This window comes from Budorcas taxicolor, chromosome 11 (assembly GCF_023091745.1).
Source record: "Budorcas taxicolor isolate Tak-1 chromosome 11, Takin1.1, whole genome shotgun sequence".
NCBI classification, from domain to species: Eukaryota; Metazoa; Chordata; class Mammalia; order Artiodactyla; family Bovidae; genus Budorcas; species Budorcas taxicolor.
In genome coordinates, this window is record NC_068920.1 from 25974013 (window position 1) to 26084444 (window position 110432).

The 110432-nt window shown below is 39.2% G+C and overlaps 2 protein-coding genes, 1 non-coding gene and 1 pseudogene across 3 annotated transcripts; 2 read left to right on the top strand and 2 right to left on the bottom strand.

Annotated features, from left to right (window-relative positions):
* Positions 1–36253: 36253 nt before the first annotated feature.
* On the top strand, positions 36254–58153 carry LOC128056261 (placental prolactin-related protein 1-like). The gene is made up of 5 exons (XM_052648974.1): positions 36254–36413; positions 45320–45501; positions 47700–47807; positions 57150–57329; positions 57959–58153. Exons 1-5 carry the CDS (start codon positions 36272–36274, stop codon positions 58151–58153), a joined length of 807 nt encoding a protein of 268 aa, XP_052504934.1. The 5' UTR covers positions 36254–36271.
* Positions 42525–42620, bottom strand: LOC128057055 (uncharacterized; annotated as a pseudogene).
* Positions 58154–86510: 28357 nt separating the features above from the next.
* Positions 86511–98177, top strand: LOC128056321 (placental prolactin-related protein 3-like). The gene is made up of 6 exons (XM_052649044.1): positions 86511–86565; positions 88639–88641; positions 92949–93130; positions 95325–95432; positions 97175–97354; positions 97989–98177. The coding sequence occupies exons 1-6, from the start codon at positions 86511–86513 to the stop codon at positions 98175–98177; spliced, it is 717 nt and encodes a 238-aa protein (XP_052505004.1).
* On the bottom strand, positions 90593–90699 carry LOC128057030 (U6 spliceosomal RNA). Its single transcript, XR_008200226.1, has one exon. It is a non-coding gene; the product is annotated as a U6 spliceosomal RNA (small nuclear RNA).
* Positions 98178–110432: the final 12255 nt, after the last annotated feature.

The window sequence follows — 110432 nt, forward strand, 5'->3', positions numbered from 1 at the left end:
TCAGCCTACTCAATGTTTCCCTCTCCCCTGCTGAGGCCCAGGGGACCTATGAGGAAGTGCAGATATGTCTATTTCTGCAAATTTCCTTCTCTCTCCCTCTCTGGATCTTCATTCCTTGGGCCATGTTGGAACAGGGTAGATAGAAATGAGATGGGAAAGTTCTGACATCACTGACTTACATGGTGCTGTTGTAGCCTTCTCTTGGTCCAGTCGGACTGATCTGAAATTCCTCCTGACTGACAAGTGTTTCTCTTGAGGGGTTATCCTGGTGATTTTCCAGGACATTCACAAGTTGGGGATCCCCAAATTCATAGTTTCCTTTTTAATCAGGGGAAATGTTCTGGAGCCCATAGCTCCCCACCTGCAGTAGTCACCAGAGCCTCTCTGTTCCCCTCACTCTGCAAGCACCATCTGGAGAATATTAAGCAGCCCACAGTGAGCTGCCTACTAGCTGACCCACAGGAAACCCATGTATCATAAAAACTCTGAATGACTGAATGGCAGAAATGCTGGTGTGCATCTGTCCATCACTGTAGATTCGGGACAATTGTCCATGTGGTCACATAAGAACTGAGTAGATCAGAAAGCTGGGTTGAAAACCACATTATCTGAGAAGTGAGATACCATTCTCTCTTCCTTTTAGATTAACTATCCTCGTCATTAATTATTTGGCCTTACAAACATGCCTTAGTAGGTCCCAGAATTATAAAATCCTCCAAATAGACTAAGTCTCTACTGAGACTCGAGCAATGTGACTCTATTAGGTATGCTCAGCTTGTTTAACAGCCTCCAAACAACCTGGGATGAGGGCCAATCTCTTGACTGGCTCTCCTAAGAAGTCAGTAATGTGGCTGGGATGGTTTTACAGCATCTTTAGGGCTTTAGTAGTAATTCCTGACAAAGAAAATGGGAAATCAAAAGGTAGAAGCGAAAGGGGGATGGATAAGAGAGAAGGAAGAGAAAGACAGAAGGAAGGAAAACCAGCAAAGGGAAAGTGAGTCTCGGACGTGGGTAGTGAAGGACAAAATGCTGTTAGAACACTTTATTTTTAAGGACCCAAATATATATGCTTTTTCTTAATATCCTAAGAGCAAACATCTCATATTCCCTTTCCATGAAAAAAACCTATAAGCACTTCTAAGTAATTTTCTGCCCAAAACATCTAATTCTATTTTGTTACTTGCCTAACTTTCTTTCGTTCAGATATTTCCAGCAGAGAGGATGGCATTTATTAGAGGGAATGTCTGGCTATAAGGGGGACAATGCAATTGGAGGAAACATACACACACCAATAGACCACACACATCTTCATGTATTGTCTCTTCAAGCACAAATTTAGGACTTTAGATCAACAACAGAGGTGGTGACATTGAGAGCTCTCTCCTTTTTGACTATGACATAAAAAGTGAATACTGTAGATGTCAGACAATATTGAACAGAGCCATGGATATACTATAGAGTCAGTCAGAAATAGCCAAAGCGGGGATACTTGGACAGCATTTAACAATCACTCCCTTGCCATCCAGAAAGTGTTGATTTTGACCTCTTTTACAGATTTCCATGTATGATTACATTTAAAGAAATGGCCCTATTATATCAAGACTAGTAACAACGGTTCCCGAAAGGAAACAAACAAATGAAGAACCTTTGAAGATCACTGACATTATAGATTAGTAAATCAAATGTCGTGGCTACAATGAAGATTTAAACTGAGATTTTAAAAATCTCTATTTTCCAGAGGCAGGCCCACAAGTTGTAGAGAAGGAGAGGGTGATATAAACACACCAACTGCTATACTGCATGGTAGCGTGAAGAAGAATAAGGTGTGATGCCACCACGGGGCTACAGTGGATTGAAGTACAGCTAGGAGCCATCTGAGTGTGTCATAGGAGTGATGCAAATGGGATGGCTTTATGATGGAGTTTTGAAACGTTGATGGGACCTTGATGTGCAAAAATAGGAAAACAGTATATCTGTCAATTCATTTAGGATCATCCTCTGAAGTAAGGATCTCTGACATCCCAGATTAAGGAAACTGAGATATTAATACAGATAGCATTATACGGTATCAGTGGAAAATCAAGTCTGACAAAAACACGAGATATGTTCATTTTTTACCATTCATGTTGTATCTCTCATGATTATGCTCCCATGATATACTGTATATATTATTGTAGGGTTAGAATGGAGAAATACTTGTATGGATTTTTATGCATTAGGGAGAATCATTTATGGCAAAATAGAGTTTGTCTTTATTCTTCAATGCAACAGAAAGCCAAGAATATTCAGTCCAAGAGAGCAGAATGTCCAGAATTAGAAAAGAGAAACTCTAATGTAGATTGAGGAGTCGTGGCTGTTGGGGCTGGTAGAGGAAAAGAAAGAGACCAGAAAAGCTGGGAACATTATGACACTAAAAATCAAAGAAGGCTCTGCCAAGTGAAGAGAAGCAAAGCATGTGAGAGATACAGGAAATGAAATAGACCTTGACCACATGCAAGGAATGAGGCAGACATAACCAATACAGTATTGTAAAGTAAAATAAATAATAATTTAAAAAAAAAGAAAATCAAAGGAAAAAAAAAAAAACTCGAACAATATGGGACTAGCTGAGTCAATAAATGACTGAAAAGTCAGAGAGAAGGGGGGAGATAAATTAAGGTTTTATCCAAAAACACCTGAGCTCTAGGTTCTTGTATTTCATCATCTTAGTAGCAGAAATCACCAAAAAATGTAAGGTTCTGCAGCAAATGATAGAAATGGGTACTCTAAGGTATCTCTGCTAGACGCTATGGAGTACCAGAACCAAAGCGGGACTACCCAGTGATAACAAGCAGTAAGTCACTAGTCACTTTCAACACTTAAGTAAGACATACATTGTAAAGCAGAGAGGATGAATGGAAATCAAATGGAAACAACCAATACCTTTACAGAGCCAGCCTAGACAAAACCTAAAACCTAAACCAAGAGGTCATGGTCTCCTTAATCATGTGTCCACTTTCTCCAAGAGGTTCTCATCCTTTTTCCTGATTTCTCCCTTGTTTACTCACCCTTCTTTGCCGTACTGTCAGCAGACGGTCATCTAATCACTAATCAAATAAATAATTAAACAGTTTTCACTTGTGAGACATATTTGCATTGATTGACTCTTCAAACTGCAAAGCTTTGTAATCCCCTGAAAGTAAAACACTAATACTGGAAGGACTCTATCCCATCCTCTTTCCAAAATGCCCAGTGGGCAGCAACTGCGAGTCTAGCTACTTAGACGTCTTCTGCCATAATTATAACCTGTTTGGATAGTGAAGACAGGAGACGGATGAAGCACTGAATGATGTCGAGAAAGACATGCATGGACACGTGGAAAAGATACCATAGCCTTAGACACCGATCTATGCCTGCACACCATACCATGTGTGATGGCAGCAAGCTGGACCTAATGAGGGATGGATGTTTCAAGAAAGCTCTCTCTGAATTGGCACTGAGAAGTTTGATTCAACTCAACTGTTTCAACATGATTCTTTGATTCTAAGACTCAGAGCCACTTGACTCATTTAAGTGCACTAAGTCCAAAAGGGAATATACTTATGGCCTATTTGAACACTGCCAAGAGATTGTAAAAGTTTTCATCACAAGGAGAAAATTGTAACTCTTTCTAATGAGGGATGTTCACCAGACTTATTGTGGTGATCATTTTGCAATATATATCAAATAATTATGTTGCACACCTGAAACATTATGTATAATGATACCTGAAACTGAAATAGCATATTTGTCAATGTGACTTATGTATAATAATCATATAATCATTAAGTTATGTACATAACACATCATACCTTCAATTAACTTCAGTCACTCAGTCATATTCAATTTTTTGAGACCCCACTGACTGTAGCACATCAGGCTCCTCTGTCCTCCACCATCCCCTGGAGCTTGCTCAAACTCATGTCCATTGAGTCGGCGATGCCATCCAACCATCTCATCCTCTGCCTTCTCCTTCTCCTCCTGCCATCAATCTTTCCCAGCATCAGGGTCTTTTCCAATGAGTCAATTCTTTGCATCAGGTGGCCAAAGTATTGGAGCTTCAGCTTCACTATCAGTCTTTTCAATGAATATTCAAGGCTGATTTCCTTTAGTATGGACCAGTTTGATCTCGTTGCAGTCCATGGGACCCTCAAGAGTCTTCTCCAATACTGCAGTTCAAAAGTATCAGTTCCTGGGGTTTCAGTTTCCTTATGGTCCAGCTCTCATATCCATACTGACTATTGGGAAAACCATAGCTTTGACTAGATGGAATTTTATTTATATATTTAAACATATGTGAACACACACCTTTGTAAGGGAAAGTTTTTGAAAAGGAATATAATTATATTTTGGATTAAAAAACACGTAAACTAGCATAATTGTTTTCAAATGTGCACTTTGGCTATCCTGTTGAGTTTAAAACAATTTCTTCAAATGTAGTTTATGTTTATGCTGATAATAGATACAAAAATGTGTCTTAACCTTGTAACATTAACTGCAGAACAGCTTATTTACAATAGCTAATGAAAATCACAAAATTTTGAAACCTATAGGTCAGCCCAGTACTTTGCTATTGGTCATTTAACCAAATGATCATTAACTTAATTGCTCCCTGAGTCACAAAGTCTTATAGGTGCTTTGTTTACATCAAGAAACAAAGCAGGCAGACACTTATCCTCATGGAACTGATATTCTAGTTGGAGGAAGACAGATAATCTGCAATAAACATGAATCCAAGAACATTATGTGGTATGTTAACAGGTGATCTGTACTAGGGAAAAAGAACTAGTAAAGCAGAGGATGGGGTTTAGGGAATAAAGGTGAAGAAAGGGAGGTGATTCAAAGAAAAACAACTTAGACCACACTGAGGGGAGCAAATATGCTCTCTTGCACTCAAGATTCACATTTTCCCCTGTCCAGGCAGGACTCTTGGTCTTCTATCCAACTTCAAAAATGTTTCCATCTCTGAGGCTCTATGCAAACTCATGCAAACATGGATGTTCTGAACATTCTGCCTCTTCAGTTGAGCTGGTTTCATGAAAAATTTTTGGCAAACTCCACCAACTTAAGTAACATTTTCTGCAGCAAATTTTGATAGTTTTCTGATTCCTGAAGAACTAATCTCCAAAGTATTTTCCATTTTTCAACACACTATCAGTAACCTAATTACATTATGTAAAAGTATCATATATGCATTGCTATTCTACTGTATTATGACATTTAAAAAATATACACAAAATATAAACTAAATGACATTGAGACAAAAATAAATAGAAATGGAAATAGTAACATTTTCTTCCCCAGGGGATGAGGACACTCATTTTTATCGCCACTGGACTAATGGATTCTGAATGTGCAAATATAATTATACCAGTTATTTAACTATCATAATAAAGTAATTTATTTTACAAATAGTTTCAGTCAAAGCTCCAGAATACCACAAGGGGACAAGAATACAATTATATATGAATAACTCTCTTCACCACTTCAGTTCAGTTCATTGGCTCAGTCACGTCCGACTCTTTGTGACCCCATGAATCGTGCACACCAGGCCTCCATGTCCATCACCAACTCCCGGAGTTCACTCAAACTCACGTCCATTGAGTCGGTGATGCCATCAGCCACCTCTTCCTCTGGCATCCCCTTCTCCTTCTGCCCCCAATCCCTCCCAGCATCAGAGTCTTTTCCAATGAGTCAACTCTTCGCATGAGGTGGCCAAAGTACCGGAGTTTCAGCTTTAGAATCATTTCTTTCAAAGAACAACCAGGGCTGATCTTCAGAATGGACGGGTTGGATATCCTTGCAGTCCAAGGGACTCTCAGGAGTCTTCTCCAGCACCACATTTCAAAAGCATCAATTCTTCGGCGCTTAGCCTTCTTCATAGTCCAACTCTCACATCCATACATGACCACAGGAAAAACCATAACCTTGACTAGATGGACTTTGGTGGCAAAGTAATGTCTCTGGTTTTCAATATGCTATCTAGGTTAGTCATAACTTTTCTTCCAAGGAGGAAACGTCTTTTAATTTCATGGCTGCAGTCATCATCTGCAGTGATTTTGGAGCCCCCAAAAATAAAACCTGACACTGTTTCCACAGTTTCCCCAACTATTTCCCATGAAGTGATGGGACCAGATGCCATGATCTTAACAAAGCTAGTGGAGGTGATGGAATTCCAATTGAGCTATTTCAAATCCTGAATGATGACACTGTGAAAGTGTTGCACTCAATATGCCAGCAAATTTGGAAAACTCAGCAGTGGCCACAGAACTGGAAAAGTCAGTTTTCATTCAAATCCCAAAGAAAGGCAATGCCAAAGAATGCTCAAACTACCATACAATTGCACTCATCTCACATGCTAGTAAAGTAACTCTCTTCATATGCATATGTATAATTTTGCAAGCTCAAATAAGTAATCATCTTTAGTTCTTTTGTCATTCCATCAATTCATTGACTGGAAAATAATCCAAACTCTACAACAGATATCTTTTTTCAGGGTTTAAATCTCAAGTCATAATAAAAGTGGAGCAATGGCCAAGAAGAATGAATAAAATGTCATATGGATATCATCATATATATGCATTTGTAAAGAAAATTAATGAAGAAATACAGAGTTACAGTTTGCAGAAACAGAAAGTGTACTCACTCAGAGCTGAATATACATATCACCTAGGAAAAATACTTTCTCAGCTTCTGATGACTTCTAAAGAAAGGGACTCCACAACTTTCATCTCCAGCCTGCTGTGGACTCCTTTCCACTTTCCTCCTCAACTTCCCTCCATGAAATCTCTTCCCTAGGTTATAAAATACACCTTGGGCTTCTGGTTCAGACAAGATGGGCTTGTTCTCTTTGTGCCCACTCCTCTGTTCTGGAAATAAGAAGAGACCACTAAAGAGGACTTTGTATATTTGGCAAGAGGAAGGTGAACTAGTTTAAGGCCTGAAGAATGGAAGAGCAACACAGCAGCACCTAAGAGAAGACAAGCCAGGCCGGCCCAGCATTCCTGACCTCCAACCTAGATCAGAAGGCAGCCTGAGTAGGGCTGTTCCTCCCAAGGAACAAATGTGAAGGAACACCAGGTTGTGGTTAAGTTGTTAAGTTGTGCCTGACTCTTTGTGACCCTATGGACTGTAGCCCACCAGGTTCCTCTGCCCATGGAAATCTCCAGGCAAGAATATGGATTCTCATGTCCTCCTCCAGGGGATCTTCCCAACCCAGGGGTTGAATGCAGGTTTTCACAAGGCAAGTGGATTCCTTACTGTCTGAGCCACCAGGAAAGCCCAAGAAACTCAATAATCACATGGATATTTGGAATATAAAAGGATAAAACATTTGTTAATATTAGATAAAGTAGACTTTAGAGCAAAGAAAATATCTAAGGACAAAGGAATACAAGAACATTACATAAAGAGTAAAGAGTTGAATCCCTAGGTCAGGAAGATCCCCTGGAGGAGGGCATGGGAACCCACATTAACTTTCTTCCCTGGAGAATCCCCATGGACTGAGGAGCCTGGCAGACTATATAGTCCATGGGGTCACAAAGAGCTGGACATGACTGAAATCACTTAGCACACATGTAAAGCAGTAAAACTTAAAGTCCTCACCAAAAAGATCTTGAAAGGTAAATATGTGAGATGATATTAATAGATATGTTAATTAAATCAATGAGGAATCCATTAATAATGTATACCTGTTAAATTGTAAGGTATTCTTTAAATAACTTGCCATTTTATTTGGAAAATAAATTTTTAGAAAACTGAAAAAAAGAAAAATAGCAAGAATTTAAATGTTTTTTATATAATTATGTAGGTATTTCAGACATTACACTTGGTATGTACAGGGTTTTATTTTTTTGTTTTTTTGATTCCAAATAATAGGGATTCATTGGATTTTCAGAAAAGTCAGAATTTGGAAATTATCTAGGCAATCCTCTCATATTAAGGATATATAAGTAAATCCAAGAATGATTATGTCACTTATCTAAACTTATAAAACCTGATGCAAATGTAGCAATAGAAACCAGATTTCCTAGGTTTAGGTGAATCTTTACCGAATTACCCGGCAAATTGAAATATCTCCTATGCTCTGAACAACTTGATTCTTATCTCTTTCACAGCTGATCATATTCCACATTGTATTCACTGTCCAGTTAGCATAAGTTTTACCAAGTAAATTGAATTCCCTGAAGGTTCAATCCTGGCATGTCTGATCTTCTCACTCTATATTCTCACATATGGCTAAAGCTCTATACAAATGCCTTCTTCCCCCTGGAACACCCTCTCTCTCTTACAAGATTACCTCCTTGACATCTTTCAGATCTCAGTAAAAACCACTTCCTGCAAACAGCGTTTCCTGACTCTGGCACAGCTCAGGTCTCCTTGTTATGTGGAAATATGGCATTCTGTGCTTCTCCCTCTCGACAGGTATCCCAATTGTGGCGCAACATTTAACTCTGAAATTCACGTCATTTCTGTTTTTCTATTAAAATTTAAGTCCTAATTCACAAAGTCCACATGTGTGCTCTTACTACTGTCCATTCTTGGCATCCAAGAGGACTTCATTAATTGTTTGTTCAATGAAACACTTTTATTCGTGCAGAATAAATTTCAATGAATTTTTGATGCTGTTCCTACAGCATACAGTGAACTAAAACCTGTTCGGTCTTTTATTCCACCTACACTAGCCCTCACAGTTTCATGTCCTAAGATAATGTGATAATCAAGTCACTGACAAAAAGGCTGAATAGGACAGAATCTTAACTGCTATTCCAGGTAAAGGTTCCTTCTGTGTTATTTTTTTTTCTTTCAGAAAGAACTTGCATTCTAGAGTGCTTTCAGGTGAATAGAAACAGGACTGATATGTTAATGGGAATAAAACCACTGTGGCAGTAAACAAAAGTAGACAATCACGCATCTTCTGTATACGTCAAGAATCATTTTATCAGGAGCTGTTGGCTCAGACAGTAAAGAGTCCTCCTGCAGTACAGGAGACCTGCATTCCATCCCTAGTCAGGAAGATCCCTGGAAGAGGGCATGTCAAAGAATTCCCATGGACTGAGGAGCCTGGTGGGTCATCAGACCATGGAGTCGTAAATTGTCGGACCTGACTCAGCAACTACGTATAAAAAAATTCCTCAAGGTGACATACTGACATTTAGAAACAATTTCTCTCACTAGTGTGCTTAACTACAACTTTTGCTTTTCACTGAAAGACCAAAGATAAAAGTAGTATTCCATAACAATCAAGTAATTATTTCTATCAAGGAATTTTTCTTAAAGCTAAGCCAGAGAAATACACTGTGAGCAGATAATGCGAAGTAGAAGAGATCCAAACAGGGAAGCTTCATGAACAATCGATAATTTTCTTTTCAGGAGAAAGAATAAAACCTCAGTTTGGGATCATGTTTTCCAGAGAGATTTGCATACTCTTTGGAAATGTAAAAATAATTTCCTTGTTTAGTTGAGAAAACCAAGGCCTAGAGAAGTGAAGATAAGTTTTCTAAGTCAAAGAGCAGTTATGTGAGGATTCTGTTGAGAGCTGAGTGACAGGCCTTAGGGGCCAGTTGCTTCATGTTTAGGCTGACGGGCTGGAGATTGGGGTACCAGTAATGGTGCCGTCTTCAAGCCGAATTGCTTTTACTTTGGGAAACCTCTATCTTTGCTCCTAACACCCTCAACTGATCCTATAAAATCCAAAATTTATTGGTTTAAAATTTAATTACGTCTAAGAAAATATCTTCCTATGTGAGCATGTCAAAGAACTATAATTTGAAAGAAATTTACAATTCTATGGAGTATGTTATCACATGCCACTGGAATTGATTATCTATGTTACTTGTTCCACATTCATGATCTAGGAAGGGAAAACAAGATTGACATTTTTTTCCCACTTAGTTATGTCCAGTGTTTTAGTGCATGCAGGCTGCTATTACAAAATGCCAGAGGCTGGGTGGTTTATAAACCATGTTATTTATCATAGTTCTGAAGGCTCGAAGTTCAAGATCAGGATCCCAGCATGGTTGAGTGAGTGAGGACCTCTTCCTGGATATATCCCTAAATAGAAGGGATGAGCAAGTATTTCAGGCCTCTTTCACAAGGGCCCTAATCCCATTCATGTGGGTTCTGCCCTCATGTGGGTTCTGAACTCATGACCTAATTATTTTCAAATGGTCCCACCATCTAAAATCGTCACTTTGGGGATTAGGTTTTCAACATATGAATTTGGGAGAACACAAGCATTAGACCATGGCACCCAATGAGGAGACTCTCTTGGCTAAGGTAACCCAAAGCCTCATCCATACTGAACGCTCTGTGGTGCTGATACGAAGCCAAGGACTAAGGAATTATGGATTTCTCCTGGTATATACCTTGGGGATTGCACAGCTTTGAAAGATAAAGTTAAAATGCTCCAAGATAAAATATTGTGTTTTTTGGGGGAAAAATTATCTATTCTGTAAAAAAAATAGCGTGCATTTTGTATACAGTATTTGAATATATAAAACTCAGTTACCTATCCATACACCAAAACACGTTACAGAAATACAAATAATCCCATTTACCACTACATCAAAAAAATAATATACTTAGAAACAAATTTAAGCAAGGTGTTGAAAGATCTATATATGAAAACATTTAGGACACTCATGGAGGTAATGTTTCAAACACACAAATGGAACATATTTCATATTTATTGACTGGAAGAATTAATATTGTTAATACATCCATACTAGCCACAGCTATCTACATATTCAGTGCTGCTGCTGCTACTGCTGCTAAGTCGCTTCAGTCGTGTCCGACTCTGTACGACCCCATAGACGGCAGCCCAACAGGCTCTGCCGTCCCTGGGACTCTCCAGGCAAGAACACTGGAGTGGGTTGCCATTTCCTTCTCCAATGCAGGAAAGTGAAAAGTGAAAGTGAAGTCGTTGAGTCGTATCCGACTGTTCGCGACCTCATGGACTGCAGCCTACCAAGCTCCTCCGTCCATGGGGTTTTTCGGGCAAGAGTACTGGATTGGGGTGCCACTTCCTTCTCCAAACATGCAGTCTCTTTCAAAATTCCAAGGCATGTTTCACAAAACAGAAAAAAAAATTCTACAACTTGTAAAAAACTCTTGTTGTTGTTCAGTTGTCAGGTCATGTCTGACTCTTACTGACTGCATAGACTGCACCATGCCCGCCTTCCCTGTTCCTTACCATCTCCTAGAATTTGCCCAAGTTCATGCCCTTTGAATCGGTGATGCCATCCAACCATCTCATCCTCTGTCACCCTGTTTTTCTTCTGCCTTCAAACTTTCCCAGCATCAGGATCTTTTCCAATGAGTCAGCTATTCACATTAGGTGGGCAATGTATTGGAGCTTCAGCTTCAGCATCAGTCCTTCCAAAGTGTATATGGGGTTGATTTCCTTTAAGGTTGACTGGTTTGATCTCCTTGGTGCCTAAGGGACTCTCAAGAGTCTTCTGCAGCACCACAGTTTGAAAACATCAGTTCTACAGCACTCTGCCTTCTTTACTGTCTGTCCAGCTCTTACATGTGTACATGACTACTGGAAAGAGCATAGCCTTGACTATACAGACCTCTGTCGGCAAAGTGATGTTTTTGCTTTTAACACACTGTCTAGGTTTGTCATGACTTTCCTGCCAAGAAGCAACTGTCTTGTAATTTCATGTCTGCAGTCACCATCCACAGTGATTTTAGAGCCCAAGAAGAGGAAATCTGTCACTGCTTCCACCTTTTCCCCTTCTATTTGCCATGTCAATGACGGGATCAAAAGCCATGATCTTAGCTTTTTTGATATTGAGTTTTAAGCCAGCTGTTTCACTCTCCTCTTTCACCCTCATTGGAGGCTGTTTAGTTCCCCTTCGCTTTCTGCCATTAGAGCAGTATCATTCACATATCTGAGGTTGTTGATATTTCTCCCAGCAATCTTGCTTCCAGCCTTTAGGACTCATCCAGTCCAGCATTTTGCATGACATGCTCTGTGTATAAGTTAAGTCAGCAGGGTGACAATATTCAGCCTTGACAGACTCCTTCACCAATTTTGAACCAGTTTATTGTTCTTTGTCTGGTTCTAACTGTTGCTTTTTGAACTGCATACAGGTTTCTCAGAAGACAGATAACGTTGGTCTGGTATGCCCATCTCCTTAAGAATTTTCCACTTTGTTGTTAGTATGCTGTATTGGTGTTTTTCTTTCTGGCTTATTTCACTCTGTATAATAGGCTCCAGTTTCATCCACACAGTTTGGTGAGATCAATGAAGCAGATGTTTTTCTGGAATTCCCTTGCTATCTCTTATGTTCCACCAAATGCTGCCAATTTGATCTCTGGTTCCTCTGCCTTTTCTAAAGCCAGGATGAACATCTGGAAGTTCTAAGTTCACATAATGCTGGAGCCTAGTCAGGAAGATTTTGATTATAACCTTACTAGCACTGGAGATGGCTGCATCTGTTCAGTGGCTTGAACATTGTTTAATACTGTCCTTCTTGGGAACTGGGATCAGCATTGACCTTTTCCAGTCCTCTGGTTACTGCTGGCTTTTCAAAATTTTCTGACATATTGAGTGGAGCACTTTAATAGCATCGTCTTTCAGAATTTTAATAGCTTTGCTGGAATTCTATCACGTCCACTTGCTTTGTTGGCAGCATGCTTTTTAAGACCCACTGGAGTTCACATTTCAGAATTTCTGGCTCTGAGTGAGAAACTACACCATTGTGATTATCTGGGTAATTAAGATATGTTTTTGTATAGTTCTTCTGCGTATTTTTTCCATCACTTCTTGGTCAATTCTGCTGTATTAAATCACAAAACACCAAAGATAAAAGTGATCTTGAGAAAAAAGAACAAAGTTCAAGACTAGGGTTGCTGATTTCAAATTGTATTAGAAAGCTATAGTAAGCAAAAATGATTTGCTTCTGGCAGAAAAATAAACATATAGATCAACAGAGCAGAACAGCGAAGCCAGAAAGAAATGAACACCCATATAATGTTGGTTAGCTTATGAAAAAAGAACTAAGACTATCCAGCGGGGAAAGGACATGCTTGTCAAAAATGGCACTGGGAAAACTGGAGAGTCCTATGAAAAAATGGAACTGTACCAATGTCTTTTCCAAGCCAAAAAATCAAATAAAAATGGATTAAAAATTTGAACATAAGACTTTAAGCGATTGAACTCTTAGAAGAAGACACTGAGGTAGTCTTTTTGCCATCAGTCTTTGCAATTTTTTTTTGGATTTTTGCAATTTGTTTTCACACCAAAAACAAATGCAACAACTGCAAAAACAAACCAGTGGGACCACATCAAACTCCAAACAAAGAAACATCAGCAAAATCAAACGGCAACTTACATTTGGCAGAAGATATTTCCAAATCATATATTTAATATGGGCTTAACATCCAAAAATACATGAGACATACAACTCAAGGGCAAAAAACCCAATCAAAAAATTTAATGGAGCATAATTAAAGTAAGAGTTTCAATAAATCTGAAGATTAGACTGTAGATGAGAGACACAGCAAGGTTTTCCTTCTAGAACAACAAAAGCCTGTGCCTTCCTGGCATTACTTTCTTCATCTCCACTCACTTGTTTGACATTTACAGTTCAATGTGTACATTCTTCAATCAATAGCAATCACCCCACAGTGAGCTATAATGTGTACTAAGGATAGCCCCACTGGGGAAAAAAACCTAATATTTGTACCCTTACTAATGACGCATATCAAAAGGAAAGCAATTTCCAGAGTTTACCATTCCATTGTTTTCTATATTTCACTTCAAAATTGAGCCACCTAGGAAGGAAAATGAGTTAGGAGACCTCAATAATATACAGATAGAAAATTAGTTTTAAATGGGAGCATTGATGGATTATATATTGGAGGTAATTTATTATTATCGCTATAACTCTATTCCTTTTGATTCTCTACTGCATCAGGTTAATAATTTATCATAAGTATTAATACAAATAGGGACATCTACTGGTAAATTTACAGTGAGTAGAGAAAGAAAGAATATATTAGGCAAGAAGTCTAAGTATGGGAAGTCAACATTGGCAGTAAAGTAAAGGTCAGTAAGGCCTTGAGAGAAGGAAGGTTCTGAAAGTTTCTTGAAACACCAAGAAAGAGTCAGCTGTGAGGAATTAGCTTAATTTGTAAACCAGAAACTCTACCAGAAGAAATTTAAGTTCATAAAAATATTACAATGCTAAAATTCAAAATTTAGACAGAGAATAGGGTAGCGTCGGGTATATAGACATTCAGAATTCTCCATTGCTTAGTGCTTCAGGCACTCAAGGACCGCCCTCACTGAAGGCTTTCTCTATTTCTCACCCTACAGGTACCAGCATGGAGAAAGATATAGCTCTACTCCACAGGCAGTTGAACCCTCTTTTATGGCCTCATTGCTTTCCTTAAGAAGCATTTCATGGAGCAGATTTCCTCCATCCCATCCAATCACGCTGACTCCCCACGGTCAATAGGAGTCCTCACCCTGGGATCATTCCGCAATCCCCATGGCTCCAGCTCCCAGCTTCCGTGGACACCAGTGGACTTACAAACCTGTCCGAGATATGAAAGGCTGCAGCATGGCTTGTCTATGTGGTTTTCACTCCGTTCAGACTGTCACAGATTAGTGAGTTCACTCCCCAATGGCTTCATATGCCTCCCCTGTCCCCAGTGGATGGCCATGGATGTGGGGATCTCCCCTGCGCTTCAGCTCCTTCACCCCCAGGTGCAGGCTGGTCCCCTTGCTCTCCTCCTCCTTTCCCCTTCTCCTTGTCTGTTCTTTCCTTTGTCCTACCGAGCTCTGTATGGATCCGGATATTCCTTCTCAGTGCTCAGGGAGTCCCTCCAGTGCTCACCTGGTCTTCTGTGGGAACTGCTGCATCTCTAGACATTCCTGAATATCCATGGAGAGAGGTGAACCCCACTTCCACCCACCGCTCTGTCATCTTGTCCACCCCCATTTATGCACGTATTAGGAACGAGTTTCCCTTTCTATTAAGTAACATTGCCATCACCACACATGTTTAACTTTTGCTTTTTGAAGAGAACACAGGTAAGGTCCACTCTCTTCAGTTGAGTCAGTCATCATTCATGGCCAACTATATGAGACCCCATGGACTGTAGCATGCCAAGCTTCCCTGTACATCCCAGACTCCCAGAGCTTAGTCAAACTCAAGTCCATCGAGTCGGTGATGCCGCTTGATGATGTCCACTCTCTCAGAATATTTCAGCAATACAACACAATCTTACTAGTTAAGGTAACCATTCTCTACATCAGATCCTCAGTCCAGTTCAGTTGCTCATTCATTTCTGACTCTTTGTGACCCCTTGGACTGCAGCAACACAGGCTTCCCTATCCATAACCAACTCCAGAGCTTGCTCAAACTCATGATTAGATCTCATGATTAGATCATGAAGCTCAAATTTAGATCTTCAGATCTTATTAATTTTTTATATATGAAAGTGTGTAACCTTTAGAATTCTCTCCCTATTTCCCTTACCCTCCAGTCTTTGGCAATCATTTTCTACTATGAGTTCCATCTTTTTTTCTTTTTTGAGATTCTTTATAATTGAGATCATATGGTATTTGTCTTTGACTTAGTCCACTTAGCATAATGTCTTCCAGTTTCATCCATGTTGCCACAAATGTGAAGATAGCTTTCTTTTTCTAACAGCTAAATATTTATCTATATGTGTCACATGACATTGTTTTAATCCATTCACCTGTTGAAAAATACTCAGGTTGTGCCTATACCAAGTCTACTGTGAATAATGCTGCAATGAACATGGGAATACAGATCTCTCTTTGACACAATGATTTCATTTCCTTTGACTATATATCTAGAAGTGGGATAAGGGATCACGTAACAGTTCTCTTCTAATGGCTGGATGGCATCATCGACTTGATGGACGTGAGTTTGAGTGAATCCAGGAGTTGGTGATGGACAGGGAGGCCTGCCATGCTGCAATTCATGCGGTCGCAAAGAGTCGGACACAACTGAGTGACTGAACTGAACTGAACGACTGAACTGAACTGAACTGAACTCTGCACATGACCATCCGAAACTCCCTAACTATCCCTTCCCCCCAGCAACCATAAGTTCGTTTTTTCAGTCTGTGAGCCTCCTTCTGCTTTGTAAGTAATTTCATTTGTATCATTTCTTTTTAGATACCACCTGTAAGGAATATTGTATGATATTTCTCCTTCCCTGTCGGACTTAATCTACTCAGCATGACTCTCTAGGTCCATCTATGGACCTATATATGGAACAATCTATGTTGCTGCAAATGGCATTATTTAATTCTTTTCAATGTCTGAGTAATATTCTGCTGTGTATATGTACCACATCTTCTTTTTCTGTTGTTAGTATGTATCTATTTATTAATATTTACCACATAATAGAGTCACAATTTCCTTCCTGTATCTTTTTTTTTTTGGCTGTTTCAATTTATTTATTATTTATTTTTGTAATATATATTTATTTATTTTAATTAGAGGCTAATTCCTTTACAATATTGTATTGATTTTGCCATACATCAACATGAATCCATCACGGGTATACACGTGCTCCCCATCCTCAACCCCCCTCCCACGTCCCTCCCCATCCCACCCTTCTGGGTCATCCCAGTGCACCAGCTCCGAGCATCCTGTATCATGCATCGATCCTGGACTGGCGATCTGTTTCACATATGATATTATATATGTTTCAATGCTATTCTTCCAAATCATCACACCCTCACCCTCTCCCACAGAGTCCAAAAGGCTGTTCTATACATCTGTGTCTCTTTTGCAGTCTCACATACAGGGTTATAGTTACCATCTTTCTAAATTCCATATATATGCATTAGTATACTGTATTGGTGTTTTTCTTTTTGGCATACTTCACTCTGTATAATAGGCTCCAGTTTCATCCACCTCATTAGAACTGATTCAAATGTATTGTTTTTAATGGCTGAGTAATACTCCATTGTGTATATGTACCACAGCTTTCTTAACCATTCATCTACTGATGGAAATCTAGGTTGCTTCCATGTCCTGGCTATTATAAACAGTGCTGCTACACTTTTACATTGGGGTAAAAGTGTCTCTTTCAAATCTGGTTTCCTCGGTGTGTATGCCCAGCAGTGGGATTGCTGGATTGTATGGCAGTCCTATTTCCAGTTTTTTAAGAAATCTCCACACTGTGCTCCATAGTGGCTGTATTAATTTGTATTCCCACCAGTAGTGTAAGAGTGTTTCCTTTTCTCCACATGCTCTCCAGCATTTACAGCTTGTAGACTTTTGGATAGCAGCCATTCTGACTGGTGTGACGTGGTACCTCATTGTGGTTTTGATTTGCATTTCTCTGACAATGAGTAATGTTGATCATCTTTTCATGTGTTTGTTTGGAGAAATGTCAGTTTAGTTCTTTGGCCCATTTTTTGATTGGGTCATTTTTTTTTTTTTTTGGAATTGAGCTCCAGGAGATGCTTGTATATTTTTGAGATTAATTCTTTGTCAGTTGCTTCATTTGCTATTATTTTCTCCCATTCCGAAGGCTGTCTTTTCACCTTGCTTATAGTTGCCTTTGTTGTGCAGAAGCTTTTAACTTTGATTAGGTCCCATTTCTTTATTTTTGCTTTTATTACCAATATTCTGGGAGGTGGGTCATAGAGGATCCTGCTGTGATTTATGTCGGAGAGTGTTTTGCCTATGTTCTCTTCTAGGAGTTTTATCGTTTCTGGTCTTACGTTTAGATCTTTAATCCATTTTGAGTTTACTTTTGTGTATGGTGTTAGAAAGTGTATTTCCATAATCTAATTTTAAATAACCAATTTATTCTTAGATACCATGCCCCTTTAAACTAGGAGCAGAGAAAATGTAAATGCTGTAGTAAATCAGTAGTAAATGCTGATATCTTATCCTTAATTAAATTACCGCTCTTCTGGTAAGTTGGAAGAAGACTCATGTTCAGATTGCATTCAGGAGGATGAAATCTCTATTTTGTAAGTTCTCTTGTCCAAACTCAATTCTTGCTCACTTCAGACTTAAATTCTGCTAACTTACAAAGAATGGACACGAAAAGTAATATTAAAATCATGCTTGCAAAAGTCTGTGATTTTATGCTGCTGTTGGCCAAAGGTAGGGCCAGGAATAATTTATGAAATATTACAATATATCATGGAAGCATGAAGGTCTAGTTCTAATATCAAACAGGAGATGTTTGGAGATGGTTCAAAAACAGCTCCATGGATTGTCAGGATGTACTCTGGACAACACAGGTAAACTTGGTTCCTAAAAATTCAAAGTCAGGAAAAGACAGGCCTTGTTCACAGATCCAATGATGTTGTGTTGGTTTTGACCAGGTAATATTCTTTTATTACCTTGTGGAGATTTATTTGCTATTTTCTTGAAGAAACAAATGTAATGAGAAGACTAAAGATGCATAAAAGTAGAAGAACTGTCAAGGTGCCTAGAAGAAAGGCTAGCCAGCAGAACCAGGCCCCCACACTGATAATTGTCAGAGACTGTAACAGTGAGTGTTTTATAGAAAGAGCAGAACAAGTGGATAAAACCAATGTTCTAGGGTCACTTTGTTTTGCAGTCAAAGAAAAAATATTTTTCTCTTTAAGCAGAGTCATCACAGCTTCTGCTGTGGTCCTGGTTACACACATGCAGACCGAGGGCCCACTGGCATGTGTGATGTGACATCAGGAAGTGAACAGATGAGTGTATTGGTGCCCAGTCACCTGCATCTGCTAATAATGGGACCTGGGGAAAATTACTTGCCCTCTCCAAGTCATTGCATCTTCATTAACATAACTTGATGATCATAGTGAAGATTAAGGCTATCTCACAAGGTTCCTGTGAAACACAAATTTTAAGATGTTTTAAAGCATTTGGGAAAGTATCAAAGACATGCATGGGGATATTAATGTGAGTGAGCAGATCCAAGGTACAGTATCTTTTTTCTCTTAGTATTCTCTTTATACTCAGTAGTAGTGATCAGTCAGTCAGTGTTTACTCTACCCCAGCGTGATGGTAAACCACAAAGATCAACTGGACTTTTCATGTTATTTCAGTGTCTAAAATTCAAGCATTAGTCAATGTAGAGTGAAAAAATTACAAACTCCTTGAGGGCCTCGCTGCCAGAGTCTGCAGAGTCCCAACACTAAACTGTCTTAAAAAAAATGACCTGAACACTCTGGCTCAGAATTAAGTTCCAAATGTTTGCAGAGCACAGAAGTACTTCTGAGAGAAATAAAAAAATGCAGGGAGTAACCTACTTCTCCACTATCTGTGCAAATATCATCATCCATCTAAGTTTACACAGAAGGTGCTCCATCTTCCCCACCCGAGATACTACAGCACCAACTCCTCCTCAGAGCAACAGGGAAAGAAATGCTTCCCTCCACAGGATGGATTTGATAAACTCAGGTGACTAGATCATCTCAGAATGGCTCATGTTTTTATTTAAATAGGGGCCTGCCTGCTGCTGCTGCTGGTCATGTCAAATCTGCTCCTGTGCCAAGGCAACTCATGTCCGTCCTGCTTTCCTGACATGTTTGACATCCCCCTGGAATCCCTTACAGACCTGTTTCTCAATGCCAACAGGCTGTCCTGTGACATTTCTGGCCTTTCCTGGATAATGTTCACTGAGTTTGTAAGTACTTTGGTGGTGGTGGTTTAGTTGCTAAGTCATGTCTGACTACTGTAACCCCATGGACTGTGTATCCCACTAGGCTCCCAGATGGAACCTTTGCCTTTGTTACTGAGCTATACTGTGCTTTCAACAAGAAGGCTGCATCAGCCAAACTTCAAATAACACAGTCTCTAGGTCAAAGAAGCCGTCAGCTCATAAGATGTGGAAATCAAAGAAAGGATCCGTTTTGCGAAATCACAAAGATTCCTAAGAAGTGCAATAACTGTTTCAATTTCCTCCTCATTTTTTTGGTAAATTTCCAAAATAAATGATTTTGTATTTGTCAGCCAAGAATGCCAGCAAAAATACAATAGACTCAGTGGAATAATCAATAGAAATTTATTTCCTCACAATTCTGGGGGCTAAAAGTCTCAGATCAGGGTGCCAGCAGGGTGAGGTTCTGGTAAGAATTCTTTCTTCCCGGGCTGGCTTCTCCGTGTTTCCTCACACAGGGTGGGGGATGGGGAAGAGAGATAGAGGAAAAGACACAGAGACAGAAGAGAGAAGTCTCTGGTGCTTCGCTTCATGAAGACACTAAACCTATTGGATGAGTGTTCCACCCTAAGAGCTCATTTAACCTTAATGGACTTCACTGGTGGCTCGGATGGTAAAGAATCTGCCTGCAATGTGAGAGACCGGGGTTCAATCCCTAGATCTGGAAGGTTCCCTGGAGAAGCGAATGGCAAGCCACTCCAGTATTCTTGCCTGAGAAATCCCATGGAGAGAGGAGTCTGGTGGGCTAAAGAACACGGGGTCCCAAAAAGTTAAACCCTTTTCAAAACACAGTAATTTGGCAGTTAAGGCTTAACATTTGAATTTGAAGAAAACACAGTCAGTCCATAATACTACCTGACATAAATCACTGAAGTAAAAGAGGAGAGGTAAAAAGTTGCTTAAAGCTCAACATTCCAAAAACTAAGATCATTGCATCTGGGCCCATAACTTCATGGGAAATAGATGGGGAAACAGTGCAAACAGTGTCAGACTTTAGTTTTTTGGGCTCCACAATCACTGCAGATGGTGACTGCAGCCATGAAATTAAAGACGCTTACTCCTTGGAAGGAAAGCTTTGACCAACCTAGATAGCATATGGAAGAGCAAAGACATTACTTTGCCAACAAGTTCCGTCTAGTCAAAGCTATGTTGTTTCCAGTAGTCATGTATGGATGTGAGAGTTGGACTATAAAGAAAGCTGAGGGCCGAAGAACTGATGCTTTTGAACTGTGGTGTTGGAGAATACTCTTCAGAGTCCCTTGGACTGCAAGGAGATCCAACCAGTCCATTCTAAAAGAGATCAGTCCTGGGTGTTCTTTGGAAGGAATGATGCTAAAGCTGAAATCCCAATACTTTGGACACCTCATGTGAAGAGTTGACTCATTGGAAAAGACTCTGATGCTGCGAGGGATTAGGGGCAGGAGGACATGGGGACAACGGAGGATGAGATGGCTGGATTGCATCACGGACTCAATGGATGTGAGTTTGAGTAAACTCCGGGAGTTGTTGATGGACAGGGAGGCCTGGTGTGCTGTGATTCATAAGGTCGCAAAGTGTCAACACGACTGAGCGACTGAACTGAACTGAACTGAACTGAACTGGGAAAGGGAAGCATGTTGATTTTCTGGTCCTTCAGTGTCGCTCTGGGCTTTTTTCTCCAGGCTCAGTATAAATAGGCAATAAATGAGAACTGCTCTGTACTGAACTGGGTGGATTAAATATGTTAAACAAAGCTGAATTCTGGTCACAATGATGAATAGTGATAGTTTTTTTCATTCTACAAGTTATTGTTTTAAGATTTGCAGCAATAGCTTTAGAGCAACAATAGAATGGGAGTTTATGATTGGAAACAATTATTCTCTTTCTGATGAAGGTATTTGGAAATTGTATGTTAATTCTTTTAGGTCAATCAAGGAGCACACAGTAGAGCAGACAGCTAATAAAAAGTGGTGCTAAAGGTTTCTATTCCATTCACTTTGTTCTTTTTACTCACTAGTTTTTGTTTCATCCTCCATTTTTGACTACCCATTTTTTCCCATATCTTCCAAGTAATCTCTTGAAATGTTCATAACTTTTGCTAAAGACTAGTTTTTCTCTATCAATGTGTTAGCTAGATTTTTCTACTCCTATTATTCTCAGTCCATTGCTTAGTATTTCCTATAACTCTATGCCAAGTTTTTCTGCTGTACCATTTTCCCACCATAAACAACATTGCCTTCTGTACCTGGGATGAACACTAAACTTTTTGGTTGAAGATTCAGTGATAAGTGAAAGTCATAACTGTATAACACCTTATCAGGGAATATACTCTAAACCAGAGTAAACAAGAGATTAAATAGTTAAATAGAGGTGCATGCATGCATTCTAAGTCACTTCAGTTGTGTCCAACTCTTTGCAACCCTACTGACTGTAGCTCAACAGGCTCCTCTGTCTATAGGATTGGCCAGGCAAGAATACTGGAGTATGCTGTTGTACCTTCTGGCAAGGGATGCTCCTCACCTAGGGATTAAACCTGAGTCTTCTTATTTGTCCTGCATTGGCAGGAATGTTGTTTACCACTACCATAACCTGGGAAGCACCAAATGTTGGTATATATGTAATATATTTGGTTCAAACACTAAAAAAAACAAAAACAAAAAACTCTATAATAATATAACAGAGAAGGGAAAAGGTTAAACTTATGAAAGTAGATGTTAAATCAGTTTTATAGGGACAGCATATAGAAAAGATAGGTAAGGAATGACTTTCAAATATTGTGATGCCCCCCCCAGTAAAAAAATTATACAACTATCAACTTGTTAATATTCTGGTAATTGGTTCATCTACTGAATGCCAAACAACTGTAACTAATTGTCTGATCACTTTCAGGATGAACAGTATGCCCAGGGCAAACTGTACCATATCAATGCCTCTAACAACTGCCACATCAATTCCTTCCATACCCCTGAAGATAGAGAACATGTCCAACGCACGCATGTGAGTCTTTTATCTGGATTTTTTACCGGATGAAATGAGACAGTATGTATGTTACCAGGCTACAGATTATTAGAGTAATGTTAACTGTACATGCAGGAAAAGGTGGAGGCCTGGTGATCATTTTGCAGTAAGTTTCAAATAACTACATTGTACATCTGAAACCAAAATAACATTATATGTCAAAATTATCTATGTATAATGATACCTGAAACTGAAAAAGCGTATTTGTCAATGTGACCTATGTATGATGATCATATAATCATTATGTTATATACATGGCACATATGCATACCTCCAGTTAAGTTCAGTCACTCAGTCATATCCACTCTTTGAGACCTCATGGACTACAACACATCAGGCTCCTGTGTCCTCCACCATCTCCTGAGCTTGCTCAAACTCATGCCCATCGAGTCAATGATGCCATCCAACCATCTCATCCTTTGCCATCTCCTTCTCCTCCTGCCTTCAATCTTTCCCAGCATCAGGGTCTTTTCCAGTGAGTCAGTTCTTTGCATCAGGTGGCCAAAGTATTGGAGCTTCAGCTTCACTATCAGTCTTTTTAATGAATATTCTGAGTTGATTTCCTTTAGTATTGACCGGTTTGTTCTCCTTGCAGTCCAAGGGACCCTCAAGAGTCTTCTCCAACAGCACAGTTCAAAAGCATCAGTTCCTTGGGCTTCAGTTTCCTTATGGCCCAGCTCTCACATCCATACTGGAAAAACCATAGCTTTGAGTATATGGAATTTTATTTATATATATAAACATATATGTACACACACCTATGTAAGGAAAAGTTTTTGAAAAGGAATATAATTATATTTTAGATAAAGAAAACAAATAAACTAGTATAATTTGATTTTTCAAATGTGCATTTTGGCTATCATGTTGGGTCTAAAACCTTTTCTTCAAATATAGTTTATCTTTCTGCTGGTAAAAGAAACAGAAATATGTCTTAACCTTGTAACATTAACTCTAGAACTGCTTATTTACAATAGCTAATGAAATCACAAAATTTTGAAACCTATAGAGTTGCCCAGTGCTCTGCTATTGGTCATTTAACCAACTGATCATTGACTTAATTCCTCCTTGACTCAGAAACTATTATAGGTGCTTAATTTACAGCACTAAACAAAGCAGGCAGACACTTGTCCTCATGGAATTGATATTCTAGCTGAGGGAAGACAGATACTTTGCAATAAACATGAATCCAAGTACATTATGTGGTATGTTAACAGGTGATCTCTACTACAGGAAAAGAACTAGCAGAGGACGGGGATTAGGGAATAAAGGTGAAGAAAGGGATGTGATTTAAAGAAAAACAACTTAGACCTCACTGAGGGGAGCAAACATGCTCTCTTGCATTCAAGATTCAAGTTTTCCCCTGTCCAGGCAGGTCTCTTGGTCTTCTACCCAACTTCAAAAATGTTTCTGTCTCTGAGGCTCTATGCAAACTCATGCAAACATGGATGTTCTGACCATTCTGCCTCTTCAGTTGAACTGGTTTCATAAAAAAATGTTGGTAAACTCCCCAAAATAAGTAACATTTTATGCAGCAAATTTTTATTATTTTGTTTCCTGAAGAACTAACCTCCACATTATTTTCCATTTTTCAGCACACTGTCAGTGACCTAATTATATTATGTAAAAATCTTATATATGCATTGCTATTCTAATATATTATGACATTTAAAATATATAAACAAAATATAAATTAAATGACAGTGAGATAAAAATAAGTGGAAATGCTATCATTTTCTTCCCCAAGGGATGAGGACACTCATCTTTATGGCCACTGGACTAATGGATTCTGAATGTACACACATAATTATATCAATTGTTTACCTATCATAATAAAGTAATTTCTTTTATATATAGCTTTAAACAAAGTTCTCAGAATACCACAAGGGGCCAAGAATACAATTATATGTGAATAACTCTCTTCATATACATTCATAAGATTTTGTGAGCTCAATTCAGTAATCATTTTTTGTTCTTTTGATATTCCATCAGTTCATCTACTGGGAAATAATCCAAATTGTACAATAGATATGTTTTTTACAGGGTTTAAATCTCAAATCATAATAAAAGCAGAGCAATGCCCTTGAAAAAATGGCCTAGTGAAAAAATTGGCTTAAAGCACTACATTCAGAAAACTAAGATCATGGCATCCAGTCCCATCACTTCATGGCAAATAGATGGGGAAACAGTGGAAACAGTGGCTGACTTTATTTTGGGGGGCTCCAAAATCACTGCAGATGGTGACTGCAGCCATGAAATTAAAGACACTTACTCCTTGGAAGGAAAGTTATGACCAATGTAGGCAGTATATTAAAAAGCAGAGACATTACTTTGTCAATGAAGGTGCATCTAGCTAAGGCTATGGTTTTTTCAGTAGTCATGTATGGATGTGAGAGTTGGACTATAAAGAATTCTGAGCACCGAAGAATTGATGCTTTTGAACTGTGGCGTTGGAGAAGACCCTTGAGAGTCCTTTGGACTGCAAGGAGGTCCAACCAGTCTATCCTAAAGGAAATCAGTCCTAGGTGTTCACTGGAAGGACTGATGTTGAAGCTGAAACTTCACCTTCAAAAGATTGAGGGCAGAGGAGAAGGGGATGACAGAGAATGAGATAGTTACAAACATCACTGAATCCATGGACATGGGTTTGGGTGTTGGTGATGGACAGGGAGGCTTGGTGTGCTGCAGTTCATGGGGTCACAGAGAGTAGGATATGACTGAGAGACTGAACTGAACTGAAATGAAATGGCCTAGAAGAATAAATAAAATGTCGTATGGATATCATTATATATATGCATTTGTAAAGAAAATTAATGAAAACATACAGAAGGCTTACAGTTAGCTGAAACAGAAAGTGTATTCCCTCAGAGATGAATATATATATAACCTAAAAAATATACTTTCTCAGCTTCTGATGACTTCTAAGAGGGGGACTCCACGACTTACATCTCCAGCCTGCTGTGGACTCCCTTCCACTTTCCTCCTCAACTTCCCTCCATGAAATCTCTTCCCTAGGTTCTAAAACACACCTTGGGCTTCTGGTTCAGACAAGATGGCATTTATCTCTGTGCCCACTCCTCTGTTTGTTCTGGAAATAAGAAGAGACCACTAAAGGAGACCTTGTATAGTTGGCAAGAAGAAGGTGAGCTACTTTAGGGCCTGAAGAATGGAAGAGCAACACAGCAGCACCTAAGAGAAGACAAGCCAGGCCCAGCATTCCTGACCTCCAACCTAGATCAGAAGGCAGCCTGAGTAGGGCTGTTCCTCCCAAGGAACAAATGTGAAGGAACACCAGGTAGTGGTTTAGTTGCTAGGCTGTGCCTGACTCTTAAGGACCCAATGGACTGTAACCCACCAGGTTCCTCTGTCTGTGGAATTCTCCAGGCAAGAATACAGATTCCCATGTCCTCCTCCAGGGGATCTTCCCAATCAGGGATTGATCCGGGTCTTCAAAGGCAAGTGGATTCCTTACTGTCTGAGGGATCAGGAAAGCCCAAGAAACTTAATAATCACATGGATATTTGGAAAATAAAAGGATAAAAACTGATGTTAATATTAGATAAAGTAGACTTTAGACCAAAGAAAATATATACAAACAAAGGAATACAAGGACTTTACATTGTGAAAAAGAGTCAATCCAGCAGGAATTCATAATAATATAAATATTTATACACCAAACAATATAACCTCAAAATACTCGAAGCAAAAATAGATACATCATCTGAATACTCCTATAAACTTTAATGAGATTGAAACTGTGACATAAAACTTTAGAAAAAGAAATCATCAATCCAAGCTAGTTTGACCAGAGAATTCTAATATATATATATATATATATATATATATATATATATATATATGTATTGCTCTTATTTATTTATTTATTTATTTATACTTTACAATACTCTATTGGTTTTGCCATACATTGACATGAATCCGCCACGGGTGTACATGAGTCCCTAATCCTGAAAATTAAGATCAATTTGATATAATCTCTTCAAGAAAATGAAAGAGTAGGAAACCATTCCCAACTAATGAGATGGGGCCAATATTGATCTATATCAAAATCAGACAAAGGCAGTTCAAAAAGGAAATTTCAGACTAATGTCTCTCACAAGTTTGGAATTAAAAGTTTTCACTCTCACACATACAAATCAACCAAATGAATTCAACAATGCATAAAAACATCTCTTGATAGTTTCTGGTCCCTTCTGAAGCCTGGTCACATTACCTATCTCTTCAAAGGGTTTAAGTGAATCAAGGATACAGTCAGTTAGGGTCCCAGTAATAATATTCTGATACCAGGAATACAGTGACAAATACTCTAGTCTAGCTCAAATCAGAAACTGACCTCTCCCATTAAAGTTAATCCTACCCAGGCATGCGAAATGTCTAGCAAAATTAACCACAACTAGAATCATAAGATAAAGAAAACATAGCTACTATATAGAAATGGTGGGTGTGTTTGATATGCCCCTCGGGAACTCTGTTGATCATTTTCTATTATATTATGAACCTTTGGATGCTGAGAAGACCAAACTTTATCCCTCTAGCACTTCTTGCATCTGACTTCTAATTGAATCTGGCCAGGGGTGGACAAAAGAGGTTGGTGAGTCAGTGGAGAAAGAGATCAGTGGATTGATTCTTTCCTCTGACTCCTTTCTTGCTGGGAAGTGGCCAGATTTCTCCACTGAAGCCCAAAGCTCTGGTCAGAAGCCCTCGCTTTTAGCTGCAGCTATGTACAAGACTCTTAGAGGCTGCAATATCCATTCTCTTCCTTTGCCTTGTTGGCCGATAATTGTTCGTGCATCCATGTTCTTGCCTGTCTCAAAGAGTTTTGCTTTTCCTTTTAAGCTATCCTTAGTTCTGATATGGCTTCCAAATCCTTAAAGTTCCTTGTATGTTAGTCGCTCAGGTATGTCTGACATTTTGTGATCCCCAGGGACTGTAGCCTCTAAGGCTTCTCTGTCCAAAGGCTTCTTGCGACAAAAGTGCTAGAGTGGGTAACCATTCCCTTCTGCATGGATCTTCCCTGCCCCAGGGGTGCAACCCAGGTCTCCCACATTGCAGGCAGACTCTCTACCATCTGAGCCACCAAGAAATCCACTTTTCTTTATTTTCCTTACCTGTGTAAATCCTCTTGATTTATGACAATGAGAGGGGTGGCTATGGAGCTGCTAGATAAAGATGGTCCCTCAAAGATCTAATGCTAAGCTGCTTACAACAGGAGGGGGACATCTTTTTTCCTGACTCCAAAATCATAAATACAAGAACATGTCACAGGTTGTGTAAAAATAAGTGCTGAGAAATCAATGATTTAAGAATGACTTTGGACAAAGTGCACAAATTTTAAGCTGTGAAATGATGAATAAGGTCTCAGGATCTAATGTGTAACCTGGTGACTATGGTTTGTAATGTGTTATTGACATTTGTGGGGCTTCCCAAGTGGTGTTAGTGCAGGATGCATAAGAGACATGGGTTGAATCTCTGGGTCAGGAAGATCCCCTGGAGGAGGGCATGGCAACCCACTCTAGTATTCTTTCCTGGAGAATCCCCATTGACAGAGGAGCCTGGCAGGCTATATAGTCCATGGGGTCACAAAGAGTTGGACATGATTGAAGTCAGTTAGCACACATGTAAGAGAGTTAAACTTAAAAGGTCTCACCAAAAAGATCTTGAAAGGTAAATATGTGAGGCGATATTAATATATATGTTAATTAAATCAATGAGGAAATCTATTAATCATGTATACCTATTTAAATTAAAGGGTATACTTTAAATATCTTGCCATTTTATCTGGAAATCATATTTTAAAAAACTGAAAAAAGAAAAAAAAACAGATTTTCAATACTTTTCATATCCTATTATAGATATTTCAGCCATTACTCTTGGTATATAAAAGGATTTTTTTTTATTCCAAATAATAACCAGTGGGATTCATTGGATATTCAGAAAGGAAGAAACCTTAGAAATTATCTAGAAAATCCTCTCATATTAAGGATATATAAGGAAATCCAGAATTATTAAGTCACTTATCTAAACTTATAAAACTTGATGCAAAAGTAGCAATAGAAACCAGGTTTCCTAGGTTTAAGTGAATCTTTACCGAATTATCGGGCAAATGGAAATATCTCCTATGCACTGCAAAACTTGATTCTTATCTCTTTCACAGATCTGATCATATTCCACCTTGTATTCACTTTCCAGTTAGCCTAAGTTTTACCAGGTAAATTGAATTCCTTGAAGGTTCAATCCTGGCATGTCTGACCTTCTCACTCTATATTCTCACATATGGATAAAGCTCTTTATAAATGCCATTCCTTCTCCCTGTAAGACTCTTGTTCTTTTACCTCATGACTTCCCCGACATCTTTCAGATCTCAGTAAAAGCCACTCCCAAAGCAGCCTTTCGTGACTCTGACACAGCTCAGATGTGGACATATGGCATTCTGTGCTTTTCCCTCTCGACACGTGTCCCAATTGTGGTGCAACATTTAACTTTGAAATTTACCTCTTTCTGTTTTTCTATTAAAATTTAAGTCCTAATTCACAAAGTCCACATGTGTGCTCTTCACTGCTGTCCATTCTTTGCATCCAGCAGGCCTTCCTTATGTGTTCATTCAATGAAACACTTTCATTCGTGCAGAGTAAAATTCCAATGAATTATTGATGCTGCTCTCACAGCGTACAGTGAACTAAAACCATGGAGGACTTCTCTCCCCACCCAAACCGTTATATCCTGGTTATTTGGACATAATTACAGAACTAGAACTGTGGGGCCTTCCCCTGTGGCTCAGCTGATGAAATATCTGCCTGCAATGTGGGAGGTCTGGGTTTGATCCCTGGGTTGGGACGAGTCCTTGGAGAAGGAAAAGGCTGCCCACTCCAGTTTTCTGGCCTGGAGAATTCCATGGACTGTATAGTCCATGGGGCCACAAAGATTTGGACATGACTTGTGACTTTTACTTTCACAAAACTGTGGATGCCTTGTTTTTAATTTTCACCTTATTAGATAGAAACCACTAGATTTGCAGTCTGTTATTCCATATACACTAGCCCTGGCAGTTCATGTCCTAAGATAATGTGATAATCCAGTCACGGACTAAAAGGCTGAATAGGTCAGAACTAGAGACAGTGCTCTGAACCTGCCGCTTGAGTCTACTATTTGCCATAGGATTCTCAGCTTCACTAGAGAAGTTCAGTTTCTTAGCTGAGCACTCTGATCATGACAGATAAAAATACTTTAAGGCCAGCCTACAAATCAAATATTCTTACATTGTACAAAAACAACTAGTCTCTCTTGGAAGGTACAAAAGTAATTCACCTCCTTGATGAATTGTTACCTACTTTTCCCAGATGAAAGTGCCATCTTCCTCTTTGTGGCTTCCTAATTTCATTCTCACAATTTTTATCTCACTGACCACATTCTGACCTATATTATAGTTAATTATCTGAACAACACCAATTCCCACTCCTTTAATTCAGTTCCACTGGGGCTACAGTTTTATGCCAACTGCCCTGAAGTTATTATTTATTGCATATCAAACATGGCAGAAACTTGCCAGCCATTTGTTCTTTCTGAGGTAAATATTATAATTAAAAGCAAATACCCAGCCTCTGGTATTTTGGACAAAATCTTAACTGCTATTCCAGATATAAGTTCCTTTTGTGTTGATTTTATTCTTTTAGAGAACTTGCATTCTAGATAGCATTCAGGTGAATAGAAATGGGACCGATACGTTAGCTGGAAAAAAACCCACTGTTGCAGGAGACAAAGGCAAACAAATCAGGCATCTTCTGTATAGTCAAGACCCATTTTTTAGGAGCTGGAAGATCAGACAATAAAGAGTCCCCCTGCATACAGGAGACCTGGGTTCCATCCCTGGTCAGGAAGATCCCTGGAAGAGGGCATGTCAAACCACTCCAGTATTCTTGCTGAGAGAATCCCCATGGACAGAGGAGCCTGGCGCGCTGCAGTCCAAGGGGTTGTCAGTCCAGGGGGGTTGTAAAGTGTTTGACATGACTGAGCAACTATGCACAGCAAACTTCTTACATTGACATCCTGACATTTAGAAACAGTTTCTCCCACTAGTGTCCTTAAATACAACTCCTGCTTTTCAGTGGAAGATCAAAGATAAAAGTAATATTCCGTAACAGTCAAGTAATTATTTTTATCAAGGTATTTTCTGAGAGCTAAGCTAGAGAAATACACTGTGGGACAGAGCAGATAATGAGAAGTATAAGAGATCCAAACAGGGAAGCTGCACAACCAAGCGGTAATTTTCTTTTCCGGAAAAAGAATAAAACCTCAGTTTGGAATCATGTTTTATACAGAGATTTGCATACTCTTTGAAAATGTAAAGGATTTTCTACTCTAATTTTCCTTTTCCAGTTGAGAAAACCAGGCCTAGAGAAATGAAGATAAGTTTTCCAAGTCAAAGAGCATTTAAGTTAGGATTCTGATGAGAACCCAGTGACAGGCCTTTGAGTTCAGTTGCTTCATCTTTAAGCTGAAGGGCTGGTGATTGGGGTACCAGTAATGGTGCCGTCTTTAGGCTGAATTGCTTTTACTTTGGGAAACATCAGTCTTTGCTCTTAACACCCTCAACTGATTGCATAAAATCCACAATCTCTTGGTTTAAATGTTAATTACCTCTAAGAAAATATGTTCTCAGGTTAGCATGTCAAAGAACTACAAATTTGAAAGAAAATGTACAATTCTATGGAATATGTCACCATATTCCTATGTCACCATATTCGTATGTCAGAAATTGAATATCTATGCTACCTGTTCCACATTTATGACCTTGGAAGGCAAAACAAGATTGACACTTTTTTTCCCCATTTAATCACAGTCAGTGTTTTAGTGCATACAGGGTGCTGTTACAGAATGCTAGCGGCTGGGTGGGTTATAAACCACGTTATTTGTCACAGTTCTGGAGGGAAGAAGTCCAAGATCAGGGTGCCAGCATGGTTGAGTGAGTGAGGGCCCCTTTCAGGACATATCCCTAAATAGAAGGGATGAGCAAGTATTTCAGGCCTCTTTCACAAGAGCCCTAATCCCATTCATGTGGGCTCTGCCTCATGACCTAATCATTTTCCAATGGTCCCACTTCCTAAAATCGTTACTGTAGGGATTAGGTTTTCAACATATGAATTTTGGGAGACCACAAGCATTTAGACCATGGCACCCAATGAGGAGACTGACTTGTCTAAGGTAACCCAATGCCTCATCCATACTGAATGCTCTGTGGTGCTGATAGGACGCCAAGGACTAAGGAAGCTGAATCACGACCAGCCTTCCCAGGTGGAGGGTCTGAGACGGCAAACTCCTTGATGGATTTCACAACAATATAAGGGTGTTTCCAGGGTCTTCCTTGGTTATCAGTCATTGAGCAATCCCCCTGCCCCTCTTATACATGTTCCTATTTGAAATATGAGTTAATTACTGAGATCTTAGACAAAGTACCTGTTGACCAACGTGGAAACATCACGACTATGCATCTGAAGAAAAAGGCCTTTGGCAGATACTTATTTCAGTGTGGAAAGTCCTCAAGACTTTATTCACTTCAGAGCGATTACAAGTTTGGGGATCTCCCAAGACATTTTGGGGTTCCATAATCAGCTAGGACTCTAAGAGTTCACTGAAAGCTGTTATACATGTGGATATGGTTTATTCCAGATATTTGATTTATTTTAATTCATTTTTTATTTTTAGTTCCGTATAATTGATTTGCAGTGGTATAAATGTCAGTTTTTGTTGCAAAGTGAATAAGGTATACATATACGTATAAACACTCTTACTTAGATTCTTTTTCATGGAGCACAGAAGGGTTCCAAATAGGAAAAGGAGTACATCATAGTTTTATATTGTCACTCTGCTTATTTAACTTATATGAAGAGTACATCATGAGAAATGCTGGGCTGGATGAAGCACAAGCTGGAATCAAGATTGCTGGGAGAAATATCGATAACCACATATATGCAGATGACACCACCCTTATGGCAGAAAGTGAAGAGGAGCTAAAGAGCCTCTTGATGAAAGTGAAAGAGGAGAGGGAAAAAGTTGACTTAAAGCTCAACATTCAGAAAGCTAAGATCATAGCATTCGGTTCCATCACTTCATAGCAAATAGATAGGGAAACTGGAAACAGTGGCTGACTTTATCTTTTGGTGCTCCAAAATCACTGCAGTTGGTGATTGCAGCCATGAAATTAAAAGAGACTTACTCCTTGGAAGGAAAGTTATTACCAACGTAGACAGCATATTAAAAAGCAGAGACAATACTTTGTGAACGAAGGTGCGTCTAGTCAAGGCTAGGGTTTTTTCAGTAGTCATGTGTGGCTGTGACAGTTGGACTATAAGGAAAGCTGAGCACTGAAGAACTGATGCCTTTGAACTGTGGTGTTGGAGAAGACTCTTGAGAGTCCCTTGGGCTTCAAGGAGATCCAACCAGTCCATTCTAAAGGAGATCAGTCCTGGGTGTTCTTTGGAAGGACTGATGCTAAAGCTGAAACTGCAATATTTTGGCCACCTTATGTGAAGAGTTGCTTCATTGAAAAAGACCCTGATGCTGAGAGGATTGGGGGCAGGAGGAGAAGGGGACGACAGAGGATGAGATGGCTTGATGGCATCACTGACTCGATGGACGTTAGTTTGAGTGAACTCTAGGAGTTGGTGATGGACAGGGAGGCCTGGCATGTGGCAATTCATGGGGTTGCAAAGAGTCAGACGCGACTGAGCCACTGAACTGAACTGAACTGATGGGACCAGATGACATGATTTTAGCTTTTTTGATATTGAGTTTTAAGCCAACTATTTCATTCTGCTCTTTCACTTTCATTGGAGGCTCTTTAGTTCCTCTTCGCTTTCTGACATTGGAGTTGTATCACTCACATATCTGAGGTTGTTGATATTTCTCCCAGCAATCTTGATTCCTTCTTTTAGGACTCATCCAGTCCAGCAATTAACATGACATGCTCTGCATATATGTTAAATCAGCAGGGTGACCATATTTAGCCTTGAAGGACTCCTTCACTAATTTTGAACCAGTGTATTGTTCCTTCTCTGCTTCTAACTGCTGCTTTTGAACTGCATACAGGTTTCCCATAAGATGGGTAAGGTTGGTCTGGTATGCCCATCTCCTTAAGAATTTTCCACTTTGTTGTGATCCACACAGTCTGGTGAGGTCAATGAAGCAGATGTTTTTATGGAATTGCCTTGCTTTCTCCGTGTTCCAGCAAGTGTTGCCAATTTGATATCTGGTTCATCTGCTTTTTCTAAACCCAGGTTGAACATCTGGAATTTCGAGGTTTAAATAATGCTGAAGCCTAGCCTGGAGGATTTTGAGCATAACCTTACTAGCATGGGAGATGAGTTCAACTGTTCAGTGGCTTGAACATTTTTTAGCGCTGTCCTTCTTGGGAATTGGGATGAGGATTGACCTCTTTCTGTCCTCTGGCCACTGCTGGCTTTTCTAAATTTTTGGACACATTGAGTGGAGCACTTTAATAGCATCATCTTTGAGGTTTTTAAATAGCTTTGCTGGAATTCTATCACCTCCACTAGCTTTATGGGCAGCAGTGCTTCTTAAAATCTACTTGACTTCACATTCTAGATGTCTGCCTCAGAGTTAAAAACTATACCATTGTGATTATAGGGTCATTAAGACATTTTTTTGTATAGTTCTTCTGTGTACTTTTCCCATCTCTTCTTGGTCTATTCTGCTTTATTAAATCTCAAAATACCAAAGAGTCAAAGTGATCTTGAGAAAGAAGAACAAAGTTTGAGACTATGGTTGCTGATTTCCAATATATTAGAAAGCTATAGTAATCAAAACAGAATGATTTGCTTCTGGCTGAAAAACAGACACATAGATCAATAGAGTACAACAACGAAGCCAGAAAGAAATGCACACCCATATATTGTTGAAGCCAAGAATATCCAGTGGGGGAAAGGACAAACTTTTCAAAATGGTCCTGGGAAAATGGGAGAGTCCTATGAAAAAATGAAACTATACCCCTGTCTTTTACCATACAAAAATATCAACTAAAAAGGGATTAAAAAGTTGAACATAAGACTTTAAGTGATTAACCCCCTAGAAGAAGACATCGAGGTAATCTTCTTGCCATCAGTCTTTGCAAAAAGGTTTTGGGTTTCACACCAAAAGCAAAGGCAACAACTGCCAAAACAAACAAGTGAAATCCAATCAAACTCCAAAGAAAGGAACATCAAGAAAATCAAATGGCAATTTACAGATTGACAGAAGACATTTCCAAATCATATATTTGATAAGGGCTTAATATCCAAAAATATATGAGACATACAACTCAAGGGCAAAGAACACCAAATAATTCAAATTTTTAATGGAGTGTAAGAAAAGTAAGAGTCTCAATAAATCTGAATATTAGACTGTAGATGAGAGACACAGCAAGGTTTTCCTTGTAGAACAATAAAAGCCTGTGCCTTCCTGGCATTACTTTCTTCATCTCCACTCACTTGTTTGACAATTACAGTTCAATGTGTACATTCTTCAGTCAATAGCAAACACCCCACAGTGAGCTATAATACGTACTAAGATCAGCCCCATTGGGGAAAAAATATCCTAATATTTGCATATTTATTAATGAGGCATATCAAAAGAAAGGTAATTTCCAGAGTTTACCATGCCATTGTTTTGTATATTTCATTTCAAAATTGAGCTACCTAGTAAGGAAAATGAGTTAAGAGACCTCAATAATATATAGATAGAAAATCATTTTAAATGGGAGAATTAATGGATTCTAATTTTGGAGTAATTTATTACTACTGCTGTAACTGTAGTCCTTTTGGTTCTCTACTGCATCCATTAATAATTTATTACAAATATTAATATCAACACAGGGACTGCTGCTGCTGCTGCTGCTAAGTTGATTCAGTCGTGTCCGACTCTGTGTGACCGCATAGACGGCAGCCCACCAGACTCCCCAGTCCATGGGATTCTCCAGGCAAGAACACTGGAGTGGGTTACCATTTCCTTCTCCAATGCATGAAAGTGAAAGTGAAGTCGCTCTGTTGTGTCTGACCCTCAGGGACCTCATAGACTGCAGCCTATCAAGCTTCTCCACCCATGGGATTTTCCAGGCAAGAGTGGGTTGCCATTGCCTAGAAAAGTTATAGTGAATAGAGAAAGACATAGAATATATTAGGCAAGAAGTGAAAGTATGGGGAGTCAGCAATGGTAGTAAAGTAAAGGGCAGTATTGCCTTCAGAGGAAGGAAGGTTCTCAAAGTTTCTTGAAACACAAAGATTGAGCCAGATGTGAAGAACTAGCTTAATTTGTAAACCAGTAACTCTACCAGAAGAAATTTAAGTTCATAAAAACATTATGATGCTAAACCCAAAATGTAGACAGAGAATAGGGTAGGGTCGGGTATATAGACATTCAAAATTCTCCATTGCTGAGTGCATCCGTCACTCAAGGACCACCCTCACTGAAGACTTTCTCTATTGCTCAACCTACAGGTACCAGCATGGAGAAAGAGCACTACTCCACAGGCAGTAGTACCCTACTTTAATGGCCTCCTGGCTTTCCTTAAGAAGCATCCCATGCAGCAGATTTCCTCCATCCCATCCCATCAGGCTGACTCCCCACGGTCAACAGGAGTCCTCACCCTGGGATCATTCTGCAAACCCATGGCTCCAGCTCCCAGCTTCCGTGGACACCAGTGGATTTACAACTCTGTCAAAGGTATGAAAGGCTGCAGCATGGCTTGTCTATGTGGTTCTCACTGTGTTCAGACTGTCCCAGATTAGTGAGTTCACTCCCCAACTGCTTCAAATACCTCCCCCATTCCAGTGGATGGCCATGGATGCGGGGATCTCTCCCCTGTGCTTCAGCTCCCTCACCCCCTGGTGCAGGCTGGTCCCACTTGCTCTGCTCCTTCTTTCCCCTTCTCCTTGTTCTTTTTTCCTTTGTCCTACCAAGTTCTGTATGGATCCGGATATTCCTTCTCAGTGCTCAGGGAGTCCCTCCAGTGGTCACCTGGTCTTCTGTGAGAACTGCTGCATCTTTAGACATTCCTGACCCACCGTGGAGAGAGGTGAACCCCACTTCCACCCAACGCTCCGTCATCTTGTCCAGCCCCATTTGTGCACGTATTAGAAATGAGTTTCCCTTTCTATTAAGTAACATTGCCATCACCACACAAATTTAACTTTTGCTTTTTGAGCAGAACACAGGTAAGTTCCACTCTCTTCAGTTCAGTGAGTCTTTCAGTCATGTTCCACTCTTTGTGACCCCAGTGACTTCAGTACGCCAGGTTTCCCTGTACATCCCCGACTCCCAAAGCTTTCAATCTCATGATTAGATCATGAAGCTCAAACTTAGATCCTCACCTTATTAATTTTTTATACAGGAAAATATGTAACCTTTAAAAATCTCTCCCTATTTGTCCTACCCTCCAGTTTTTGACAATCATTTTTCTACTCTGATTTCTTTCCTTTTTCTTTTTTTGAAACTCCTTATAGTAAGATCATATGGTATCTGTCTTCCTCTGACTAAATTTACTTAATGTAATGTCCTCCAGTTTCATTCATGTTGCCACAAATGGAAGGATTTCTTTCTAATTCTAATGGCTAAATAATATTTACCTATATATGTCACGTCACACTGTTTTAATCCTTTCACCTGTTGATAGATACTCAGATTGTGCCTATACCAAGGCTACTGTGAATAATGCTGCAATGAACATGGGAATACAGATCTCTCTTTGAGACAATGATTTCGTTTCCTTTGATTACATATCCAGAAGTGGGATAATGGATTACATAAACGTTCTCTTTTAAATTTCTTGAATAACCTCCACAGTGTGTTTCCATGGGAGTTGCACCGGTATACATACCTACCAACAGTGCATAAGCACTCCTTTTTCTCCTCATCCTCAATTACATTTGTCATTTCTTACATTTTTGGTACTAGACATTCAAACAAGTAAGAGGTGATATCTCTTGTGCTTTTGATGTGCATTTCCTTTGAATATTAGTGATGCTGAGCATCTTGTCATATACCTTTTGATCATCTATATGTCTTATTTGCGGGAAAATGTCTATTCTTTAAAGATGTAGCATACATTATGTTTACTATATTCCAATATATGAAACTCAGTTGCCTAGCTGTATATCAACAACAAACTATCAGAAAGTGGAATAAAGGAAACAATTCCATTAAATATTGAGTCACAAAAAATTAAAACACTTAGAAATAAACTTAGGAAGGTGTTGAAAGATTTGATGCAAAACCTTTAAGACACTGGTAAGAGAAATTTTAAAAGAGTTAAAGATACGTAAAGTTAGGTTGCCTATTCAATGTGTTTCCTGAGGTAGGATTTGTATTACTATAAACTTCCCTCTTAGAACTGTTTTTGTTGCATCCTCTAGGTTTTAGATCATCATGTTTTCACTGTTCTTTGTTTCTAGGACTGTTTTGATTTCCCTTATTTCTATAATAATCTGTTCATTATTTAGAAATGTGTTTTTTAATCAACATGTGTTTGAATTCTTTATAGGTTTTTTTCCCCTATCATTGATATCTAGTATGTTAGTACTCTTGCCTGGAAAATCCGTTGGATGGAGGACCCTGGTAGGCTGCAGTCCATGGGGTTGCCAAGAGACAGACACGACTGAACGACTTCACTTTCACTTTTCACTTTCATGCATTGGAGAAGGAAATGGCAACCCACTCCAGTGTTCTTGCCTGGAGAATCCCAGGGACAGAGGAGCCTGGTGGGCTGCCGGCTATGGGGCTGCACATGGTCGGACACGACTGAAGTGACCAAGCAGCAGTAGCAGTAGCAGTATCATAGTGTTGTGGTCAGAGAAAATTCTTGATATAATTTCAATTTCCTTAAATTTACTGAGGTTTGATTTGTGACCCAAGATGAGGAGAATGTTCCATGTGCACTTGAGAAAAGAGTATTCTTCTACGTTTGGATGGAATGTGCTAAAGATATCAATTAGGTCTGTTTGCTCTAATATTTCCTTTTGGGCTTATGTTTCTTTATTAATTTTCTGTTTTCTTAATCTGTCTATTGGAATAAGTGCGGTGTTAACATCAGTTCAGTTCAGTCCAGTCGCTCAGTTGTGTCCAACTCTTTGCGACCCCATGAATCGCACCACACCAGGCCTCCCTGTACATCACCATCTCCCAGAGTTCACTCAGATTCACATCCATCGAGTTTGTGATGCCATCCAGCCATCTCATCCTCGGTTGTCCCCTTCTCCTCCTGCCCCCAATCCCTCCTAGCATCAGTCTTTTCCAATGAGTCAACTCTTCGCATGAGGTGGCCAAAGTACTGGAGCTTCAGCTTCAGCATCATTCCTTCCAAAGAAATCCCAGGGTTGATCTTCAGAATGGACTGGTTGGATCTCCTTGCAGTCCAAGGGACTCTCAAGAGTCTTCTCCAACAACACAGTTCAAAAGCATCAATTCTTTGGTGCTCAGCCTTCTTCACAGTCCAACTCTCACATCCATACATGACCACAGGAAAAACCATAGCCTTAACTAGACCGACCTTATTTGGCAAAGTAATGTCTCTGCTTTTGAATATACTAGGTTAGTCATAACTTTTCTTCCAAGGAGTAAGTGTCTTTTAATTTCATGGCTGCAATCACCATCTGCAGTGATTTTGGAGCCCCCAAAAATAGAGTCTGACACTGTTTCCACTGTTTACCCATCTATTTCCCATGAAGTGTTGGGACCGGTTGCCATGATCTTTGTTTTCTGAATGTTGAGCTTTAAGCCAACTTTTTCGCTCTCCTCTTTCACTTTCATCAAGAGGCTTTTTAGCTCCTCTTCACTTTCTGCCATAAGGGTGGTGTCATCTGCATATCTGAGGTTATTGATATTTCTCCCAGCAATCTTGATTCCAGCTTGTGTTTCTTCCAACCAAGCATTTCTCATGATATACTTTGCATATAAGTTAAATAAGCAGGGTGACAATATATAGCCTTGACGCACTCCTTTTCCTATTTGAAACCAGTCTGTTGTTCCATGTGCAGTTTTAACTGTTGCTTCCTAAACTGCATACAGATTTCTCAAGAGGCAGGTTAGGTGGTCTAGTGTTCCCATCTCTTTCAGAATTTTCCACAGTTTATTGTGATCCACACAGTCAAAGGCTTTGGCATAGTCAATAAAGCAGAAATTGATGTTTTTCTGGAACTCTCTTGCTTTTTCCATGATCCAGCGGATGTTGGCAATTTGATCTCTGGTTCTTCTGCCTTTTCTAAAACCAGCTTGAACATCAGGGAGTTCACAGTTCACGCATTGCTGAAGCCTGGCTTGGTGAATTTTGAGCATTACTTTACTAGCATGTGAGATGAGTGCAATTATACAGTAGTTTGAGCATTCTTTGTCATTGCCTTTCTTTGGAATTGCAATGAAAACTGACCTTTTCCAGTCCTGTGGCCACTGCTGAATTTTCCAAAATTGCTGGCATATTGAGTGCAGCACTTTCACAGCATCATCTTTCAGGATTTGAAACAGCTCAACTGGAATTCCATCACCTCCACTAGCTTTGTGTGTAGTGACGCTTTCTAAGGCCCACTTGACTTCATTTTCCAAGATGTCTGGCTCTAGATGAGTGATCATGCCCTACTATTATTGTGTTACTGTCAATTTCTCCTTTTTTTGTCAGTTAGTGTTTACCTTATGTATTGAGGTGCTCTTATGTAGGGTACATAAATATTTAACATTGTTATGTGTTTTTCTTGGACTGATCCCGTGATCATTTGGCAGTGTCCTTCTTAATCTCTTATAATAGTTTTGATTTTAAGGTCTATTTTTTTCTGATATGAGAATTGCCAATCCAGCAATCTTTTGATTTCCATTTGCATGGAATATCTTTTTCCATCCTCTCACTTTCAGTCTGTATGTGTCTGTAGGACTGAAGTGGATCTCTTATAGATAGCATATATATATATGTGTGTGTGTGTGTGTGTGTGTGTGTGTGTGTGTGTGTGTGTGTGTGTGTCTTGTTTATGTATCCATTCAGTCAGTCTGTGTCTTTTGGTAAGAATTGAAGAAGATAATAGCAAATAAAACAACTGACAAAGGATTACTTACCAAAATACAAGCAACTCAAACAACTCAGTCATCAAAAGCAAAGGCAAGAACTGCAAAAATAAACTAGTGAGACCCCATCAAACTCAAAACTTTCAGCATAGCAAAAGAGGCCATCCATAAAATGAAATGACAACCTATGGAATGAAAAAATATATTTTCAAATCACATTATTTGGTAAGGGCTTCATATCCAAGTATATAAGAAACTCATGCAACTCCTAATTGAAAGAAATCAAACAACCCAAATTATTAAATGAGCAGAGGAAGAGTAAGTGTTTTGAAAAATCTGAAGAGTAGACTTCAGATGAGAGACACTGTAAGTTTTTCCTTCCAGAACAGAAGCCTGTGTCTTCCTGGCATTGCTTTCTTTATCTCCAATCACCTGTTTGGTGACTGCAGTTCACAGTATACATCCTTCATTCAATACCTATCACCCTACACTGAGCTATATGTGCTCAGAATAACCTTATTAATTATAGCAAACTAATAATTACATACTTAATCTTGAGGCATCTAAAATCCAAGGTGATTTTCAAAATTTCCACTCCATTGTTTTCTATATTCTATTTCAAAATTGAAATACCTAGTATGGAAAAATGAGTAGGGGACCTCAATAATACATGGATAGAAAGTCAGTTAAAACTGGGAGCATTACTGGATTATATTTGGGGGTAAAGTATTGTTACTAATATTATTGCAATTTTACTCCCTTTAATTCTCTCCTATACTAGTGGATATTTATTTAAAATAGTAATGCCAATATAGAGGCACATAGGACTCACGTTACAGTAGATAGAGAAAGACAAAGCTTATGAGGTAGGAAGTGAAATCACAGAAAATTAGCAATGGTATCAAAGCAAGGGGAAGTACTGCCTAGAAAGAAAGTAGAGTTCTCTAATTTTTTGGAGACAACACAAACAAGCCAGATGTGAGCCAACCAGCTTAAACTGTGCATCAGAAACTGCACCAGAAAGAAAATGAAGTTCATAAAAATATGCTGATGCTAAACGCCAAAATCCAGACAGTAAGAGAATAGGGTAGGGTTTATGTAGATGCTGAAAATACTCAAGAGAAGTAGACATGGAAGCAAATACACTAATGAGAATCAGAAAAATCAAAGCACAAAAGGGTCTGAAAAATAAATCGTAAAGGGACTTGGTAGTCTGATCAAAAGAATAAGAGAATCAAATTAGAAAACCAAAATATAAAGATTTATGCATGTGATAGACCCAGAGAATGGTCAGCAGAGAAAATTTCGGTGTTTGTGACCAGTGAACAGAAGCCTTCAGCATCAGGAACAAAAACCCTGGGCACGACTCACAACTGTGCGCTTCTGGGAACAGGCTCAGTTTCAAAGTTTGGGCATGATACCACCAAAAAACGAATGCAGACAAGGATTATAGCTTGCTATGACACAGAATCAAGACCATAGTGTTTGTTAGTTTACTTTTCTCATACAACTGTAACGTTAATGAATCACTAACCAATGATAATTGACACCATCAGTTTCTAGTCAGATCCTGTTTAGTCGTACAATGGATATCTGAACCTGTTATATGATCCCAAATAACAGTTTTAGTAATTGAATTTATTGATGTTTAATTGAAGGGGACTTGCTTTACAATACTGTACTGCTTTCGGCCAAACACCAGCAGGAATCAGCCATAGGTAAACCTATGTCCCCTGCTCTTGAACCTCCTTGCCACCTTCCTTCCCGTCCCACTCCTTGAAGCTGTTACAGAAAAATATGGAAGGCTTCACAAATGTGTGCATCATCCTTGGGCAGGGGCCATGCTCATCTCCAATTTATTAATATATGTACTACCAAAGCAAACACAGGAATAACAATTTAACAGAAAAAAATCACATAGTCACCTACAAATAGATGATCAATTACATTAGGAATTAGGGTATTCTGCTATATTTACCGCCTCTTATAAAATCAAATTTTATAAGGTCCAAAGTTCCATGAAGGGATTAAGCATATACTTAGGCATAATACATCTATCAGTTCAGTTCAGTCGCTCAGTTGTGTCCGACTCTGCGACCCCATGAATTGCAGCACGCCAGGCCTCCCTGTCCATCACCAACTCCTGGAGTTCACTCAGACTGACATCCATTGAGTCAGTGATGCCATCCAGCCATCTCATCCTCTGTCGTCCCCTTCTCCTCCCGCCCCCAATCCCTCCCAGCATCAAAGCCTTTTCCAATGAGTCAACTCTTCGCATGAGGTGGCCAAAGTACTGGAGTTTCAGCTTTAACATCATTCTTTCCAAAGAAATCCCAGGGCTGATCTCCTTCAGAATGGACTGGTTGGATCTCCTTGCAGTCCAAGCGACTCTCAAGAGTCTTCTCCAACACCACATTTCAAAAGCATCAATTCTTCGGCGCTCAGCCTTCTTCACAGTCCAAGTCTCATATCCATACATGTCTACTGGAAAAAACATAGCCTTGACTAGACGGACCTTAGTCAGCAAAGTAATATCTCTGCTTTTGAATATGCTATCTAGGTTGGTCATGTATAAATGCACAGAAATACGTCTATGTTATACAAGCTATTATTCTCCTTGCCTGTCACAATAAGCTCTTTAGTTGATGAAAGATACAGTTTCAATTTTCTCCAACTTATATGTCTTCCTTTATATGTCTTCCTAAAATAAAAGAACCACTTCTTTAATTTTTATCACTTAATTTTAAATAACCATTTTATTCTTAGATACCATGCCCCTTTAAACTAAGAGCAGAGAAAACCTAGTAAATGCTGATATCTTATTGTTATTTATATCACCATTTTTCTGATAAATTGAAAAAAGAATCATGTTCAGATCTCATTCAGGATGACAAAAATCCCTATTTATGAGATCTCTTGTCCAAACTTAGTTCTTGCTCACTTCAGTCATTAATTCTGTTTACCCTGACGGATGAACAGGAAAAGGAATATTAAAATCACAATTGCAAGAGTCTATGATTTTATGCTTCTGTTGGCCAAAGGTAGGGCCAGGAATAATTTCTGAAATATTACAATACATCACGGAAGCATGAAGGTCTAGTTCTGCTGTCAAAGAGGAGATGTTTGGAAATGGTTCAGAAACTAAGCCCCATGGGTTGTCAGGATGTACTCCCGACCAGACAGGTAAATTTCGTCCCTAAAAAGTCATAATCAGGAAAGGGCAGGCCTTGTTTGAGAGACAATGACATTGTCTTGGGTGCTGACCAGGTAATATTCTTGTATTACCATTTGGAAATTTATTTGCTATTTTCATGAAGAAACAAATGTAACGAGAAGATTAAAGATGCGTAAAAGTAGAAGAGCTGTCAAGGTGCCTAGAAGAAAGTCTAGCCAGGAGAACCAGGCCCCCACACTGATAATTGTCAGAGACTGTAACAGTGAGTGTTTTATAGACAGAGCAGAACAAGTGGATAAACCAATGTTCTAGGGTCACTGCCGTTTTGCAGTCAAAGAAAAAATATTTTTCTCTTTAATCACAGTCATCGCAGCTCCTGCTGTGGTCCTGGTTACACACATGCACACTGAGAGCCCACAGGCATGTGTGATGTGACATCAGGAAGTGAACAGATGACTGTACTGATGCCCAGTCATCTGCATCTGCTAATAATGGGACCTGGGAAAAATTACTTGCCCTATTCAAGTCATCACATCTTCATTAACATAACTTGATGAGCATAGTGAGATTAAGACTATCCCACAAGGCTACTGTGAAACACAAATTTTAAGATGTTTTAAAGCTTTTGGGAAAGTATCAAGGACATGCATGTGGTTACTAAGGTGAGTGAGCAGATCCAAGGTACAGTATTCTTTTTCTCTTAGTATTCTCTTTTCAGTCAATAGTAGCGATCAGTCAGTCATGTGTTTACTCTTACCCCAGCATGATGGTAAACCACACAGATCAACTGGACTTTTCTTGTTATTTCAGTGTCTAAAATTCAAGCACTAGTCAATGTAGAGTGAAAAAATTACAAACTCCTAGAAGGCCTCCCTGTCAGACTCTGCAGAGTCCCAACACTAAACTGTCTTTAAAAAATGGCTTAAACACTCTGGCTCAGAATTAAGTTCCAAATGTTTGCAGAGCACAGAAGTCCTTCTGAGAGCAATAGTTGACTCATTGGAAAAGACTCTGATGCTGGGAGGGATTGGGGGCAGGAGGAGAAGAGGACGACCGAGGATGAGATGGCTGGATGTCATCACGGACTCAATGGACGTGAGTCGGAGTGAACTTCGGGAGATGGTGATGGACAGGGAGGCCTGGCGTGCTGCGACTCATGGGGTCGAAAGGAGTCCGACATGACTGAGCTACTGAACTGAACTGAACTGAACTGAACCTACTTCGCCATCTATCTGCGCAAATATCATAATCTGTCTAAATTTACGCAGAAAGCACTCCTTCCCCACCCCAGGTACTATGCACCAACTCCTGCTCAAAGCAACAGGGAAAGAAGGTTTCCCTCCACAGGATGGATTTGATAACCTCAGGTGACTAGATCATCTCAGAATGGCTCATGTTTTTATTTAAACAGGGTCCTGCCTGCTGCTGCTGCTGGTCATGTCAAATCTGCTGCTGTGCCAAGGCAACCCATGCCCATCCTGCTGTCCTGACGTGATTAACATCACCTCAGAATCCCTTTCAGATCTTTTTGTCAATGCCACCATGCTGTCCTACGGGGTGTATAGGAATTCCAGAATAATGTTCTATGAGTTTGTAAGTACTGTGGTGGTGGTGATTTAGTTGCTAAGTCGTGTCTGACTCTTGTGACCCCATGGACTGTAGCCTGCCAGGCTCCCAGATGGAACCTGGAGTAAGTGGCTGGGCTATACTGTCCTTTCAACAAGAAGGCTGCATTAGCCAAACTTCAAATTACATACTCTCTAGGTCAAAGAAGCCATCAGCTCATAAGATGTGGATTATGAATAAAGGATCTGTTTTGTGAAATCTCAAAGATTCCTAAGAAGTGCAATAACATTTTCAATTTCCTTTCGTTCATTTTCTTTTGCAAATTTCCAAAATAAATTATTTTGTATTTGTCAGCCAAGAATGCCTTAAAAGAATACAATAGACTCAGTGGAATAAACAACAGAAATTTATTTCCTAACAGTTCTGGGGGCTAGAAGTCTCAGATCAGGGTGCCAGCAAGGTGAAGTTCTGGTAAGAACTCTTCCCACGCTGGCTTCTTGGTGTGTCCTCACACAGGGTGGTGGGTGGGGAAGAGAGAGAGAATAAAAGACACAGAGACACAGAGAGAACATTCTGGTGTTTTGCTTCATGAAGACACTAAACCTATTGGATCAGTGTTCCATCCAAGAGCTCATTTAACCTTAATGGGCTTCACTGGTGGCTCAGATTGTAAAAAATCTGCCCTCAATTTGAGAGAGAGACCTGCGTTCTATCCCTGGATCTGGAAGATTCCCTGGAGAAGGGAATAGCAGTCCACTCCAGTATTCTTGCCTGAGAACTCCCGTGGACAGTGGAGTCTGGTGGGCCACAGTCCATGGGATAACAAAAGGTTGGAACCCTTTTCAAAACACAGTACTTTGGTAGTGAGGGCTCAAAAACATGAATTTGAAGAACACACAAATTTGAAGAACACACATTCAGTCCACAATACTACCTGACACAAAGCACTTTTAGGTGGGACTGGGGAAAAGGAAGCATGTTGATTTTCTGGCCCTTCAGTGTCTCTCTGGGCTTTCTTCTCCAGGCTCAGAGTAAATAGCCAATAAATGAGAACCGCTCTGCAGTGAACTTGGTGGATGGAACATATTAAACAAAGCTGAATGCCGGTCAGAAAAAAGAATACTGGTAGCTTTTTTAATGCTACAAATCATTCTTTTAAGATTTGCAGTGAATAGCTTTAGAGCTACAGTAGAAGGGGAGTTTACAATTCGAAACAGTTAGTCGCTTTGAGGAAGGTATTTGAAAGTTGTATGTTCATTCTTTTAGGTCAATCAAGGAGCACACAGTAGAGCAGACAGCTAAAAAAGCGGTGCTAAAGGTTTCTATTAAATTCACATAGTTCTTTTTACTCACTGGTTTTTGTTTCATCCTGACTTTTGATTGCCCATTTTTTTCTCCAAATCTTCCAAGTAATCTCTTGAAATGTTCATAACCTTCGCTAAAGATTAGTTTTTCCTCTATCAATGTGTTAGCTAGATTTTTCTACTTTTATTATTCTCAGTCCATTGCTTAGTATGTCGTGTAACTTTGTACCATGTATTTCTGCCGTACCATTTTGTCACCATAAACAACATTGTATTCTGCACCTGGGATGAACACTAAGCTTTTTGGTGTGCAGATTCAGAGATAAGTCAAGCGTTATAACTGTAAAACACCTTATAAGGGAATATCTTGGCTCTAACCCACAGTAAACAAGAGACTAAATGGTTAAATATAGGTGCATGCATACATTCTAAGTCACTTCAGTTGTGGCCAACTCTTTGCAACCCTACTGACTGTAGCCCAGCACACTCATCTGTCCATAGAATTGGCCAGGCAAGAATACTGGGGTATGCTGCTGTACTTCTTGCAAGGGATGCTCCTCACCTAGGGTCAAACCTGAGTCTTCTTATATGTCCTGCATTGGCAGGAATATTCTTTACCACTACTGTCACCTGGGAAGCACTAAGTATTGGTACAAAAGTACTATATTTGAGTCAAGTACTAAAAAATAAAATAATAATAATAATAAAATAGAGAAGGGAAAAGGTTGAACTTAGAAAAGTTAGATGTAAAATCATTTTTACAGAGACAATGTATGGAAAAAATAGGAAAAGAATGACTTTCAAATTTTGTGATGCCTCCCGTTAAAAAAATTACATGACTGTCAAACATGTTAATGTTCTGGTAATGGGTTCATCTATTTAATACCCAAAAACCTTAACTAATTGCCTAATCACTTTCAGGATCAAAAATATGCCAAGGGCAAACTGTACTATTTCAGTGCCACCAATAGCTGCCATACCAATTTCCTGAAAACTCCTGAAGAAATAAAAGAAGCTGAAAAGATGAATGTGAGTCTTTCACTTGGGTTTTCACCAGATCAAATGAGACAGTGTGTAGGTTACCAGGCTTCAGATTATTAGAGGTTATGGTAAATGTACATGCTGAAAAAGTTGGAGGTCTGTAAGCAATTGAAGAGAAATTATATTATGCAGTTGATGAAGGATGAGCAAAATCAAGGGATGACTAAAGATCTGTAGTAGCAAGATAAATAACAGATCTATAAATTGTCCATGCAGATAACTCTAGTTCAATCAATGCATTAGACACAGGATTGAAGTTATTATACTGTATGAAAACAGGAAATGAATAGGAACTTCCATGCATAAAATATGATTGAAAATTCATAAATAAGGAAAAAAAAAACCGTTTTGCGTACTCCCTGTTACTAGTGAGTTCTACGTGGGAGTCCTATACTGCACCACCCGAGCCCCCACATCTGCCTTTCAAGGCTCTCCTGATTCTGCTTCTACTTCTCTGACACCTCCTTCATTCGTCATTCTCAATGACTCCTCTGTCACCTATTATTCTTTTTTTTTAATTAATTTTTATTTTTACTTTATTTTACTTTACAATACTGTATTGGTTTTGCCATACATTGACATGAATCCACCACGGGTGTACATGCGTTCCCAAACATGAACCCCCCTCCCACCTCCCTCCCCATAACATCTCTCTGGGTCATCACCGTGCACCAGCCCCAAGCATGCTGTATCCTGCGTCGGACATAGACTGGCGATTCGATTCTTACATGATAGTATACATGTTACAATGCCATTCTCCCAAATCATCCCACCCTCTCCCTCTCCCTCTGAGTCCAAAAGTCGGCTATACACAGCTGCGTCTTTTTTGCTGTCTTGCATACAGGGTGGTCATTGCCATCTTTCTAAATTCCATATATATGTGTTAGTATACTGTACTGGTGTTTTTCTTTCTGGCTTACTTCACTCTGTATAATCGCCTCCAGTTTCATCCATCTCATCAGAACTGATTAAAATGTATTCTTTTTAATGGCTGAGTTATACTCCATTGTGTATATGTACCACAGGTTTCTTATCCATTCATCTGCTGATGGACATCTAGGTTGTTTCCATGTCCTGGCTATTATAAACAGTGCTGCGATAAACATTGGGGTACAGTGTGTCCCTTTCATTTCTGGTTTCCTCGGTGTGTATGCCCAGCAGTGGGATTGCTGGGTCATATGGCAGTTCTATTTGCAATTTTTAAGGAATCTCCACACTGTTCTCCAAAGTGGCTGTACTAGTTTGTATTCCCCCCAACAGTGTAGGAGGGTTCCCTTTTCTCCACACCCTCTCCAGCATTTATTGCCTGCAGATTTTTGGATTGCAGCCATTCTGACTGGTGTGAAGTGGTACCTCATTGTGGTTTTGATTTGCATTTCTCTAATAATGAGTGATGTTGAGCATCTTTTCATGTGTTTGTTAGCCATCCGTATGTCTTCTTTGGAGAAATGTCTATTTAGTTCTTTGGCCCATTTTTTGATTGGGTCGTTTATTTTTCTGGAATTGAGCTGCATAAGTTGCTTGTATATTTTTGAGATTAGTTGTTTGTCAGTTGCTTCATTTGCTATTATTTTCTCCCATTCCGAAGGCTGTCTTTTCACCTTGCTTATATTTTACTTTGTTGTGCAGAAGCTTTTAATTTTAATTAGATCCCATTTGTTTGTTTTATTTTCTTTTCTTTTTAAATCTTTAATTCTTACATGTGTTCCCAAACATGAACCCCCCTCCCACCACCCTCCCCATAACATCTCTGTGGGTCATCCCCATGCACCAGCCCCAAGCATGCTGTATCCTGCGTCATAGACTGGCAATTCAATTCTTACATGATAGTATACATGATAGAATGCCATTCTCCCAAATCATCCCACCCTCTCCCTCTCCCTCTGAGTCCAAAAGTCCATTATACACAGCTATGTCTTTTTTCCTGTCTTGCATAAAGGGTCGTCATTGCCATCTTTCTAAATTCCATATATATGTGTTAGTATACTGTATTGGTGTTTTTCTTTCTGGCTTACTTCACTCTGTATAATCGGCTCCAGCTTCATCCATCTCATCAGAACTGATTCAAATGAATTCTTTTTAACGGCTGAGTTATACTCCATTGTGTATATGTACCACAGCTTTCTTATCCATTCATCTGCTGATGGACATCTAGGTTGTTTCCATGTCTTGGCTATTCTAAACAGTGCTGCGATGAACATTGGGGTACATGTGTCTCTTTCAATTCTGGTTTCCTCGGTGTGTATGCCCAGCAGTGGGATTGCTGGGTCATATGGCAGTTCTATTTGCAATTTTTTAAGGAATCTCCACACTGTTCTCCATAGTGGCTGTACTAGTTTGCATTCCCACCAACAGTGTAGGAGGGTTCCCTTTTCTCCACACCCTCTCCAGCATTTATTGCTTGCAGATTTTTGGATCGCAGCCATTCTGACTGGTGTGAAGTGGTACCTCATTGTGGTTTTGATTTGCATTTCTCTGATAATGAGTGATGTTGAGCATCTTTTCATGTGTTTGTTAGCCATCCGTATGTCTTCCTACAGCCCAGATTACTGTACCCAGCAAGGATCTCATTCAAATACGAAGGAGAAATCAAAAGATTTACAGACAAGCAAAAGCTGAGAGAATTCAGCACCACCAAACCAGTTCTCCAACAAATTCTAAAGGATATTCTCTAGACAGGAAACACGAAAAGGGTGTATAAACCCGAACCCAAAACAATAAAGTAAATGGTAACGGGATCATACTTATCAATAATTACCTTAAACGTAAATGGGTTGAACGCCCCAACCAAAAGGCAAAGACTGGCCGAATGGATACAAAAACAAGACCCCTCTATATGCTGCTTACAAGAGACCCACCTCAAAACAAGGGACACATACAGACTGAAAGTGAAGGGCTGGAAAAAGATATACCACGCAAATAGAGACCAAAAGAAAGCAGGAGTGGAAATACTCATATCTGATAAAATAGACTTTAAAACAAAGGCTGTGAAAAGAGACAAAGAAGGCCACTACATAATGATCAAAGGATCAATCCAAGAAGAAGATATAACAATTATAAATATATATGCACCCAATATAGGAGCACCACAATATGTAAGACAAATGCTAACAAGTATGAAAGGGGAAATCAACAATAACACAATAATAGTGGGAGACTTTAAGACCCCACTCACACCTATGGACAGATCAACTAAACAGAAAATTAACAAAGAAATGCAAACTTTAAATGATACATTAGATCAGTTAGACCTAATTGATATCTATAGGATATTTCATCCCAAAACAATGAATTTAACCTTTTTTTCAAGTGCTCATGGAACCTTCTCCAGGATAGATCACATCCTGGGCCATAAATCTAAACTTGATAAATTCAAAAAAATCGAAATCATCCCATTTGTTTATTTTTGCTTTTATTTCCAGAATTCTGGGAGGTGGGTTATAGAGGATCCTGCTGTGATTTATGTCAGAGAGTGTTTGCCTATATTCTCCTCTAGGAGTTTTATTGTTTCTCGTCTTACGTTTAGATCTTTAATCCATTTTGAGTTTATTTTTGTGTGCGGTGTTAGAAAGTGATCTAGTTTCATTCTTTTAAAAGTGGTTGACCAGTTTTCCCAGCACCACTTGTTAAAGAGATTGTCTTTACTCCATTGTATATTCTTGCCTCCTTTGTTGAAGATAAGGTGTCCATATGTGTGTGGATTTATCTCTGGGCTTTCTATTTTGTTCCATTGATCTATATTTCTGTCTTTGTGCCAGTACCATACTGTCTTGATGACTGTGGCTTTGTAGTAGAGCCTGAAGTCAGGCAAGTTGATTCCTCCAGTTCCATTCTTCTTTCTCAAAATTGCTTTGGCTATTCGAGGTTTTTTGTATTTCCATACAAATCTTGAAATTATTTGTTCTAGTTATGTGAAAAATATGGCTGGTAGCTTGATAGGGGTTGCATTGAATTTGTAAATTGCTTTGGGTAGTATACTCATTTTCACTATATTGATTCTTCCGATCCATGAACATGGTATATTTCTCCATCTATTAGTGTCCTCTTTGATTTCTTTCACCAGTGTTTTATAGTTTTCTATGTATAGGTCTTTAGTTTCTTTAGGTAGATATATTCCTAAGTATTTTATTCTTTTCGTTGCAATGGTGAATAGAATTGTTTCCTTAATTTCTTTTTCTACTTTCTCATTATTAGTGTATAGGAATGCAAGGGATTTCTGTGTTGATTTTATATCCTGCAACTTTACTATATTCATTGATTAGCTCTAGTAATTTTCTGGTGGAGTCTTTAGGGTTTTCTATGTAGAGGATCATGTCATCTGCAAACAGTGAAAGTTTTACTTCTTCTTTTCCAATTTGGATTCCTTTTATTTCTTTTTCTGCTCTGATTGCTGTGGCCAAAACTTCCAGAACTATGTTGAATAGTAGCAGTGAAAGTGGGCACCCTTGTCTTGTTCCTGACTCTAGGGGAAATGCTTTCAATTTTTCACTGTTGAGAATAATGTTTGCTGTGGGTTTGTCATAGATAGCTTTTATTATGTTGAGGTATGTTCCTTCTATTCCTGCTTTCTGGAGAGTTTGCATCATAAATGGATGCTGAATTTTGTCAAAGGCCTTCTCTGCATCTATTGAGATAATCATATGGCTTTTATTTTTCAATTTGTTAATGTGGTGAATTACATTGATTGATTGTGGATATTGAAGAATCCTTGCATCCCTGGGATAAAGCCCACTTGGTCATGATGTATGATCTTTTTAATGTGTTGTTGGATTCTGATTGCTAGAATTTTGTTGAGGATTTTTGCATCTATGTTCATCAGTGATATTGGCCTGTAGTTTTCCTTTTTTGTAGTATCTTTGTCAGGTTTTGGTATTAGGGTGATGGTGGCCTCATAGAATGAGTTTGGAAGTTTACCTTCCTCTGCAATTTTCTGGAAGAGTTTGAGTAGGATAGGTGTTAGCTCTTCTCAAAATTTTTGCTAGAATTCAGCTGTGAAGCCGTCTGGACCTGGGCTTTTGTTTGCTGGAAGATTTCTGATTACAGTTTCAATTTCCGTGCTTGTGATGGGTCTGTTAAGATTTTCTATTTCTTCCTGGTTCAGTTTTGGAAAATTGTACTTTTCTAAGAATTTGTCCATTTCTTCCACGTTGTCCATTTTATTGGCATACAATTGCTGATAGTAGTCTCTTATGATCCTTTGTATTTCTGTGTTGTCTGTTGTGATCTCTCCATTTTCATTTCTAATTTTATTGATTTGATTTTTCTCTCTTTGCTTCTTGATGAGTCTGGCTAATGGTTTGTCAATTTTATTTATCCTTTCAAAGAACCAGCTTTTGGCTTTGTTGATTTTTGCTATGGTCTCTTTTGTTTCTTTTGCATTTATTTCTGCCCTAATTTTTAAGATTTCTTTCCTTCTACTAGCTCTGGGGTTCTCCAATTCTTCCTTTTCTAGTTGCTTTAGGTGTAGAGTTAGGTTATTTATTTGACTTTTTTCTTGTTTCTTGAGGTATGCCTGTAGTGCTATGAACTTTCCTCTTAGCACTGCTTTTATAGTGTCCCACAGGTTTTGGGTTGTTGTATTTTCATTTTCATTCATTTCTATGCATATTTTGATTTCTTTTTTGATTTCTTCTGTGATTTGTTGGTTATTCAGAAGTGTGTTTTTCAACCTCCATATGTGGGAATTTTTAATAGTTTTTCTCCTGTAATTGAGATCTAATCTTAATGCAGAAAAGATGCTTGGAATGATTTCGATTTTTTTGAATTTATCAAGTTTAGATTTATGGCCCAGGATGTGATCTATCCTGGAGAAGGTTCCGTGAGCACTTGAGAAAAAGGTGAAATTCATTGTTTTGGGGTGAAATGTCCTATAGATATCAATTAGGTCTAACTGATCTAATGTATCATTTAAAGTTTGTGTTTATTTGTTGATTTTCTGTTTAGTTGATCTGTCCATAGGTGTGAGTGGGGTATTAAAGTCTCCCACTATTATTGTGTTATTGTTGATTTCCCCTTTCATACTTGTTAGCATTTGTCTTACATATTGCGGTGCTCCTATATTGGGTGCATATATATTTATAATTGTTATATCTTCTTCTTGGATTGATCCTTTGATCATTATGTAGTGGCCTTCTTTGTCTCTTTTCACAGCCTTTGTTTTAAAGTCTATTTTATCAGATATGAGTATTTCCACTCCTGCTTTCTTTTGGTCTCTATTTGCGTGGTATATCTTTTTCCAGCCCTTCACTTTCAGTCTGTATGTGTCCCTTGTTTTGAGGTGGGTCTCTTGTAAGCAGCATATAGAGGGGTCTTGTTTTTGTATCCATTCGGCCAGTCTTTGCCTTTTGGTTGGGGCGTTCAACCCATTTACGTTTAAGGTAATTATTGACAAGTATGATCCCGTTACCATTTACTTTATTGTTTTGGGTTCGGGTTTATACACCTATTTTGTGTTTCCTGTCTAGAGAATATCCTTTAGAATTTGTTGGAGAACTGGTTTGGTGGTGCTGAATTCTCTCAGCTTTTGCTTGTCTGTAAATCTTTTGATTTCTCCTTCGTATTTGAATGAGATCCTTGCTGGGTACAGTAATCTGGGCTGTAGGTTATTGTCTTTCATCACTTTAACTATGTCTTGCCATTCCCTCCTGGCCTGAAGAGTTTCTATTGAAAGATCAGCTGTTATCCTTATGGGAATCCCCTTGTGTGTTATTTGTTGTTTTTCCCTTGCTGCTTTTAATATTTGTTCTTTGTGTTTAATCTTTGTTAATTTGATGGGGTCTTGGGGTGTTTCGCCTTGGGTTTATCCTATTAGGAACTCTCTGTGTTTCTTGGACTTGGGTGATTATTTCCTTCCCCATTTTAGGGAAGTTTTCAACTATTATCTCCTCAAGGATTTTCTCATGTTCTTTCTTTTGTTTTCTTCTTCTGGGACTCCTATAATTCAAATGTTGGAGCGTTTCATATCGTCCTGGAGGTCTCTGAGATTGTCCTCATTTCTTTTAATTCATTTTTCTTGTTTCCTCTCTGATTCATTTATTTCTACCATTCTATCTTCTATTTCACTAATCCTACCTTCTGCCTCCGTTATTGTGCTATTTGTTGCCTCCAGAGTGTTTCTGATCTCATTTATTGCGTTATTCATTATATATTGACTCTTTTTTATTTCTTCTAGGTCCTTGTTAAACCTTTCTTGCATCTTCTCAATCCTTGTCTCTGGGCTATTAATCTGTGATTCCATCTTGATTTCAAGATTTTGGATCATTTTCACTATCAATATTCAGAATTCTTTCTCAGGTAGATTCCCTACCTCTTCCTCTTTTGTTTGGTTTGGTGGGCAACTCTCCTGTTCCTTTACCTGTTGAGTATTCCTCTGTCTCTTCATCTTGATTATATTGCTGCGTTTAGGGTGGTCTTTTTATATTCTGGCAGTTTGTGGAGTTCTCTTTATTATGGAGCTTCCTCACTGTGGGTGGGGTTGTATCAGTGGCTTGTCAAGGTTTCCTGGTTAGGGAGGTTTGTGTTGGAGTTCTGGTGGGTGGAGCTGGGTTTCTTCTCTCTGGAGTGCAGTGGAGTGACCAGTAATGGGTTATGAGACATCAGAGGTTTTGGAGTAACTTTGAGCTGCCTGTATATTGAAGCTCAGGGGTGTGTTCCTGTGTTGCTGGAGAATTTGCATGGTATGTCTTGTTCTGGAACTTGTTGGTCCTTGGGTGGAGCTTGCTTTCAGTGTAGGTATGGAGGCATTTGATGAGCTCCTATTGCTTAATGTTCCCTGAATTCAGGAGTTCTCTGATGTTTTCAGGCTTTGGACTTAAGACTCCTGCTTCTGGTTTTCAGTTTTATTTTTACAGTAGCCTCTAGACTTCTCCATCTATACAGCACCAATGATAAAACATCTAGGTTAAAGATGAAAATTTTCTCCACATTGAGGGACACTCAGAGAGGTTCACTGTTTTTGAACACAGTGGTCTGCTTTTCTGGTTGCCTGATGTCCTCTGCCAGCCTACAGAAGTTGTTTTGTGGAGTTTGTTCAGCGTTGAAATGTTCTTTTGAGGAATTTGTGAGGGAGAAAGTGGTCTTCACGTCCTATTCCTCCACCATCTTAGGACTGCCACCTATTATTCTTAATTTGTAAGTCTCCCACACAATGGCTTATAAAACATTGCCTTGCTTCGCATGGCCTCAATAATTGCCTCTGTTCTGTGGACAACAAAGTTTACATATCAAGCCTCAATCATTTATGCAAGCTCCAAATTTTCACAGTTATGATCTCTTCTTTCTGATTTCCTGTATTATCCTTCATCCTAACATTATTTAAAATATTTTCACATGCCTCCTCCCTTAAAATACTATCTTCTCTCTCTACAACCTTCTTAATGATACCAGCGTTCTTTTCCTCTGTTAAGTTCATTAATAAAGAGGATAATCAGGTAAAGGAAAAAGTCAAAGAGGAAAAAAAAAGAGGAGAGATCGTTCAATAAGCTTAAATTTAAAGTTTATTGAGAGTTACTACATGGCCATACATTTTACTGAGCACTTTATGTGCATTACTGTATTAAACCTATTCAGTTCTCTGTTTTTACCAGTAAAACAGTTCATGGCTGTAAAGAAATCAAGCATACTAATTAGAGATCTTCAGTCCCCGGGATTTTCGTGCTGAATTCTGCTAGTAGTAGTGAACTAGATGGGAAAACCCTCCATTGTGAATCCCACTGATGCTGTTACTAAAGACAACGCTGTGCCATTTTCTGCCCGGACACATGTCAACAAAACTGACTCTTCTGGTATCAGCAGGGGGCTGGTGTTGGGATCAGCTGAGGAGAGAAGCCTGTTTAGAAATGTCATGTCTTCTTCCTTGTCTCTTTGTTGTAATATCATAAAACAATTAAGATCAAAAATCAATACAAAGGACTCATTTGGGTGACAATGATGTGGGCACACGTGGAATCCCTCTTTCCTGGGTCAGGCACTGCCGGCACATACTGACTTGCAGTAAATACTTAGATTTCTTCACGAAAGTACGCAACATAAAAGGACTCACTGAGTGGTGGTAGAATTTCAGGGGAAAAAAGAAAATTCTTCATGTTATAAGTTAGAATGCATCAGAAGAATTACTTCCTAAAATAAACTAGATTTTTAATAATTCAGCAAAGTGTGAACTAATAGCTTACATTTTATACTTTTCCAACTTTCACTACCCTCTAAAATCTCTGCATACCCATAGGAATAACCAAAAGCTTTTTAGGTCAGCTGCTCTGAGCAAAGATCACATGTTACCAAAACCACTGAATTATGATTATTTTAATGAGACTGTTTCTTCTGGTTGCTTAGATTGAAGACCTTAGTAAGTGGATACTCATGTTACTGTACTCCTGGCATAGTCCTCTGAATCATCTAGTCACGGACCTGCAGAGTATGAAAGAAGTCTCAGATACTATCCTATCAACTGTCAGAGAGTATGTGAAAAAAGTAGAAGCACTTCAAGCATTCATGGAGAGGCAATTCTGCCAGGTAAGCATCCTGCAGCGGGCTTTCTTGCTTTGTTCATGAATAAAAGGGGTGACCTCTGTAATGCATAAGGAGTTTGGAAATACCTCATTTTGTAAGAAAAAGATTCATGACTTCTATATACTAGACTGCTACTACATAAAGCAGGAGCCTAGTCATTCACAGTGATATACCCTACTGTAAGGGAATCAGAATTTCACTGCAATTTTTGACATGTGCAGCCTTCCCTACATTGCACACAATTCCACCAAAAGCTTGCCTCTTCCTGGGCACTGGTGGTTGAAATATTTTCAAGAGTAAGAGAGCTAGAGAACGGAATTTCCAAGATCAGCATTTTCTTCAAAGTAGCCCAGGACGTATGCTATTGAAGTTCCAACTCTCTTTTTTCTCTGTTTTCCTCAAATCAGAAGGATGAGAGTGGGAAGGAAGAAAAGAGAAAGTTAAAACTAAACTTGAGTTATGTTTTTACTTTTTAGATTACTAATAGTTTTCTCATAGGCTGGTCCAAAATCCATATCTAGATAGTTTTATATTCATATGTCATCCCCAAATCTTAATTTGATAATTAGAAGGAACAAAGATAAGCAAATCCTAATAAAACACATAAGAAGTCTTATCTTTTGGATATTCAGATGATTATTCCAGCAATGCAGAAGATGTTGGAGGCTCATATTTACTGGTCAGGACTCCCATCCCTGATGTCCAGTGATGAAGATGTGCGTCATTCTGAATTTTATAACCTGTTCTACTGCCTGCGCAGGGATTCACTTGAAATTGACATTTACACCAAGCTCATGGCATGCCGACAGATCGGCATCATGTGCTAAATCCACATCCATGCCATCCAGGTCTGGAATGGTCATAATGATCTATCCCATAGCAAACTTATTTGAAATTTGCAGCTTTTTAATGCATGTTCTGTGAAATGGATCTCCTCTTAAAAAAATAAACACAGGCTCTGTATAGATGTCAAACTCAAAAAGGGCAATTTGTCAACATTTCTTATTTTCATTAAATAGAAAATTAAAAGAAAATTTACCCTACAATTGAGAGAATGAAGCTCCTATTAACGCATATATATGGAATTTAGAAAGATGGTAACGATAACCCATTATGCGAGACAGCAAAAGAGACACAGATGTATAGAACAGTCTTTTGGACTCTGTGGGAGAGGGAGAGGGTGGGATGATTTGGGAGAATGGCATTGAAACATGGATAATATCATATAAGAAATGAATCGCCAGTCTAGGTTTGATGCAGGATACAGGATGCTTAGGGCTGGTGCACTGGGATGACCCAGAGAGATGGTATGGGGAGGGAGGAGGGAAGAGGGTTCAGGATTGGGAACATATGTACACCCATGGCAGATTTATGTTGATGTAATGCAAAACCAATACAATATTGTAAAGTTAAAAAAAAAGTAATAATAATAAATAAAATATGAAAAAAATAAAAAATAAAACCTTGTTTCAAATATAAAAAAATAAAAAATAAAATTAGAAATGAATCACGAGTCCAGATTTGATGCATGATACTGGATGCTTGGGGCTGGTGCACTGAGATGACTCAGAGGGATGGTAAGGAGAGGGAGGAGGGAGGGGGGTTCAGGATGGGGAACACATGTATACCTGTGGCAGATTAATGTTGATGTATGGCAAAACCAATACAATATTGTAAAGAATAAATAAATAAATAAATAAACCACAAAAAAATTAGTCACAAATAACAGAAGCTGGCATTGCAAAGAAGATCATTAAGAGATTACTTAAGAATCACAGCCAGTTATTCTGGGTCATGTTATTAGAAGCAACGAATTAGACAGTTGTTCATGGTTCTGCTCACGCTACCAGAAAGGCTGAATTTTCAGGATTCTTTATGAAAGCCAGCCACGAACTGTCAGCCAACTATCATAGTGTTACACAAGAAAATATAAATACTTCGAACTTTGTATAAATAGCATCAGGTTTACTGAAGTATCTAAGGATTGTTAGGATGCTGTCTTAGTCCTTCTGGGTTGCTATAACAAAATATCACAGGCTTAAAAACAATGGAAATGGATTTCCACAGCGTGGTCATGCAGGATCCTTTCTGGTCACACACTTCTTACTGTATTGTCACACGGGGGAGGGCTCGGGAGCTCTGAGTGTCTCTTATATATAAAAGCACTTATCTCGTTGAACTGGCTCATCCTCCTCCAGGGGCTGTTGTCACCCACACTCCACTGCATCCTCATTTCCTGCATCACCTTGCAGCCATTCCACACATTCCATCACTCTGGGTTTCCCAAGTCCAGGTCAGTCAAGTGTCAGCTCCACCTCATATTCAGCCTATTCAATGTTTCCCTCTCCCCTGCTGAGGCCCAGGGGACCTACCAGGAAATGCAGATGTGTCCATTTCTGCAAGGTTCCTTCTCTCTCCCTCTCTGGATCCTCATTCCTTAGGCCATGTTGGAACAAGGTGGATGGTAACGAGACGGGAAAGTTCTGACATCACTGACTTACATGGTGCTGTTGTAGCCTTCTCTTGGTCCAGACGGACTGATCTGAAATTCCCCCTGACTGACAAGTGTTTCCCTGTAGGGTATCCTTTTGCTTTTCCAGGACATTCACAAGTTAGGGATCCCCAAATTCATAGTTTCCTTTTTAATCAGGGGAAATGTTCTGGAACTCACAGCTCCCCACCTGCAGTAGTCACCACAGCCTCTCTGTTTCCCTCACTCTGCAAGCACCATCTGGAGAAAATTAAGCAGCCCACAGGAAACCCACGTATCATAAACACTCTGAACAATTGAATGGCAGAAATACTGGTGTGCATCTGTCCATCACTGTGGATTTTGGACAATTGACCAACTGGTCACATAGACACTGAGTAGATCAGAAAGCTGGATTTAAAAACACATTTATCTGAGAAGTGAGATACCATTCTCTCTTCCTTTTAGAGTATTATCCTTGTCATTAATTATTTGGCCTTATAAACATGCCCTAGTAGGTCACTAAACTATAAAATTATAAAATTCTCCAAATAGACTGAGTCTCTACTGAGACTGGAGCAATGTGACTGGATTAGGGATGCTCAGCTTGTTCAATAGCCTCCAAACAACCTGGAATGAGGGCCAATCTCTTGACGGGCTCTCCTAGGAAGCCGATGATGTTGCTGGGCTGGTGTTACAGCATCTTTAGGACTTTAGCAGTAATTCCTGGTAAAGAAAATGGGGAATCAAAAGGTAGAAGGGAAAGGGGCATGAAAAAAAGAAAAGGAAGAGAAAGACGGAAGGAAGGAAAGGCAGCAAAGGGAAAGTGAGTCTAGGACTTGGGTAGTGAAGGATGAAATGGTGTTGAACACTTTATTTTTAAGGAGCCAAATATATATGCTTTTTTAAATATCCCAACAGCATATATTTCATATTCCCTTTTATTTCCATTTCTCTTCTCTCCTCTTTTTTCTGAAATTGTCCTTTGTTTTAGGAGTTTTCGTTTGTTGTTACTAAAGGTCATAGTTCTAGAGAGGAACAAAGCTTAGCAACTCCTCAGGGCACAATCCAGCCAAATCATCTTCTTTTAGGCAGACACCTTTCACCCACATACAGGAACACTGTCCAGCAAAACCAACCTCTTCCCTCATAGGCAGGATTATTCTTGCCTGAGTCCTGCCCCTGCCTCTACCTGGGATGACACAAACTTTTCAGAATATGACAGAATACTCTCTCCCAAAGCAATCTATCAATTCCTCCTTTGGTGTCTTCATGCATGTAAAGTGTCAGCTTTTTTGTATTTTCACTTTCTTCTTCCAAAAGGTAAAAGACCATCAAACACCCTGTAAGCACTTTGTAAGTCATTTACTGCCAAAAACATCTAATTCTATTTGTTACCTGCTTAACTTTCTTTCCTTCAATGTCTAGATATTTCCAGCAGAGAAAATGGTATTAATTACAGGGAAAATTTGGCAATAAGGGGGACAATGTAATTGGAGGAAATATACACACACCAATAGACCACACGCATCTTCATGTATTTGTCTCTTATAAAATTTATTTCAAGCATAAATTTAGGACTTTACATCAAGAACAGAGGTGGTGACATTGAGAGTGCTCTCCTTGCTTGACTGTGACATATAAAGTGAATACTGTAGATTTCAGACAGTATTGAACAGAGCCACAGAAACATTATAGAGTCAGTCAGGAATAGCCAGAGCAGGGATATTTGGACACGATTTAAGAATCACTCCCTTGCCACCCAGAAAGCATCAATTTCCCCCTCTTTTACAGATTTCCAAGTAAGACTACATTTGAAGAAATGGCCCTACCATATCAAGAATAGTATCAGTGGTTACCGAATGGAAACCAACGAATGAAAAACTTTCAAAGTTCACTGACCTTATAGGTTAGTAAATCACATGTCATGGATACAATGAGGACTTAAACTGAGGTTTAAAAAAATCTCTGTTTTCCAGAAGCAGGCCCGCAAGTTGTGGAGAAGGAGAGGGTGATATAAACACACAATTTGCTATATTACATGATAGGTTGTAGAAGAATAAGATGTGATGTCAACACGGTGCTACAGTATATTGAAGTAAAGCTAGGAGCCATGTGAGTGTGTCATAGGAGTGACGCTGATGGGATGGCTTTGTGATGGAGTTTTGAAAAGTTGATGGGATATTGATGTACAAAAATGGGAAAACAGTATATCTGTCAATTAATTTAGGATCATCTTATGAAGTAAGGATCTCTGACATCCCAGATCAAGGCAACTGAGATATAAAATACGTATAGCATTATGAGTTATCAGTGAATAATCAAGTCTGACAAAAACACAAGAAATTTTCATTTTTTACCATTCATGTTGTATCTCTCATGATTATGCTTCCATGATATACTGTATACATTACTGTAGGCTTAGAATGGAGAAATACTTGTATGGATTTTTATGCATTAAGGAGAATCATACATTGCAAAATGGAGAGTTTATCTTTATTCTACAAAGCAACAGGAAACCAAGAACATTTAGTCCAAGAGAGCAGTATGTCCAGAATTAGAAAAGAGAAACTTTAATGTGGATTGGGGAGTTGTGGCTGGTAGAGAAAAAGAAAGAGATGAGAAAGAGCTGGGATTATGACACTAAAAATCAAAGAGGGCTCTGCCAAATTAAAAGACACAAAGCACGCGAGAGATACAGGAAATGAAATAGACCTTGACCACATGCAAGGAATGAGGCAGACATAAGAGCCAGAAAAGGCATCCAGCAATATGGGACTAGTTAAGTCAATAAATGACTGAAAAGTCAGAGAGAAGGGAGGAGATAAATTAAAGTTTTATCCAAAAGCACCTGAGCTCTATTTTCCTGTATTTCGTATCTTTGTACCAGAAATCACCAAAAAATATTAAGGTTCTGCAGCAAATGATAGAAATAAATATTCTATGGAGCCTCTGCTAGGCCCTCTGGAATACCAGAACCAAAGCACAACTACCCAGTGATAACAAGCATTAAGTCACTAGTCACTATCAACACTTAAATAACACATACATTGTAAAGCATAGAGGATGAACGGAAATCAAATGGAAACAACCCGTACCTTTACAGAGCCAGCCTAAACAAAACCTAAAACCTAAACCAATAGAGGTCATGGTCTCGTTAATCATGTGTCCACTTTCTCCAAGAGGTTCTCATCCTTTTGCCTGAATCCTGCCTTGTTTACTAACGCTTTATTGCCTTACTCTCAGCAGACGGTCAGCTAATCACTAATCAAATAAATAATCAAACAATGTTCACTCCTGATACATATTTGTGTTGATTGACTCTTCAAACTGGAAAGCTTCAAACTGAAGCTTGTTGATTCACTCTTCAAACTGAATTTAAAACGCTAATACTGGAAGGACTCCTTCCCAGCCTCTTTCCAAAGTGCCCAGTGGGCAGCAATTGCGAGTCTAGCTACTTAGACGTCTTCTGCTGTAATTATAACCTCTTTGGATAGCGAAGACAGGAGACTGATGAAGCACTGAATGATGTCGAGAAAGAAATGCATGGACACGTGGAAAAGATACCATAAGCCTTAGACACTGATCTATGCCTGCACACCAAACCATGTGTGATGGGAGCCAGGTGGGCCTAAAGAGGGATGGATTTTTCAAGAAAGCTCTCTCTGAGTTGGCACTGAGAAGTTTGATTCAACTCAACTGTTTCAACATGATTCTTTGATTATAAAACTCAGAGCCACTTGTCTCATTTAACTGCACTAAGTCAAAAAGGGAATATACTTATTGCATATTTGAACACTGCCAAAAGAGTCGGACACAACTGAGCGACTTCACTTTCAGTTTTCACTTTCATGCATTGGAGAAGGAAATGACAACCCACTCCAGTGTTCTTACCTGGAGAATCCGAGGGACGGGGGAGCCTGGTGGGCTGCCGTCTATGGGGTCGCACAGAGTTGGACACGACTGAGCAGCAGCAGCAGCAGCAGCAGCAGCAGCAGCAAGAGATGGTAAAAGTTTTCATCACAAGGAGAAAATTGTAAATATTTCAAATGAGGGATGTTCACCAGACTTATTGTGGTGATCGTTTTGCAATATATGTCAAATAATTGTGTTGTACACTTGAAACAAAATAACATTATAAGTCAATATTATCTATGTATAATGATACCTGAAATTAAAATAGCATATGTGTCAATGAGACTTATGTATAATAATCATATATTCATTATGTTATATACATAACACATATCATACCTTCAATTAACTTCAGTCACTCAGTCATATACAACTGTTTGAGACCCCGCAGACTGCAGCACAATAGGCTCCCATGTCCTGCACCATCTCCTGGAATTTGCTCAAACTCATGCCCATCGACTCAGTGATGCTATCCGACCATCTCATCCTCTGCCTTCTCCTTCTCCTCCCGCCATCAATCTTTTCCAGCACCAGGGTCTTTTCCAATGAGTCAATTCTTTGTATCATTTGGCCAAAGTATTGGAGCTTCAGCTTCAGTATCAGTCCTTTCAATGAATATTCAGGGCTGATTTCCTTTAGTGTTGACCGGTTTGATCTTCTTGCAGTCCAGGGAACTCTCAAGAGTCTTCTCCAACACTGCAGTTCAAAAGCATCAATTCCTCAGTGCTCAGTTTCCTTGTGGTCCAGCTCTCACATTCATACTGACTACTGGGAAAACCATAGCTTTGACTAGATGGAATTTTATTTATATATATAAACATATATGTACACATACCTATGTAAGAAAAAGTTTTTGAAAAGGAATATATTTTTGATAAAGAAAACAAATAAACTAGTATAATTGCTTTTTTTTCCAAATGTGCATTTTGGCTATCATGTTTGGTCTAAAATATTTTCTTAAAATATAGTTTATGTTTATGCTGATAAAAGAAACAGAAACATGTCTTAATCTTGTAACATTAACTGTAGAACAGGTTATTTAAAATAGATAATCAGTTCAGTTCGGTTCAGTTCAGTCGCTCAGTCGTGTCCGACTCTGGGAGCCCATGAATCACAGCATGCCAGGCCTCCCTGTTGATCACCAACTCCCAGAGTTCACCCAGACTCATACCCATCGAGTCCGTGATGCCATCCAGCCATCTCATCCTCGGTCATCCACTTTTCCTCCTGCCCCCAATCCCTCCCAGCATCAAAGTCCTTTCCAATGAGTCAACTCTTCGCATTAGGTGGCCAAAGTACTGGAGTTTCAGCTTTAGCATCATTCCTTCCAAAGAAATCCCAGGGTTGATCTCCTTCAGAATGGACTGGTTGGATCTCCTTGCAGTCCAAGGGACTCTCAAGAGTCTTCTCCAACACCACAGTTCAAAAGCATCAATTCTTCGGTGCTCAGCCTTCTTCACAGTCCAACTCTCACATCCATACATGACTACTGGAAAAATCATAGCCTTGACTAGACAGACCTTAGTCGGCAAAGTAATATCTCTGCTTTTGAATATACTATCTAGGTTGGTCATAACTTTTCTTCCAAGGAGTAAGTGTCTTTTAATTTCATGGCTGCAATCACCATCTGCATTGATTTTGGAGCCCAGAAAATAAAGTCTGACAATGTTTCCACTGTTTCTCCATCTATTTCCCTTGGAGTGATGGGACCAGATGCCATGATCTTCGTTTTCTGAATGTTGAGCTTTAAGCCAACTTTTTCACTCTCGTCTTTCACTTTCATCAAGAGGCTTTTTAGCTCCTCTTCACTTTCTGCCATAAGGGTGGTGTCATCTGCATATCTGAGGTTATTGATATTTCTCCCAGCAATCTTGATTCCAGCTTGTGTTTCTTCCAGTCCAGTGTTTCTCATGATGTTCTCTGCATATAAGTTAAACAAGCAGGGTGACAATATACAGCCTTGACGTACTCCTTTTCCTATTTGGAACCAGTCTGTTGTTCCATGTCCAGTTCTAACTGTTGCTTCCTGGCCTGCATACAGATTTCTCAAGAGGCAGGATAGGCGGTCTGGTATTCCCATCTCTTTCAGAATTTTCCAAAATCACAAAATTTTGAAACCCATAGGCCTGCCCAGTACTCTGCTGTTAGTCATTTAACCAATGGATCATTGACTTAATTCTTCCTTGACTCAGAAATTCTTATAGGTGCTTGAAGTGAAACTGAAAATGAAGTCGCTCAGTCGTGTCCAACTCTTTGCAACCCAGTGGACTGTAGCCCACCAGGCTCCTTCGTCCATGAGATTCTCCAGGCAAGAATACTGGAGTGGGTTACCATTTCCTTCTCCAAGGGATCTTCCCAACCCAGGGATTGAACCCAGGTCTCCTGCATTGCAGGCAGACACTTTAACCTCTGAGCCACCAGGGAAGCCCTCATAGGTGCTTAGTTTACATCAATAAACAAAGCAGGCAGACACTTATCCTCATGGAACTGATATTCTAGCTAGGGGAAGACAGATAATCTGCAATAAACATGAATCCAAGTACATTATGTGGTATGTTAACAGGTGATCTGTACTATTGGAAAAGAACTAGTAAAGCAGAGGATGGGTTTAAGGAATAAAGGTGAAGAAAGGGAGGTGATTTAAAGAAAAACAACTTAGACCACACAGAGGGGAGCAAACATGCTCTCTTGCATTCAAGATTCAAGTTTTCCCCTGTCCAGTCAGATCTCTTGGTCTTCTATCCAACTTCAAAAATGTTTCCGTCTCTGAGGCTCTATGCAAACTCATGCAAACAAGGATGTTCTGAATATTCTGCCTCTTCAGTTGAACTAGTTCGATAAAAAATTGTTGGTAAACTCCACCAAATTAAGTAACATTTTATGCAGCAAATTTTTATAATTTTCTGTTTCTTGAAGAACTAATCTCCAAATTATTTTCCATTTTCCAACAGTGACCTAATTATATTATGTAAAAATATTATATATGCACTGCTATTCTTATATATTATGACATTTAAAAGATATACAGAAAATATAAACTAAATGACAGTGAGATAAAAATAAATAGAAATTGAAATGGTAACATTTTCTTCCCCAGGGGATGAGGACACTCATTTTTATGGCCACTGGACTAATGGATTCTGAATGTACACATGTAATTACACCAGTTATGTAACTATCATAATAAAGTAATTTCTTTTACATATAGCTTCAATCAAAGTTCTCAGAATACCACAAGGGGTAAGAAATACAATTATATGTGAATAACTCTCTTCATATGCATATATAAAATTTTGTGAGCAAAATTAAGTAATCATCTTCAGTTCTTTGTTATTCCATCAATACATCAACTGGTAAATAATCCAAACTCTACAATAGATATCTTTTTTCAGTTTTTAAATCTCAAGTCATAATAAAACTGGGCCAATGGCCTAGAAGATTGAATAAAATGTCATATGGATATCATCATATATATGCATTTGTAAAGAAAATTAATGAAAACATACAGAAAACTTACAGTTTGCTGAAACAGAAAGTATACTTACTCAGAGCTGAATATACATATCACTTAGGAAAAATACCTTCTCAGCTTCTGATGACTTCTAAAGAAAGGGACTCCACAACTTTCATCTCCAGCCTGCTGTGGACTCCTTTCCACTTTCCTCCTCAACTTCCCTCCATGAAATCTCTTCCCTAGGTTATAAAACACACCTTGGGCTTCTGGTCAAGATATGTTTCAAGACAAGATGTGATTCAAGACAAGACAACCTTGACCTCTTTGTGCCCACTCCTCTGTTCTGGAAAAAACAAGAGATCACTAAAGGGACCTTGTATATTTGGCAAGAAGAAGGTGAACTAGTTTAAGGCCTGAAGAATGGAAGAGCAACACAGCAGCACCTAAGAGAAGACAAGCCAGGACCAGCATTCCTGACCTCCAACCTAGATCAGAAGGCAGCCTGAGTAGGGCTGTTCCTCCCAAGGAACAAATGTGAAGGAACACCAGGTGGAGGGTTAGTTGCTAAGCTGTGCCTGACTCTTTGTGACCCCATGGACTGTAGCCCATCAGGTTGCACTGTCCATGGAATTCTCCAGGCAAGAATCCAGGTCTTCACAAGGCAAGTGAATTCCTTACTGTCTGAGCCACCAGGAAAGCCCAAGAAACTCAATAATCACATGGATACTTGGAAAATAAAAGGATAAAAGTGCCAGGAGCCAGCAGGACGTGTCCCGCCTGTGGCAAAGGTCATGAGGTGTAGGGGCCCGACAGGCAAAGGCGAGTCGGGCCTTAAGGGAGCCTCACTGGATCTGCTCATGCATCTGCCTCAAAACCAGAGTCTACCTGCCTTACTGCATTGTGCTTTTCGCGTACTCTTCTGACATTATATGGGGGGCCATCCCCCACCACCTCTCTCTGAAATGGAGTTAACTTAGGACTCCAATTAATAAATCTCCTGGGCATGACAAGGGTGTTTCAGTCCAAAAACCTCTCTGCTGGCAGACTAGCTTGTGTGACAGGATTATCCACACTCCTGCTACTACTTACATGATTGTTTACAACCTCTCAACCATAAATGGCACAGAGAGTTTGGAGTATTTTGAAAGTCTTAGTTAGCATAGTGTTTTTCTAAAGATAAAAATCATGTTGCTGAAGGGTTTTATTGCTGAGTTAATGATTGCCGCCAGGCCTCCATATCCTTAGGCACCTGGGAGTATGTTAATCAATGTAATTGGAATGTAGAAAAAGAAATATAGTAGTTTTGATGTTAGCAATACTAGATCTTTTGAGTTAATGAATTTTCTCTTTTGTTATACATCACTGTACTCCTCTTTCTTTGTTATAAATCATTGTGTCCTTGCTATGTAAAATTGTAACTTTATCACTATCTTCAGACTAAATAGATCTTAAGGGGAAACAAGCCTTCTGATCGATTAACCTTTATCAATAGAAAGACAGGTCGGGCCATAAAATGTTAATCGGTCTCCAACCAAAAGAAATTGTGAAATGTAAGACCCTTGTAACAAAGATATGCTGAGAACAAGGTCTTTAGATAAGGGTCTGAGCAGCTGACCCTGCATGACTATGTCTCTTACATTTATCTCTATGTATAACTAAAAGCTAGACCATTCAGGTATGACCTAAAGCAAATCCCTTATGATTATACAGTGGAAGTGACAAATAGATTTAAGGGACTAGATCTGATTGATAGAGTGCCTGATTAACTATGGAAAGAGGTTCGTGACATTGTAGAGGAGACAGCGATCAAGACCATCTCCATGGAAAAGAAATGCAAAACAGCAAAACGGCTGTCTGGGGAGGCCTTACAAATAGCTGTGAAAAGAAGAGACATGAAAAGCAAAGGAGAAAAGGCAAGATATAAGCAGCTGAATGCAGAGTTCCAAAGAATAGCAAGAAGAGATAAGAAAGCCTTCTGCCATCAATGCAAAGAAATAGAGGAAAACAATAGAATGGGAAAGACTAGAGATCTCTTCAAGAAAATTAGAGATATCAAGGGAACATTTCATGCAAAGATGGGCTTGATAAAGGACAGAAATGGTATGGACCTAACAGAAGCAGAAGATATTAAGAAGAGGTGGCAAGAATACATGGAAGAACTGCACGAAAAAGATCTTCACGACCCAGATAATCATGATGATGTGATCACTCATCTAGAGCCAGACATCTTGGAAAGTGAAGTCAGGTGGGCCTTGGAAAGCATCACTACGAACAAAGCTAGTGGGGGTGATGGAATTCCAGTTGAGCTGTTTCAAATCCTGAAAGATGATGCTGTGAAAGTGCTGCACTCAATATGCCAGCAATTTTGGAAAACTCAGCAGTGGCCACAGGACTGGAAAAGGTCAGTTTCATTCCAATTGCAAAGAAAGGCAATGCCAAAGAATGCACAAACTACCGCACAATTGCATTCATCTCACATGCTAGTAAAGTAATGCTCAAAATTCTCCAAGCCAGGCTTCAGCAATACGTGAACCGTGAACTCCCTGACGTTCAAGCTGGTTTTAGAAAAGGCAGAAGAACCAGAGATCAAATTGCCAACATCCGCTTGATCATGGAAAAAGCAAGAGAGTTCCAGAAAAACATCTATTTCTGCTTTATTGACTATGCCAAAGCCTTTGACTGTGTGGATCACAATAAACTGTGGAAAATTCTGAAAGAGATGGGAATACCAGACCACCTAACCTGCCTCTTGAGAAATCTGTATGCAGTTCAGGAAGCAACAGTTAGAACTGCACATGGAACAACAGACTGGTTCCAAATAAGAAAAGGAGTATGTCAAGGCTATATATTGTCACCCTGCTTATTTAACTTCTATGCAGAGTACATCATGAGAAACGCTGGACTGGAAGAAACACAAGCTGGAATCAAGATTGCCGGGAGAGATATCAATAACCTCAGATATGCAGATGACACCACCCTTATGGCAGAAAGTGAAGAGGAACTAAAAAGCCTCTTGATGAAAGTGAAAGAGGAGAGTGAAAAAGTTGGCTTAAAGCTCAACATTCAGAAAATGAAGATCATGGCATCCGGTCCCATCACTTCATGGGAAATAGATGGGGAAACTGTGGAAACAGTGTCAGACTTTATATTTTTGGGCTCCAAAATCATGGCAGATGGTGATTGCAGCCATGAAATTAAAAGATGCTTACTCCTTGGAAGAAAAGTTATGACCAACCTAGATAGTATATTCAAAAGCAGAGACATTACTTTGCCGACTAAGGTCCATCTAGTCAAGGCTATGATTTTTCCAGTAGTCATGTATGGATGTGAGAGTTGGACTGTGAAGAAGGCTGAGCATCAAAGAATTGATGCTTTTGAACTGTGGTGATGGAGAAGACTCTTGAGAGTCCCTTGGACTGCAAGGAGATCCAACCAGTCCATTCTGAAGGAGATCAACCCTGGGATTTCTTTGGAAGGTATGATGCTAAAGCTGAAACTCCAGTACTTTGGCCACCTCATGAGAAGAGTTGACTCACTGGAAAAGACTCTGATGCTGGGAGGGATTGAGGGCAGGAGTAGAAGGGGATGACCGAGGATGAGATGGCTGGATGGCATCACTGATTCGATGGACGTGAGTCTGACTGAACTCCGGGAGATGGTGATGGACAGGGAGGCCTGGCGTGTTGTGATTCATGGGGTTGCAAAGAGTCGGACATGACTGAGCGACTGAACTGAACTGATAACTAAAAGTATAAAAGTGAACCTGGGAAATAAAGAAACGGATCAGTTCCTGGGAAAGACTGGTTTCTCCAGTGTGGTCTTTTCTCATTCTCTTCTTTTCTGGCTGAATTCCCATCTGGAGCGTGGAGGCTCACAATGTCTACTTACTTGCCCTGGCTTCTAAGACCCACGGGAGAGGGAGCCCAAGGCGGGGCAGCCTCCGCTATTCAAGTGGGCACCAGTGGCCTACATAGATGTTGCAAACTCCTTGTCTTGGAGTTTTATTGGTTTTCCGCGTAAACCAAGTTATTCAGCATCTTTTCTCCACTTATTTTCCTACTACACTATTTCTTTCTTATCTCCCTCCATATCTTTAATTAAGTAATTAATTCCTCAGACGCCGTCGCAGTCCCTGCTTTGAATTCCCCAGATCCACCAGGGCTGGACCCCAGCATAAAAGCATATGTTAATACTAGACACAGTAAAATTTAGAGCAAAGAACATTTCCAAAGACAAAGGAATACAAGGACATTACATAAAGAAAAAGGAGTTTAATCCCTGGGTCAGAAGATCCCCTGGAGGAGTGCATGGCAACCTACCTTAACATTCTTTCCTGGAGAATCCCCATGGACAGAGGAGCCTGCCAGGCTATATAGTCCATGGGGTCTCAAAGAGTTGGACATGAGTAAAGTCATTTAGTACACATGTAATAGAGGAAAACTTAAAAGGCCTCACCAAAAAGATCTTGAAAGTTAAATATGTGAGATGATATTAATAGATATGTTAACTAACTCACTGAGGGGATCCATTAATAATGTATACCTATTTAAATTGTCATGTATTGTTTATATATCTTGTAACATTTTCTGGAAAAAATATTTTTAAAATACTGAAAAAAGAAAACAGCAAGAATTTCAATGCTTTTTATATAATGTTGTAGGTATCAAACATTATACTTTGTAAGTAAAAGGGTTTTATTTTTTTTTTAATTCCAGATAATAACCAGTGGGATTCACTGGATATTCAAAAAGGGAAGAAACCTTGGAAATTATCTAGACAATCTTCCCATATTAAGGATATATAAGTAAATCCAAGAATGATTATGCCACTTATCCAAACTTATAAAACTTGATGCAAAAGTAGCAATAGAAAGCACATTTCCTAGGTTTAAGTGAATCTTTACTGAATTACCAAGCAAATGGAAATATCTCCTATGCTCTGCAAAACTTGATTCTTATCTCTTTCACAGAACTGATCCTATTCCACCTTGTATTCTTGTCCAGTTAGCATAAGTTTTACCAAGTAAATTGAATTCTTTGAAGGTGCAATCCTGGCATGTGTGATCTTCTCACTGTATATTCTCACATATGGCTAACTCTTTATAAATGCCATTCCTTCTCTCTGGAAGACCCTCTTTCTCTTACATGATCACTTCCTCAGCATCTTTCAGATCTCAGTAAAAACCATTTCCACAAGGCAGCCTTTCATGACTCTGACACAGCTCAGGTCTCCTTGTTATGTGGACATTTGGCATTCTGTGCTTTTCCTTGACAGATGAAAACACATAAAGTATTTTCATAACAGATGAAAACACTTTAACGAGAGTCTACAATTCAAGTATTTTTACATTGTACATGAACACCTAATCTTTCTTTGAAGGTACAAAAAAATTCACCTCCTTGATGAATTGTTACCTACTTTTCCCAGATGAAAGTACCATCTTCCTCCTTATGGCTTCCTAATTTCATTCTCATCATTTTTATCTCACTGACCACATTCTGTCTTATAGTTAATTATTTGAACAACACCAATTCCCACTGCTTTAATTCAGTTCCCTTGGGTTTACAAAGGCTGCACCAACTACCCTGAACGTCCTATTTACTGAGTATCAAACATGGCAGAAACTGGTATTTTTCACAGACCAGCTTATTTGTTCCTTTTGAGGTAAATATTAGAATTAAAAGCAAATACTCAGCCTCTGGTATTTTAAATACACTGACAACTGGACAAAATTTTAACTGCTATTCCAGATAAAAGTTACTTTTGTGTTATTTTTTTTTCTTTTAGAAAGAACTTGCATTCTAGATAGCTTTCAGGTGAATAGAAATGGGACTGATATGTTAGCTGGAAAAAAAAAAAAACACTGTTGCAGGAAACAAAAGTAGACAATCACGCATCTTCTGTATACATCAAGACTCATTTTATTGGGAGCTGTGGGCTCAGACAGTAAACAGTCTGCCTGCAGTACAGGAGACCTGGATTCCACCCCTGGTCAGGAAGATCCCTGGAAGAGGGCATGTCAAACCACTCTAGTATTCTTGCCTAGAAATCCCCATGAACAGAGGAGCCTGGTGTGTTGCAGTCCATGGGGTCGACAGATCATGCAGTCATAAAGCATTGGGCTCAACTGAACAACTACGCATAGCAAAATTCCTCAAGGTGACATACTGACATTTAGAAACAGTTTCTCTCACTAGTCTGCTTAACTACAACTCCTGCTTTTCAATGAAAGACCAAAAATAAAAGTATTTCATAACAATCAAGTAATTTTTTCTATCAAGGAATTTTTCTTAAAGCTAAGCTAGAGAAAAACACTGTGAGATAGAGCAGATAATTAGAAGTAGAAGAGATCCAACACGGAAGCTGCACAACCAATCGATAATTTTCTTTTCCAGAAAAAGAAAAAAACCTCAGTTTTGGATCATATTTTATACAGAGATTTGCATAATCTTGGAAATGTAAAGGATTTTCTACTCTAATGTCCTTGTTTAGTTGAGAAAACCAAGGCCTAGAGAAGTGAAATAAGTTTACTAAGTCAAAGAGCAGTTATGTTGGGATTCTGATGACAGCCCAGCGACAGGCCTTCGAGTTCAGTTGCTTCAACTTTGGGCTGACAGGCTGGAGATTGGGGTACCAGTAATGGTGCAGTCTTCAGGTTGAATTGTTTTTACTTTGGGAAACCTTTATCTTTGCTCTTAACACCCTCAACTGATCCCATAAAATCCATGAGCTATTGGTTTAAATGTTAATTACATCTAAGAAAGTATGTTCCCAGGTGAGCATGTGAAAGAATTACAATTTGAAAGAAATGTACAATTTTATGGAGTACATTACCACGTGCCACTGGAATTGAATATCTTTGCTACCTGTTCCACACTCATGACCTAGGAAGGGAAAAGAAGATTGACAATTTTTTTTTCCCCCACTTAATCATGTCCAGAGTTTTAGTGAATGCAGGCTGCTATTACAAAATGCCAGAGGCTAGGTGGTTTATAAACCAAGTATTTATCTAAGTTCTGGTGGCTAGAAGTCCAACATCAGGATGCCAGCATGGTTGAGTGAATCAGGGCCTCTTCCAGGACATATCCCTAAATAGAAGGGATGAGCAAGTATTTCAGGCCTCTTTCACAAGAGCCCTAATCCCATTCATGTGGGCTCTGCCCTCATGTGGGTTCTGAACTCATGACCTAATTATTTTCAAGTGGTCCCACCATCTAAAATTGTCAATTTGGGGGTTAGGTTTTCAACATATGAATTTTGTGAGAACATAAGCATTAGACCACGGCACCCGATGAGGAGACTGACTTGTTTAAGGTAACTCAAAGCTTACTGAATGCTCTGTGATGCTGATATGAAGGCAAAGACTAAGGAATTATAGATTTCTCTTGGTATATACTCAGGGGATTGCAGAGTTTTGAAAGATACAGATAAAAAACTGCCCAGATAAAAAACTATCTTATTGGGGTGGGGGAGGGGCGGGGGGTTGTCTATTCTGTAAAAAAATAGCATGCATTTTTTATGCTGTATTTGAATATATAAAACTCAGTTACCTATCCATTCACCAAAACACATTATAGAAATACAAATAATCCCATTTACAATTACATCAAAAAAATAAAATACTTAGAAATAATTTTAAGCAAGGTGTTGAAAGATCTATGTATGAAAACATTCAAGACAATCATGAAAGAAATATTTAAAAGACACGAAAGGAACATATTTCATATTTATTGACTGGAAGAATTAATATTGTTAATATACCCATACTACCCACAGCTATCTACATATTCACTGCAGTCTCTCAAAATTCCAAGGCATTTTTCACAAAACTGAAATTAGAAAATTCTACAACTTGTATAAAACTGTTGTTGTTGTTCAGTTGCCAGGACTTGCCTGACTCTGTGTGACTCCACAGCCTGTAATACACCAGACTTCCCTGTCCCTTACCATCTCCAAGAATTTGCCCAAGTTCATGCCCATTGAATTTGTGATGCAATCCAACCATCTCATCCTCTGTCACCCTCTTTTTCCTCTGTCTTCAATCTTTCCCAGCATCATGGTCTTTTCCAGTGAGTCAGCTGTTCACATTAGGTGGCTAAAGTATTGGAGATTCAGCTTCAGCATCAGTCCTTCTGAAGAGTATATGGTGTTGATTTCCTTCAAGATTGACTGGTTTTGATCTTCTTGGTGCCCAAGGGACTCTAAAGAGTTTTCTGCAGCACCACAGTTCAAAAACATCAGTTCTTCAGCACTCTGCCTTCTTTACTGTCTGCCCAGCTCTTACCTGTGTACATGACTACAGGAAAGATCATAGCCTTGACTATACAAAGCTCTGTTGGCAAAGTGATGTTTTTGCTTTTAACACACTGCCTAGTTTTGTCACAGCTTTCCTGCCAAGAAGCAGTCTTCTTCTAATTTCATGTCTGCAGTCACCATCCACATTGATTTTAGAGCCCAAGAAGAGTAAATCTGTCACTGCTTCCACCTTTCCCCCTTCTATTTGCATGTAAGTGATGGGACCAGATGCCATGATCTTAGCTTTTTTGATATTGAGTTTTAACCAGCTTTTTCACTTTCCTCTTTCACACTCATCGGAGGCTCTTTAGTTCTTCTTCACTTTCTACCATTAGAGTGGTATCATTCACATATCTCAGGTTGTTGATATTTCTCCCGGAAATCTTGATTCCAACCTTTAGGACTCATCCAGTCCAACATTTCACATGACATGCTCTGCATATACGTTAAATCAGTGCTGTGATGGACAATATTCATCCTTGACAGACTCCTTCACCAATTTTGAACCAGTTTATTGTTCCTTGTGTGCTTCTAACTGTTACTCTTTGATCTGCATACAGCTTTCTCAGAAGACAGGTAAGGTTCGTCTGGTATTCCCATCTCCTTAAGAATTTTCCACTTTGTTGTGATCTACACAGTTCAGTAAGGTTAATGAAGCAGACGGTTTTCTGGAATTCCTTTGATTTCTCTATGTTCCACCAAATGCTGCCAATTTGATTTTTGGTTCCTCTGCCTTTTCTAAAGCCAAGATGAACATCTGGAAGTTCTAGGTTCACATAATGCTGAAGACTAGCCAGGAAGATTTTGATCATAACCTTACTAGCACTGGAGATGACTGCATCTGTTCAGTGGCTTGAACATTCTTTAATACTGTCCTCCTTGGGAATTGGGATGAGGATTGACCTTTTCCAGTCCTCTGGTCACAGCTGGCTTTTCAAAATTTTCTGACATATTGAGTGGAGCACTTTAATAGCATCAACTTTTAGGATTTTAAATAGCTTTGTTGGAATTCTATCACCTCCACTAGCTTTGCTGGCAGCAGTGTTTTTAAGACCCACTGGAGTTCACATTCCATAATATCTGGCTAAGTGAGAAACTACACCATTGTGATTATCTGGGTCATTAGGATTTTTTTAGTATAGTTCTTCTGTGTATTTTTTCCATCTCTTCTTGGTCTATTTATCTGTATTAAATCACAAAACACCAAAGATAAAAGTGATCTTGGGAAAGAAGAATAAACTTCAAGACTAGGTTTGCTGATTTCAAATTGTATTAGAAAGCTATAGTAAGCAAAACAGAATAATTTGCTTCTGGCACGAAAACAGACACATAGATCAACAGAGGAGAACAGCGAAGCCAGAAAGAAATGCACATCCATATGTTGTCGGTTAGCTTATGAAAAAGAGCCAAGAATATCCAGTTGGAAAAGGACACGCTTTTCAAAAATGATACTGGGAAAACTCAATAGTCCTATGAAAAAACCAAAACTGTGCCCCTGTTTTTTACTATACACGAAGTTCAACTAAAAATGAATAAAAAATTTGAACATAAGACTTTAAGCAAATAAACTACTAGAAGAAGACATTGAGATAATCTTCTTGCCATCTGTCTTTGCAATTGTTTTTTTGGTTTCACACCAAAAGCATGGCATAACTGCAAAAACAAAGTAGTGGAACCACATCAAACTCCAAACATAGGAACATCAGCAAAATCAAATACCAACTTACAGATTGACAGAAAATATTTCCAAATCATATATTTGAAAAGGGCTTAATATCCAAAACTACATGAGACATACAACTGAAGGGCAAAAAAAACAAATAATCCTAAAATTTATTAGAGCGTAATAAAAGTAAGAGTTTCAAAAAATCTGAAGATTAGACTGTAGGTGAGAGACACAGCCAGGTTTTCCTTTTAGAACAACAAAAGCCTGTGCCTTTCTGGCATTACTTTCTTCATCTCTACTCACTTGTTTGACATTTACAGTTCAATGTGTACATTCTTCAGTCAATAGCAATCACCCCATAAAATATGTTGAATATGCAAAGAAAAAAATAAACAGCCCTATCCCAAAATGTTGTGTAATCTAAAGATACAATTACACTGTACCTAAGAGAATGACTGACATGCATAAAATGGGTACTCAACAAATACTATAACAACAACAGTAAAAAATCCTATGAATACAACTAATTTTCTGGGGCTAAAGGTACCTATAGGGCTAATCAACATTATCTCTGTTTCTCATTTTATATTCTTCCCTAAAATGCTATTTCTTTAATAAAATGTAACTAATCTGCATTCCAAAAGTGTGAGGTGGATCAAAGTTTGTCACCCTTAATCTAAGTGTACAAGATTATCAAAGGTATGACAATTAATAAGCAGATTACCCTACACCCAGAGTCCTTGGGGACCTGTCATTAGCAGTAAAGGGATATTTGAGATTTCATCTCAGTTAAAAATACAATTAGGCAGAGAAAAATTATACACCCTGTTCTCATTTTCTCCATTTTCTTTCGAAATTGTGAACACACTTGAGTCACTCTAAAGTAATATTATTGACTTGCATAACATTTTTTTTTGCTCTGCAATGTGAATGTACATTTTTCAAATATGAAGCCTTTGATCTGAATTGTTCCACCAGAATACTCTATAAAGAATGGAAACCATTTCTACATAAGACTTTGCTCTGCTGAGAGGAAGAATACTTTAGCTTGGAAGAGGTTGGAAATATCCCATCTGAAAACCCTTTTCAAGCCCTCCTCAGCCTAAACACTTTAATGAGAGGGGTCAAAGGTCACCAACTGCTAGAACAAAACCCTAATTATGCATTGCTTCCATCAGGAAGCTAAGTTAAGTAGAAACTCGGAGGTCACCAACTGGAATCCTTAATGCAAAAAGGGTCAAACAGTAAAAAAGTGTCCTTAAAAAGTAACAGGTCCATTATTCTAAATGCTACCGATGTTTACAAGTTGTCCAATAAGTTTAAAAGCCTAGCTTCTTAGGTATCAATGTGGAAACGAAACTGAACTATTTAAGGAGGAGTGGTAACAATAATGGTGTGATCAGTCCAAACTTTGAACTCTCAAAGCAACCAGCCTGCAAACTAGGAAGAGCCAGGTGGTTTTATAAACCCAAAGGTCCACAAATCTTTCCTTAAAATTTCCAATTTAAAAGAAAAAGGGTTGCCTTCTTTGTGGGATTGGGGTAAATTTTTGCCACGGGGTGTCTGACCACCGCCGCCCCGCCCGCCGCCCCGCCCGCCGCCAACTCTAATAGCTTTTTGTTTTCTTGCTCTGCATGCAGGAGACGAGCAGAACAGAGGCCAAGAGAACAAGCTCAGAGCACAGTGTCATCTAGCAGCTGTCTTGCTGGGGAGAGAAGGCTGAGCTTCTATTTCTCAACCTTGACTGTCTCACTGTAGTCATCACAACTTAATGAAGTTCTAAGACTTTAAACATTCATGGACTGAATTACAGATTCTTCCTTCAATTGTAAGTGGTATATATTTCTGATTTTCAAATACAGCTACAAATCTCCAGTTTTAAAATCATATTCAACAGTGGCCAGCAAGAGGGAATGATGGCGGAAAGACTTCCCTGATTTTGTTATTTAGTCACTAATTTGTGCCTGATTCTTTTGCAATCCTGTGGACTGTAACCAACCAGGCTCCTCTGTCCATGGGATTTCCCTGACATGAATACTAGAGTGGGTTGCCATTTCCTTGCCCAGGGGATCTTCACCACTCAGGAAATCGAACCCGGGTCTCCTGCATTGGCAGGTGGGTTCTTTACTGCTGAACCAGCAGTGTAACTTTAATTTGTAATGGGGTCAACTTTATCCCCACAACTTTTAATGTGTGTGTTGGAGCTACCCATTTCCCAGAACATGCAGGAAGAGTACAGAAAATTGAAGGGAAAGAGGGACAGACCAAAGAGCCATTGGTAGACAGAATGCAAATTGGCTCATTTCACCTGTCAAGGTCTGTATACACACCTGTGTGCGGAGCATCTGTGTGCCAATTTTGTCAGGATGGGATTCTACCAGGCAAGAGTCTGCAAAAAATATGAGGCTTTGATGTTGTTACAAAAATTAGTGAATCAGAAAAGGGCAACTGTTCTTGGCAGACCCATCTATCTTACCTAGTTTGGCCATTGAAATATGTACACATCCCATTATTTCATGTTCTTACATGTTCTTTCATGTTCTTACATTTCCTGATCTACTCAACCCTTCATTACACATCACCTTAACTTCCTTCCTTGTTTCCCAGGTTTCTTTCTTCCCTAAGTGCATGAAACCCTTGTCTCCTTGTTTATCACAATGAGACTAAGACCAATATGGATATAAAAATTGCTTTGTAAATTATGAAGCTTTGAAACAATTTCAATCATGATTATATATTCATATGCCAAAATATACAAAAGATAGAGTGCAAAGGAAGACATGAGAAATGCTAAATGCTTAAGATGGCTTACCTTTAGAAAATTATGTTCAAGATCATTTAATAATCACATCAAAGTGTATTAGGAATTATTAGACTAGAGAGGTTTCAAATTCCATGGAAAATGGAAAACAAAACATGGAATGACTTCGAGCTTCAAGGTATATATAATAGGAAATTTCAACAATCTGGGTTGTTGAGTCCTGGGGTGGATCATTAAAGGAGACTGTGGATTGACTTCCCAGGAATTGTATAAGGAGCAGAATGGTCACCATCTGATGTGGTTCCCACTCTGTAACCAAACAAGAGGACTGAGAGAAATCAGGTCACCCCAACCTATTTTATAGTTCCAAAATTTGATCAAAGCATTAATTTTTTAAAACTCTTATGCAATGTCCCTATAACTTTAATACCAACACTCACATTTAAAAATGTGAAATTTCCTAGAGAAAGGAAAAGTAGTCGAAAATTACAGCTATTATGGTAACAAATAACAGAAATATCTTTTCGAAAGCAACGCATGTTCATTTTAACAGCAGCCATTTCAGATGAAACTTGGGTTGATAAGACACCCCCAGAGGTTCAAAACTCAGAGGTGGTGATGGCAAAACAAGAGCAAGTTTCTCGGTTTTTACTGTAGCCCCACAAAGGCTTTATGATCTGCAGTGTTGAGAAGAAAAACCATATTCAGCCACATGAAAAATGTTAAACCTTTCAATGACTGGTCATCGTAACACTGTCAGAGACCTTCCACACCAAAGTTAATGCCATCCTGGTTAGAAGATTCTTCAGCTACCCTGTATGTATATCTGTATGAATATATTGTGGAAAAGGCAATGGCACCCCACTCCAGTACTCTTGCCTGGAAATTGATGTCTATGTATTTATATTATTTTGAATATTTTTATTTTAAGAAAATGAAGGAGGAACATTAAAATTCTCTTCTGATTTGAAGGTTTAGTGTGGGATTTTCACTAACAATTTACTTTGAAAAGAAGAGAATTAGGGCAACAAGATCAGTCTAAATTTTCTATCTTCAGTCACTGGGAAATGGGAACCAGAGTTTCCTTTGTATGCCAGTCTTTTATTATGTGGGGAGTGTGTGTGTGTGTGGTGTGTGTGTGTTTGTGTGTGTGTGTCTGTGTGATGGGCATATGTGTGCAAGCATAAGACAGCCACTGCTGCTCAAGCAGCCTGAAAAATTTCATACACCACCGATCTAGTCCTGACAATAGGATCCAGCTTGGAAAACAAAACCTCTCTCTCAGTGCTACCCTCAGCTTTTTGGATCTCCTTAAAAGCACAAATGATACAGGGGGAGGCTTTTATTTCACACAAGCAGTTTCACCTGATAAGATTCTTTGTCACCTCTGGGGACTAAGCACCCAGTTATAACATTTGTATGGAAGCTGACTTGTTAAGTTTGCCCTCAAAGATAAAAAACCTACCAAACACTAGAAAGAGGAGAAGCAGGGTACAGTTGAAAGTGAGGCCAGAGGCTGAGGGGCTATTCATCCATTGATAACTACTTAATTATTAATGCTTTTGCTTAAGTGATATTTAAACATTGAAAAAGTCTCCATTTTGTCTTTCTCAGTAGATACTGCAGTTCTTTTCTTTTTAATTTTTCCTATGTAGACACCAACATATATAAATCAAATGTCATGAATAGTGACTAGCAAGCAGAGCATTTTTTGAGACAGAATTGGTAGAGAAAACTGTAAGATATTTAAAATATCAGTTCAGTTCAGTTCAGTTCAGTTCAGTCACTCAGTGATGTCCGACTCTTTGCGACCCCATGAATCGCAGCACACCAGGCCTCTCTGTCCAACACCAATATCTGGAGTTCATTCAAACTCATGTCCATCGAGTCAGTGATGCCATCCAGCCATCTCATCCTCTGTCGTACCCTTCTCCGCCTGCCCCCAATACCTCCCAGCATCAAAGTCTTTTCCAATGAGTCAACTCTTCCCATGAGGTGGCCAGGTATTGGAGTTTCAGCTTTAGCATCAGTCTTTCCAATGAACACCCAAGACTGATCTCCTTTAGAATGGACTGGATGGATCGCCTTGCAGTCCAAGGGACTCTCAAGAGTCTTCTCCAACGCCACAGTTCAAAAGCATCATTTCTTCGGTGCTCAGCTTTCTTCACAGTCCAACTCTCACATCCATACATGACCACTGGGAAACACATAGCCTTGACTAGGTGGAAATTTATTGGCAAAGTAATGTCTCCACTTTTTAATATGCTATCTAGATTGGTCATAACTTTCCTTCCAAGGACAGGATAGTTTGATATATGTATATATTATTTTGTAAATTTATTTTAATTAGAGTATAATTGCTTTACAATGTGTTGGTTTCTGCTGTACAACGACGTGAATCAGCCATAAGTATACATGTATCCCCTCCCTCTTGAATTCCCCCACCACGTACCCCATTTCACTTCTCCAGGTTGTCACAGAGCACTGGGTAAGCTTTTTGTGTCACACAGCCACTTCCCACTAGCTATCTATTAATATCTTACATATGGTAATATACTATGTTTCAGTGCTACTCTCTCAATTCAACTTGCCCTCTGCTTTCCCTGTTGTGTCCACAAACATGTTCTCTGTCTGTGTCTTGCTTCCTGCCCTGAAAATAGGTTAACCAGTGCCATTTTTCTAGATTCCATATATACACATTAATATACAATATTTTGTTTTCTCCTTTTGACTTATTTCACTCTATATAACAGGCTGCAAGTTCATCCACCTCAGCTCAAGTGACCCAAATTCACTTCTTTTTAAGGTTAATTAAAATTCCCTTGTATGGATGCACCACAACTTCTTTATCCATTCCTCTCTCAATGCACATCTAGATTGCTTCCATGTCCTGGCTATTGTATAGAATGTTGGAATGAATTTTGGGGTACACATGTCTTTTTTGGATTATGGTTTTCTCAGGGTATATGCCCAATAGTAGAATTTCTAGGACATAACACCAAAACACATTAAAGAAATATAAATAATCCCATTTACAATTGCATCCCCAAAAAAAGTACTTAGAAATAAATCTAAGCTGGATGTTGAAAGATCTATGTATGAAAACATTCAAGACACTCATGAAAGAAATATTTAAAGACATAAGAGAAACATATTTCTTATTTATTGACTGGAAGAATTAATATTGTTAATATCCATACTCCCCAAAGCTATCTACATATTCTCTGCAGTCTCTTTCAAAATCCTGAGGCATTTTTCACAAAACAGAAATAAAAAATTCTACAACTTGTATAAAACTGTTGTTGTTGTTCAGTTGCCAGGTCCTGTCTGTCTCTTTGTGACTTCACAGACAGCAACACGCCAGACTTCCCTGTCACTTACCATCTCCTACAATTTGCCCAAGTTCATGCCCATTGAATTTGTGATGCCACCCAACCATCTCATCCTCTGTCAGCCTCTTTTTCTTTGGCTTCAATCTTTCCCAGCATCAGGGTCTTTTCCAATGAGTCAGCTATTCGCATTAGATGGCCAAACTATCGGAGATTCAGCTTCAGCATCAGTCTTTCCGCAGAGTTAATGGGGTTGACTTCACTTAAGCTTGACTGGTTTTGATCTCCTTGGTGCCCAAGGGACTCTTAAGAGTCTTCTACAGCGCCACAGTTTGAATACATCATTTCTTCAGCATTCTGCCTTGTTTATTATTGGTCCAGCTCATACATGCGTACATGACTACTGGAAAGAGCATAGCCTTGACTATACAGACCTCTGTTGGCAAAATGATGTTTTTGCTTTTAACACACTGTCTAGGTTTGTCACAGCTTTCCTGCCAAGAAGCAATCGTCTTCTAATTTCACGGCTGCAGTCACCATCCACAGTGATTTTAGAGCCAAAGAAGAGGAAATCTGTCACTGCTTCCACCTTTTCCCCTTCTATTTGCATGTAAGTGATGGGACCAGATGCCATGATCTTAGCTTTTTTGATATTGAGTTTTAAGCCAGCTTTTTCACTCTCCTCTTTCATCCTCATCGGAGTCTCGTTAGTTCCTCTTTGCTTTCCGCCATTAGAGTGGTATCATTCACATATCTGAGGTTGTTGATATTTCTATCAGCAGTCTTGATTCTAGCCTTTAGGACTCATCCAATCCAACATTTTGCATGACATGCTCTGCATATAAGTTAAATCGTCAGGGTGACAATATTCATCCTTGACGGACTCCTTCACCAATTTTGAACCAGTTTATTGTTCTTTGTCTGGTTCTAACTGTTGCTTTTTGAACTGCATACAGGTTTCTCAGAAGATGGGTAAGGTTGGTCTGGTATGCCCATCTCCTTAACAATTTTTCACTTTGTTGTGATCCACACAGTTTGGTAAGGTCAATGAAGCAAATGTATTTTCTGGAATTCCCTTGATTTCTCTATGTTCCAACATATGTTGCCAATTTGATCTCCAGTTCCTCTGCGTTTTCTAAACCCAAATTGAACACTTGAAAGTTCTAGGTTCACATAATGCTGAAGCCTAACCTGGAGGATTTTGAGCATAATCTTACTAGCACTGGAGATTATTGCAATTGTTCAGTGGATTGAACATTCTTTAATACTACCCTTCTTGGGAAATGGGACGAGGGTTGCCCTCTTCCTGTCTTTTGGCCCCTTCTGGCTTTTCCAAATTTTCTGACATATAGAGTGGAGCACTTTAATAGCATCATGTTTTAGGATTTTAAATAGCTTTGCTAGAATTCTATCACCTCCAATAGCTTTATGGGCAGCAGTGCTTCTTAAGACCCACTTGACTTCACATTCTAGAATATCTGGCTCTGAGTGAGAAAATACACCACTGTGATTTTCTCGGTCATTAAGATACTTTTTTGTGTATGGTTCTTCTGTGTACTTTTTCCATCTCTTTTGGTCTATTCTGTTGCATTAAATCACAACACACCAAAGACAGAAGTGACCTTGAGAAAAAAGAACAAAGTTGAGACTAGGGTTGCTGATTTCAAACTGTATTAGAAAGCTATAGTATTCAAGACAAAATGATTTGCTTCTGGCACAAAAATAAACACATAGATCAGCAGAGCAGAACAGGGAAGCCAGAAAGGGGCACACCCATTTATTGTCAGTTAGCTTATGAAAAAGGAGCCAAGAATATCCAGTGGAGAAAGGACAAGCTTTTTTAAAATGGCACTGGGAAAACTGGATAGTCCTATGAAAAAATGAAACTGTGCCCCTGTCTTTTGCAATACACAAAAATCTACTAAAAAGGGATTAAAAGTTGAACATACGACTTTAAGCTATTATACCCCTAGGAGAAAACATTGAGGTAATCTCCTTGCCATTGGTCTTTGTAATGAGTTTTTGGGTTTCACACCAAAAGCAAAGACAACAACTGCAAAAACATACAAGTGTGATGACATCGAACTGCAAACAAAGAAACATCAACAAAATCAAATGGCAATTTACAGATTGACAGAAGATATTTCCAAATCATATATTTGATAAGGGCTTATATCCAAAAATACATGAGACATACAACTCAAGGACAAAAAAACCCAAATAATCCAAATTTTTAATGGAGTGTAAGGAAAGCAAGAGTTTCAATAAATCTGAAGATTAGACTGTAGGTGAGAGACACAGCAAGGTTTTCCTTCTAGAACAACAAAAGCCTGTTCCTTTCTGGTATTAATCTCTTCATCTCCACTCACTTATAGGACAATTACAGTTCAATGTGTACATTTTTCAGTCAATAGCAATCACCCCACAATGAGCTATAATGTGTACTAAGAACAGGCCCATTGGGGAAAAAGAACCTTATATTTGCATACTTATTAATGAGGTATATCCAAAGGAAGGTAATTTCCAGAGTTTACCACTCCATTGTTTTCTATATTTCATTTCAAAATTGAGCTACCTAGTAAGGAAAATGAGTTAAGAGACCTGAGTAATATATAGATAGAAAATCAGTTTTAAATGGGAGTATTAATGGATTATAATTTGGGTGTAATTTATTACTACTGTTGTAACTGTAGTCCTTTTGATTCTCAACTGCATCAGTTAATAATTTACTATAAGTATTAATACCAACACAGGGACCCATACACTAAAGTTATAGTGAATAGAGAAAGACATAGAATATATTAGGCCAGAGGAGAAAGTACAGTAAGTCAGCAATGGTAGTAAAGTAAAGGGCAATATTGCCTTGAGAGGAAGGAAGTTTCTCAAAGTTTTTTGAAACACCAAGATCAAGCCAGATGTGAGGAATTAGCTTTAATTGTAAACCAGAAACTCTACCAGAAGAAAGTTAAGTTCATAAAAAATTACAATGCTAAAACCCAAAATTTAGCAAGAGAATATGTAGGGTCAGGTATATAAACATTCAAAATTCTCCATTGCTTAGTGCATCAGGCACTCAAGGACCACCCTCACTGAAGTCTTTCTCTATTGCTCAACCTGCAGGTACCAGCATGGAGAAAGAGACAGCTACTCCACAGGCAGTTGAACCTTACTTTTATGGCCTCATGCCTTTCCTTAAGAAGCATTCCATGCAACAGATTTCCTCCATCCCATCCCATCAGGCTGACTCCCCACGATCAACAGGAGTCCTCACCCTGGGATCATTCCACAATCCCCATGGCTCCAGCTCCCAGCTTCCGTGGATACCAGTGGACTTACAACCCTGTCCAAGGTATGAAAGGCTGCAGCATGGCTTGTCTATGTGGTTCTCACTCCGTTCAGACTGTCACAGATTAGTTAGTTTACTCCCCAACTGCTTTAAATGCCTCCCCCATCCCAGTGGATGGCCATGGAGGCGGGGATCTCCCCTGAGCTTCAAGTCCTTCTCCCCTGGGTGCAGGCTGGTCCCACTTGCTCTCCTCCTCCTCTCCCCTTCCTCCTTGTCCCTTCTTTCCTTTCTCCTACTGAGTTCTGTATGGATCCAGATATTTCTTCTCAGTAGTCAGGGAGTCCTGCCAGTGCTCACCTGGTCTTCTGTGAGAACTGCTGCATCTTTGGATGTTCTTGATGCATCAGTGGAGAGAGGTGAACCCCACTTCCACCTACCCCTCCGTCATCTTGTCCACCCCCATTTGTGCATGTATTAGCAACGAGTTTCCCTTTCTATTAGGTAACATTACCATCACCACACATGTTTACCTTTGCTTTTTGAGCAGAACACAAGTAAGTTCCACTCTCTTCAGTTCAGTCAGTCATTCAGCTGTGTCTAACTCTTTGTGACCCATGGACTGCGGCAACACAGGCTTCCCTGTCCATAAACAATACCCAGAGCTTTTTCAATCTCACGATTAGATCATGAAGCTCAAACTTAGATCCTCCGTTCAGTTCAGTTCAGTTCAGTTCATTTCAGTCACTCAGTCGTGTCCGACTCTTTGCGACCCCATGAATTGCAGCACGCCAGGCCTCCCTGTCCATCACCAACTCCCGGAGTTCACTCAGACTCGCGTCCATCGAGTCAGTGATATCATCCAGCCATCTCAACCTCAGTCGTCTCCGTCTCCTCTCACCCCCAATCCCTCCCAACATCAAAGCCTTTTCCAATGAGTCAACTCTTCACATGAGGTGTCCAAAGTACTGGAGTTTCAGCTTTAGCATCATTCCTTCCAAAGAAATCCCAGGGTTGATCTCCTTCAGAATGGACTGGTTGGATCTCCTTGCAGTCCAAGGGACTCTCAAGAGTCTTCTCCAACAAAACAGTTCAGAAGCATCAATTCTTCGGTGCTCAGCCTTCTTCTCAGTCCAACTCTCATATCCATACATGACTACTGGAAAAACCATAGCCTTGACTAGACGGACCTTAGTTGGCAAAGTAATGTGTCTGCTTTTGAATATGCTATCTAGGTTGGTCATAACTTTTCTTCCAAGGAGTAAGCGTCTTTTAATTTCACGGCTGCAGTCACCATCTGCAGTGACTTTGGAGCCCCAAAAAATAAAGTCTGACACTGTTTCCACTGTTTCCCCATCTATTTCCCATGAAGTGATGGGACCAGATGCCATGATCTTCGTTTTCTGAATGTTGAGCTTTAAGCCAACTTTTTCACTCTCCTCTTTCACTTTGATCAAGAGGCTTTTTAGTTCCTCTTCACTTTCTGCCATAAGGGTGGTGTCATCTGCATATCTGAGGTTATTGATATTTCTCCCAGCAAACTTGATTCTAGCTTCAGACCGTATTAATTTTTTATATATGAAAATATGTAACTTTTAAAAATCCAACATAGAGGCACATAGTACTCAAGTTACAGTTGTTTGAGAAAGACAAAGCTTATGAGGCATGAAGTGAAATCACAGAATATTAGCAATGGTATCAAAACAAGGGGCAGTATTTCCTAGAAAGAAAGCAGAGTTCTCTAATTTTTGGAGACAACACAAACAAGCCAGATAGGAGCCAACCAGCTTAAACTGTATACCAGAAACTGCACCAGAAGGAAAATGAAGTTCATAAAATTATGCTGATGCTAAACCCCAACATCCAGACATAAGAGAATAGGGTAGGGTTTATGTAGATGCTGCACTTATGTGTATGTGAAAGTGCTGCACTCAATACGCCAGCAAATTTGGAAAACTCAGCAGTGGCCACAGGACTGGAAAAGGTCAGTTTTCATTCCAATCCCAAAAAAAGGCAATGCCAAAGAATGCACAAACTACCCCACAATTGCATTCATCTCACATGCTAGTAAGGTAATGCTCAAAATTCTCCAAGCCAGGCTTCAGCAGTTCATGAACTGTGAACTTCCTGATGTTCAAGCAGGTTTTAGAAAAGGCAGAGGAACAAGAGATCAAATTGCCAACATCCGCTTGATCATCGAAAAAGCAAGAGAGTTCCAGAAAAACATCTATTTCTGCTTTATTGACTATGCCAAAGCCTTTGACTCTGTGGATCGCAATCAACTCTGGAAAATTCTGAAAGAGATGGGAATACCAGACCACCTGACCTGCCTCTTTAGAAATTTGTATGCAAGTCAGGAAGCAACAGTTAGAACTGGACATGGAACAACAGACTTCTTCCAAATAGGAGAATGAGTATGTCAAGGCTGTATATTGTCACCCTGCTTATTTAACTTCTATGCAAAGTACATCATGAAAAACGCGGGACTGGAAGAAACACAAGCTGGAATCAAGATTGCTGGGAGAAATATCAATAACCTCAGATATGCAGATGACACCACCCGTATGGCAGAAAGTGAAAAGCAGCTAAAAAGCCTCTTGATGAAAGTGAAAGTGGAGAGTGAAAAAGTTGGCTTAAAGCTCAACATTCAGAAAACGAAGATCATGGCATCTGGTCCCATCACTTCATGGGAAATAGATGGGGAAACAGTGGAAACAGTGTCAGACTTTATTTTTTTGGGCTCCAAAATCACTGCAGATGATGATTGCAGCCATGAAATTAAAAGACGCTTCCTCCTTGGAAGAAAAGTTATGACCAACTGGGATAGTGTATTCAAAAGCAGAGACATTACTTTGCCGACTAAGGTCTGTCTAGTCAAGGCTATGGTTTTTCCTGTGGTCATGTATGGATATGAGAGTTGGACAGTGAAGAGGGCTGAGTGCCAAAGAATTGATGCTTTTGAACTGTGGTGTTGGAGAAGACTCTTGAGAGTCCCTTAGACTGCAAGGAGATCCAACCAGTCCATTCTGAAGGAGATCAGCCCTGGGATTTCTTTGGAAGGAATGATGCTAAAGCTGAAACTCCAGTACTCTGGCCACCTCATGAGAAGAGTTGACTCATTGGAAAAGACTCTGATGCTGGGAGGGATTGGGGGCAGGAGGAGAAGGGGATGACAAGGATGAGATGGCTGAATGGCATCCCTGACTCGATGGACGTGAGTCTGAGTGAACTCCGGGAGTTAGTGATGGACAGGGAGGCCTTGCGTGCTGCAATTCATGGGGTCGCAAAGAGTCGGACAACTGAGCGACTGAACTGAACTAAACTATGTAGATGCTGAAAACTACTCAGAGAGGTAGACATGGAAGCAAATATACTAATGAGCATCAGAAAAATCAAAGCACAAAGGGGTCTGAAAAATAAATCGTAAAGGGATTTGGTATTCTGGGTCAAAAGAATAAGAGAATCAAATTAGAAAACCAAAATATAAAAATTTATGCACATGATAGAACCAGAAAATGCTCAGGAGAGAATATTTCGGCCTTAGTGATCAGCGAACAGAAACCTCCAGCATCAGGAACAAAAACCCTGGGCAGGACTCACAACTGCACTTCTGGGAACAGGTTCAATTTCAAAGTCTGGGTACTATACCACCTAAAAGCGAACACAGACAATGATTATAGCTTGCTATGACACTGAATCACAGACAGTAGTGTTTCTTCGTTTACTTTGCTCATTCAACTATAAAGTTAATGAATCACTCAGTTCAGTTCAGTTCAGTCGCTCAGTCATGTCCAACTCTTAGTGACCCCATGAATCGCAGCACGCCAGGCCTCCCTGTCCATTACCAACTCCCAGAGTTCAAATGAATCACTAACCAATGATAATTGATGCCATCAGTTTCCAGTCTCTGGAAGCCATACAATGGATATGTGAACCTGTTATATGATCCCCAATAACAGTTTTATTGCTTTACAATACTGTACTGCTTTCAGCCAAACATCAACTTGAATCATCCATAGGTATACCTATGTTCCCTCTTTCTTTAACCTCCTTGCCACCTTCCTTTCAATCTCAAGCCTTGAAGTTGTTACAGAAAAATACGGAAGACTTTACAAATGTGTGTCATCCTTGGGCAGGGGCCATGCTGATCTTCTCAGTATTATTCCAATTATTTAATATATGTGATACCAAAGCAAACACACGAATAACATTTTAACACACAAAAAACATCATATAGTTAGTTATCTACCAATAAATGATCATTTGCATTAGGAATTAGGGTATTCTTCTATATTTACTTGGGGAAGGCAATGGTACCCCATTCCAGTACTCTTGGCTGGAAAATCCCATGGTCAGACGAGCCTGGTAGGCTGCAGTCCATGGGGTGATGAAGAGTCGGACACGACTGAACTACTTTGCTTTCACTTTCATGCGTTGGAGAAGGAAATGGCAACCCACTCCAGTGTTCTTGCCTGGAGAATCCCAGGGGCAATGGAGCCCGGTGGGCTGCTGTCTATGGGGTCGCACAGAGTTGGACACGACAGAAGCAACTTAGCAACAGCAGCAGCAGCAGCTATATTTACTGCCTCTTATAAAATCTATTTTATAAGGTCCAAAGTTCCATGAAGGAATTAAGCGTATATTTAGGCATAACATATGTATAATTACAAAGAAATATATGCACACAATTATGTCTATGTATACAAGCTATTATTCTCCTTGCCTGCCACAATAAACTCCTTAGTTGATGAGAGATAAAGTCCCAAATTTCTCCAACTTATATGTCTTCCTTTTGAGAACCACTTCTTTTATTTCCATCACCTAATTTTAAATGACTATTTTATTCTTTTATTCCTTCCCCCTTTAAACTAACTAAAAGCAGAGAAAACCTCGTAAATGCTGATATCTTATCCTTAATTAAATTACCACTCTTCTGGTAAATTGGAAAAAGAATCATGTTCAGGTCTCATTCAAGAGGATAAAATCTCTATTTTATCAGTTCTCTTGTTCATACTCAGTTCTTGCTCACTTCAGTCTTAAATTCTGCTTACTTACAAAGGATGGATAGGAAGAGTAATATTAAAATCAAGCATGGAAGAATCTATGATTTTATGCTTCTGTTGGCCAAAGGTAGGGCCAGGAATAATTTATGAAATATTGCAAAACCTCATGGAAGCATGAAGGTCTAGTTCTCCTATCAAAGAGGAAATGTTGGGAAATGGTTCAAAAACTAAGCCCATGGGTTGTCAGGATGTACTCCTGACCAGACAGATAAATTTTTAAAAAGTCAAAGTCAGGAAAGGGAAGGCCTTGTTCACAAAGCCAAACGTTATCTTGGATGCTGACCAGGTAATATTCTATTAAATTTGGAGATTTATTTGCTGTTTTCTTGAAGAAACAAATGTAATGAGAAGATTAAAGATGCATAAAAGTAGAAGAGCTGTTAAGGTGCCTAGAAGAAAGGCTAGCTAGCAGAACCAGGTCCCCACACTGATAATTGTCAGAGACCATTACAGTGAGTGAAAAGCGGGTAAAACAAATGTTCTAGGGTCACTGCTGTTTTGCAGTCAAAGACAAAATATTTTTCTCTTTCAGCACAGTCACCAAGCTCCTGATGTGTTCCTGGTTACACACATACAAACCGAGGGCCCACAGGCATGTGTGATGTGACATCAGGAAGTGAACAGATGAGTGTATTGGTGCCCAGTCACCTGCATCTGCTAATAATGGGACCTGGGGAAAATTACTTGCCCTCTCCAAGTCATTGCATCTTCATTAACATAACTTGATGATCATAGTGAAGATTAAGGTTATCTCACAGGGTTACAGTCAAACACAAATTTTAAGATGTTTTAAAGCATTTGGGAAAGTATCAAAGACATGCCTGGGATTACTAAGGTGAGTGAGCAGATCCAAAGTACAGTATCTTTTTTCTCTTAGTATTCTCTTTTTAGTCAATAGTAGCGATCAGTCAGTCATGTGTTTACTCTTACCCCAGGGTGATGGTAAACCACAAAGATCAACTGGACTTTTCTTGTCATTTCAGTGTCTAAAATGCAAGCATTTGTCAATCTAGAGTGAAAAAATTGCAAACTCCTAGAGGGCCTCGCTGCCAGAGTCTGCAGAGTCCCAACATTAAACTGTCTTAAAAGAATGGCTTAAACACTCTGGCTCAGAATTAAGTTCCAAATGTTTGCAGAGTACAGAAGTACTTCTGGCAGCAATACAAAATTACAGGGGGTATCCTACATCTCCAACTATCTATTTGTGCAAATATCATCATCCGTGTAAATTTACACAGAAGGCCCTCCTTCTTCCCCATCCCGGCTACTACAGCACCACTCCTGCCCAGAGGAACAGGGAAAGAGAAGGCTTCCCACCTCAGGATGGATTTGACAAACTCAGTTGACTAGATCATCTCAGAATGGCTCATGTTTTTATTTAAACAGTGTCCTGCCTGCTGCTGCTGCTGGTCATGTCTAATCTGCTCCTGTGCCAAGGCAAAACATGCCCAATCTGCTGTCCTGACGTGTTTGACATCCCCCTGGAATCACTTAGAAACCTGTTTCTCAATGCCACCATGCTGTCCCGTGATATCGCTAACCATTCCAATATAATGTTCAATGAGTTTGTAAGTACTTTGGTGATGGTGGTTTCATTGCTAAATCATGTCTGATTCTTGCAACCCCATGGACTGTAGCTGGCCAGGCTCCCAAATGGAACCTTCATGTAAGAGACAGGTATACTGTCCTTTCAACAAGAAGGCTGCCATATGCCAAACTTCATATAACACAGACTCTATGTCAAAGAGACCACCAGCTCCTAAGATGTGGAAATCGAAGAAAGGATCAGTTTTGTGAAATCTCAAAGATTCCTAAGAAGTGCAATAACTTTTTCAATTTCCTTCCATTCATTTTCTTTGTAAATTTCCAAAGTAAATGATTTTGTATTTGTCAGCCAAGAATGCTATAAAGAATACAATAGACTCAGTGGAAATAACAGAAATCTATTTTAACAGTGGAATAAACAACAGAAATAATTCTCACAGTTCTGGGGGCTAGAAGTCCCAGATAAAGGTGCCAGCAAGGTGAAGTTCTGGTAAGAATTATTTCTTCCCAGGCTGGATTCTCCATGCATCCTCACACAGGGTGGTGGGTGGGGAAGAGAGAGAGAATAAAAAACACAGAGACACAGAGAGATTTCTCTGGTGTTTCGCTTCATGAAGACACTAAATCTATTGAGTCAGTGTTCCACCCTAAGAGCTCATTTAACCTTAATGGGCTTTGCTGGTGGCTCAGATGGTAAAGAATCTGCCTGCAATGTGAGAGACTTGGGTTCTCTCCCTGGGTCTGGAAGATTCCCTGGAGAAGGGAACGGCAAGTCACTCCAGTATTCTTGCCTGAGCAATCTCATGGACAGAGGAGTCTGGTGGGCTAAGTCTATGGGATCCCATTATGTTGGAACCCTTTTCAAAACACAGTACTTTGGAACTTAGGGCTCAAACACATGAATTTGAAGAACACATATTCAGTCCACAATACTACCTGACATAAAACACTTTAAGATGGGACTGGGGAAAGGGAAGCATGTTGATTTTCTGGTGCTTCAGGGTCTCTCTGGGCTTTCTTCTCCAGGCTCAGAGTAAATAGCCAATAAATGAGAACTACTCTGCAGTGAGCTGAGTGGATGGAACACGTTAAACAAAGCTGAAATCCTTTCACAAAAACAAATATTGGTAGTTTTTTTAATGCTACAAATTATTGTTTTAAGATTTGCAGTGAATAGTTTTTGAGCTACAATAGAAGGAGTGTTTAATTGAAAACAATTATTCTCATTCTGATGAAGGTATTTGAAAGTTGTATGTAAATTCTTTTAGGTCAATCAAAGAGCACACAGTAGAGCAGACAGCTAATAAAAAGCGGTGCTAAAGGGTTCTATTAAATTCACGTAGTTCTTTTATTCACTATTTTTGCTTCATCCTCCATTTTTGACTGTCCAGTTTTTTGCAACTCTTCCAAGTAATCTCTTTAAATGTTCATAGCTTTCGCTACAGATTAGTTTTTCTCTATCAATGTGTTAGCTAGATTCTTCTACTTTTATTATTCTCAGTCCATTGCTTAGTATTTCCTATAACTTTTTGCCGTGTATTTATGACATACCATTTTGCCACCATAAACAACATTGTACTCTGCTCCTGGGAAGAATACTAAGGTTTTTGGTGTATGGATTCAGAGATAAGTCAAAGTCATAACTGTATAACTCTTTGTAAGGGAATATATTGGCTCAAACCCAAAGAAAACAAGAGATTAAATGGTTAAATATAGGTCCAGCAAGCATTCTAGTTCACTTCAGTTGTGTCCTACTCTTTGCAACCCTACTGACTATAGCCCAAGAGGCTCCTCTGTCCATAGGATTGGCCAGGCCAGAATACTGGAGTATGCTGCTGTACTCTCTTGCCAGTGATGCTCCTCACCTAGGGATCAACCTGAGTCTTCTTATATATCCTTCATCGGCAGGAATGTTCTTTACCACCACGTCACCTGGGAAGCATCAAGTATTGGTACAAAAATACTATATTTGGGTCAAATACTAAAAAATAAAAAGAAAAGAGAATAATAAAATAGTGAAGGGAAAAGTTAGAAAAGTTAGATGTAAAATCATTTTTATAGAGACGATGTATAGAAAAATAGGAAAAGAATGACTTTCAAATTCTGTGATGCTCCCCGTTAAAAAAATTGCACGAATGTCAAACATGATAATGTTCCTGTAATGGGTTCATCTACTGAATGCCCAACAACCCTAACTAATTGCCTGATCACTTTCAGCATGAAAAATATGTCCAGGGCAAACCGAACTATAAGAATATGCTCTACAGCTGCCATACCGATGACACCCCTACTCCCAAAGAAAGAGAAATCGCCCTCATGATGACCGTGAGTCTTTCACCTGGGTTTTTCACCAGATCAAATGAAACAGTATGTAGGTTACCAGGCTTCAGATTAGTAGAGGTAATGGTAAATGTACATGCAGGAAAAGGTGCAGGAACGGTAAGAAATTGAAAAGAAATTATATTGTGCATTTGATTAAGCATGAGCGAAATCAAGGGATGACTAAAGATCTGTAGTAGCAAAATAAATAACAGATCTATAAAATGTCCATGCAGACAAGTTTAGTTCAACCAATGCATCAGACACTATTCTGTACGAAAATAGGAAATGAATGGGAACTTCCATGTGTAAAATATAAGACTGAAAAATTCATGAATATGTAAGAAACACACTCCAGTTTTGAGTACTCCCTGTTACTAGTGACTCCTACGTGGGAGTCCTATACCGCACCACCTGAGCCACCGCATCTGCCTTTCAAGGCTCTCAATTCTGCTTCTACTTCTCTGACACCTCCTTCATTTGTCATTCTCAATGACTCTTCTGTCACCTTTTATTCTTAATTTGTAAGTCTCTCCTACAACAGCCTATAAACATTGCTTTGCTTCTCATGGCCACATCAATTGCCTCTTTTCTGAGGACAACACTGTTTACATATCAAGCCTCAATCATTTATGGAAGCTCCAAACTTTCACAGTTATAATCTCTTTTTTTCTGATTTCCTGCATTATCCTTTATCCTAACATTATTTAAAATATTTTCACATGCATCCTCCCTTAAAATACTGTCTTCTCTCTCTATAACTTTCTTAATGATACCAGCATTATTTTCCACTATTAAGCTCATTAATAATGAGGATAGTCAAGTAAAGGAAAAGGTCAAAGAGGAAGAAGAGGAGGGATTGTTCAATAAGCTTAAATTTAAAGTTTATTGAGAGTTACTACATGGCCATACATTTTACTGAGCACTTTATGTGCATTACTATATTTAATCCTACTCAGTTCTTTGTTCTTAACCACTAAAACAGTTCATGGTTGTAAAGAAATCAAGCATATTAACTAGAGATCTTCAGCCCCTGGGATTTTCATGCTAAATTTTGGTAATAGTAGTGAGCTAGGGGGGAAACCCTCCATTGTGAATCCCACTGATGCCGTTACTAAGGACAACACTGGGCCATTTTCTGCCCGGACACATGTCAACAAAACAGACACTTCTCATATCAGCAGGGGGCTGGTTTTGGGATCAGCTGAGGAGAGAAGCCTGTTTAGGAATGTCATGTCTTCTTCCTTGTCTCTTTGTTGTAATATCATAAAACAATTACTGATCAAAAATCCATACAAATGACTCGTCTGATTCATTAATATGAATGAATCACTGGGTGACAATGACGTGGGCACAGGTGGAATCCATCTTTCCTGGGTCAGGCTCTGCAGGCACGTACTGACTTGCCCTAAATACTTAGATTCTCTCACGCAAATATACAAACACAAAAGAACTCACTGAGTGGTCGTAGAATTTCAGAGGAAAAAACAAAATTCTTCATGTTATAAATTAGAACGCATCAGAAGAATTAGTTCCTAACAAAACCTAGAGTTTTAATATTTCAGCAAAGTGTGAACTCACAGCTTACATTTTATAGTTTTGCAACTTTTACTACCTTCAAATATCTCTGCATACACATAGAAAAAAACAAAAGTTTTTTAGGTCAGCTGCACTGAGCAAAGATCACATGTTACCAAAACCACTGAATTATGATTATTTTAATGAGACCATTTCTTCTGGTTGCTTAGAATGAAGACCTTGGTCAGTTTATACTCATATTACTGTACTCCTGGAATAGACCTCTGAATCATCTACTCACAGAGCTGTGGAATATGGAAGAAGTCTCAGATACTATCCTATCAAATGCCAGAGAGAATGTGAAAAAAGTACAAGAACTTCAAGAATTCATAGAGAGGCAATTCAGCAACGTGAGTGTCCTGCAAAGGGCTTTCTTGCTTTGTTCGTGAATGAAAGAGGTGACCTTTGTAATGCGTAAGGTGTTTTGAAATACCTCATTTTGTAAGAAAAAGATTCATGACTTCTGTATTCTAGACTGCTACTATATAAACCAGGAGCCTAGTCATTCATAGTGGTAGACTCTACTGTACAGGAATCAGAATTTCACTGCAATTTTTGACATGTGCAGCCTTCCCTGCATTGCACACAATTCCACCAAAAGCTTGCCTCTTCCTGGGCACAGGTGGTTGAAATACTTTCAAGAGTAAGAGAACTAGAGAACAGACTTTCCCAGATGAGCATTTTCTTCAAAGTAACCCAGGACATCTGCTATTGAAATTCCACTTGTCTTCTTTCTCTGTTCTCTTCAAATCAAAGGATGAGAGTGGGAAGGAAGAAAAGAGAAAATTAAAACTAAACTTGAGTTATGTTTCTAAATTTTAGATTTCACTTAGTTTTCTCATAGGCTGGCTCCAAATTCCATATCTAGAGAGTTTATATTCGTATGTCTTTCCAAATCTTATTTTGATAATTAGAAGCAAAAAAAAAAAAAAAAAGCAAATACTAATAAAACACATAAGAAGTCATTATCTTTTGGGTATTCAGATTATTTTTCCAGTAAGGCGGCTGACTGAGAATCGCATATTCTGGTCAGAACTCCCATCCCTGGTGTCCAGAGATGAAGAGATTCGTCATTCTGCATTTTATAAACTGTTCAAGTGCCTGCAGAGGGATTCACATAATGTTGACATTTATACCAAGATCCTGTTGTGCCGAATCAACAACTCGTGCTAAACCCACATCCATCCCATCCATCTCTGAGGTGATCATAATGATCTATCCCATGGCAAGCTTCTTTAAAATTTATAGCCCTTTAGTGCATGCTCTGTGAAGTTGTTCTCCTCTTAAAAAAATAAACACAGACTCTGTAGAGATGTCAAAATCTAAGAGGGCAATTTCTTAAGATTTTTTTTATCTTCATTTAATAGAAAATCAAAAGAAAATCCACCCTTACATTGAGAGAATGAAGCTCCTATTAAAATTAGTCACAAATAGCAGAAGCTGGCATTACAAAGAAAACCATTAAGATATTACATAAGAATCACAGCAAATTATTCTGGGTCAAGTTATTAGAATCAAAGTATTAGACAATTGTTCATGGTTCTGGTCATGCTACCAAGAAGACTGAATTCTCAGAATTTTTTATGAAACACAGCCCAGTGTTACACCATACAATACAAATGCTTTGCACATTTGTATAAAGTGTGAGGTTTACTGAACTGTCTAAAGATTGTTAGGATGCTGTCTTAGTCCTTCTGGGTTGCTATAACAAAATACCACAGGCTTAAAAACAACGGAAATGGATTTCTACAGCGTGGTCATGCAGAGTCCTCTCTGGTCACACACTGCTTACTGTATCCTCACACGGGAGAGGGCTTGGGAGCTCTGTGCATGTCTTATATATAAAAGCACTCATCTCATTGAGGAGTCTCCATCGTCATAACTCCATCACCTCACAAAGGCCCCACCTATGGATACCATAAGCATGGGAATCAGGATTTCATCGTGCGAAATTTCTGGGGGACACAAAGATTGAGACCATAGCAGAAAGAAACGTGATGTGGCTCATCCTCCTCCAGGGGCTGTTGTCACCCACACTCCACTGCATCCTCTTTTCCTGCATCACCTTGCAGCGATTCCACACATTCTATCACTCTGGGTTTCACAAGTCCAGGTCAGTGTCAGCTGCACCTTATATTCAGCCTGTTCAGTGTTTCCCTCTCCCCTGCTGAGGCCCAGGGGACCTACCAGGAAATGCGTATGTGTCTATTTCTGCAAATTTCCTTCTGTCTCCCTCTCTGGATCTTCATTCCTTGGGCCATGTTGGAACAGGGTAGATGGTAATGAGATGGGAAAGTTCTGACATCACTGACTTACATGGTGCTGTTTTAGCCTTCTCTTGGTCCAGACGGACTGATGTGAAATTCCCCCTGACTGACAAGTGTTTCCCTTGAGGGGTATCCTGGTGATTTTCCAGGACATTCACAAGTTGGGGATCCCCAAATTCATAGTTTCCTTTTTACAGCTCCCCACCTGCAGTAGTCACCACAGCCTCTCTGTTACCCTCACTCTGCAAGCACCATCTGGAGAAAATTAAGCAGCCCATAGTCAGCTGCCTACTAGCTGACCCACGGGAAACCCATGTATCATAAACACTCTGAACAACTGATTGGCAGAATACTGGTGTGCATCTGTCCACCACTGTGGATTCTGGACAATTGACAAACTGGTCACATAGACACTGAGGAGATCAGAAAGCTGGATTCAAAAACACATTTATCTGAGAAGTGAGATGCCATTCTCTCTTCCTTTTAGAGTAGCTATCCTAGTCATTAATTATTTTGCCTTACAAACATGCCCTAGTCATTCCTGAATTATAAAATCCTCCAAATCGACTGAGTCTCTACTGAGACTGGAGCAGTGTGACTGGATTAGGGATGCTCAGCTTGTTCAATAGCCTCCAAACAACCTGACATGAGGGCCAATCTCTTGACTGGCTCTCCTAAGAAGTCAGTGATGTTACTGGGCTGGTGTTGCAGCATCTTTAGGGCTTTAGCAGTAATTCCTCTTAAACAGAAAATGAGAAATCAAAGGTAGAAGGGAAAGTGGGATGAATAAGAGAGAAGGAAGAGAAAGGAAGAAGGAAGAGAAAGACAAAAGGAAGGAAAGGCAGCAAAGGGAAAGTAAGTCAAGGACTTGGGTAATGAAGGATGAAATGCTGTTAGAACACTTTATTTTTAAGGACCCAAATATATATGTGTTTTTAATATCCTAAGAGCAAATATCTCATATTCCCTTTTATTTCCATTTTCCCTTCTCTCCTCTTTTTTCTGAAATTGTCCTTTATATTAGAAGTATTCTTTCGTTGTTACTAAAGGTCATAGTTCTAAAGATGAACAAAGCTTGGCAACTCTTCAGGGCAGAATCCAGCCAAATTATCTTCCTTTAGGCAAAGAAAAGTTTCACCCACATACAGGAACACTGTCCGCAAAACAAACCTCTTCCCTCATAGCCAGGGTTATTCTTGCCTGAGTCCTGCCCCTGCCTCTACCTGGGATGACCCAAACCTTTAGAATATTACAGAATACTCTCTCCCAAAGCAAACTATCAATCCCTCCTTTGGCTCCTCCATGCATGTAAAGCGTCAGCTTTCTTGTACTTTCACTTTCTTCTTCCAAAGGTAAAAGACCATGAAAAAACCCTGCAAGCACTTTCTTTGTCATTTACTGCCTAAAACACCTAATTCTATTTTGTTACTTGCTTAACTTTTTTTTCCTTCAATATCTCGATATTTCCGGCAGAGAGGATGGTATTTATTAGAGGGAAAATTTTGCAATAAAGGGGACAATGCAATTGGAGAAACATACACTCACCAATAGACCACATACATCTTCATGTATTTGTCTCTTATAAAATTTATTTCAAGCATAAATTTAGGACTTTACATCAAGCACAGAGGTGGTGACATTGAGAGTCCTCTACTTGCTTGACTGTGACATATAAAGTGAATACTGTAGATTTCAGACAATATTGAACAGAGCTATAGATATATTATAGAGTCAGTCAGGAATAGCCAAAGAGGGGATATTTGGACAGGATTTAACAATCACTCCCTTGCCATCCAGAAAGCATCGATTTTCCCCTCTTTTACAGATTTCCGTGTAAGATTACATTTGAAGAAATGGCCCTACTATATCAAGAATAGTAGCAGTGGTTACCGAATGGAAACAAATAAATAAAGAATCTTTTAAGTTCACTGACCTTATAGATTAGTAAGCCACATGTCATGGATACAGTGAGACTTAAACTGAGGTTTAAAAAAGTCTCTATTTTCCAGAAGCAGGCCCGCAACTTGTGGAGACGGAGAGGGTGATACAAACACACAAATTGCTGTATTGCATGGTAGGGAGAAGAATGAGATGTGATGCCAGCACGGGGCCACAGTAGACTGAACTAAAGCGAGGAGCCACCTGAGTGGGTCATAGGAATGACACAAATGGGATGGCTTTATGATGGAGTTTTGAAAGGTTGATGGGATATTGATATGGAAAAAGGGAAACAGTATATCTGTCAATTCATTTAGGATCATCTTATGAATTAAGGAACTCTGACATCCTAGATCAAGGCAACTGATATACTAATACATAAAGCAATATAAGGTATCAGTGAATAATCAAGTCTGACAAAAACACAAGAAATGTTCATTTTTTACCATACATGTTGTATCTCTCATGATTTTGCTCCCATGATATACTGTATATTATTGTAGGATTAGAATGGAGAAATACTTGTATGGATTTTTATGCATTAAGGAGAATCATATATGTCAGTTTGGACAGTTTGTCTTTATTCTACAAAGCAACAGGAAACCAAGAACATTTAATCCAAGAGACCACAATGTCCAGAATTAGAAAAGAGAAACTTTAATGTGGATTGTGGAGTTGTGGCTGTTGGGGCTGGTAGAGGAAAAGAAAGAGATCAGAAAGAGCTGGGAACATTATGACACTAAAAATCAAAGAGGGCCCTGCCAATTAAAAAGACGCAAAGGATGTGAGAGATACAGGAAATGAAATAGACCTTGACCACATGCAAGGAATGAGGCAGACAGAAGAGTCAAAAAAGACATCCAGCAATATGTGACTAGTTGAGTCAATGAAAAGTCAGAGAGAAGGGAGGAGATAAATTAAGGTTTTATCCAAAAGCACCTGAGCTCTCTTTTCCTGTATTTCATCATCTTAGTACCAGAAATCACAAAAAATGTTAAGGTTCTGCAGCAAATGATAGAAATTAGCATACCTGGAATGCTGGAATACCAGATCCAAAGCAGAACTACCCAGTAATAACAAGCAGTAAGTCACTAGTCGCTTTCAAGACTTAAGTAAGTCATACATTGTAAAGCATAGAGGATGAATGGAAATCAAATGGAAACAACCAATACCTTTACAGAGCCAGCCTAGAAAAAACCTAAATCATAAACCAAATAGAGGTCATGGTCTCCTTAATCATGTGTCCACTTTCTCCAAGAGGTTCTCATTCTTTTGCCTGAATCCTCCCTTGTTTGCTAACCCTTCATTACCTTACTCTCAGCAGATGGTCAGCTAATCTTTAATCACATAAATAATTAAACAGTGTTCATTCCTGAGATATATTTCTATTGATGGACTCTTCAAACTGAAAGGCTTTCTAATCCCCTGAAAGTAAAACTCTAAAACTGGAAGGACTCCTTCCCAGCCTCTTTCCAAAATGCCCAGTGGGCAGCAATTGCGAGTCTAGCTACTTAGACGTCTTCTGCCATAATTATAACCTGTTTGAATAGTGAAGACAGGAGACGGATGAAGCACTGAATGATGTCGAGAAAGAAATGCATGGACACGTGGAAAAGGTACCATAAGCCTTAAACACCAATATCTGCCTGTACACCATACCATGTGTGATGGGAGCCTGGCGGGCCTAATCAGGGATGGATTTTTCAAGAAAGCTCTATATGAGTTGGCACTGAGAAGTTTGATTCAACTCAACTGTTTCAACATGATTCTTTGATTCTAAGACTCTAGCCAATTTCTCATTTAACTGCACTAAGTCAAAAAGGGACTATGCTTATTGGCTATTTGAACACTGTTAAGAGATCTTAAAGTTCTCATTGCAAGAAGAATATTGTAACTATTTCTAGTGACGGATATTCACCAGACTTACTGTGGTGATCCTTTTGCAATACATATCAAACAATAATGTTGTACATTTAAACTGAAAATAACATTATATGTCCATATTATCTATGTATAATGATACCTGAAACTAAAATAACATTATTTGTCAATGTGACCTATGTATAATGATCATATAATCATTATGTCATATACATAACACATACGCGTACCTTCAGTTAAGTTCAGTAACTCAGTCATACCCAAGTCTTTGAGACCCCATGGACTGCAGTACATCAAGTTCTCCTGTCTTCCACCGTCTTCTGGAGCTTGCTCAAACTCATGTCCATTGACTTATGATGCCATCCAACCATCTCATCCTCTGCCATCTTCTTCTCCTCCCACCATCAATCTTTCCTAGCATCAGGGTCTTTTCCAATGAATCAGTTCTTTGTATCAGATGGCCAAAGTATTGGAACTTCAGCTTCAGTATCAGTCCTTTCAATGAATATTCAGGACTGATTTCCTTTAGTATTGACCAGTTTGATCTCCTGCAGTCCAAGGGACACTCAAGAGTCTTCTCCAACATCCCAGTTCAAAAGCATCAATTCCTCAGTGCTTCGTTTCCTTATGGTCCAGCTCTCACATCCATACTGACTACTGGAAAAACCATAGCTTTGAAGAGATGGAATTTTATTTATATATATAAACATATATGTAGACACACCTAGGTAAGGAAACATTTTTGAAAAGAAATAAAATTATATTTTGGATAAAGTAAACAAATCAACTAGTATATATATTTTTTTCAAACGTGCCTTTTAGTTATCATGTTGAGTCTAAAAGCTTATCTTCAAATGTAGTTTATGTTTCTGCTGATAAAAGAAACAGAAATGTGTCTTAACCTGTAATATTAACTGCAGAATAGCTTATTTACAATAGCTAATTAAAACCACAAAATTTTGAAACCTGTAGGCCTGCCCAGTACTCTGCTATTGGTCTTTTAACCAGTTGATCAATGACTTAATTTCTCCTTGACTCAGAAACTCTTATAGGTGCTTAGTTTACATCTATTTAAAAAAGCAGGCAGACACTTGTCCTCATGGAACTGATATTGCAGCTAGTGGAAAACAGATAATCTGCAATAAACATGAATCCAAGTACATTATATGGTATGTTAACAGGGATCTGTACTATGGGAAAAGAAATAGTAAATTAGGGGATGGGTTTAGGGAATAAAGGTGAAGAAAGGGAGGTGATTTAAAGAAAAACAACTTAGACCACCCTGAGGGGAGCAAACATGCCTTATTGCATTCAAGTTTTCCCCTGTCCAGGCAGGTCTCTTGGTCTTCTACCCAACTCAAAAAATGTTTCCATCTCTGAGGCTCTATGCAAACTCATGCAGACATGGATGTTCTGAATATTCTGCCTCTCTTTAGTTGAACTGGATTCATAAAAATTTGTTGATAAACACCCCCAAGTTAAGTAACATTTTATGCAGCAAATTTCGATAATTTTCTGTTTCCTAAAGAACTAATCTCCAAAATATTTTCCATTTTACAACACACTGTCAGTGACCTAATTATATTATGTAAAAATATTTTATATGTGTTGCTATTCTAATATATTATGACACATTTTAAAAATATACACAAAATATAAATTAAATGACAGTGAGATAAAAATAAATGGAAATAGAATGCTAACATTTTCTTCCCCAGGGGATGAGGACACTCATCTTTATGGCCACTGGACTAATGGATCCTGAATGTACACACATAATCATACCAGTAGTTTAACTATCATAATAAAGTAATTTCTTTTATATATAGCTACAATCAAATTTCTCAGAATACCACAAGGGGACAAGAATAAAATTATATGTGAATAACTCTCTTTATATGCATACATAAAATTTTGTGAGCTCAATTAAGGAATCATCTTTAATTGTTTTGTTATTCCATCAATTCATCTACTGGGAAATAATCCAAACTCTATAATAGATTTCTTTTTTTCAAGGTTTAAATTGCAAATCATAATAAAAGCAGAGCAATGGCCTTGAAAAAAATGAAGCCTAGTGGAAAAGTTGGCTTAAGCTCAACATTCAGAAAACAAATCATGGCATCCGGTCCCATCACTTCATGGCAAATAGATGGGAAACAGTGGCTGACTTTATTTTCTGGGGCTCCAAAATCACTGCAGATGGTGATTGCAGCCATGAAATTAAAAGATGCTTACTCCTTGGAAGGAAAGTTATGACCAACCTAGAAAGCATATTAAAAAGCAGAGACATTACTTTGTCGAAAAGATCCATCTAGTCAAGGCTTTTTCCAATGGTCATGTATGGGTGTGAGACTTGGACTAGAAAGAAAGCTGAGCACCGAAGAATTGATGCTCTTGAACTGTGGTTTTGGAGAAGACTCTTGAGTCCCTTGGACTGCAAGGAGATCCAACCAGTCCATCCTAAAATAGATCAGTCCTGAGTGTTCATTGAAAGGACTGATGTTGAAGCTGAAACTTCAATACTTTGGCCACCTGATGTGAAGTGCTGACTCATTTGAAAAGACCCTGATGCTGGGAAAAATTGAGGGCAGGAGGAGAAGGGGAGGACAAAGGATGCAATGGTTGGATGGCATCACCAGCTCAATGGACATGGGTTTGAGTGAACTCCAAGAGTTGGTGATAGACAGGACGGCCTGGTGTGCTGTGGTTCATGGGGTTGCGAAGAGTCAGACTAGAGTGAGCGACTGATCTGAACTGAACTGAAATGGTCTAGAAGAATAAATTAAATGTCGTATGGATATCATTATGTGTGTGTGTATATATATATATATGTATTTGTAAAGAAAATTAATGAAAAAATACAGAAGTCTTGCAGTTTGCAGAAACAGACAGTGTACTCACTCAGAGCTGAATATATATATATATATATATATATATATATATATATATAACCCAGAAAAAATACTTTTTCAGCTTCTGATGACTTCTAAAGAAGGGGACTGCATGACTTTCATCTCAAGCCTGCTGTGGACTCCTTTCCACTTTCTTCCTCCACTTCCCTCCATGAAATTTCTTCCCTAAGTTATAAAACACATCTTAGGTTTCGGGTTCGTACAAGATGACCTTGACCTCTTTGTGCCCACTCCTCTGTTTGCTCTGGAAAAAAAGAGACCACTAAAGGAGACCTTTTATAGTTGGCAAGAAGAAGATGAACTACTTTAGGGCCTGAAGAATGGAAGAGCAACACAGCAGCACCTAAGAGAAGACAAGCCAGGCCCAGCATTCCTGGAGTTGGTGATGGACAGGGAGGTCTGGCGTGCTGCAACTCATGGGGTCTCAAAATGTCGGACACGACTAAGCGACTGAACTGAACTGAACTGGGGAAACCTGTTGATGATTTTCTATTATGTTATGAACCTTTGGAGGCTGAGAAGACCAGACTTTATCCCTCTAGCTCTCCTCGCCTCTAACTTCTACTTGAATTTGGCAAGGGGTGGACAAAAGAGTTTGGTGAGTCAGTGGAGAAAGATTAGTGGATAGGTTATTTCCTCTGACTCCTTTCTTGCTGGGAAGTGGCCAAGTTTCTCCACTGAAGCCCAGAATCTGGTCAGAGAACCTTGCTTTTAGCTGCAGCTATGTACAAGACTCTTTAGAGACTGCAATATCCATTCTCTTCCTTTGCCCTGTTGGCCTAAAATTGTTCATGCATCCATGTTCTTGCCTGACTCAAAGAGTTTTCCTTTTCCTTTTTTTTAATTTTTATTTTTTATTATGTTTTTATTGGAGGCTAATTAATTTATAATATTGATTGGTTTTGCCATAAGCTAGCCTTAGCTCTGATACAGCTTCCAAATCCTTAAAGTTCATTGTGTGTTAGTCGCTCAGGCATGTCTGACTTATTGTGATCCCCAGGGACTGTAGCCTACAAGGCTTCTCTATCCAAAGGCTTCTTCAGACAAGAATCCTGGAGTGGGTAACCATTCCCTCCTGCCTGGATCTTCCCTGCCCCAGGGATGCAACCCAGGTCTCCCACATTGCAGGCCAATTCTTTACCATCTGAGCCACCAGGGAAGCACTTTTCTTTATTTTCCTTTTCTGTGTAAATCATCTGGATTTCTTACAAGGATAGGGGTGGCTATGGAGCTGCTAGATAAAGATGGTCCCTCAACGATCTAATGCTAAACTGCTTAGAACAGGAGAGGAACATTTTTCTCTGACTCCAAAATCATAAACACAAGAACATTTCACAGGTCATGTAGAAATAAGTGCTGAGAAATCAATGATTTAAGAATGGATTTGGTCAAAGTGCACAAATTTTAAGCTGTAAGATGATAAATAATTTGTGAGGCTTTAATGTGTAACATGGTGACTATGGTTTGTAAAGTGTTATTGACATTTGTGGGGCTTCCCAGGTGGTATTAATGATAAAGACCCCTCCTGCCAGTGCAGGATGTATAAGAAACATGGGTTGAATCCTTGGGCCAGGAAGATCTCCTAGAGGAAGGCATGGCATCCCACTCTAGTGTTCTTTCCTGGAGAATCCTCATGGACAGAGGAGCCTGGCAGGCTATATAGTCCACGAGGTCACAAAGAGTTGGACATGACTGAAGTCAGTTAGCACACATGTAAGAGAGTTAAACATAAAAATTCTCACCAAAAAAATCTTTAAAGGTAAATATGTGAGGTGATATTAATAGATATGTTAGTTAAATCTAGGAGGGAATCCATTAATCATGTATACCTATTTAAATTGTAATGTTTACTTTAAATATCTTCCCATTTTATCTGGACATCATATTTTAAAAACCTTAAAAAAGAAAAAAAAAAAAGAATTTCAATACTTTTTATATCATAGTAAAGATATTTTGCCAGGAGCCACCACGGGAGATCCCACCCACGACAAGATCATGTGGAAGAGAACTGTTAGGCAAGGCTTCAGGACTCAAAGGGCTCCCTCGGCTTTCGCAAGCATCTACCCCAAAACCAGAATCTGTCTGCTTTACTATTTCATGACTTTCACCAACTCCTCTGACATTAACAGGTGGCTATCCCTGACCACCTTTCTCTGGAGAAAATCAACTTAGGGCTATAGCTAATAAGTCTCCTAGACATGAGAGAAATATTTCAAATCAAACCCCTCTGTTAGCATTCTAGCTTGCATGGCAGGTATATCCAGACTCTTGCAGCTACACATATGATTATTTACAGCCTCCCAACTGTGAGAGGCACAAAAAGCCTAAAACATAGAGCTTTTTAAAGAGTTAAAAGTTATTAGAGTAGTGCTGGTGTAGGATTTCATTATTGGGCCAATGCTTGTTGCTAAGTTCGCATATCTCTTATCCACTGTGCACCTGGGAGTGCATTAGTTAACATGGTTGGAATGTAAGAAAACAAAATAGTAGCCTTGAAATTAACCACATCAGACTTTTGAGCTAATTGGTTCTTTCTTGTAACTCACTGCACCTTTGCTCCATGAGAAATGGAACTTGTTTAATACTTTCTGAGGCTGACATAGATTAAAAATATAAAGAAAAAACATTTCAAGGGAAAATAAGTTTGCTGGTTGAGCAGCCTTTATCAAAAGAGGGTCATAACATGTCCACAGGCCTCCAAGGCCAGAAGATAATGTACACAACATTGTCTATGGGAAAGGTTTGCAGAAAAAATCCTGGTTTTGATAAAGACAAAATAGATGTAATGTTTGGGCTGACTCTGTATGACTTGCATCTTTCATTTCCCTCTATGTACAAGTAAAGGTATAAAACACCCTTTTGAAAATAAAAATATTGGGCCTCGCTCACCGAAGCAGCTTGGTCTCCCCGTGTCGATTATTTTCTCTCTCTCCCTCTTACTCTTTTTCAGGCTGATCCCTTGGAGCATAGAGGCTCTCTGCAATGTAAACCAAGGAATATCAGCCTCTTTCTCTCCTCTGTTTTCTTATCTACAATATTCTTCCTTTATCTCTCTAAATAATCCGCCAATGCCGTTTTTCCTTCAGGTTCCCCTGGATCCTGCGGGGGCTGGACCCTGGCAATATTTCAGCCATTACTCTTGGTATGTAAAAGGGTTTTTTTAATTGCAGATAGTAACCAGTGGGATTCACTGGATATTCAGAAAATGAAGAAACCTTGGAAATTATCTAGAAAATCCTCTCATATTAAGGATAGATAAGGAAATCCAAGAATGATCAATCACTTATCTAAACTTATAAAACTCAAAAGTAGCAGTAGAAGCCTGGTTTCCTAGGTTTAAGTGACTCTTTACCGAATTACCAGGCAAATGAATTATCTCCTATGCTCTGCAAAACTTGATTCTTGTCTCTTTCACAGACTGATCATATTCTGCCTTGTATTCATTGTCCAGTTAGCCTAAGTTTTACCAAGTAATTTAAATTACTTGAAGATTCAATCCTGACATGTGTGTTCTTCTCACTCTATATTCTCACATATAGCTAAAGCTCTTTATCAATGCCATTTCTTCTACCTGGAAGACCCTCGCTGTTTTACCAAATGAATTCCCTGACATCTTTCAGATCTCAGTAAAAACCACTTCCACAAAGCAGCCTTTTTTGATTCTGACAGAGCTCAGGTCTCCTTGTTATGTGGACATATGGCATTCTGTGCTTTTCCCTCTCGACACGTGCCCCAATTGTGGTGCAACATTTAACTTTGAAATTTACCTCTTTCTGTTTTTCTATTAAAATTTAAGTCCTAATTCATAAAGTCCACATGTGTGCTCTTCACTGCTGTCCATTTTTGCATCCAGCAGCCCTTCCTTAGGTGTTTGTTCAATGAAACACTTTCATTCGGGCAGAGTAAAATTCCAATGAATTTTTGATGTCATTCTCACAGCATACAGTGAACTAAAACCATTTAGGACTTCTCTCCCCACCCAAACTCTGATACCCTGGTTATTTGGACATAATTACAGAACTAAAACTGTGGGGGCTTACCTTGTGGCTCAGCTGGTAAAAAAATCTGCCTGCAGTTTGGGAGGTCTGGGTTTGATCTCTGGGTTGGGAAAATTCCCTAGAGAAGGGAAAGGCTACCCACTCCAATTTTCTGGCCTGGGGAATTCCATGAACTGTATAGTCCATGGGGTCACAAAGAGTTGGACACCACTGGGAAACTTTCATTTTCACAGAACTGTGGATGCATTTGCTTTTAATTGTTACCCTATTAGATGGAAAGCACTGGATGTTTGGTCTTTTATTCCACATACAATAGCCCTCACAGTTTCATGTCCTAAGATAATGTGATAATTGAGTCACTGACTAAAAGGCTGAATAGGACAGGACTAGAGAGAGTGCTCTGAACCTGCCACTTGAGTCTAATTTTACACA

Excerpts from the sequence above, each read along its gene's own strand:
- LOC128056261 (XM_052648974.1), top strand. The coding sequence starts at position 36,272 with ATGCAGCAGATTTCCTCCATCCCATCCCATCAGGCTGACTCCCCACGG. Across the intron at positions 45,502-47,699 it reads GAATAATGTTCTATGAGTTT|GATCAAAAATATGCCAAGGG; the intron begins GTAAGTACTGTG and ends AATCACTTTCAG. Across the intron at positions 57,330-57,958 it reads TGGAGAGGCAATTCTGCCAG|ATGATTATTCCAGCAATGCA; the intron begins GTAAGCATCCTG and ends TTGGATATTCAG.
- LOC128056321 (XM_052649044.1), top strand. The coding sequence starts at position 86,511 with ATGGCTCCAGCTCCCAGCTTCCGTGGATACCAGTGGACTTACAACCCT. Across the intron at positions 93,131-95,324 it reads ATATAATGTTCAATGAGTTT|CATGAAAAATATGTCCAGGG; the intron begins GTAAGTACTTTG and ends GATCACTTTCAG. Across the intron at positions 95,433-97,174 it reads AAATCGCCCTCATGATGACC|AATGAAGACCTTGGTCAGTT; the intron begins GTGAGTCTTTCA and ends CTGGTTGCTTAG.